Raw genomic sequence first — 144,179 nt, forward strand, 5'->3', positions numbered from 1 at the left:
TGAAAATGTTTTTTACATAAACAAAATGCATGCATCCATAAAGCCATGTTGTTTGACTGTGAGCAGGTAAGGGGACAGGAAAAGTTATGAAGTGTTGGGATAAAGGGGATTAAACAGACAGCGACCCGGATTTGTGTAAGCCTTCCGGATGACAGACAAAAGGAACAGGGCTGGGAAAACACATCGCTCCAGTTCACTTCTGCTGGGTGAGTCTCATTTGAGTTGGTGCTTGGGGGTACATTCCGCTCTTGTTACCTATGAAATTACTACCTGTCTGGCCTCTAAGTTACAAATCACATAGAATATGTACACTTTGTACATTAGGGATCCAGGATTTAAATTTACATCTTATTTTGGCTTTACTTCTTGAATTTGGCTGTTTTCGTGAAAATTCCTAGGAAAAGAAATCTGTCTCTTAAACATAATTTAGTTTGAATCATATCCAGTTAACTCTCAATTATCTGTGGACAATATGTGCCAGATGTGGCCCATTTTGTTATAGAGCTATATGTAAGCTAAATGCTTATAAGCTATATTTTAGCTATATATCAGCTAAACCCCCTCTACAAATCCACGCCAGCTCTGTGCAGATCCAGCCACAATGTCTCGGCATTGTCCTCCAGCTACAGCGAGCACGGGGGTGCAGTTGCTTTTCTGATTCCGCACGGACCTGTCTGGCTGACGCTGGAATGGGGCTAGTAAATCCGGACAGAGGGAACCCGATTCCTGCACCCTCGCACTGTGCCCCTCTGTGCTCGGGCGGGACACGCTAGCTCTGCAACGTGTACGTGGCCTGCAGTGTGCTGGAGCACTGTACAAAGACACCCGAGAAGTTCAGCAGAAGTCATTTCAGCTCCAGTTCTGGGCCTGTGCTGGCTGCGCTGGGTCTCAGCACGATCACGTTGATGCTTTCAGCCATGCGCCGCAGTACCTGTATTATCCGGGCTTGTCGTTAGTCAGGTGTTGCAGCCCCACCATTACTCCAGATAATGGAGAGTAATTGCTGGACTAAATTAATTCTGACATACCTTCATCGACTTCAGCAGAGTTACACTGGAGGTGAATTTGGCCCATGGATTTCATTGTTACGTTGAGAAGCTGTCAGTGCCATGTACAGATCAGGGGAGCTGACACTGATGAGCTGGTGAAGCTAAAATGTGCTGTTTCACAGTGTTATTAAATAAATCATTCCAATTTCACTGACAGTCTGCTCTTCATCCTCTCATCTACTGACTTGCTTTGACTCTGACTGTATTATAATTACCTTGTAACAATGCTGCAGGTGGCTGAAGTACAATGACTGAAGCTCAGGGCTGGAAGTGGTTTGGATAACCTCTACACCTTCCCTGCGTGAAATATTCCAGCGTAGCGTAACTGTGTTATAAGTAAATACAACTTCAGTGGACAAAGTGGAGTTACAGCCTCTTATGCCAGGGTGAATTTGGTCAACTGGGTCAGTGCATTTGGGAATCGTAGACAAGAAGTAAGAAATTACAAGGCGAGTATTAGGGGGGGAAAAGACTGAGACTGCAAGATAACTTATTTTGAAATTCTACTGACAGTGGTTTGGAGGACTGGACCCCTGCAAATACTTTTTTTGCACTCATTTCTTCAGTGGCAATCATCAGCAGTTTCAGGGTCAGAAAAGTATTCCAGCATTGTTCAAAGGATCATCTTACTCGACAGACGCAATGATTTTATGCAGCCATGCTGCAAGTTAAACTCTGTCTGAATAAATGCACAATTTTTCTGGGAAAAAAATATTACAAACTGGATTTGATAATATCTCTGTAATTTAACAGCTGATTTGAATTGTGAAGGTTTGGTAAATTTCTGGAGTATGATAATTCAAGGGGATGAAAAAAAGCCTTTGGCCTTGTCCAAATAAGGATAAACAAAAGCATGAGTGTCATATATTAACTTACGTTAGTTAACAGAGAATTTTGTGAGGTCTAGTGTAGGGATGATATTTTAGCACGTGCTAACCCATCCATTTTAAATGGCAGGTCCTTTCTGTGGTGTAAAGAAAAATCTTTTCATTAATACTTCAGTGTCAATTGAATGGTCAAGTGCTCGCCACTCACTTCATCACAACCATCAGAAGGATGGCTTCTGATTCTTTCCAATCTTGGCAGGTGACACTTATGTATATTTTTCAGGCAACCAGAATTTTCTTTGTCAGTCCAAACTGATGGAGAAACAAACTCAGCAGACTGACTTCTAAACTGTTAATTGATTTGGTGGGCTTCCACTGGGCTTCTAAAAATCTTATTTGCATATCCTGATGAAAACCCCATCACTGGCTGAAATGACATTTTTGTCTTACATTCTGAAGTATTCAGTACTTTTATAATTTCGGTAGTAAGTTTGGAAAACAGGACTCATGACACTAAAAGATGATGTGATAGGAATCAGCCTTATTCTCAATTTGTAATACGTGCTGTATGATAAAAGAAATGTAATTTTAGAAAGGGTTATAACATTCTTATCATGCTGAGGCTATTCACTTGCTAGATTTTGAACAAATGGGAGAAAGAGGTATACTAAAAATGTTAAGCTAGAGGCCATGATCTTATGTTGATGAAGACAATAAAGTATGAGGCTTTTCTCTAGTGCTTTACACCGAACTGGATAAATACTCTTTTTTCCATCTCTGTGACAAGCACTTCCAAATAAGATTAGGTAGCTATGCCATTCGGAAGGCTGAACGAGTGAACAGTCCAGCTGTTCAGAAAATAAGAACAAATGACAGACTGTGTTTGAGAAGCAATACAGGAATGAGGAATACAGGAGGTGGATTCAGCAGCTACGAAAGGCAATTGGCAACAGAAAGTAAAAACCTAAGAGACAGCCTGGTTGGTGAGACCAAGGCCCCGCGCAGCCGACCAGTGTGCCTGTGGTAACAGCAGCAGGAGAGACTGTTTCAGGAAAACAACCGAGCCTAGCCCCTTCTTTGGTCCACTCCATGGCAGCCACAATTGTTGCGTTAGGGACACTAGAGAGTGATAAAATGTTAAAAAGCCTTAACTTCAGGGAGGAGAGGCCTGAAGGAGAACTGTGTAGTCATCAAGTATATCTGCAGTGGATCCCACCAAGCACCAGATCTGTGGTTGGTTGTGCAAGGGCTGTGCAAGTGCAAACCCCTCATGTTCCTTGCTGCACAGAACTGTACGGGGTTTGGAAATCCTGTGAACCGGACACCTTCAGCCTTGGCATGGAACGAGGCCAATACACTTGGCCCTCTGCCTGAACCAGTGCAACACACGCAAGAAGAGGTATCAGGGAAGAAAAACAAGGGGCACATCAGACAGCAAACACAATTCTCACTCAGTCTGGTTCCAGTTTTATTTATTGCTTTCTCTGTTGAATATTAACTTCAAGTTCCATGTTTCAGGTTACTTTGTTTCTGCACCCATTTAGGTTACATTTTAAACAGTGGCTTTGAACTGGTAACAGAAAGATCATCACCAGGCGCACCTGTGTTTGTGAGATATTTAATAACATTTTTTTCCAAGTAAACTTGTAAATTTCTTCCAGAAGTATCTTCAATCTGCCATTTGGAAACTTGCACTGGTGTTAACAGGCATGCTTTCTGACAGTGCCAATCAGTTTAATTTCGGTATTGCAGGTCCATGTTCATAGCCCAACCAATGTTTTTTAGAGTACTGAAGTCCAGAGTCATATCCACAGCTTTTACCTGGCTGACATGAGAAGGTATTTTCACAGCAGTATCGTGTCTTCAGTCAGCCAAACGCACACTCCAGTTCCACTGTTCCACTGTTAGGTGTGTAACTGATTTTTCCCTTGGGACGTATGCAGTTAGAGAAGGATTTCATGACCTTTAATAAGAGAAATTAGTTGTTACTAAAATAACAGGGACCAGTAATATTCCATGGGTAACAACATTACTGGGAAGCACCTCATTTTGCCTGTGAGCTTAAGCACTAGGCTTCATTAGAGCCACAGGCCTTGCTGTATTTCCCACACGGCTGTTCAAAACACTGTCCTTACCATCCACCAAGCCTTTATTGAGCTACAGCACATCGCTGTTTTGGCTGGTGTAACTCTTCAAGGGCAAACTGCGGGCATCTGTAGTCCCTTAGTATCTCCTGGGCTATCCAGGACCTCGCTCGGCTACAGAAGCATTAGTCTCTGAAAGCCATTTATTTCCCTCTTTGGGACCATAAGGGAAAAACCAGGGTTTTGCAAAGCAAAATGAAACCCCGGAAACAATCTAATTCCTGCAAAAACACCTACAGTGATCCCCAGGAATCCTGAAATCAAACATACTGATCATGTATGTCCCTAGTGTGCAGGATGTTGTGTGCACAGAATGCTGTGACATGAATAACGTACATTAAGTCAAAGTTGCTGGGATACTACATGCACTGAACTATACATGAACACTTTTTAACAGGCATACCTTTTGTGTTGTTGGCTGCGTGTTAAATGCTCAGACATGGTTCCAAGGCAGGAAAACGGTTTGGTATGGATTGGAAAACAGCCTTGAAGGGATTATTTCAGCCAGTGTAAATTAGAGCGACCAAAAGGCAATGTTTGTCTCCTAGACGCCTGAAATGAGGAAAGGCGGCTTCATGCCTCCTCGGCTTTCTTTCAGTTAGCCACAGCGTCAGTACAGGTAAGGCTAACGTCCTGATTCATCCCGCAATTTGTGTTGCAGGCAGGGTTCGGCGCATGTTTTGGCTCGCGCCTCAACAGAACTTGTTAAGAATGAAGCACAGAAGAGTTACTGCTGAACACCTCCTTGGATGAGGGTGCACACCTGCAGTCAGGAATTTGCCGTGACAGACAAGATCACCTCTTGATGGCCTTTCCCATACGAGAATTCTTTAGCAGCTGCACGTTGGTCAGACTCGTCAGAAAGAGGTGCCCAAACAGAGGGTCTTAGTAAATATGACTGGGTGTTAGACTTGTGTTACGACTTCTACCAGACAAATTAAAAAACAGCATTTGTTTAAAGTAACGTTTTATGCAATTTGGTGGAATTTAAATTCTTGTCACCATTCATTTGTTCAAAAGTATCTGCCTTGTAATGACAGGAATTCTTCTGCAATTTTTGAGCAACGATCAGTAATGTTATGTGATGTCTGCTGCTACTTGTATTACTTCTTGCTTGGCTTGTAAATGGACAATTTCTTCATGTGTTTTTCTCTGCAAAAATTATAGTGGAGGGTGCAAGCTTCTTTTATTTTTTTTTTCAGTTTTGCATAGTTTCTGTTGTTGAATTACTTCACAAAAAATGTACAATCTGTCATTCATTATTCATGAAGAAATTCCCTCTCATTCTTCAATGCGGTCAGTCTCCTTAAATAACAGAGTTCTTAACTTTTACAGTAAACCTTCAAGTTAAGCTCCGAGTCTCTCCTCTGCACAAGGCAGATGATAATTGGTTTGCTTTAGCCTGTCGTTTCTCATCCAGCCAGCTTCTTTCTTGACCTTTCTACCTATCATCTGAGGAAAATATTCTCAAAATGCAGCTTTGCATTTTACATTATATCATTTGGGGTTCATAATATTTCGTAGGAACCAAGAATAAAAATCCTGTTTTCCTAGCATCAGTGTCTGTCCACCATGACTCACTTCGGTGTTAATTATGAGCTGCTAATTTTATATGTGGGCCTGCAGTCCTATACCAAATTAATAATTGCAATAATTTACTCTGGAGCTTAGGACGAGGCTTTATTTACCTTACGTGTGTAAAATGAATCCTAGTTCTGATCTAGCTAGCATCCTGAACAAAAATATTTCACATATTGTATTTTGAGCTGGTTTCTGATTTGCTGGTTTTAGCAAACTGGACAGTGGTAGCATAGGTTTGCTGGTTTAATAAAACAAGAGAGACAGATGGTAACTTGCTTATTTATTACAATTATATATATTTACTATAGGTTCTAACAGTATTCTTTTATTGTACTTTCATATAATCCTGTGTTATAATGACCTTTGCTCCACCATCTCCAGATATTTTAATGCTGTTTTGACCATGAACTTGTAAGCCGATTTAAAAATTTATCTTTCTGTATCCGTTAGTCCTCATTATCCTCAACATCCCCCAAATCCAATTTCCGTGCTTAGGAGCAACATTTTTGAGGCCTTCAACTGCTATTATCTTTTATATTAATGACCTGAGTATTTCATATGTAGCCTGTCTCAAGTTCATTTCAATATGTATTGGTCTAATGGGAAAAAAAATTAGACAAAACAAGAATGGAACATGAACAACAGTAACAGAAAGAGAATACAAAACAAATGAAAAAAACAATCTGAAGCCTGAAAGAATTATTAAACTTTTAGGTAAAAGAAGTAGGAAAAATTGCCAAAAGCAGAGGGTGGCAACACTTGCTGCATTATGCTAGTACTTCTTTCAGTGCTGGTTGGTAGCTGCTGGAGTGGAATAAAAATACTCATGAAAAATGTATGCTGTTTGTATACCTCTCAGTTTGTTTCCTTTTGAACTTTCTCTCAGAACAATCACAGGGCCCAAGAGCAAGTATGCTGATGGCACAGACCATGCATCTACAAAATTCAGCTCTGTTTGCCAGCATAACAGTCACCGCAGCCTTCAACAAGTTACTTAATTCCTCTGTTTCTGCCAGCAAAAGGAAAATAATGCTACTTGTCCACTTCGTAAGAGCACTATAATATTACGGTGATTACTGGAAAATAAGGTTTGTATCTCCGTTAAGAATTTTGAAATAGTAACTCTCTACCTACCCAGTTCTATCAGGAGATATCCATCAACTATTAAGTCTCCTAAACAAACAAGGCAGAAGAATGCAGAATATCTTACTTTTAATTCTTATTACATATTATTGGTGCAGAATCTCCATAAGCACTACTAATTTAATGACAGACAATGAAGAGATTTAAATTAAGCAGTCGGCCATGGTGAATGTTTGCTAATATCAGTTTCAGCTGGAATGACGTCCAGCATTTCATTTTTGCGGATGTTGCCTGTATACGCAATCCTTCTTAAATTGCAGATAGGGTACATTTGCTCCTGTGGCCATGTCAGTAGAGCAAATGAAGAAACAATGTGTTATAGCACAAACGGTATGTTGGGTTTGAATGTGCTGTCCAAACCATACTAAGGAAGATTTGTGAAATGGACTGTATGTCATGTTAATTCTGTCAGTACGACAGCTGTAATGTTACCTTTTCTCTTTGGAGAGTAGAGTGTTGCCCGAACTGCTTGACTGATCAATAGGTTTTCAATGAAGCTCTGTTTCTTGGGACCAAACAGCAGGATGAAGAGATGGAAGAGACCTTTTAGAGATCATTCAGTTCACCGCCTGGTTGATGAATGATTATTCTCCATGATCTTTGTTCAGTTTAGTTCTAAAAGTTCCAGCTAACAAAGTTCCTACAACACCTGTATTTTACTTTCAAAAATGATCAACATGTGATAATATATATTTATATGTATATATTAATATATTTAGAATAAACCAAACTGGTCTGATGACCTGTTATGTCTATTTGTTTTAAGTACATAAACATCTAAGGAGTAACATAAGGAACAGGACTATTAGAGCTTTTATATGGCAAAGACGAGATGGAAACCTGAGGCATTTATTCAGAGTACAGGCAAGAGAAGGAAGAGAAAGGAGAGAAATCCCCATGTTGGGACTTCTTGTCAAGTAATTCTAGGACTACAGCAAATGCATTTCCTTGATAAAGAGGCACTCACTACAACTTACTGAAATGCCCTGGCAACAATACTGGAGATGACCAAGCTGATACCAGGTGCTGTAAGAATATACCATGAGTCTGATCTGCTCTGAAGACAGACAAAAAGGGAAATGGGCATAGGAAACTGAAACTATTAGTCCAAATTTGACAACAGCAAAGCCAGGATTAGAATCCACCTCTAGCAGGTACAGTATCCCATCTACATAGAGATATATAGTGTGTCTCTTAGCAATAATGTATAGATACTACCATATCCATATGTTAAGCGTTTTAGTCCTTAACTTCTGTAACATGAAGAGTTAGTTACACTTATCATGAGGAAGCCAGCAAGTCCTGAAAGGGGACATTCAGGTCAACTGTTTATTATTTTTAACAATAGATAATAACATTGTATATGTCCAGTTTAAGGTCCATAGATAATATTGCCTGTTTGTGATACTCCAACAGTATGGCTAAAGCCTATACTCTTTAAAAATGACCACTAGCGTTGAGATCCCACTTACCGGATGTCCTTCATTTCCACAGGGGCTGTGTACTCACAATTTTAAATAAAATAAATGGATCTGAATGTATGGAAACTATGGCTTAGTTTTTTGGAAACTGCCAGTCATGGCAACTCCTTTGCTAACTTCAGTGCAAAATCAGGGCCCTATCAGGCATTTCTTAAATGAACTATGTCTTAAACCCGGTGATTCTTCCCTAAGAAAATCCAGAGAGACAGTAACAAAGCCAAAATTAGAAATCAGGAGCTGTAGCTTCCAAGGCAATGCACATTACGTGACATTTTTTCAATACCACTGGCATTTTCTGTTAGCAAAAGTGGCTTACAGAATATATTCCGCAATGTAAAAATCTTCCTTCAAAACTCAGGGTTGGATGACAACATGGTGTTTACTTACCAAATTTCAAAACCCCAACATTTAAAAGAAACAGTGAAGAACAATATAAATAATTAATTCTGATGATTAAATAATGACTATAGCATCACAACTTGTAGTTATAATGGCATCACCCAAGCTATGTAACTGCTTTCAAAAGTAATATATGCAGTCAAAATAGTGATCTATGGAGGTAGCATAATCTGTTCAAAGCACATCACACAATTAATCATTCTCCAGAATACCTTCATGAAACAAAACTTTGCTTATGTTTTATTTGCCTAATGTTGAAAACTACAGACTTAGATGGAACATTTCATTGTTCACAAAGAGCAGTGAAAATTATCTTTGAATATGAGTCTTGGTATGTGTTGGAAGAACCAGGCTAACAGCCAAAATCTAGAAAATGGAATTTTGAGAACAAAGAGAAATGGTTTACCTCAAGAATATTCCAGCAAAAAGCTTTGGCCCTTGTGAGCTCTCCACACCCAGCAAATTACAAGCAAATTAGGAACTGCACAAGTCGGAGATCATCACGTTACAACCAGCTAGAGCAAAGCACCATTTGCATATGGAGGCTCTCCGCTCAGCTGCATGGTCTCCAAAGCTGATGGGACAGCTCTTGTTTACTCTTAATGCAACAGTCATAAAACTCTTTAAAATGGCAGTTTACAGGTAAACAGGTAAAGCCAACATTTTACGTTCCACTTAAGTCTATCCAAATACAGTGCATTCTGCACATACTACAGTTTGGATGGCTTAGTCATGCCAGACAAGACCTTATTACTGAAAAATGTATGGTTTAATAGACTCATAAATTTAAAAATAATTCTTCTAACATTTGTGTAGCACAAACGCTTCTGTGCACGTACCAGATTCTCAGATCTTAAAGCAATTATAACGACAACATGGCTGGGTAACAAAATGAATGCTGAAACCCATGCCGGGTATCTCCTGGAAATAGTTCAGGATTACATGTTTGGCGAGACCCTGCATTTCTCCTTATTTTCATCCAGACAACTGTACAACCATTTTGGATTACTCTTCTACTTACCCACCATGTTACAAGACAGTGCTCAGCTGACCTGGCCATTTTAATTTCATGTTCCCCCCTCCTGATCTTCATTAGGAAAAGTAATAACACTATGTTGTAGGGAGAGAAGGGCAGTTAAGCCTGCAAAACCAATCAGAAACCTCCAGATAAAACTGGCATTGTTTGGCTTCTGGAAGAAGGCCAGCCTGAACTAAATTTATCCGAGGCTAACGCTTTATGGGGGTGGGAGGAGGGGGCTGACAGAAGAGCTGGGCGAGAGGAGAGCCTTCCCAGGGGCTTGCTGAAACCGCTCACGTCTGATGGCCTCACACATCGCCTCACGCAGCGAAGACGAAGGGCCGGAGGACGGCCGGGACCGGCGCCGATGCCCAGCCCTGTCAGCCCCGGCGCGGCTGGAGCCACGGCCTCCGCCGCGCATGCGCGGCCACCGCCCTCCCGCCGCCGTCCGCTGCGGGGCGCGCATGCGCGGCGGGCGGGGCGGGTGTGCGACCCGGAGCTGGCGGGAGGAGGAGGAGGAGGAGGGCACGGTATGTGGAGGGCGGTGCGGCGGGGCTGCTCCCTCCCGCGCTCCCCGTCTTGCGCCCCGCTCTGGGGCCGTCCTCGGCGGTGCGTCCCCCTGTCCTCTGGCCGCGGCCTGCGCCGGGTCTCGCCTCGCCTCGCCTCAGGCGGGACGGGGCGCCCGGCGCCTCACCCCGGGCCTCGCCGCTGCCTTTACTCCCCCAGCGCTCGCCTTCCCCGGAGGACGTCGCCTGGCCGTCCCGGCCGGCAGCCCGCCGGCAAGCCGGGGGAGCCGTCCCGGCGGGGCGGGAGGGGCTGCGGGGCGGGCAAGGAGGAGGAGGAGCCGGCGTGGCCGGCGGCTTGCCTGGCCTTCCTGGTGCCCGGGGGCCCGCGGCCGAGTGGGGCGGATTCGTTGGGATCTGTTCGTCACTCTTGTCGGGGTAGTTTAAGAAAGGCGGGCAGGCGTGCTGCACAGGTGCCGGCGGCCTGGTACCTCTTTACGGCTGCTAATTTCTGAAAGCACATACCTCTGTGAGAATTATGGTTTCATTACGTGCAGTTACCACAGTTTTGCAGTCCATCATCTGGACTGGGGAATTTGGGAGTCGCAGAGACATTTACAGTGTCTGTTTTCCACACTTCCTCTTTCTTGGCATCCAGGGAGCATGAACAGATTAACAGGGGCTTGGGTTGACTGCCATTGAAAATAATGTATTTTCAAATGCTAGATAAATAATGTGTGTCATGGGCAGACGGGATGATGTTGTGATTTAGGGCCGGACCCTGAAAAATAATGAACATTGCATGAGGTGCCGTGTCCTTTGTATTGCTTGTTAAGAAAAAGTGTGGTTTAGTTGTAATGGTTACTGAGTATTTGTATGTGGTGCTGCAGTAGTGCCAGTTGTCTGGCACGCTGAAAAAGCCATATTTATGATACATCCTCTTTGAAAGGGGCGGGGGGCGAAGTAAAACTGGCCAGGTTCTCTAAGAGAGTTTTCCTTTTATCTCTGAGACCTCAGGAGGGAAGCGTTCAAGGAGTAGGGAAGGTGCTCATTTGAAGCATGCTGTAACCCCCTGAAGCCATATTGTTGGGCCATTGAGAGCTGCACTGCTGGCATGAGCAGGAAGAGTTGCTTCAGCTGGACTCTGGTGGCCATCCTGTAGGCTCTGTGTCCACAAACACGAGGGTTGTTAAGGTTTTGTGGAGCCATTCTCTTCCCCAGGGAACAGGTGGTAGGCCCATGGGAGTAGCCCACAAGTGGATTCAGGTTTCTGGTCGCCAGTTGGACCATACTGCTAAGGAAACATAAGTCAAAACTGCAGTGCTGTGTCCAGCTCTAGGCTCCCCTGTACAAGAAAGACAACGCCATACTGGAGCAAGTCTGGTGAAGGGACACAAAGATGGTTAAGGGTGTCTGACATACAAGGCAAGGCTGAGGGAGCTGGGACTCTTCAGCCTGGCAAAGAGAAATGTCAGTGGGATCTTGTAAGTATGTATAAATACCTGATGGGAGGGAATAAAGAAGATGGAGCCAGACTTTTTTTCAGTACTATGCAGTGGCATAGTACTACAAGAGTACTACATAGTACTACAAGAGGCAATGAGCACAAACTGGTACATAAATGTTTTCATTTAAACAGAAGAAAAATTGTTTACTGCCATGGTAATTGAACACTGGAACAGGTTCCCTAGAGAGTTTGTGGTATCTCCGTTCTTGGAGATAGTCAAAACCCAACTGGAAATGATCCTGAGCAACCTGCTCTAGCTGACCCTACTGTGAGCAGGGGGATTGGACTAAACAGTCTCCAGAGGTCTCTTCCAACATCAGCCGTTCTGTGTATCTATGATTCTCTAATATACTTGAAGAAATGTATCTTCGTTTTACTTAAAGAAACACTTTTTTTCCCCAGTGCTTTGTTATTTTACTATTCAATTGCTATAAATCAGTGAAAGTTTTTAGTGTTCATTTTATCTGTCGGTACTAACATTTAGTTTGCTCTGCAGGTGTCCTGTAGCATGGCAGGTGAAGAGGACTTATTTTTGGAAGAAAAAAGATTCAAGCAGTACTGTGAAGAATTTATTAAACATTCACAGCAGATAGGAGATGGTTGGGAGTGGAGAACTAGCAAGGTAAAAATAGTCATAGTGTTAATTTTTAGATACCCTTGCTGGCCTTTTTGAGCTGTTGACAACCACCCCAAGCTGGAACGTCCTTTAAGGGGGTATTACGTCACGTAAAATAAGGGCATTTTGCACAGCTGGTCCAAGAACAAAATAGGGCATAGGTGGTTTACATGAGAATTTAGGCCAGTACACCTACTGAATAGGGTTCATGAATCCAGAGACAGCTGCTGGGATGGTTTAGTGCAACTTGTGTAACAAAGGGGTAGGATTACCTGAGATGATTTCTGTTTTGATCAGAAAATGTCTTTTAAGGCATTATGCAGTCTTCATATTCAGAATTCCCAATGGTGAGGAAACAGTCACAGCTCTCAACAAGCCTTTCAAATGGTTGGCTATGCTTAAAATTGAATTTGAAAAAAAAAAACCAAAACAAAACCTGTTACTTTTAATCTTAGCTGTCTGGCTTCATCTTCCAGACATTGGTAGCTGTACCTTGTCTACTAAGCTGAGGGCCCTTCTTTTATCAGAACTCTCCCTGTTGTGGTACTTTAGATTCAGATCAATTCATCCCTTAACCTTGTCAGTGTAAAAGCAAAACATGTTGAGCTCCCTGACTATTTGACGTGTTTTCCAATATTTTAATCATTCTTGTGGATCTCCTCTGAATCCTTTCCAGTATATAAAAATCCTTTTTTCAACTGTGGGCAAAACTAGACAATGAATATTGTATCACTGTGAAATTCAAACCATCCTACTCTGGGCAAGTGCTTGTGGTTATGTGCCCAAGGATCACTTTAACCCTTCAAGCTGAAATGGCACATAGTCTTTGTTCTAGATGTGTGACTTAATATTTTGTATTAAAATACATGTTATTTGCGTACAGCAACCAGAAGAATCTGTCTTACTAATGGTCAATGCTCATTATTTGCTGCTTCCCCATAACTTTCAAACCTCACCAATAATAATTACATATTGTTTCTAGGTCATTAATCAAAATTTTAAGTAGCACGGGGCCAAGACTAGTCTCACAGGACCCCATTAGAATCACTTCTTTTATGATGATTCCCCATTTTTAAGTTTCATTTGAGATCTGTGAATTAATCATTTTTTCATCCTTTAGTGTGTGTCAGATTAGTGTGGGATTATTTTAATTTTTTAATTTCCACTTGTGGAATCAACAGTTATCTTACAGAAGGCTGCGCACACATTGTTGTGGCTTTTATGTTTCTTAACCAAATGTCTTTTTAAGTTACCCTGACAAAATCTATTTTTCTTAAAAAATAACTACATATACTGTATGTATTTATTTACCGAATTCTATGTGACTTCTGTTATTCTATATGTCTTCTGTTATTTCACTTGGGATGATGTCAAGCTAATATGCGTATAGTTACACAAATTAGCCAGTATATAAAGATATATTGATACATGCTGGCTTTCTCCAAAGTTCTCTGAAACTTCCACGGTGCTCAAAGACAGTTCTTAACGTGCTGATCTAAAAATACCTAATGATAGCCACTTCATGCTAATGTCCTGCTTAACCACTGCTGAAATGAAAACTTCGTAGTAGTTATGGCTTATGGCTATGTAATTTGTATTTGTTCTATAATAACAATAGAAATATTTTTGAATACTTGCATTTCTACTTTGAGTGCTTCTGTTATTTTCCATCTAATAATAAATCCATACTGTTCTAGGATTTCTTTTTGCCACACTTTTTTGGTGGGTGGACAATGTAGGTTTTCGTATGTTCTCTTGCTTCTCTGACTGGTTTTCAATAATGGGTGATTTGGGGTACTCATTATTATCTGTGTATTTCTTCTTTCTGCTGTAGAAAATTTACTTCTCTGGCTTTTTTTTTTTTCTTCTTTAACAGCTCTAGTAGTTTCCCGTGCTTTTATGAGTTTTGTCTAGAAAAATCATGCTTGTACCATTTTGAAATGCCAGAAGTCATGGAATAAATCTATGCATCATTTCTACATAAGTAATTATACATCAGTGTTTGTAACCCTTTCATCACAGATGAAACAGAATTTCAGCAAGAAGCAGGATCTTGGCCTTAGATGCATTCTGTTTAGAAGTTTTTAAAAGAGTGCAAATATTAGCCAAGTGTTACAAGGCACCCTTTCTTACAGGCAACCATTTGAAACTTTAGATTTCAGTCCAGCACTATATTTGTGAGGATTTATTCAACAAAGAAAGATGCTCTGAGCCTCTACTGGGAATTTAATACATGGGTCAAAGTTTGAACTTTCTGTGAAATAAGAAGCTTTGCTGGAAATAGCAGAATGAGATAGATTTTTGTTCTCACATACAAAAAAATTGTAAGAGGTTTTTTTTTTTTTTTTATGGGCCAAGTTGGCGACTCTGTGATTTCAGTGTATGATAAAAACCTGGCCATTGAGACCATCCATTTGTAGTATGTAGTCTGGGAAGGAAGCTTTTCATTAACAAGATGTCTCATTGTCTTTTTGCTTTTTTATCAGTATATGTGTTGTGGGTAGTTTGGGGCACTCTTAATTTTGCTGATGTAATGCACTTGGATCCCATTCCTCCTTCCATACTCACGTGAAAAGACCCATTGATAGCAGTAAGACCACACAAGTAAACCAGGCTTGTAGAACTGTGTTTTTGTGTTCCTGTGTTTTCTGTAGAGATTAAATGTAGATGATGAAATACTCATTGTTTTTGTGGAGCTGGCTCTTGCGGCATAAGCTCACATGGCCCAAGCAGAACCCTGTATTTATAGCTGTAAGTGAAATGTTCTAAACTATGTTATTTTTGTAATCTGCCTTTTATTCCAAGAAAAAAAGGTGTAAAAAAGCCAAGAGCACCTCTTCTGTAGGACCTGATGGAGCTAAACTTGGGTGCTGTTGTTAGGGATGGATAGTTAAATCCTGGTCATGAAGGCTGCCCCCCGTTTGCTTTCTGCTTTATGTTTGTGTCATATTTAGTTAGGTTAATCTAGGTAATCATATCGAAGGTTGTATCAGTTCACTTTTGCTTGTGATACTCACAAGACAGCTGGAGTAGAAATGGACTCCCTTTCCACATTCATGGGATCAAAGTCCTTGCTAAAGTATTGATTTATTTACGGGGGCAGAAGTGTACAAAATACATAACATCACAGAGAGTGCAACAGGAGGGTTGCTTCTCTTTCCTGCCACCTCTCCTCTAGCCTCTGACATACAGCTGTCAAATACAGAGACTGCTAACTCCACATTTCCACCTATCCGTAGACACTTTTTCATGGCACTCAAATACTACAGAATGCAAAGGCTATGGAGCTTGGCTCCTTTCTGCTGACAGGAAGAACTGGTTCAGGGAGGTGAATGCTATATCCAACCCTTCTCTGGCAAAGCTCATTGTGCCTTGGGGCATTTCACCTCTGTGGGTGGCTGTAGTACTTTCTTTGCCGCTCTTAGGGGGATAAATACCAATGCAGGTAGCTTTACTCCTGCTGACACTCGCATGAAGCTCCACAAGGAGAGAATTGGCAGAGAGCATTGAGAGTGAATGAAGTGGCTTTTGTATCATGAAGTTAGGCTTAATTTTTCTGTCACTGTTCTCCTCTGCATGCTTGATTCTTCATTGCACAGAATGCAGTTTGTTCTGCAGCCAGGACATCCAGCAAAGTTTGACAGATTCATGCTCTTGATGAGATCTAGTGAGAAAATAAGGCATGCAGTAGGAGAAGTTATGAACAAGGTAATTGCTAATAGTATGATTCGTGCTTAAAAGTTCATGGACAAAAATACATGTAGGGAGCATTATAATTTTTTATCAGGTGTGACACTTGATGAGAACAAAGTAAACAAATAGCCTATAGCAGATTCTGGAGGTACATATATTCTACAGTGTCCTTGAAAAGAGAGAACGGGTGTGTCAGAATAAAACCTGTGTTGATGTAAAGGTCAGAATACATGAAATAAACTGTGTCAGCAATGACGGATTAACCAAAGAGTTAAATTATAGTTAAATTTGCAGCCTTGTCAAGCAATTTAATGCTACATTAATGAATTTTGTAGAGAGACTTCTGAATAGAATCCTTTTTCATCAGATGTTGTGCATATGCTTTCTATGTTTGTCTAAAGTAAAACATAATGAAACAGCTAATAAAACCCCAGTTTATTTGTTTCTTTTTAAAAATAGGTTCTTAACACGTAACTACTGTTCTTGTGTTCTGCATACTCTTCCTCCCTTTCAGAGTGTACATTTTTCCAGTGACCTGTTAGTAAACTTTTTCTCTCCTCTTACTTCTAATTAAAAAAAAAAAAAGTTTCTATATGTGTGGAGATAATGAGGGCAGCAGTGGGGGGAAGCTCCTAAAACCTTCTCCTGCCACTCTGAAATTGCACATGGGCCTTTTACAACAGTAGACCATGTGGCCTGGGAAGCAAAATGATAAAAAAGGAACTGGGAGAAGGTACAGCTTTGTCTGTTTTCTCTTATATTTGACCCTCAGAGGTGATGAAGAGAAGGGAACAAATTGTGGCTCTGCACACATAAGTTCTGAAGTGTGTTTTTTTCTTTTTCCCCCAGGACTTTTAAGAAAATTAGAGCGGGAACAGAGCAAAAATAAACCAATTTAGCAAGAACTGGGAAGTTTATACTGGTGTGAATGCATTGCTTGAAATACATAGGTCAAAATCATTAATAGCTGGTTATCTCTTCATGACCTTAGTGCACTGTCTTCCAGTTCTTTGGCACTCATCCTGATCCCCAGGTAGCAGTTGTCTCATTCAATTAATACCTATATTAAATTTTATTTTTACTGTTCAGGTCTTTGACTTCCTTTCACACCAAGAACTAGTGTAAACTACCTGTGAGAAGATGCTGAAAAGCAATGCAGTCATCAGTGCCTATAAAAAGACTTGGAGCTTACACCTAAATAGCATGCTCCATTTGTTTTCTAGAACAGTGATAGCATATAGCATTTTGGTTACAGAAAATTTTTTTCTTTCTTGTTTTCTGAACACAGGACCTTGGTGATGGTTATCTTAGTAAAACACACTTCCAAGTAAGAAATAGAAGCATCCCACCAGATCTCAAGGAGAAAAACAATGATAACATTGAACAAATGTTATTTACACATGTTGAAGTAAGTACAGATTTTAGATTTTTGTGTTTATAAAATAAATAATGAACAGGATTTTAAAAAATACTATACTGTTAAATTTAGTCCCTCCAGAAAGATTTCAGATCTTAAATTACCAGTGGCTTTTAATTATTCTTCCTACAGTTGTTCTTATTCAGGAGTACAGCTATATTAGTGATGAAAATTGGGAGGAAATGGAAAGGCTGTAGCATTTTTATGTATATATTTTCCTCATGGAAGGATAATATTTCTTTGCACATTGATTCAGTAGCATTAAGGAAACTTTTTTTTTTGGTAGAAAGAGATTAGCATCAAGATTAGTTGCCTTAGAGGTTAATATTAATTAAAAAATGAAGAAAACTTTGAGGTTAATATTAATTTGAACTGATATTTACTGAATAATTAAGTTGTGTATAAGAATTTTACACTCAGTGTATACTTTTCTACTGTGGAACTAACTTAAAATGCTGAGCAATTTTTTGAAACTGGTGGTGGAAAATAAAATAGATTTGGTATTCTTGAAGGACAATAAACTTCTTTTTTCCAGAAAATGAAAACGGTTCATTAAACTCAGGGTGAACTGATCTGAATAATTATTTGCTTGTCTGATTCTGCATTAGACCTCCAGATTATTGACTAATCAAGAGATGAACAGTAGAAATTCACTCCGTTGTTATGTTGTTACCATAAGTATGAAAAGAAATCTTGGATTATAATTGACTGAAAACAATGTATTCTATATATTATAAACTGTTGAATAGATGGACATGGTATATTTTCCAGTTGCCTTTTTCTGCAACAGTTGCTTTTCTTTTTTCATCAGCAGACTGATTTTTATTTTCTTTCTCCACAGAGACTCTGGTACAGGGTCTGAAATGGGTATTCTTTTGGCCTTGTTTCTGAAGGAAATGGCACTTAAAACAATCATGCTGTCTGTTAGTCTGTGAGGTAGTTGTTTCTACTGATTTTTGAGTTCACTCACAGGTTTCAGCTGTATTTTAAAAAGGGGTAGATACCAAAAAGTATTTGGTTCTTAAAATTTTTGTGAAAGCAGATGGCTGGCTAGATGAAAATGACTTTTACTGGCAGGTAGAAGTTTGCTCTTTATGTTCTGTTTGTATAGTTAGTGCAAGTACAGGACTGGACTAAAGCAGCACGTTGGCCTCTGAGTGACATGAGGAACAGCTACGTTTCAAATGACACAAGTAAGCTGGAAACAAGACATGGTTCAGTTACCAATAAGACAATTCGTTCAATCCACTAAAAAAAAAAAAAGAGAAAATTTTACAACCCCATTGCTGATATACAGACTTTGATACGAATTGGAATCCATATAATCTTTAGAATCATTAGCCTGCATTTGTTTGATAAGTACCAATTATAAATGTAGTATGTAAGCCATCTGAAGGGTAGCTGAAGCATTTTAAATTTTCCTTTAATTTAAATTCTAGTATTTCTTAAAATGAAGGCTAGTATCAGTGCTTCAGAGGTTGTTACTTAATTGTCACTACGGCAGTGTTTGTATACTTCAGTCCTGACTTGTAAGAACAGATTACTGTTTATATTCAAAATTGCTTTTGATGATTGTGACTTCTTTTTTTATAATGAATCAAGTCTTCATTACAGAGTGTATTTTAAAAGAGCATCTTGTAAAAAGCTGTTGAGTCCTTCTTCTGGAAAGAAGTATCAGCTACAGAAGAAGTGTCACAACACAAAAAAGGCTTCAGAGCCTGCAACATACTGAAACAGAGTTTTTAATGTGCTGAATGATAAACAGTCTTTAATATACTGAAACATTATTCCAGGCCAAACTCTGGTTTATTAAGATACAAATATTAATAATTACCTCTTGAAATATTGTGCAGGATTTCTGTGTCTTGAATCATAAAAATGTCTAGGTTGAAAGGGACCTTGAACATTAACTGGTCCACTTTGAGAAGGAGCTTTTGTTCATGTTACATAGTGGCAGTAAAGCTGAAGAGTGAAGCAAGAAAAAGGTCTTAGAAAATTACGTAAGTTATAAGACATGAGGTTGTGCATAAGAAAAAACTTGAGTTTCTTCTCCAAAATGTTCACTGCCTAATAGAGATTATGTCAAATTTATATTCTTCATTGAACTGAAGGGTAACCAGGCTCTTAAAGTTATTTAATCTAGAAAATGGGAGAGGCACACCAATAAATTGGAAAATGAAATTTGCTATGGATACATAAAGTAAAACTATATATTTAAGACTAAGGGAAAGATGGAAATGGTGACTGTAGAGGGGATAAATTTGCTCAAGCGTAGCAGTGGATGTATAAGATGCATGTTCTTTTCCACAGAAGTTGAATGCAAGAGTCCTGTTGCACTGTTCTAACAGTCTGCTATTTAAATAGGTTTTGTTTTTGTAAAAATACATGTTGCACCCATAAATCACATGGTGTCACGGAGTTATCACAATCTCTTTTGATAAGTTACTGAACTACATTCTGATGAACAGAGTTCAGCAAAAGTGGTCTTGCTGGACTTGGAAAGGTTTCCACTGGTTATATGCCTTCAATATTTAACATTTTTTTCCTTAGAAAATTTATAAATTTTATTTCTATATATTTGAAGTCTAAAGGAGCTCCAGGTAAGACTTAATTTATTTTGGAAAAAATTGTGACCATCGTCTGATAGTTATGTATTTCATGAATTTCAGTTTCAGAATTACTGTTGTGATCTAGATTTTCCTATATTTTATCTCTACTATTTGTGTCTTATTGAGATATTTCCATCTGTCAGTAGTCTGATGTCCTCCTTCAAGGCATGGTAGGAGATACAATGCATATTTTTATGTAAGATTATTAACTAGGAACAGCAAGAAAGGAAAAAAGAGGAAATTAAGGTCCAAGTAATCAATATCCATTGTTAGGAATAACCAATGTTGACAAAAAGACAAGGAAAAAAATGTGTTGTGCTATATGACAGGGTATAAGAGGCCACAAGATTTTCCTCTTTTGTTCGTGGAAATCCATTTCAGAGATTACAGATAGAACATTAATTTTGGCAGGCAAGGTGAAAATTAGGAGGAAAATTAGAAGACAAATTTTTGAAGCTGGAGGGAAATACAGGAAGGTTACCCATAGTGAGGATATAACTCCTATTTAAGTAATTGACCCAAAGACGCATCAGGGAAGAGGTGATGTTGAATAAATTAGTAAGTATATCCTGTTGTAGCAAAGAGTACAGTTAGGACGTTGAAACTGCAGAGAAGCAAAATTATTACTGTTCTGTTCATTTTTAATCTGTGAAGAGATACTGAAGTGTAACGATACAGTGCAGAAAATACACAGAATAGCTCAAGTAACTTTATTCAAGTAGAAAATCAATTATCAGTTATCACAGTATCAAAAACGTGCTAATCTTAAGAGATCTCTAGGGAACCTGATCTAATTATTTGAAAAGTTTATTTCAGCTCATTGGTCATATGGACAGTTAATGTTTCCAACTTTCCATCTCATTGTCTGGTATCTAAATATTTGGAGCCTTCCTGGTGAAGGAGTGATGAAGAACTATGTATTGTGGTCTTTTCTACAGAGCAGTCTGTATTATATGGTAGGCTTGGTTCCATTTACAACAGTTGTGTTTTCATCTGAAAACCAAGAATAAAATTCTGTGTGGGTTTCTTTCCACTTATTTTAGATATCTGCAGTATAGAGCTTGTCACTTAAATCTTTGTTTCAGCCTGAGGAGGTAAAAACGCATTTTTGGGTATAAATCAGTCAACCTATTTTAGGTGTCTTCTCTAGGAGAAGATGAGTCTAAAAGTGTTTTGTTTTTCTTCAGTGATGATCAAGGGAAGCTAGATGGTTAACCTGGATGTAGATGTCTGCATTTTGTCATGTGAATCTTATACAACAAAATATGGATCTGAGCTTATTAAAAGCAGTAGTAATTTTTGCTGGTGACTTCACTGAGGCCAAAATTTCACTTTGATGGTAAAGCTTATGCTTAGTTGAGGACTGTATTTTGTAAAATAGCAACACAGAAAAAGGATTTAAGGATAAACTGTTGGAGCAACTGACATTGGCTTAAGCTTTGATTGAAATCCTTACATTGAGGCTGGCATGCTTGTGCAGTGGAACGCGGTGGCCTAAGTGATACTGGCCAGTCAGAACTGGCAGTCACAGTCAGCACACATAGTGGATCCACACATGCTAGTATGCCAAAGTACCACCATTTTTGGGAGGGGGATGGTGGCGCAAGTTGCTGTATTCCAGCTCTTGTTGGAAATTCTTACTTGCACAGAGGTTCCTGTATTGCAGGTATTGTGAGATACTAAGGATCAGGTGATTGGCAGTAAGTTGCTGTAACAGGAGGCAGCCTGCTGTATAGGACCGGCAGAAATACAGCAGAAGCTAAGAACAGGTTTGGGAACCACTGTGCTGTACTGCAGCAAGTTGGCATGTTACCTAGTATGAAGCAGGTTTTCCATTTTCTGGAACTTGAAGGCTTCTGTCGTGCACATAATAGTTAATTAATGGTTTCTTTAGCTCATTGGCAAACCTGCAGAATTCGGACTGTCTCCTTGTTATCCTTTGGCATGTCAGTGAACCTTTGATATCTGCTAGCTTCCAGACATGCTTTTGCTAATTCCTGAGCTGTCCTAGGCGGTAGAGGAATTACCTTATGAACTCTCATGAGGGCTGTATAGGGTGTTGAGAGCTGTGAGAAGGCTCACAACTTTAACTGGGTACAGTGTAAGCATCATGAGTTGGATTTTATTCTTTATATTGAAATGACGCGTAACACAAGCTTAGTTGAAAGTAAATGTAAAGAAGGATTTATGTTCACATAGATGCACTGACGCTATAAAGGTAAGGTATCTGAAGAGAGGTATGCTTAAATGCTAATATCTACTTGGAGCAGTTCAAGCAAGTTTCTCTCTTTGTACTTGGCAGTAACTGGGTTGTCAAGCTGTTTACCTAACTAGGTGCCTGGGGATCCTGTTTTATGCAGACCCTATCTTTCCATTTGCCATCTTACTGGAAAAGGATTGAGAATGTTCCTCTGGAATGCCATTCTCTGATTTCTGTGGATTTAGTTTAATGAAGATGTTCGTTTTAACGCCCAGATTGGTAAAGAGAAACTACTAATGACATTGTGACTAACCATAAACAAACTTTTGACCGAGTTTGTGGAGGACACCCTTCTAAGCATTAAGATCGGACTCAGTCCCTAGGATATGAGCTGAACAGATCATAAATCTTTTAGAGTATCTTCCAATAGAATAAACATAGTATGAGATGCAAAGCAAGGAACTAATACAAACACACAGCACCATTTGAAAATTTTTATGTTGCAATTTTGTTCTGGTTAAATTTTTATTGAATCAGTTGTTGTCTTTCTGTGCTGTCCTGACTTTATGCCAGATGAGTGTCATCTATACTTTTCCGCAGACAGCATAAATCTCATGTAACCACCATTCTGTGTTCTGGCTAATTCAACAGCAATCTTCAGTGTATATTCTTTCTTGATCCAAATCAAGTCTGTCCTGCCAAGAGATCTGTCAGGGTCTGTATCAATGAACATGGAATTGTGTCTCTTTTGTATAACTTATTTTATACGTGGAAACACGTTTCAAATATTTCTATACTGACAACCATATATTACCCAAATTTATAAATGAGATTCATGTAAGTTGTTCATCACAAGCTCTTCACTGAGACTAGATGTGATGATGACCAGCTGTGGGAGGTAATAAGTTTGATGAACTTAACCTGGACTTGGTTTTGAGGGATACTGTGGCACTGGTATCTTGACTGTGTGAGGCAGTAGCTTCTGCTTCCACTGAAACTGGAATCTTACCCTTCTATGTTGGTGCGTTTTTTTCCCTTTTCAATCAGCCTCCTTTTTTCCAGTCTAAGTAAATCACAGTGAACAGAATGGTTTTTCCTCCCTATGATTGAAACTATTCAAATGCTACAAAGTCCTATTTCACTTACTTTTTTATGAGCCCAGGTAGCCAACTGCACTGAAACTGTCTTTCATTCTAGACTTTAGTATTTACCATCAGCTGTATCCAACTCCAGCTTTTGTTAAGTGCTATGTAGACACATTTTAAACAAGGACAGAACAATTACATGTATTATTATGTGAATTGTTGATAAGGTGAGAAATACTGTACAAAATTCAAAATGAAGACAGTCCTGCCTCCAAGAGCTTATATTCTAAAGAGTAAAGTAGGAAAATCTGGATTCACTTTATGCATTCTTTTTGTTTGTTATTCAAATAGCTCAAGGGAAGCAATAACTTGGAGTAATAATTCTCTGTGTGTGGTTTGTCTCAGCTCTTCTGGGTATTGCAGAAGAAGTGAGTCAGCGTGGAACCATTCTGAAGCTACAGCCATTGCTACTTTATGAAGGGCAGGTTGGGAATGTTGAAGGTCTGTTAATACCTGATGTTGTGTTTGGAAAATGAGCGCTGAGCTTCACAAATATGTTGATTAAGTTATGTATTTGCTTTTACGTGGACTCCACCTTTGCTGGCATATGTTCATTAGTGTTAGTGAAGGTCTGCCTGATGTAGTATGTGGGAATGTGTCTGACATCTTTCTTAAACTTCATAATACCATGTGATTTGCTGTTCAGCTGTGCTGTTCAGTTTATAACAACTAGAAAATTACAATTCTTGGTAATTATTAAACATTTTTTCTCTAAACAAATCCAGTATTTTTAGAATTAAGAACAACTTTTTTTGTGCAAAAGTAAATAAGATGAACTCAGTGTAAACATTTGCATAACCACAGTATTTGTTGGATGGTTAAAAAATGTGAATTGAAAACCCAGCAAACAGTACTTAAGGAGAAAAATGTAAATATATTTAATGGAATCCAGCACTCACTGCAGAAAATAATGAAAGGACCTTGGTAAAGAGGGAGAAAATCAAGTATTACATACCTAAAACGTCAGTCTAATGAATGATCTGAGCTTAAGAGCACTGCAGTTGCTCAGAAACAGGTGAGTTTACCCATAGTCTTTTCCATTATTTCCTTGTTGCTCTGAGAAGGGAAGTAAATCATGCTGCACCTGTATTCAACCCAAAATGTGTTCCCTTGAAAAACTGATGTGGGAAGCTTTGGTAGCTTTGATAGGAAGGAAGTATTCTAATGTCGGTTTGTCTCAGTTGTACTGGGACCCGTTTCATCGCTCTTGGCTTCCTATCCCCAATTCCATTAGGTCTCCCAGGAGCGAGCTCTTTCTTTGGTGCTGCTGCCCCAGATGTTGCTAGTCAGCCTTAATTGGGCCACAGTACATATTTGTGCCCCATAATTCTGTGTTAGCCGGGCCAGTGTTTGGCCCCATCTTCCAAATTGCCTTAATGCTTCATTGTCTAGCATATGTACCAGCAACCTTTTCAAATGCCAGGTCACAGAAAAGAAACCCAAATTGTTGATGGAAACCTGTAAAAAAATAAATCAAGAAACCACTTATTCTAAGGAGATCTAAAGTGTGTTGCAAAATGCAGTGAAGATGTTTGTGATTTAGCTTAAAAATTTATTAATCTGAAAATGGAATTAGCCTTTATTAAACCACAAGAAAATATTCTGGTGTGGATTTTATTAACTGTGTTCTACATAAAAAGGCTTGGCAAAAGAATGACATTGTTTAGAAATATCAAGGCTGGAAGAAACTTTGGTGTAGACATTATACCCCTTCCTTGAGCTGGAGAAACCTCAGTAAAGGAAGAATGCTGTGGTGACAGCAGTCGTTTGAATCCCAGATATGTCCTGCTTCTGGAACTCCTTCATTGATGGGATGTCTTAGTCTTCATGGAAGAGGCTAAGTGCTTCTGCTCCTGTAAAGTTCTGGAGACATGGGAAGCTTTTGTCTCCCACGCACAGACCTTTGTAGATAGTTTTCTGTGTGTCACTTTGGGATCCTGGCAAATCTTGTTAACAGTAGTTACATTTAGTTTTCAACAGCTTTGATGACATGCTGTTGGCTTGACTATCATTGTGGGTGGTGGGACTCTGATCTTAATTCTCCATCTTATACATTCTTTGATTGCTGTTCTGTTTTACCCAGTAGGATATGCTTAATAAGTTTTCACAGACCTTAGAAATTATATCAAAGCAAATATATAAACTAATTATGAAGCTTTCAGGAGAACTGAAGAGGCACATTGCATGACCTCCAAAATTGACTTCTTTTTAGTTTAGATGTTAGCGTAGAGTGATTTCAACTTCTTATCTGCTGTCTTAGTATTCAGAGTTGTCACTTAATATTAGCAAATAAATGCTACATCAAACACAGAAAAAGATGCTCTAATTCAGATTTGGTAACTGAATATGACAGTTCAGTTAGAGTTACCGTGGTTGAAGGCATGGTGTAATCCCAGGAGAATGTCTTCCTTCTGCAATAAATAAACCTCCATTTCCTATGGAGCACACATGAGATTGTGGTAAGTGAAGACGGTTTTCCCAGAATCTGAACTTTGGGAGACTAGTAATACCACTGACAAAATTATTTATAAGCTCCCTCATTTGGCCTAGTGATCCTGTATTATAGATATTAAAAAGAAGTACTGTTATTTTGTTTCCATTTAGTGCATTTTTTCATGGCATCTAGAAAGTTGTTTTGAAAAATTTATATGGGTGGTTTTACTGCATCTAGAGAAAAAAAAAATCCAGACTGAAGTCTTTAAAATTTTAATTCTTCAAGTGAAAATTTAATTAAATCATTTTTAGATGTGATTTAATTTCATAAATGTACACTCCTTTTTTATATGTGCCTTTTTTAGTAAATCAAGTTATTATTTTGAGATTGTAAAAAATAATTTTTAAAAATGGTGGTGCCTTCAACAGCAGTTGTCTTTGCCCTGTAAATTATGCTGTCTAATTTATTTTAAAACTGTGTGTAACTGCATATACAGCAGAAGTATCAGAGGTATGTAGGCCACACATTCAGATAATTACCTACCTGGGCTGTATGTTTCCCCTCTCAGTTTGCTAGAGTAATGTCTTTTTTTTACAAGGCTTGGTGACTTTTGCATCAAATGTTTTGATAGCCACATGCTTGACATGCCTTGATACCTGGGCAAAAACATCCAGAGATTCTACCTTCTACAATTTGATCAGTGGAAGGGCTTGTGAGAAATTAAAATCTGTTTTTCTGTTTTCAGTTTAAAAATATTACTGTAGTAGTCTTAATAAGAAAAACTGTTGTAAAAATAGACATTTCTTGTTTGTCATGTTACTATTTAAAAAAAATGTTCACGATACAGTGGTTTGTTGTTACAATGTATTTTTCTCTCTCACCGTTTTTTTTCCCTCCAAAAAAAGTTCAAATTGAGCTACCATGAGTGGAAGAGATACTGAAGTGATGGTCCTGTCAACAGTGCTTACGGTGGCATGTATGGCCACGCTGTGGCATGCTATTATATTATTTAATATGTTAAAACTAATGTGTGTTCTAATGTAGTACCACTGTGGCATTTCCTAAGCAGTGCTGTACTTGGGGATAACAGCAATGAAGAGTTTGGGGGGAGCATATCAGTAGGATACAATGATTTTTTGTCATGTATGAGCAAGCAGATACCAAACATGTCCCCAGTTAAACCTTCAAAACTAGATTGTTCAGGAGCTGAAAGAGGCTGTACACTACAGTGTTTTTACTCAATACAACTCATAAATGGGGACAGGCGTTTGATTAAAAGCTCACTAGACTGCATAGAAGACCCACATGCATTTACTCTGAATTTTACTCTCACAGTTTGCTTTATCTCTAAATTGCGTGTGTTTTCATATTAAGAGTGTACACTTTAGGATTCAGTAGAACACATGGTATGTATTGGTGGTAGCTGTTCAGAACTGATTAATCACTGACATATACACAATGCAAAGGGAGTGTGCTCCAAGCCTGTATGTTGAAACTGACACTGATGTTAAATATATTTGTTAATGTTAAAGTTCTTGCATTTCCAAAAACAATTCTTCATGTGTGTTTGGAATAATCAGGCCTTAAGAAGGTAAAGGGAAGGGATTTTGGAGCAATAGAAATACTTTTGAAATTAATTTATATATAATTATGTTTTGGTTTGGCTGGTGTAGGTTATGGAGATGTTAGAGAGCCGCCTGCATTATGAATAGCATTTTGGAAGCCTGGGTTTTAAAGTGTGCTTCTGTTTTATGTCCATATGTATGTCATAAGTTAGTGATGGTGGCAAGTAGGGATGGACGGAATGAAGAAGAATGAGCACTGCTCCCAGGACTCTGGGTGGCATTGCTGCACCAGCACGTTGGGCGGTGTATGCTGTGCCAGGTGTAGATCAGTTTGCTCCCTCCCAGAGTGGGGAGGGAGTCCTGAGGGAGATTGCAACACCCTAATCATAATTTCAGTATTTGGCTGCACCAGGGGCAGTCTGATGATAGGCTGCCCTAACTCCAGGCAGAGGATTGTCTTTTTGTCCAGGCTGTATTTGTCAAATGTTTATGACATTAGCTCACAAACAAGAAACATGACACTATAGTATTTGTTAATACTGTTTTACCACAAAGGAAACAAAATCACAATCTAGTCAATTGTTAGCATTTTACTTTTTATGGTGAACCTCAAAATACTTCATGTTGCCAGTCTTGCATATATGCCTTCCTTTGTTTCTTTTAAATAAAATTGTACTGGTACAGTATTATGCTCTAATTTTACAGGCACAATGCTCATCTCCATTGGAGTAATACTCTTATTTTGGCCAAGTGACTGTATTTTGTAGCAGTGTTATGTGATTCATCTTTCAGTGTGTTTGGATTATTTGCCTGCAACGTACAGGTCACGTTGGCTTGGAGTGAATATTGCAGATTTAGGGCCTTAGCGTGAGCAGTGGCAAAATGGCCAAACTTCCACATGTTGCTGCTTTTAAAATTCCAATGTTAAAAAGCTTACAGTTTGCTTGTTCTATTTGTGTCTGAAAATTATTTTACTTCTCTTAAAAAGATTCTTAAATAATGGCCCCCTTTGCTGTGTTAAATTGTATAGCGTGTACTGCAGTCCCGCAGACAATCGAGAGGACTGTGCTGTGGGAGATGGGGAGCAGGGGATTGCCAGGCCTGACTCCATCCCCTGGGGCTGTTGTGGTTAGACCACCTTCAGTTATACCACTGAAACTTTAAATATATCAGAAAGGTAAGCAGCAAATTATCTTGACAGTAAAGAAGAGTATGCCATCTTTAAGCGTGCTTGTCATTGCTGTTATTGCAAAGTTAGGCCACACAATTGTGATCTTGGCTTCCAGTTTGTACCGACTATAAGATTCCACAATCGTTGTTACTGTCCTTTTAGCTGTGAGGCCTAACTGTGAGTTTTGTTTCCTCCCCAACACCATCTTGCCATCATTGTCTCTGAACTGTTCGCATGGGTCACTCTCAAGATACACAAAACAATCCTTTTCTCCCCTGTGTTACAAAGAACAGTTATTATTTCCTACTCTGGAAAAAGATGCAGTCCTATACTTTTTTTTTCTGCATGCTAAATCTTTCTATACTGCCGATCTTTTTTGTTAGCCTTATTAATTAAAAAGCAACCACTGCTGGTTTTATGTTAATATTGTAAAGATAGTGACTTAGCTTTCTTCTTGAGGTCAGAATGCAGTGTTCCTTGAGGACATTGTAGAGTTACACTGTGTAATCAGTGTGTGATTTTGAGGTCTAGTCCTTCCTAGATATAACTAAATAGCATTGAAGTTGTTTAAGATTTAAGAACTTCTGCTGCAGGAAAATAAGTTCTAGAGTTACGAAATATTTTGTTGTCAATAATAACAATAACTTGTCTTTCCTCATACAGACAAACACAGAGTGAGGAGACACTGCTTTCTTATCTTTTAGGAGTTGAGTCTTAGTATACATGTATGTATGTATGCATATGTACATATGTATAGTATACGTGTATACAGTATACATGTAGTATATATGTCCTTTAGAAATGTAGCTATGAAAATAAGACTTTTTTCATACTGGACTGGTACTCAACATGATGCTGTCAAAGTAGAGTGTTAAAATTTGGTACTAATGTGATTATGAACATCCCAATTTCAAAATTATTATTCTAGTTTGCAGCAGAAATGAATTTGGTTCTGTGAATTTGTATGAGATACAGGTGTTTTTCTGAATGAGGAATATATATCTTTAATATATAGCAGGTATTTTTAACTTGAAATCAGCTTGTTAATGTTGTGTAATCTTTCTGCCCTGGTTTGCCAGGGACTAGTTCAGACATCGCTTAGACATGCTTATTGACAATTTAAATGAGACACTCTCACTTCTACTGTGTACAAGATACTGAAAGCCCATTCCAAGTAAAGGGAACATTGTTTAAATGGTCATATACGTTCGGGGACAGGAAAATACACTGCCTAGCATAAAGGAGTCTCTGTAACCGAGCGTATTTTGCTCAATGGGTAGCTTTCTCATGATGATCTGTGGTGGTAGCAATGAAAATAACTAATTTGAATTGACTCAAACGTCCTTTACCGTTTTACTTTGAATTCTGGAGGAAGATGTAATGTCATATGCTAAATAAGATTTAAGTTTGCTTTCTGAAAAAGAAAACAATAAAGTATAAAAGCTCCTTGGGATCATGAGATAGACATTTCTGTAGGATAAGTGATACACTAAGATGCAGAAAGGCAGATGGCTCTAGAATAGAAGAGAGGAAGCTGTGCTCGTAAGCAGCGAGGGAACTTGTGCTGTAGGTAATAGGTCATACTTTATAACATAAGTTTTATGTCCATCTAGTGATTTTTGTAATATGATTATTAGTGTTTATTTCTGTCTACATTTTGTATTTTTCCTTATTTTATAGCTTGCCAATAAAATTTCTTTCCCAAACAGCTGAACCTAGCTTGCAGACTGACAGGGCACAAAAAAACACCTTCAAAGGAAAGCACGTTAAAAAGCTTAGAAATCACCAGAAAGCGTTAACGGCTCTGTTGGCTGTTACACAATGGGATGCAGGAATTGCAATAATGTTCTTCTTCCATCTGGTGCCTGCAAACTTGCTGTTTTCAGAGGCATTCATTGCTGTAGCAAACTGTTCATTTATTCATTCATGTGTAGCTGCCCATTATTCTTTGGAAAAGACTTGGGTTGAAATCGGCTCAGTTCTTTGTTACAAAAGCGCTCAGTGTCAAACATATTACAAGAAGATGTCAGTCCAAATGCAAATATCATCAAATTTCAAAGCATCTCCGCATGTTGTATATATTTGGAATGTACTGTGAAGGTGTAGTCCCAGGAGTGAGGATCTTGACTGACAATACTCAAAGGAAAATCATGCAATATCTGTGCCAAAATGTCTGTCTTAGACTGAAATTTCAATTTCTGTTTTAAATTTCCTGGCTTCTGTTAGCTAACATCCCAACCTTAAAATTCCTTCTTTTCTTAGAATCTCTGTGGTTATTTTCTTTGTTACATCTGGACTAGTTAATTTTCAGGACTGTGAGATAGCTAGTGACTGGAAGTAACATGTCACTCTGAGAGGGAAGAATGGTTTTGTGAACTCAAGGATGGGGAAGAGCTGGAGCTGGGGCTTTTCACTCCCAGCAGCAAAAGGAGACAACTTTGTTTTGGAATGTTCTTTCTCATTTCCTTATATTGGTTCCAGCTGGGGCAGTATCGGGGTCGCTGGTTTTGTAACTTTCCTGCAGAATGAGGACCATCTTAGGTCCTCACTAGGAATATTTCAAGGAAACATGGGTCTCAGCCTGCTGGCAGGGTTATTATTTACAGCTTTCATAGGAAAATCTTCGAAGTTCTGTCAGGAGGATAGTGAGTGAAGACAGAGAAAGGACACTCATTTCTTGCCAGACCAGGAGATAAAGGAGTAGATATGTAATTTCTGAGGACAAACCAGTTAAAAATGTCCAACTGTTGGTCCTCCCTGAATATCTGAAATAACCATGATCATATGGCAAGAGTCTTTTATGATGTCTTCATAGCAAGACAGGCTTGCTTCATTAGCCATCACCTATCTTACGTTCTCTTCTCCCAGAATATAAATTAATCTCTTCAGTCCCGCAATAGTGAGCAGGTAAATGAACTTATTAATAGTTTTCCTGGAAGTATTAAAGGAATTCCTAGCATTCTGCCCATTTTAGTTAAATGTCATATAATAATATGTATTTATGTAAATCTTGTCTTGCTTTCAGAAAGTGTAAGCAACAAGGGGGTGAACTGAGACTATATGGAAAATGTTCATTTTGGCATATGGAAGCTTTTAGGTGCTTTACTGTGTAACTTTGTCTTTTTTACTCTTTTGTTGAAGGATTCAGTGTTCTCCGTATAGATGTAACTATGATAACTGTTTACGGAATTTGTCACTGTGTGTTGTGTACCTACGTGCTACAGGTGCGGTGACTGAGATACTAACTGCCAATTACTGGACTGGAGAACCCTTGTGAAGAAGGAGCAGTTCATAGCAGCTGGAACATCACTGATATTCATCTGCTATTGATATGTTATTTGCGGGAGAAAAAAAATCAATATTTCATGGAAAGGAAAAGTCTCAATTAAGTGAAACCCATTTGGTCTTGTAGCTAATGAGAGAAGTTTGAAGAAATAATCTGTAATTGGTAGGATGGCAGTACTGCAGAAAAAATTTGGGAAGGTATAAACAACGTACAGATATATAGCATCTCAATCCATGCAGTAAATGTGCTTATAAAAGTTTCTTTAAAATTGCACTGTGTGTTCTTCCTACACAGTTTTAAAATATTCACATTCTGGCCACTTTTTACAATTTGTTATTATAATAGACTGAAAACATGTACATTTCTATTTCAAATAATCAGCTACTGTGTTATAAGATTTCAAAATAAATGAACTTTGTATAAAATGCGGTTTATGCTAAGGTCTTCTCTTAAGGATTTCAGTATCAACAACATTTAGGATGAAAACATAGCTCCTATAGGCAGTAATATGGGAAAGCCAGTGGTTGTGAGTAACCATTTTTTAAGTGCTTTCCTTTATGATCTTAAGAGGTCATACTGTCGGTCTGATGCTTCACCACAATGTACTTTTGAAGCTGTTTGCCAAGATCAGTCATATCTGGCAGAGGTTATTCGTATTCTGAAGATGCTAAGTTCCTAACAAGCTTTGCAATACCAGTCAGTGAGATGGAGAAGACAGGTGCTGGTAGTAACTCAAATGACTGTTTTCCAGCCAGGGATGAAGAAAAGGGGAGGGAGAGATGGAAGCCATAGTGAGATCCTGAGATTTATTTAGCCTGTGTCTACATTAGTAGTGTGGTTCAGAGCAATAGTGTAGTTTTGGAGCAAAGCCCCCAGCTGTCCCCGCTTACCATGAGTTGGTTGGTTTGGTGCATGTAAACTAGATTACTTTTGGAAGAAACTAAACTAGGAGATCTGTTCCCGGTATGCACTGCATGGGCACCAGCTCCTAATGGAGGTATTAGGATCCAGACCAACGACTGATTTTTATGTACAGTTTTGAACCACGTGTAGTTGGTCTTTCAGTTCAGAGAATCAGACTAAGTCCAGTCTGCAGTAAAATCTTGGAGCTGCATATGCTGTAGGACTTGGGATCCCTGCACAAACTATTGATGCCCTTGATCTGCTCCTGTAGTGCTGTATTGCTGATGCAGGTGTAGTCTTAAGTACCTTAGTGCACTACCACTTGTGCCTAGTGAAGTAGTCCTCCTAAAATAAGGACCTAAATTCCTGTGTAGTCAGTGGAGAGGAGTATGTGCTTTTGAGTATCTCTAAATAAAGATCTTGTCTGCTTGAATTTAGGCAACTGTTACGCGGACAGGGTCTGCTCTTGGAGACCTTCAAAGCCAGTTATTTCTTCACCAACTAAGTTCAAACTTAAACCCTGAATCTGAATTAAGTGTCTAGCTTAAGCAAACTGAATTTCATCTTCCAGGTTCGTTAGTTCTTCAGCTTGTGAAATTTTTGTTTTCCCTCCTTTCCCCCTTCCCTCCCTTTTCCTCCTTCCCTGCCCAATCAAATCCGCACTTGTGGCATGTTATCAGATAATACTGGTCATGTTAGAAGTGAGATGTGTCAGAAGAATTAGTTAAACATGACTAAAGATGATCCCATTTTTGGCATCTGGTCCATATGATTTCCAGTTATCTCTAGAAGCTAAATGTAGGTTTCTGAACTGACCTGATACTTAGCAGCGGTGAGTCCTTTGGCTGTCTTTAGTGGAAGCTTTTGAGTACATGATGCTTTGGAAAATCAGGCCACGTAGGCACTTAAATAGAAACCTGCTAATCTAAATGGAAGTTTCTGATTTTGAGGGTTTTGTGCAAGATTTAGAAGCTAAGGCAAGGTTAATTGTCTTGACTTGTTACACGGGTTTGCAAGAATGAACACAAGGGCAAGAAAAAGCTTCCTATATGAAATCCTAAATCCCAGGTAGGATGCCTGGAATACATTTAAGTATCTCCTTTGTAGGGTCAAAGCATGTCTTTTAATGTATGTTTAATATATGTTTAACTAGTCAGGTGATTAAGATGTAGAAATGCAGTTAAAGAACAATTGAAGAGAGCATGCAATCAAAATTTTGTTCCCATGGTCTGGTATTAGCTAGAATTATTTAGCATTCAGAAATAAATATTACAACCGCAACCATTTAAATACAAATGTAAATGGTAGAAACTCTCATGAGTTTCTAATTTTTAAAATATTTTTATTTGCTGTCTGTTGTTAGATGCTTATTTTCACGTTTCCTATTTTTTTCCTCCATTTTGAAAGGGCAGAAACATACTTGCCATTTAACATCAAAGACATAGCTTTTATGTAAACCATAACTGCACAAATTTGAATTCTAAGAAAAATGTTAAATGTCAGAAAGATGAGAATGCAGAAAGTTTGTTATACCGAGAGTTAGCAAGTGTCCTGGTTTCAGCTGGGATAGCGTTGATTTTTCTTCCTAGTAGCTGGTATAGTGCTGTGTTTTGGATTTAGTATGAGAATAATGTTGAGAACACACTGATGTTTTAGCTGTTGCTAAGTAGTGCTTACACTGGTCAAGGACTTTTCAGCTTCCCATGCTCTGCCATGTGCACAAGAAGCTGGGAGGGGGCACAGCCAGGACAGCTGAGCCAGACTGGCCAAAGGGCTATGCCATACCGTATGGTGTCATGCTCAGTACGTAAACTGGGGCGAGTTGGCCGGGGGGCAGCGATTGGTGCTTAGGTATGGGCTGGGCATTGGTCGGCAGGTGGTGAGCAATTGTATCGTGTATCACTTGCTTTGTATATTATTATTGTATTGCTATTACTATTACTACTATTCTATTTCATTTTGCTTCAATTATTAAACTGTTCTTATCTCAACCCACGAGTTTTCTGACTTTCACCCTTCCAGTTTTCTCTCCCATCCCACTGGGGTGGGGGGAGTGAGTGAGCGGCTGTGTGGTGCTTAGTTGCCGGCTGGGGTTAAACCACAACAGCAAGGTATAATGCTCTCCTTTGGATTGTGTTAGAAAAACTGTTTTGATCTGATTTTCTGTAATGTGTGTTTCTGTCTCTGTCCTTGCCTCTACTCAGAAATTCTTCCATCAGTGGAATGATGTTAACCACATTTGAGCAAGGTAGAGGTTTCTAAGGTTTTTAAAGATAATTAAGCTCCTGTAAGGTTTATGGAATGAAATGGCTGAGTGGAGGACAGAGACTATAAAAGTTCCCTGCCCGAGGGAACACTTGCACCATGTACTGATAACTTATAGTGCGCCAGAGAATTCACATGAGAAAGACCTTATAAATGTCCCAGCTGAAGGAAAAGCCCTGTCCTTCCTTGGGCCTAACACTCAGTTGACCACAAGATGCAAATCTGAAGGAAAAAAATCAGTCAGACAAAACATTTCAAAATAATTCAAGGTAATTCTGAGTGTACAATATTTATCAAGCAACTTGATGAGCAATTTCAAAATGTTTTGTCATGTGAATTTGATGCAATACGAAAAAACAAACATGAGTTGATTAAAGAACTATGCTTACATAAATAAAAGACTGTTCTTTGCTATTGATTTTTTTTCCCTCTTTCCTCAAGTACCTATGCTTCAGGAAGACAGAGCGTGCATTTGATTAACTGAGTAAAGTCTCCTGATGGGCAGCCTTGTCGCCCTCTCAGAATATGCTGGGTATATGAATATTAAAACATTGCATTCTTTGGTGAAGCCCAGCATACCTTTAGTTGACACAACGTCTGTCCCTGTGAGTGGAAGGTTTGAATGTCTGTGAATAGCAAAACTGTGCTGAACTGAACCTTTCTGGCAGCATTTTTGACCCTACATTATATAGCTGTTAAGGACTTGCTAAATGTGTCCTAAATTTCTGGACATACACAATCCTATCCAAAGCTGATGTGTGTGTGTGTGTGGTACTAAAGTAAATCCATAATCTATACAGCAAGCCCAGTGATTCCACCAAGCTTTATTACCCCGTTCTTCATATATGCAAAAATTCTTAACACTTCCAGGGAAAACATTGGACTTACTGTGGAGGCACTGTATAGTGCTAGGTGTCTCTTGCACTTTGAGTAGATGTCCATCTTTGGAAACAAGATGTAATGGAAATACTCTTTTTAAATTCAGCATGAGGAATACTTACTTTCCCTGTCTTTTTGCATATTTGAAGAATTTTTTTCTGGTTGATTTAATAATTTTATAACTATAGTATTGCATGGGCAGTTGCTGTAGCAGCTTTCAGAGTGGGGATATATTAAAATTCTATCCAGCATTCGTAGAAGTTAATGTGAGGACTCACTGTGTTGTGAACTGTATTTGATTCTGCTTTACAGGTAACAGTCTTAGTAGCCAGACATGCAAAGCTCTTTAATATCCAAGTTTTTGAATCAAAGTGAATCATATGTTATTGATGAAGTAAAGGTATTTCTAAACCATGTTTTCAAACACTGGAGCTAGTCTAAACTTCTTTTATATAAAGCTTCTTGGGCACCCGGAATAATTTGTCCATCACTAATCTAGACAAGATATTTTTTGCCACTGCTAATCAGATTTGTTGTCTTAGACTTTATTTACTGCTCCATGTATTTCTCCAGGTTTTTCACCTCTTCTACTAATATTACATATTTTCTTTGTCTCTGCACAAAAAGAGCATTCTGCTGCCACAGTGGAGTCTCATTACAGAATTTTACTTCAAACCCATCTCTAGAAATACCTCTAAAAATAGCTAGACTTTAATGTCCTTTTTTTTAAGTTTTCTTTCGGAAAACTGTCCAGATACTACTGTGGCGGAAATATTGGTAAAAAGGAAGAAATAGAAAAATAACATGAGTGGGCTTCTTACCGATGTCTTTCAGTTAATGCACTTCATTATCTTCAATTGAAATGCCTGTTGTAATCTGATACACTCATTATTCTGGAAGGTGTCCTCACAGTATTTTATTTAGCTGGTACTTTCACATTTTGTCTGTTGGTATTTTAAACTGTATCTGAGAATTAACTTCTACCTGTTGTTTTTCAAAGGCAGCACTTTATGATAGATCTCCTAAATATGTGTAAACATCAGTTTTATAAGAGTCTGCTGTACTGACAGCTGGTTATGTTATTGGTGTTCCAGTGAATGGTATCTCTTTTTTCAGTCAGGTCTAGAAATCTTGCTGTGATGAGTTGTTCCCTTATATGTGTGAAGTCCTTCATAAAGGACAGCACTCTTCAAAGATGTAAATAATATGTGATTAAAAAGCATAATCAGTTTTCTTTAGTGATTGAACATTTAATGAACATACATGAGTAATACAACAGAGTGCTTAAGCAAGTCAAATCAAAATCAAGTGCTTCGAAAATTTTTGAATAATAATTATTAAGAACTGAACAGTTGACACTTTGAACTGAACTTACTAATAATATGTAGACATAGAAGGAGTGAACGGATGAATAGAAGCAAGTATTAAGAGTAGGAGGGAAGTGAGCTGATGCAATACTTGGTAAGGAAGGGGATGAGCCCATTCTAGTCAGGTAGAGACTACTTTTAGTGTGGTTTCAGGATGCCAGAAGTTATATTACAAAAAGTTCCATTTTCAGGATCAGGAGAGCAGAATGGTGGGTTCCCCCCCCCCTTTTTTTTTTCTTTCTGTCTTTTGATCTCTCTCTTAAATTTTCCCCTACCAGTATCTAAGAACAGGTATTAAAAAATATCTTGACTGTAGAGTAAATACAGTTGTATTCAGCTGGTTCTGAAATAAAATGTTACTCCTTAAATAATAATTCAGTAGAATGCTAGAAATTCAAAGCCTTTATTAAGTTTTATGAAACTTATTGAATTAGCCAATAGTGGATGCCACCTAGAGTGGGGAGAACCCTTGCAAATGGATTCTTCCACTACACTCACAGTTTGCAATTTTGTATTGTATGTTGCAAATAACAGAGAAGAGATAAAAAGAGAAAACGTTTTTCAGATATTTCAAACGTGGCTATAACAAAGAAATAACTTAGGTTGTAAGATGTTTTTCAGGGACTTTCTTTTTATTCTATTTTTGAAGGAGTTATAAGTGCTTACTTCTGGAGGCAGAGTAGCTATTATTTGTGTGTTGCTTTGTTAGACATAATTAACCTTGTAGAGAAGTAGGATATTATGTTAACCCAGGCAGAGTATCATACTAATATGGCAATGTTCTCTCTGGTACCTGAGCCATCTCTCTAGAAGTTGTGAACATGCCTTTGCTGAAACAGATGATTCATTCTGATAATGTCAGGAAACCAAACAATATGATAAAATGACTGCATACACTGAATAGTTTCCATCTGTCCATACCTTCCATATTTGTGTTCAGTAGTGTGTTATTCCCTGAATCTTACTGTAAAATGAACAGGAATACATGTAATCCTTTCTCTCTCCTTATTTTCCATCTTCCCTTTTGGTGCAGTTCATATTGTTTTTCTTGAGTATTTTTAGTAATGGTAGATAAATAGTGATCATATCTGTAGTATTTGGAAGAATACAGAAAGCTTCCTCAACACATCTCTCCAAAAATAGGTTAGGAAAAATATTTATTATGGAACTAGAAATCAGTTCTGGAGGATTTACAACTTTTTAAGTTAAAAGAACAGTTGAAACAAGAAGTTTTTACCATGTCAGTAATAGCATTTGAAGGCAAACTTGTAGAATTATTTTTCCCCGCTAGTCTGTTGCAGGTGGTTTGTTGATAACTATGGCATTATCAAATTTAATTATTATTCTGGTATTATTTCTAAAAATGGTAGGAGTCTCCTGTATGTAACAGCTGATGGATTTTTCAGGAGTTGAGTTTCTTAATGAGCAAAACCTGAAACTTTGAGATTCGGCTTTAGCATGTGGTAAGAATTATAGAATAGCTGGCCTTAGGAAACAGGCTTAAATGGATGTGTCACGAATTGATTCTGTTTAAAATAAATAGATGAACAACTTAAGTATTTAAGTTTCTTAATTTCAAAAGGACAAATTGTAGTTCTTAAAGATATGTAATGATTTTGGCTGAAGCATGCTTTGACTTCCTTTCAGTTGAAACTGCAGAATAGTCTGAAACCTAACCATTGTAGCAAGATTATTAGGAAAATAAAGCAACCTCAAGGAATGGAGCAAAGGTATAGCTTAGACATTTTAGAGATAAAATAAGAATTCCCAAAAAGAGAATCTGCATTATATCTTGAAAATAGTTCTGAAAAGGTACTAAGACAAATGTCAAAGGGTTCTTCAACCCTGCATATAGAAAGATTAAAGGAAGAGAAGCAAGCCCAGGGAAAAGATTGCAGACAAAATTATATTTTAGTCTCTCCACCAGGTAAATGGAAATGAATTCCCATTTTCAGTAAAGACAGTTTCAGAGAAGGCAGGATGGCTAATGAGAATGGGGGTGTATGTAGACAGAAAGTACTTCGATCAAGGGGGAAGCAAAATTTGAGAAGAGATTGTGAAGTGGAAGGTAAGAGATAACATCTACCCTAGAATTCCTGTCAGGTATCTGTCTTGTTGGGTGGTAGTGTTGGAATGCAAAAAAAGAATCTATTTTTTTCTATTTAAAAAGGCAAAAAGCTATGCTTTAATGAGCCCAACACCAGTGGTATTCAAGGTTTTTGAATAAACTCTTAAAGAAGACATAAGTAAAGTTTGGAAATGGAAATGGGATGGAATGCAAAATGGGTTTACAGAAGATAGTGGATGCATTGAACCATTACCTATTGTTTGGCAAAATAACTGATTTGTTGGAGAAAGAAAATTCAGTACTTCTAATCCATCTAGAGTTTAGTAAAACATTTTATATGAATAGCAAAGTATAAGATCATGTACTTGGGGAGTAAGGATAAGATAATTCTGTTTAAGAAGCTCGTGGCTCATTAGTTGGAAATGACTGAGGAGGACAAAGACACGGGTGTTTTAGGTGATCGTAGGATTACTGTGAGCTGCTAATGGGCATGAATGAAATAAAGATAGTTTCAGGTTCTGCCTGGGTGTTGCTCTCAGCTGAAATTGGTATTATACAACAAGGATGCTGAGGGCTCCTCTGTCATGCTGTATGTTTAATTTCAATTATTGCCCTCAAAAAAAAAAAGGAATTAAGAAAAATAGTAGAACTGTTATGGTGATTGGGAAAATCAGGTTTGGAAAAGCCTGTCTTATGAGAAAAGACCAGAATAATTCATCTTCTTTAGCCTAGAAAAAAAGCCTGAAAGGAAATATGATTTATCTCTGTTAATATATTGGGGAAAAAAGGTCTGAAATGTCAGGGAATGAAAGAGCTATTTAAACTAAACTAAAATGTTGGCACTGGAATTAAAAGTTATAAACTGAACTTGGATAAACTTGCACTAGAACCAGAGAAGTGAGATGCTGAAATGGCTTTCCAAAAGAAATGATAGTATCCTAAAGCCAGTTAGTTTTCAGATAAAACTATATAAATTTAGTAAAAGGCATTATATGATGTTTGATGCCTGTGATAATGAGATACTGAACTTAATGACCTACAAGGTCCCTTGCCCTCCTATTTCATACATCATTATTATTCATTTTGTGTTATCCATGACTGTGGTGAAAGATGGGTATTTAGAGTTAATGCCTTTGTTTATATCTATCTATCTGCCTGTCTCTCAGATGTTGCAAGGCTGCTTGGAGGGTCAGGAAATTAGAGCACAGATTGCACAAGAATGCATATTTCCCCTTATGAAACAGGACCCTCATCTTTACGTTATCTGTGTGAGAGAAATTTTTCACTTTTGCCCTAGATAAAGGGTCCTAAAAGCCTGGGATCTGATTTTGAGAAAATGCGGTCCTCAAAATCCCTCAGATTTTATTCTTTGAAAATCTGTCTCCCAAGTTCTTTTTTCATGCGAAGTTTAGCTAGGAATTTCTCCTTCTTTTATGTCCTTCCCAAAACAAATCAGAGAGATACTTTACCTTCGGAGCAGAGGAAACAGAGGAAAGAAAATAGAGGAAGTTTATCAGGAATTAGACTAACAATTTGCAGTGCTAGGTAGCATTTTCCCCTTGTTGTTTGGAGTCCTGCTTCATCACTGAGACTCCAGTGTACCGTGGGGAATGCTAGTCTTAGGATAAGCTTTCAAAAGAAAATGAGGAAATAATTTGCTTTAGTTAGAGGAAGTGGGCTGAGAATTAGTGGGTGAGATTGTGTGCCTGGTCACCCTTTATGTGTGTTAGAAAGAGGGCAGGAGTGTTTGCTGCACTTGGACTGCGAAGAGGAACATGTAGAGAAAATCTGGAACAGGCGGACAGTTGTTGGCTGGGAATAAGATTGTTCCCTGCTAAAACTTGCTTAATGGTCGTACACACTGCATTTTTTTCCCCAGAGGCTGAACGGGGAACTTTTGTGCTTCCGCGGTTCAGACCTGATAGCACTACTCAAGTATTATTAGTAGTAATGCTAAGCAGTGCCCGTGGGCTTCAGGTAGCTTGTGTCCACTTTGTAATGAACATTAGACATTTAGGAATTGTGATGGGATGAGACCAACAAATGTTTAAATTCCATTGGTTGCTTTTTGTTTTTTTTTTTTTTTCTTTTGGATTGGAAATGTGAATTGTCCTAGACATTTATAGTATATCAGTCTACAAACTACATTCTTATCTGATAAAAAGAACCAGGAAGTGATTGTTAAGCTGGGGAGCAGAGGGGACGAGAGGTCCTCTCCTGAACACAAAGCAGAGAAAGAGAGTGGAGAGAGCACTGAGTAGGCTCAGAGGGTGAAAACTTGGTGCCTGCTCTTGCAGCTTAGCTTTAGATCTGGGCTCTGATGGATTAAAGAGGGAGGATGCTGCAAGGTTAGGCATTTATTTCACCTTTGTAGCTGAGCTTTGCCTTGAAGCAGAGAAACAGTCTGGTGGTTTAAAATGCTATTTTGAATGAAGCACAATTTTAGATTATCCATAGCTTTAGATTTTTACCTTTTTCTTGGTAATCTTGTTTCCAGCTTTGTTACCAAGAATGTAATCTTTTGCTTTCCTAGGTGAAATTTGTTTTCATTTGTAAGCCATCTGGTGCTAAAAATGAACCAAAGTGACAGACAGCCTTCTTCAGAGACGATGTATCCTAGGAAAGCAGCATGTAAAGCTGCCAGGCAGCAGGGATCTACAACCTGAGAGAAGGTTGGGATGTTCTGGAGTTGTGCATGAGTCCTGCCAACTGGAGGGGTCCGTGTTCACCTGGTATCAGCTGCTGACTGATAGGAAAACGTCCTCGCAGGCAAGGTACAGGTGGAGTAAAGCTGAGCCCTGGGCAATCCCCAAGATCATTACATGCTTCTGCACATTTCCAGCTTCAGAAAAGTACTTTTTACCCAGTCTTTACAAATGACTGGTATTTGGGAACCACGCTACGAGTTGTAGCATATGTGCTATTAAATGGTTCATATTACTTACCTTCTAGTGGTTGAAAATGCAGTCATTTGGAAAAAGAACAAATGTTTTTAAAGTGTGATTTTACATATCTGTGCTGAAAGCTTGCCTTAGTGAAATAGATGAGTTTTGAATAGTAACATTGTTCTTACCTTCCCTTGCCCTTGTTCTCAACCCCACGCATCTTCATGAACTTTGTTCAAGCTTATTATTCTACTCTCATGGTAGAAAAATGAGCCAATACATAGTAAAGTGTTTGAGGTGAATACTTCTTTGATGATGAAAAAATGAAGACTGTGTAGAAGTCATTTATAAATATGTTGAATTTTCATTTCCTTTTTCCTAAATCAGAAGACATTCTGCTTTTTTTCAGAAATATTACTTTCACTTCTGTCATTTTTTACACCCAACTGCTCAGCAGCCTTGATCTGCGTATTAGGACTAAGGCCAATAGTTCTGGGTTTGAGTAGGCACTGATCTCTTGGCCCATAATGGTGTTCTTCCTGTAACATGCCTCGAAGCCTCAGGGGGATCCCCAGGAGACAAAGCTGTAGTGCATATAAGGTTTGTATATGTTCCATGCAGGCTTGTGGAAGCCTATCCTTTGGTCAGGTGTGCCTCTTAAAGCGTGTCCGTGCAGTCACAAGTCGGGAAGAGGATAGACCATCTGTATAGTCGGTGTCTTAGTAGAGGTTTGTACTGCAAAAAAAACTCGCTAACCTTGATTCTAGAATTATGGTTTTATATGAGAAAATCTAATATTAATGTGCTCCTTTTAGGTTAATTTTGTCTGACTGACTCAGACAGTTCCCAGTTGTGATTGGCAATCAATAGCAATAATATGAGCACTAAGTCATGTTTCTCCATCAAAATGACAAGCCTCAGAGCAGACGGTATAATTGTTTGCTTTTCTGTACAGATAAGAGACATGATTGCTCTGCTTTTTTCTAAGGAATGAGTTCATGGGGGCTGAAAAAATTAATGTGTGAAGAACCAGAGACAAAGACTTAAGTGAGAATAGGGAAGTGTAAATATAAAACAGAGTGGACATTTAAAAGTCAGGCTAAACATTTGCAGCAGTAGCTAATGACAGGTATTTTATAAATACCCTTTAGAAATTAGAAACAGAGTGGAGCTTCTACATGACATCTCAGAAAGGCTTGTTAACATGGAAGTAGAACAGTGTTAGGTACATACATACATGGTCTTTTAGGAAGAGAAACAAGGATTTTAGAGTTTATGCAAGTAATATAACTTATGTAATTGCTATTTCTCAACAGTGTCAAACCTGAAACCTTAAAACCAAAATAAAATCTCTAATAATTTTTTTGACTTCCCAACATGGCATATGATTTTTCCTGTTTTCTTGAGTCTTATCTCCATAACAAAAGGTTAAATATCACTATTTTCTTTCTGTTTTTAGTTAGCGAAGTTATATATTTCTATCTAGCATCTGATTTTTTTTTTTTTGTGCGTTCCAAATGGTACGTATCTTTTGGCTCAGTTATATCTGTGTTCCTTAATATCTGCAGTATCAACAGGTCCTTAAATCCCAGTGTGATTAAGAGATAAGCCAGAAAAAGTTAGTTATTTTGAGAGCACCTGATATCAAAGGGATGAAAGCTACAGAAATCCTGTTGAAAGTTGGATTGTTTCTCATTGAAAGTTACATTGCTTCTCACTATGAAATTTCAAGACTGTCAGGAGGAGGAGTGGGGCAAGGAGACTTAATGGTTTTGAGATGGAGCTAGCATCTCTAAGAGAATACGTGGCGTACGGTTGCTGTGCAAGACCGGTACTAGGCTTGATACTGCATCCTGTTCCTTGTTCATGGTCATCTAACTCACATTACAGGTATTTCAGTTAATGTGTGGGCAGGAGTTTTATCTAACATTTATGCATTTTGGAAGACCTGGACTTCAGTAAAGCCCAACATACAATCTGCCAGGCTAACTTGATTCAGGTATTCTGCATTTATTTGTACATTTTTTCATTTTTATTCCAAATCAAATGGAATTGTGTAAAACTGTGTCATGCGTCAGGAAGGTTGCTCGTGTACAACCACTGTGAACCATGGCAAAATGAAACAAAGCAAATACACTGTAGCTGGTCAGTCTGTTTTGGAAAGCTGATACCAGCCCTATTTTAAGGAAATATATCTATGTTTAGTTGTTGCTATAAAATTCAAGTTTCTTTTTTGTTTCCCATTTTCATTTTTCCTCCAAAGATTATGTTAAGAATTGAGATTTTTTTTACTACTGTTTTATGTAAAAAAATTAAGATCCTTTAGAGTGAGGAAAAACTGTATAATTGAAGAGCTAACAGGAATGCTAACAGAGGAAAACGTGGGAAGAGAATTTTTAATCAAATATGTTAAATTATGTTTTAAGTATGCTTTCAGCACCTACTTCTGTGATTAATCCTTATTTGAATAGAAGACAAATTTGTGAAAGAGTTAACCACCTCAGTGTTTAAATTATACTTCTAAGTGAAAGATACAAACACATCTTGCATCTACTGTTGCTTCTCTTCCATCAAGTTCTGTGCCTGGGTGTACACTGGAAGTTACTTAGTAGCATGATAATACTAGTTTTACAGGCACAGTCATACCGTTTTCCTTGGTTCTATCTAGTAATAGTTTTGCACCAGATGAAGAAATTCACAAATCTTGGTGTTAACCAGGTTCAAGTATTATTGCATTTTGTTCTTCAGGGTTGCTGAAGACTAAATTTTATTTTTGCTGATGTAGAGGCATCCAGCTTTTGAAAGCACATTGTCTGGTAGTTCGCAGAACAATTTGGCAGTATTTTTGTTCTTAAACTTAGGTATTTAGTACAGAGAGTTATTATTCCTATTTAAGTTATTTATTAGATTGTTTCAAAGCACAATTATGACACTGGCTAAAGCTGTGAGGGTCCCAGGATGTATTATAAGGTTGTCTAAGATATGGTTATGTTTAATATTGTCCTGTGATTAAAGGTGGTGTCGACCTTTGATAAACCATTAAGGACAGTTTGTACTGATTTCGATTTTAAAATTAACCAGTTATGAAAAGGACTTTCTAAATGTGTTGCTATTTTACCACTGAATGATTACATCTTGATAATATTTGGAATGTTTGGTTCCAAATAACATCTTTAATATGTGTTGTGTATTTTACTGCCATCCCTTGTTTTAAAGGTTGCTAATGTTCATAAACAGTTTACCTACCAAAGCTTCAGAACTGGTTTTGAAGTTATTCTGCTAAAATAGTGAGTTGTAAGGTAGCTAATTATTGTTTTAAGTGTTTGGAAATACACAGCATTTTGGCACTAGGAATTAGAATAACTAAATAATGCTCTCAGTTCTGTTGTGAATTTACCATGTAAGCTCAATCAAAGCACTTCACCTTTCTCTCTCAGTTTTCACAGAGTAGCTTGTGTTTGTAGGGGGTAGAAGTTAACAAAACAAAATAACTTTGCAAAAGAGTAGTCTTGATACAGAATATGCGGTGAACTTTGTAATGCCACTTTGTATTGAAAAAGCTCCTTATAATATTCAATAAAACTACTAAGGCAAGAACTTTACCGTGAGTTAATCTGTCATTGCATTGTAACGTTTACTTTCCTTTCAAGTATTTCCATCTTAAACAAGGAATAGATATATTTAGGATCTTGCCTTTCCCTGTTATATCTTGGTCCTCCTGGGCTTATTACTGAAAATTTTGTCTAACCTTTTTTAAAGCTGGAACTGTAGAATAAGCAAACATGGTGCAACTTTAAAAAAAAAAAAAAAAAAAAAAAAAAAAAGACTGTTTGTGAAGATAAAAATCTCAGGACTGAGCTGTTTGGTATTCATGTTACAGATGATCAACCTGTACTTTAAAGTTAGAACAAACTGTATTTCACAGTAAAACTGTATATAACTAGTGTTAGTGCAGTGGTCTACGTTCTTTTTCCCTGTGACACATTAAAACATGTAAAATGAAGCAAGGGATTTATTTGACCCCATTTTTCTTGTCTTTATTGTCATCCAATTTTAATTTTGCAGTTTTCCCTGAACAGAGGAGAGAGGGAAACATTACGTTGCCCAAATGAAACACAGTCTATGATGTGAGGAATTCCTACTGCATGTTCTGTAGTAATGAGAGCATGTTTATCATTATGGATTCCCTTGCTGCAGGTTGTTTATTTGGCTTGAGTAGCAACCATGTTTTCTATTTGAGTACTAACATACTGCATTGTAAGTAGTTAGACATTTCTCTGGTGACCCATATCTCTGAGCAATTGGAGGACAATTCAAAATGAAGACAAAGAAGTGGCATTAGAGGAGGACTAGAGGGCTAGCTTAACCCCCTCTACCCTCAAATTTAGTTTGAAATACAACTTCCTGTTGGAGGTCTGCGTCTCTAATGGGAGAGGGAGGAAAATAGGATTTTTTTTCTTATTGGATGTGTTCTAAGTGCTGGGAAGGGTGGAATGGGTTGGTGTGAACGTTTATACTCGAGGGGAAAACAGGAACATTTTTTCTAATTCCACTGAAATACAGACATTTTAAAAAGCTCTTTTAGAAAAACGTAAGAAACTATTTGGAATTGTCTTGCTAGTACAGCAAGTCTGCACTAAGCGTGCTATACCAGCAGGCTGTACGGGCAAAGTGCTGCTGCTGTGGGTGTAGCTCAAGAGCCACCGTTCGCAATTCCACTGCGGTAGTAGGTAGAACCATCCCCAGCCCCAAATGAGACAAACTTAACCGATAAAACCACAGATTAGTCTGTATGGCTGCACCTCTTGCACCATATTAGAGGCTGCTGCTATCTCATTTCTATAGGTTATTGAGCAGCTTAGATGTTTTAGGTGATACATGAGGCAGATCTATAGAGGTGGTAGATGCTTTAACTCAATCTTGGGGACTGGGCTGTTTTGAAGTTCGACCTTTGATTTTATTTTAATTCAAATTTGTGCATTGTCAGTTGTTTCCAGAGGCAAAGAACAAAACTGATGTAACTGTAGCCGCCTTTGTGGTGAGCTGCAATAAATTGATTTTGATTTTACGTTCTGTCATGTAAATGCATACTTTGGCTCTTGAAGTACTTTTTCACTGTGCTCAGTATGTTCACATAGTAAAAGCCTTATAAAAGGATTTGAAATGTCCGTGGTATCAATATGAAATAAATTGATTTTCTTTGACTAGTAAGTGGCTCTATTTTTCTTTTTTCAGTTATAATTGCAGTCAGGTTTGCGAACATGGAGTTCTCTTTTGCTTAGTGCTGTATGGATACTGTGGCAGAGGTGAAGGTGTTAGAGAATTTTTTAATGGAAAATTCATTTTCTACAAACTCAAGTTTTCTTCAGGAATTTTTTTTTCTGATTAGACAAATGAAAATTAAGTAGTTTACCTAGGATCAGTTTAATCCTACTGAAAGTGTGACAGTGTATTAAACTTTTCTCGTTTTTTTTAGCAACAGTTTAACAATATGCTCCATTGCCCAGCAGAGCTGTGTTTTTTAGATCTTTCCACACCAATGCTCTGTTGGGGGAAACGGCATTATACTTTCGGTGGTATAGTATTTCCTTTGACTATAAGGCTATTAGAGTGGCGAAGTGCCTTTGAATGCCTCGAGATAGGCTGGCTAGAAACCCTGTTTCATGGGTGAGAATCAGACATGCATTAGGTTATGCACACTACTAGGATTATCAAACTGAACATCCAGTTGATTCTAAGTAAATTGGTTCAGCAGATTTATATGGCACACTTTAATTTGGAAATACTGACATTTTCTTTTTTAATATTTACCATCTCTAACCAGAAAGTTTTTGTCGTGTGAAAAATGTTCATATTTAACTTTTATGTTGATTAAAGAAAAGGACATGTGTCTCATCGAATGGAAATTGCAGTGTTTGGTCAGACCTCAGCATTTCAAGTTGTCTTTTCTTTGTGTAAAACATGGTTGAGCAAATGAGATCTGTGAAGTGTGGGGGCAATCCCTAGTTGCAACAGGAGAATGAGGGACATTCGTCTTTTGATTTGTTGATACTGTCAATACTTTTGTGACAAAAAGGGAGAGTAGAGCTGAGGTCAGCTTGTGGGTATCTTGATGTGGCAACACTTGTGTTATAAACTCTATTTCCTGTAACAGTTTCTATCTCCTGCTCTATTGACTGTGCTTTCCAGCTTTGTATCATCAGCAAAATTTATCAACAATCTCTTGCTTTTGTGCTCAGGTTATTAAGGAATATTTTAACTAATACTACTTTACAGACCAGTTTTAGAGGTGCTCAGTTAGTCGACTGTCTTCTGGTCAATAATTCTCCTTTTAGCATACCCCATTGTTATGTCCCCTTTTCCAGTTTCTTATGTATTACATTTTTAACATAATCCCCATCTTCTCCAATTTAAATAATAATTATCCATTTGGCGCAGTATCAAATCTTTTACTGAATCCAGATAGATTGAATCTCCTGCATTTCCTTGTCCACTAATTTAGTTATCTTATCAGAGGACGATATCAGGTTAGTTTGGCATGCTCTTTCTTTGGTAAACCAATGTTATGTTTTATCCCAGTTTCTGTATAGCTCTGTATGTTTAATTATTCTTTCCTTCAAAACTGGTTCTAAACCCTGTATACACTGAAGTCAGACAATGGTTACCTAAGTAGTTTTTTCCCCCCTTTCTTAAATGCGAAGACTTCAGTTATTTTTCATTCAGGTATTATCACTCCAGCATGATTTAGTTATATAAAAACCTTGCTGCTGGATCTGTACCTTCGTGTGTCCATTCTTTTAGACTTTTAGACTGGAGCTTGTTTCCATCCCCCTCCTTGATTCTCCTACCAGTGACCAAGATATGTCTTGGTCGTCTGTCACGGGATGAATGTACCCTCATCCTCGTTAACCATTATATTGTGCTCCCATCTTCTACCATAGTGCTCTGAATGTGCATACTGGGCACTGAGACAGAATCTGAAATTAGGCTTGGGGGCTGTTCCTTTGTTATTTTTAATTTGAACCTCAGTCTTGCTACATTTTTGCACCACTTTTTTTCCTTGTTTTTTTTCCACTCCTGTCTGGTGAGCCTTTTGCCGTTTTTAAGTGTAAATCCAGCTTGAATTTTGGCAGTTCTCACTTTCTCCTTCTAACTTAGACTTCAAGATGTAGCTTTTTTTGCTTGCCATTCCTCTTTTCTATTCTCTGTAGGGGTTTTTTGCATATGCTTGGTATCCTTTCTGAGGTGATTATTCACTCAGTTAAGTCTGCAGCTTTATCCTACAGTGAGGTTTTTTCAGTGGCTCAGGGTGTAAATTTCAGGCATTTTTTGTATCTCTGATTTAAATAAATCTAAGCCTTTTCCAGATTCCAGTCCTTCACCTTTTTAATTTGGCTGCTTTAACTCAGTATCTCCCTTAATTTCTCAAATATTTTATAAAAATCTTAACATAGATTTAGAAAGGCGTATCATGGACAGTTTCTCAACAGATACTCAGTACAGGAGGATCCATAAAATACCTGTTCTGTGAGCATCTGCATATTGCAGGCCAAAATACATTTCTTAGTTCATCATACAAAGTGAAGATCTGTTGTAAAATACCAACAGCCACTTCTTTAATTTGTAAAATTCCTAACTGATCCTAGAAAGCAGAGCTCACTCTGATCTTCTGTCCAAGGCATTAAAATTTCAATGATCTCTGCCAGTCTGATGGTGGAGGGATTCCCACCTGATCTGCTTTTGGGAGTCTGAGCAAGACACAGCAGTGAAATAAGCTTAATATCATGTATGCACCTATCTTTCTGTATTTGTTTGTATTTATATGTAATTGAAATCTTAGAGTCAGATTTATTTTACATAAGCAGCTATCCCCTAATCATCTGGAAACTTTGTTAATCCACATGAAAATATTTTTTGTTAATTCAGTGACTTTGATGAAGAAATAATTCAAGTATTGCATCTAAGAAAAAATGAGTCTTGCCAATATTAGAAACATCATCTCCTGCAGTTCCTGGCAGTACTAATCTCTCTAACAGTATTTGAGAGATTTCTATCCAAATAAAATCCTGTCATTCCTATTTGTACTCTTACAGACCCTATTTTTATAATTCTTCCCCCAGGTGGTTTTTGACCCAAGCTGAGGTGTCTTCATCTGCATTACTTCTATTTCTCTGCAGCATTCGCAGCTGAAATATAGGCACTGAAAGCATTTTCTCTCAAAGGGAGCAACTACTGTAATAGTTTCCTCCAGGTCTTGCGCTAGCCATCCATCAGAAGTCTCTGGTTCTTCCTGTGTTGCTAGAGTTCTTGAATCAGTATACCAACACTGTGAATGCTTCCCTTTGACCTCTCCCCATCTCCTGTATGACTCAAATACAGCCCTTCCACTGTGTGAACACTAGTTTTAAGGATCATACTTCCTCTCCCCTAACGATGTTTCCTGTACTTTTCCTTTTTTTAAAAAAAAAAAAAAATATTTATATTTTACTATTTCTTCACTTATATTTTTAGTCTGTGTTTGGATAACAGACAAATCTTTCCCAACACTTTCTTCCCAATTTCTGTTTTTAAACACTAACTTACTCGACATGACTGTAAACATGAGTGACCCATGCTCAAATGATGTCTTTTTGTTGAGAGAAGTCAGTTTTGTGTGAATGCCTACCAACAGTGAAACATCCCCAAACCTTCCAAAGTTAATTGGAAAGTCCTCTGCCAGTCAACACTATGATATTATGCTTCTGCCTTCCTTCCCTTGAAAAGCCAAATCCTGGAGAATCACAAAATTTCCACTGAAAGTTCCATGAAACCTTCCTTTCTTGGAGCATTTTCCTCTGCCTGGTGCAGTTGTCTGTGAGTCATTTCTGTGGAAATGTGGATTTATGGTCTGCCTCGGTATGAGGGACATGCAGTGGAGTTTCCCACGCTTTGTCTCCATCCAGGGCTTGGAAGTTGCTTATCCAGTGACAAGAATAAAAAATATGGTACTGCTGCTGACTCTCTGTTCTGTGTGCTGAACGAGGTGAAGAGTCCTTTGGGGAAAAATTACTGTTTGCTATAAAAAAAAATAATCTATATATCTACACTCATGCTGTGCATAAGTGTGCAAACATTTGTGAAAACATACGCATTGGTATAAAAAGCCAACATGTGCCTTTTTTTTGTAAACTGCATACAGTTCTGTGGAATTCAACACATGAACGATCCTGCTACTTGGGAGCTGATTCCTACAGCCATAAATTCTTGATCTGCTCACCTATTACTTCCAGACTCAGCAAAGTCAAAGATGCAGAGGTCCTCCTTTACCTGAAACATAGCAGAATAGGGACCTCAGCAGTACTGTTTGAAATATCATGTGGACACCAGGCCTTTATTCTAAAGTTATTCCTTCAGAGATTGCAGTTGAGTTGCAGAAACCTATAAACAGAAGTTAAGAAAAAAATCAATTAAATTGTGTCTTTGATTTTGGTACAGCATTACCATTCATAGCCTCTGCCTTATGAATAAAGTTATCATATAGGATGTTAAAAATATATTTTAATGTATTTTTAGTTGCTTTTTCTTCCCCTACATCCTTTGTTTTGCACATGACTGAACTTTAATGTTTAGGAAAGCATGCTTTTAGTTGATTCTAGATTGATTCCTTTACATAACCAGAAATAATTTAAGTAGTAAATATCTTGGCATTTCTGTGGGACTCTAGTTGGGGTACATGCGGCAGCACGCAGTACAATAAAAGGTTCTTTCAGCAAACATTCAGGAAAATACTTTCCAAGAGATCTGCACACGATTAGAATTACTGAGTGCTCTCCTCTTTGGCTTCCTGTTTTGGAATTAAATGCCTTCGGGACACTTGGAATATCTTAGTTTTGAAAAGCAAGAACAATTTAACCAATTAAATACTTCATCCTCTTAGCTGTGATTTCAGTTAGTTGTAAATAGGGACAAATATATGAAGCAGTCCCCGAGATACCTTAATGAAATTGAAGGAATGAATTAACTCCAGTAGCCATAGAGTAGCTTTTGAGGGAAATGAGAGCAGATAAAATGTAGCAAACAGTCAAAGCGGTGTTCTGGCTCTTTCTCTGCACATGCATACAATTACTAGCTCTTTCCTTACTTCTTGTATCCTGTGTTTCCGATCCTGTGGGATACTGAGCAAATCACTTTCTGATATGGTCAAGGAAGCTGGGGCTGTGGAGCCTCTCACGCTTTGTGCCCTCTGAATGCAAAAATCACCTGTGGAGGCTGGTACGGCGTGGTGTCGTTCACCGAGGCCCTGGAGGACCCGGGCTCTGTTCCCCACTCCAGCGAATGTTCAGTGACTCACGCAAAGTGGAACAGGAGGGGCGTCACCTCAAGTGCTTTGTGGCTCGGTGTCTGAAGTGCTCTTCGGAGGGAGGAGAAACGTGCCTTCGCGTTTCCCCACGCAGAAGGAGGAACTGTGCAAAATGGGTGAATGCGGCATTGAGAGGGAGGAGGCAAACATACCAGCTCTCCTTTTCCTTCTCAAGTTTGCTGCTGCTCCCAAAAAAGACAAAATTAAACATTTTTTGGAGCGATTTGCTAATTGCTTGAAGTATTTTACGTAGCTTGTTTATAAAGTTTGAAGGAAAATTTAGATATACTTGTTGAACAGTTGTATACAGAAAAATCTCCTCAGGTCCCTCCACCTAGTACTAAGCCATTCAACTACAAGAAGAATTCCCTAAAATAAGATAAATTAATGTATTTAACGGCTCACCCATTATGTGGATTTTGCATCTGTGTAAAATGTCTATAGTAACACTATACATGAGCTTGGCCAAGTGTAACTATGTACAATGTGTACCATTTCTTGATTTTCTGTAAACCCTGTGCTACGGTGGTGTGATCTGGTCATTGTATTTATGTAGTATTGCTCACCACTACAGATGCTTTCCACCACATACTGCAGTGGAAATATTTGGGTATTCCTAATTCTGTTCTGGGCTTTCTTGTCAAATAAAACAGAGTTTGCATGAAGACGGAGACTGTTAGAAGATTCATTCCAGACAGCAACATTGTAAATAATCCATACAAATTTTCTACTTGGCTTTAAAGAATTGTCAAGCAAATTCCAAATTCTTAGTTTTGGAGTGTAGCTGGCTTCAAGGTGCCGTTGCATTGAGTTGTACAAAACTCTTGGTGGTGTATTACTATAGCTGAGATCCTTTTCTACTTCTGTATTTTCTTTATTTTTACACAGAAGTGTCCCAACCATATTATTCAGCCATAGGAATATAGTATAGCTATTTTTATTGTTAGATAATGCCTTAACAGACAATTTTTAATTGCAAGAATGTATTGCATTGTGTCTTCTCATTTGAATTTTGTAACTTTTAGCTGCATTTTGTCAAACTACAATTAGTTCTTTGTAAAGCTTGCTAGCAGTTAAATTTGCATTGAGATCTATTATGTACTGCATTCCTGGAAATTAACAGTATCATGTAATAAAGCATGGCAGTTTTCATTTGAGATCACATTTATAAAAGAAGTCATTCAGTACTTTCTTTCCAGCCACTATGAATGTCTCCAATATACATTTGGGCTGGTTGTGATCAATGACATTTGTTAACATTATATTTATTAATACTTAGAATATTTTTACAGAGTATTTTGTTTGAAAATGAACTGATGGGCTTTTGACCTGCCCAAATCTGAATTCAGAGCCTTGCATTTCCTGTGTAACAGTGATTAGAGACTAGAAAGTAAGTGCATCTGCATTGCATCATATATTAATACAATAAACAGTTTTTCAGAGCAAGCAAAAGCTGGACTTATTTGACTTGGTAGGGTCTGGCCTTGTTCCATAAAAAATATGTTTATTATATCTATACGTTTTCAAAAAGAAAACATCACTGGATCCTACTATGCTACTGCTTTTATATAAGTGTAGCAACAAATTCCGATTTTTTTTTGAGTATTTACAAGGAAACTCATAATTATTTTGAGTGACAGTTAAAATTTTAAAATTAAGATTATTTTGAGTTTGAAATAGATCATTATATTTTAATTTTCTGTTCCTTTTATCTTAATAAGAGAATAATATATATGCTTTAGCCTTAATGTATAGTTAATTTAATTGGATCTCTCATATTCAAGTAAACCAGTTGAAATTAAGCTACATTGTTTATGATTATTGTTTCTAGTTGTTATGCTTATATAATATAGGCTATGGCCAAGCTTAGATTAGCATCTCAGGTAACTTTTAAGTTGCATCATTTTGACAGATACTAACTTAATTGGGTACTATTTCCTTTTTCAACTAGGCAGCATGCAATTATTACACTTACTGCAGTAAGTCACTGTCCCAGTGACACTGCCTTTCTCTTACGGGGTCCTGGGTGAGCATCAGCATAGGCAAGCCTCCCTGAAGCCCTTGCCTGGCCCCACCGTGGCGGCCAAGCCCGTAGCCCACCAGACAACTCCAGAACTGCACCATCCCTTCCTCCCCTTCAGCTGCTTTTAATTGTAACCTTTAACTTCAGATTTCTTGTTTTTATAATGCCAGATTTTGTGACAATTTGAGCATTTCTGTCTGTAACTTTTCCACTTGAATTACTGCTAAACACTGTCTGTCAGTCTTGGCACCATTTTCATACGGTTTCCCATCTGAGAAATTAATGAGGATTTGAGTTTGTCTTCTATAAAGTAAAGGTTTGTAGGCATTTGCTGTCAGTCTCCCCATTGAATTAAGCATGGCCAAAACTGGGTTGCTGCTGAGATTCTCAAAGCAGAAATAATAATCCTTGTTCTAAAAAAATAAAACTGACCTAAAATACAGCTGAACTGCTACCTTTGTCTTCTAGTGTAGCATTTTTTTTTCTTTTTGCCTATTATAAAGCATATTATTATGAAGCATAGAGCCCAATCCTGGAAGCACTTCAGTTCCAAAAAGCAATAATCTTGTGAAATAGTGCTTAGCCTTGAAGTAGTAACTTTTCCTAATTTGTACAAATGCAAGATAATGACAAAAATAATGGGAAAATAACTGCAATTTGGTTTATATTTGTCTGGATAAAATTCAAGGATATAAAACTTTGCTTGCATGTGAATTTTAATTTTTTTACTCTAATAATTATTGCAAACTAACTGCAACAATGTGTATTTATACCTACTAGATCTGTTTTTTGTGAGCCTTGAAAACTCTGTGCACCTCTGTGTGTATGCGTACCTTGTTCTCATACAGTAGCACTGTTACGGACTGGCGTGTTTTGCAAGCATTTTTTATGAAGGCCTGTGAATGAAATTCCAAAACTTTCTATTAAACATAGTTTTCTTGTTGTAATCCTAGAGTAGGAAAATTCACAGATCTAAATCACTAAAGGTTATATCCACCAAAGGACATGGATGCACTTGGCAGCTCTGGCCAAAATTTGGTCCAGAAGAAACCTTTCTCACCTGCCCCTTAACCTGAGATGTGCCTGGGGGCCCTGGGAATCCAGTCCCAGGTTGGTCATGCCATGAACTTCCACAGCCCATCTTGCCCTCAGGACTGGATCTAGCACGGCTTCTGAGAACACAAGTGCCAAAACGTGTCCTGCAAAAGATGGCCAGAGGAGATGCTGATTGTCCTGTATTGCCCTGTAGTTTGAGGGAGGTTACGGGCAATCCCGATTTTGGTTCTCTCCTTTGGCAGAGGCGCTGGAAGCTGCTTTGAAAGCGCCTGAGTCATTGGGTGTTAAGGTATTGGGGAAGCTGTTCTGCTTCATGTGGAATAATTAAGTATACGTTGGATGAGATAGAGGAAAGAACTTTGGGCTGACATTTACGATACTCAGAAGAAGAGGCTGGAGTTTCTGTCTCTGCAGAGGAACATAGGCAGAGTGGTCTCCATACCTTACCTGTCCTGCATGACTTTTCTTACAGAAAGGTTAGAGGCAAAAAGGAGGAGGTATGGGTACTGCCATCTCTGATTGCTTCATATCTCACCATACTTAGAAAGAAGGGCTGCTGTAAATGCCTAATTCAGAGGAATAATATTGACAAAGAATATTGGTTGAGGTAGTGGAAGTAAATGCAACCCTACAGCTTACAGATGGGGTTGCTCTGTTCTTCTGCAAGGTGTGTGTCTGTAGCTTTGTGTGCACCTTCTTTTAAGAATTTTGAATAGTCTAGGTTAGTCCATCATCCCTCAGCAGGTGGGCCATGTCTCTTCCACTCCTTTGGTTACCTTGCCTTGTTTCCTAGCTTTGCTGGGTGTTAACTGTAGTTTCCACCAGAAGAGGTTTGCTAACATACTGTGTCGCAGTGCTTCAGCCCTGTTCAGAATGGAGTCTTGTACTTCCTATGTAAAAAAGGAGAAAACGTTTCTTCTGGGGGAGGAGAGAAGCCACCAAATTCTGCATTTTATATGTGACAACCCAGGAAGAGTGAAGAGTGATTTTGAAAGAATTCCCCACCTTTATATGGAGAAAAAATTCACAATCATGTTTTCATGGTCCATTGCTTCTTTTGCTTGAATAGATTTTGCTTTCACCTGTGATAGCAGTTTTAAAGCAATCAAAAGACAAATCTAATTTCCATCCATTAGAAGTGATTGTTAATGCATGAGGGAGTACTGCAGTTTTGTGTGCTGCATCTTTTTTGGTGGAAGTCTTGGTTTTGGTCTTTTGGCCTTGAATGACAACAGGCTGTGGTGTTTTTTTGTTAGTAACCTGTATTTTTTTGGGGAAAATAGTCATTCTCATAATGACTGGATACTTTAACAGTGCCATGGTCAGGGTTCTGACTTGCAGTCAGAAGATTTTCCTTTGGGAAATGGAGTATTTCAGGGATCTGTGTGCCTGTAGGAATCCATTGCCTGTTTACATTAACTCACCTCTGAGTTTTTCCATTGGTGGCATAGTGGCTTTTCAAGGTAGCTGCGTCTTCCAAAAGAAGGGTTTTTGGACATGGTATTTAGTAACATCACTGACTGATTTAAGGGTAGCTTTCTTTCTCTGTTATTGAGGGGCAGTATTTAACCAGGTTTTTCACTTGGCTAACTGAATTTGAAGAAATCTAAGATAGCGGGGAGGATTTTGTAGCTGCGTACAGAAAATAAATCCGTAAGGTAACTTTGTTATTCTTCAGAGATCTTTTGTTATCCTCATATTGCCTCATCTGTCACTAATGACGGCGGCACCGGAAAACATATGGAGATTTTTGGTTTCCCCATATATACTTCACATAAAAGAGCAATTTATTAATGTATATAAAAATGCTGCAACTGGTGGCAAAGACATTTGTACTCCATTCATCTTACACTTAAATTATTCAGGAAGATGTCCACATTTTTATGCATTTTTACAGGCCATGATACAGTGGGGTAAGTTTGATTAGGGCTTATAAATTTTAGCATAGTATGAATATTTGATGGTGAACAGAAAATACTGACAATCACTTAATGCAAACTGAAATTCTCCTACTACATTAAAATAAAAAAACTCATGTGCTAGGATGGTTTTGAAGTTCTTGGAAGTTTTGGTTTCTTGGGTTTTTTTTTCCTCAGCATGTTTAGTTTTGCAAGGAGACTTTTTTCATTTTCTGGGCCTCTTTGCAGTTTTCAAGTAATAACTCCTTTTGAGACTTGAATCCAGGCACCAGGCATACTGGCAGTTCAGCCTTCACTCGGTCAGCCAAGCTCCCGTCTCCCACCATCCTCCAGCTTACGGGGGTGATCCCAGCTGCTCATGGGGGCGTGAGGTGGGCTGCTGCCCGGAGGTCCGACGCTCCTCCTCTCCGACCACGGTTATCTCGCTGACCACTGCGACTCCACACTGCGTTTTCAGTATGGAAGGGAAAGGGAGGATGGGATCCGGAGATTCAAGACCTGTGTAAGGGTGGGGGATGACTTGAGACTCTGCACGGGAGGGACAAAAACCAGCAGCAAAATGACCTGCAGAGACTAGACCTGTGGGGGCTGCAGGCAAAAAAGTGAGACACAGTCCAAATAAATGTGGAGAACACCCAGGAGGAAGAATAAAGAGTGCAGATACAATCTCACCACGCTGCCGCACCCTCCGCATTAAGCTCTGTTTTAATTCTAGCTGATGAACACTGTCCTACCATTCAGTTTTCATGTTCAGATCTCCCTGTTTGCCAAAGGGAAAGTGTTGAATGGGGAGGGGAGCTGCTCCCTGAAAGCTGTTGTGTTTCACACGGTAGTTCACAGTCATCTCTGAAGAAAGAGAAATGCTGTGCTGGAGAAACACTGATACATTTGTTTTCAACTTCAGAGGCTGAAATGAAATTAAGGGTAAATGTATTCCAAGCAATGAAATCAGATTTGCTTACTAATCTGGATTGCATCTCCTTTTTTCCCCTCTCACAACGAAACTAGCAGTACCAGTAACTGTGCCTGCGTCACCTCTTCCTCCCTTTCCTGCTTGCAGCCCAGTCCTGCCATGCTCCTGCAGGAGAATTTCCCAGGAGGCTGGCCTGCAGCAGGAGGAAATAGAGGTCAAGACAGCAAGAAAAGAGATGAGGAACATGGGAATTGGGAGAAAGGCAACAGTGACTTGAGATCTAGGAGAAATGTGCCTGCTGTTCTTTAAACCACTTCTCTTAGCTTTTCCCAAAAAAAGGGCATTAGGGCCTGCTTCTGCATTTCAAAGGGAATTTGGGCTGAGCAAGGACGTCTGGCTCAGCTGGCCTCTGCGGGTGAGGTGGTGGGAGGGAAATGTTTGGTGTCAGCAGAGAAAAATCCCTTTTTTGTCAGGTAATTCTGTCGCCTTCCCAGTTTACGCTGTCTGTCACTTCCCTGGCCTTTCCCTTTCCTTTGGAGCCCTCCCTCCAAAAGTGACCTGCCTTAACCCATACCTTCCTGCTGCTCTTCGGTCTGTGGAGCACAGTTACTACTAAAGAGTATCAAAACATGCTATTAACTCTATCCCGCTGTCAAATTAACTTGTTACCAGGGGTTTTTAACTTGCCTTCTTCATCAGGAGGAATAAAAACAGTACAAATACATTATTTTGCCTTCAGAATGACATTTCTTATCTATTGATTTAAATAATTTATAATTTTAAAAGGAACAAATCAACTTTATTTATTTAGGAGATACTTAAAGGTTGAGAACAATTTTATATCAATTAAATTCAGTGATAATTCATTTATGGTGGAACTAATATAATTAATTAGGTAGTTGCAGCTTATCTTTTTTCTAATATGTACATTACTTTTAAATATCTACTCAATAGTCCATTATCATAGCATGAGAATGATTTTATGTGAGAGCAATAGAGGAGCAGATGCTTCCTGATGACAGCTTCCCAATTTGTTTAGGAAACAGTCAGTGAGTCCTGGATTCACAGTTTTAACTTGAAGCATGGCAAGCATGCAAGCAAATTTGCAAAGCAGAAACAAAAAATTAAGACATCACATTACTTCACAGCATTTTAATGATTGCAGTTTGGTCAAAACCTGTATGTTTGTTTTGTCTTTACAAGATCTGAGCAAAATTATGAATTTGTTTTGTTATGTGTGTACATGTATGAATGTTTTGCAGCAGTTACGAAATCTTCTGAGGCTAAAGTTGATTTTGATATTGTCCATTACAGTTAACTAAAATTCAGCATTAGCTCAAAAAGATAGAATAACAGTATACATAAAAAAAGGAAAGTAGAACAATTACTTGAAGAAAAAAAATTAAATAGGCTATCATATGACATATATAAAAATAAAATTCTGTGGAGTTGTTTTTTTTTAATAAGTTTCAACTATGTTTTATATTTATGGCTTTATCAGTAGTTGGTTAAAGAGTGAAAAACAAATCTCTTCTTTTGGGCTGATACAAAACTCTCTGAAGCTCCATGGCTTTATTCAGCCATGCATAGATTTTCAGATGTTCCAAAGATCGCCTAAAATGACTGTACTCATTTTATTCATCTCATCAGCAAAGTTCATCTCATCAGCTAGAGAGATACCATCAAAACTCTTAGGCTCCAAAATGTACTTTCCCTGCATAAATACTGTGCGTTGTACTTACAGAGACTGTAAAGTACAGGATTACACATCAATGCTGTATCTTTTTATGTAAGAAGTTTTGAAACTGCTGTTTACTGAAAGGAAAGGGTGTTAGAGGTAGCCCTAAGAAGGATTCAGCTATCTGCCTTTGTATGTGTATCACAAATACGATGCGCCCACTTGTCACTAGAAACAGCAGAAAAAGAGATCTGAGTATCAGAAACTTAGTTGGAAAAAGTGTAGGAACTTTGTAGTAGACCAAAGTCCATCTTGTTGCAGAGCAGAAGAATGTCAGTTTCAAAGCTTCTTTGAGCTTTGCATTCAGCTGAATGCTTGATTTCAGAAACTGCTTAAACTATCAGTCAAAAAAATCCAGGATAATGCAAAATAAATGTGTCCAAAAATATTCTGCTGTCTAGAAGAGTAAAGCCTTAAAGCTGCCTTCTTCCCTTCTCTGCTGCCTCTCCTGCCATCAGACGATGTACATCTTCTGGGAAGGCCACTTCTGGATAAAATCACCTTTCTCTGGAAGTAATAGGATGTTTTGGGAAGTACATCACCATCTAATATCTGTCTGGTAATGACAGAAATTCTCAAGATTTCTCAGTGGCCATCTAAAGGAACAATGAAATTAGAAAGTCTCTCCTTTGCTTTCCTTTTCCTAATCCAGAAAATGAAGATAGAAGTTGCTTACCAGCTGAAATCCATGCTAACCCAGTAAATTGAATTCTTAATGATGAAGTTGTTCCTAGCTTAATTTGTGACTTTCTGAGATAGTAAGTAGGGTTTTTATAAGACATGTTTTTCCTAAGAGTATACAGATTTGAGTATTTCTTTTTTGAGTGAGTATTAACTTACTTCTTTTCCTAAGTATTTGGAGGTAATACAGAATATGGCTTCTTCATCATTCAGTCTAAAATCGTTACAAATTAGATATCAGTATTTCTGTGAAGGTATACAGTCATTTTACCCTTATATACAGAAAGCAGAATAGGGAAGTATGTGTATACATACAGCTTTTTTCTAGAACAACAGTATTTAATACATGAACAGGTAGTCTTGCCATTTCCAGGAGAAATGCTTTTTTAGGGCAAGTCTAGTGACTAAGTGACTAAGTCTATTGCTAGTGACTAAGCAATAGGCAAGGCCGTAATAGCTGATGAAACATAATGTCTGTAAAGCAGTATCATTTTGATTCCAGGAGGTTGATCTGAAAGGCTTTTGTAAATTTTAATGTAGGTTCAGTTCTGAATATGGACTCTTTCCCACCCCTACAAACTTGAAAGCAAATCTGCAGTTGTTTTTTGTTTTCTTTTACCACATGCTGCTGCTGTTCTTTCTGTTACGATTCACATGAAAGCATTGAAAATGGATCCATTTTAAAGAAAGTTCAGCTTACTATAGAGAAGAAATTTCTATTTTCCTTGAGAGATTTTTTTAAAATCTGTATTTCACAGCTGATCAGAGGGTATGATATATGAGGAGGAGAAGAACTTGCCTTCTTAGTCTGCTACACATTTACATGGGAACTGGGCATAGCATACCTAACTTTACGTGGCCGTGAAGTCAGATAGAGTAATCATCATTGTCCCTTCTGACATGTCTTTAGTATCCCTTCACATACAGTTTTTAAAACTAGGTTAACACAGAAAGCACTTTCTTTAATATTCCCTTTAAATGCTTTAGATATCTATTTCCTGATAAGCTAGAATCAACTATTCCTACAGCTGTCTAGAATTTCCCAGAAACCTTCTGTTCTGTGAGCATCTATGATTTTCTCATTTAATGTCCAAAAATGTCTTTACAGTACCTTGGAGTGTAGCTTCACAAGGTCTGGGCTCTCCATTTGTGATCTTCTATCCATATGCCTCAGCAGCATCTGGTTGTCTAATACACTAAATTTGTCTAATACTCTAAATACACTTTTTTAAACAGTCATTACTGTTCCAGTTTATCAGTTCTTATATCTCTTCATAGATTCATTCATGGCTGAGTTGAGTAAAGGATATGAGATAAAAATGCAAAATAGCTTTAAATTTCTTGTGTGTTAAACCAATGTGGTGTTCAAAGGATGCTGGTTCTTATTTTCGGTTAAATCTTTTTTTATTTTGCTTGGACAGAGACAGTACTCACAGTTGCTTGGCAATAGTCAAGTTGTGAAATGCACACCCAACCTGTGGGGCATTACGGTTGCTTTGTTCATGCATGTAAATTTGGGGGTTTGAAAACCAAAGAAGTCCACACCCATAGTGTCTTCTTGGAAAGTTTGTTCTAACATTTAATCTTAATGGCATTATTAATTTAATGGTTCCATTTTCAGAGATGTTGAGTATCGACAATTTTTAGAAAAATCAAAACAACTGGGTGCTTAGCACTGTTTCAGTATTAATTTGAAATGTTAAGAAATTTGTGCTGCAACTGGGGTATATCTCAATGCAATATGTTCCATCTCTTCTGATTTATTTCAAATCTACAACAAACTTTACTTACTTTACACCTGAAATATACATTAACAGGAAAAAATTGTCTCAGTTTTAGAAGTATTATTAGCAAAAACAACCTCTGGCAAAAAGCCTTTAAATAAAGTAGAACAGAGAATTTTTGATGGATACATTTGATTTGTCTTTTGGCAAGCAAAACCAGATTATTTAAGGATACACTTTTGAAATGGTCTGTACTAAAGGTAATGAGGAGATATGCAGCTGTAGTCACCTTATTGTACCGGTTATTGTGCTGTAAAGATTTTAGAGAGCTTTTGTCTTTTGCTTACAAAAGCAGTCTGCACTTAGAAAGACCTCAATTCTGCAAATGCCTACACACAGTTCACAGTTTGTGGAAGTAAGTCTGTAAGATGCCTTTGTAGGTTTTGGACTTTTGTGATTTTCTTGCTAGTATTGAAAAATTCCTTTGGGAATTCAAATGAGAGTGCGGTGAAAGGGGTGATTGCCATTATTTCTGTTCTGTATATTTATTGAATTTATTACAATAATAGTAATTATTTTTCCCTTGATACAAATACAAAAGTTGATGTATTACTGCGTTCATGTTTCTTGTTTTAGGAGTCTTCGGATGATTCTCAAGTAGCTGGAGTTTGTGCAACAGAAGAAGTGATTCGCTATGAATATCATGTCTTGTACTCCAGCAGCTACCAAGTACCTGTGCTTTATTTTAGGGCATGCTTTTTAGGTAAGACCAATCTTCTGTTGGACAAAGGGAAGAATAAAAATATGTTGAATGCAATAGATGTTAAAAACACAGATTTTGTATTAAATTGAGGAACACAGTAATGCTCATATGTAATAAGAAATTAAGAGATGAGGCTGTTCACCAGTAAATTTTGTTATACTCCCAACACAGAGCTTCAGGACCTTGGAGTAGATGATATCATCTCATCCTGAAGGAGGCTGATCTTTGGCTCCTGGCATCTTGCCTGTGGTTGACTAAAACTGATGGTCATTTTTCTTGTTCTTTTTTGTTAAATGAATACAAAAACTTAAAGCTGCAGGTTTGAATTTGGCTACAAAATAAGTGGACATAGTTACAGTACTTCAGCAGAACTGTGTCTGTTTCTTTGGAGCCTGAATTTGAGCCACAAGGCTGGATTCTAAATGTACGTTTAAAAGTGTATGCTGTTTTCTATTTAAATTTGCTGCTTTAAAAAAATAAAACAATACCAATAAGGTATTGCCTTTTTCTGACTATTAAAACTGGCTCTGGAAGCAGTAACTGATCTTCTTTCCTCCCTGATATGTACATCTTGTTACCCATTACTCAATTGCTATAGCCACTGTGACTTCACTCACCATCCTGTCAGGAAGGAAGGAGGAACACACAGCCTCCCTCCAAGGCCGCTGTTGGTGTCACTTATTTAATCAGCAAACACAGAGTGATCACACTGCAGCACTGGCTGTGCTCTATTCCTCTCTGCCCAAAGACTGTGTACCTAGGGCGGAGGGATTGAAATCTTCGAGTCCTTTCATTCAGTCTCCTGCATGGTAGCATCAGCATCTTTTGTGTTTTGAAAAACCTCCTAACTTTATCTAGATAAAGATGTCTGTATGTTGCCAGTGATATCTTTTCCTTTTTAATTAAAAAGTGGCTTAAGCTGCTTTGAATGTGTTTGGTAGATTTAATCACTCTCTGCCTTATATTGTTTAATGGTTTCTAATTTTGCAGTGTTAGCGTTTTAAAAGGCACTTTAGATTTAAAATTGAAGAACAAATTCTCATAGACTCCCTGGTGGAAAGATTTCAGTCTGAGGTGCAGTTTCAGGAATGGATAATTCGGGGTAAATTTTCGAACTGGGATGTGGGGAATTGGGGACATTGCTCTGCCTTTACCACCAACAGAACTCATTTGCACACATCCTGCTGCAAATTTATTTCTAAAATTATTACAGGCATTTACAAATGTGCAGTGTTTTGCCTTTGAACTTACTGTGCAGACAGGAAGATAAAGTTTTGCTGTAAGAGACAGATTAACCTATTTGTGGTCCTGAAAAATGTGATCTTCTTGGTTTTAGCTGAATTAATAGTGCACTGTCTCTACAGAAGAGGATGGAGACGCTGCAGGTAGAGGAAATAGGACACTATTTCTACTGTACTGTACTTTCATATAATTAGTATTCACCATAAGCAGTTAATCACCAGAGAAGAGCTCCCAGAGACAAAACAAGTTGTTTAGCTTGTCAGCATCAGGGAATCGGAGGTGTTGAAACATGACTCCTTATAGCTGGAACTGGATATTACAGAAGCTAGTGGATGATCTAATGCACAATCATAGTATTATGTGCCAACAGCTCCCCTTGCAGTACAAAACTGTAATTGTTCCTACAAGTACAATTATGTTTTAAAACACTTTTTGGGAACCTTTCACAATGGAAAACAAGGACTTCTTTTAGATAATTCCTAAAGTCACCTGGGTTCTCTTCACCATTTAACATTCTCTTTTAACATTTAACATTCTCTGACTCTTGAAGGGAGAAGGATACAAAATTGTGGCAATAAGTACTTCTCCAATAACATTTTCAGCTAGTATTCTCTTATTTTAATTATGGATAGCTTACTTTTGAAAATTAAAAATTCTGTCATTCCTGCAAGTTATTTGCTCGCCCGTGCTGCACTGTCTGAAGGTCCCAACATGGGGTTTTCAGGAATGTGCAGATGACAGTCACTCATAATCACTTGAGATATCTGAGCAAAGCATCTTTTGTGTTGTCCTGAACCTGGTATGAGGAAGACTCTAGGTAATGCCCTTAGATTTTTTTCCTTTGAGGTAATAGTCTTCATGTGATAGGCTCCTTACCTTGTTTCTCAGACAACTAGTAATATTCACTGCATTCCTCAGCTGAAATAATCAGGGAAGAATCTTCTTTTGAGACCTACATCAATTTCCCAGTCTAAATTCCTACCATTATTTGTGGATTAGGTAACAGAATCGGTTCCTCACAAGTCTCTTGTGTGCTGTTCATGGTTTCCCTTGAATCCTGTCCATACTGATCCTAATATTAATGAGAGCTTGTTGCAGGAGGTGAAGGTGAGCTATAATCCTTGCAGTGTTTCCACAGCTCTGCCCTGTCTTGCCTTCCCCAGCAGCAGGGCACAGAGTTTTAGTTCAAAACTCTGCTTCCTCTCTGGCAGTATGTTAAGTGGCCATTACACCTCAAGGCCTGCCTAGGAAATAATAATTCTTCTGTTCGACCTGACTAAGTAGTTTCGCTTGTTTTGCAATATTCACTTCCTCACTTTGTATGTTATAATAGCAACTGGTGTCAGCCTGTCCAAATCTGAGGTCTTCCAAATAGACTCTTTAAAAACTTTTCTAGAATAATAAAATCCTGCCTTTCTCCCATCATATGTGAGTCCAGTTTTCATTGACTGCTTGGTCTCTCGCAGTCCCTTCCAGGAAAAAGGCTTCCAAAGGAGCTGCTGGGGAGATTTTCCTGTCGTATGCAGCATGGTTTGCACCTTCAGGAGCTTGTGACAATAAAGACATCCAATTTTCCCTCCTCTCTGCTAACGATTGTTCTCAAACATTGCAGATCAGTTCTTCCTGCAGAAGGACAAAAGTTGCATTGTATCCTTATCCTTGCTGCTGTCTAAATTGGATGAAATAATTTATTTTCTGGAATTCATCTTTAGACTTCTTTTTTTCATAAGAACTTGGATACGTAAGGTAGTGCAAGGTAAGGGTTTGAAATTTTGATTGCAACAGAACTGAAACATTTTGAGAGACATCTAAGCTTTTTGGTAGTCTCTGGGGACAGATTTACAGGGAAGATCTTGTTCTGTGCAAGGACAAATACTTCACCTGAAAGTAATGATTAAGTGTGATGACTCTGTCTGGAAAGATGTTTGGGAACATTATAGACTACAAGAAGATATTTTTGTGGTACATATACATATATATATATATATATGTAATAAACATTTTTCACAACCTCATGATACTGCCCACATGGCATATATTCCTAAATTCAGACCTGCTGAAGTCCCAGTCTGTCAGGAGCTCAAGGCAGTGGTCCTCAGTACATCGGAGTCTCAGAGAACTAGGTGTCATTTCTCCAAAATTAGTCTTATGCATGCCATACCTTTCAGAAATGGGAGCCCTTCTTTCTTTCTCTGGCTTCTGAGATTACCAAATAGGTAGTTGAAGAAATGCAGGAACCCCTGCTGGTATCTGATGTCAGCAATTAACCCTCTTAGAGACAGATGGTATAGGCAATTAGCCTTCCCCTTCAATGCTGGCATCAGCCAGATGGGCTGGGCTAGGTCCAGTAAGCTTTCTTTAATCATGAGAGTATTTTCCCCTTTTCTTAGTCTTTAAGATGTCAAGGAACTTTGGTCTTTTCCTGAACTGTCATCGTCTGAAGCCATACATTCAAAAACCTCTTGCACTGACAGTGAGATAGAAGTAACACAATCTCCGGTGGACATGGGCATCATTCAGGGATCACCCTGCATGTCAAGAAAATAATGGCTTGGCTCACACTTCTCTTCTTATTTTTGCTACAAAGGTAGAGGAAGAATCATGAATGCTGGCTAAGCACTGAAAAGAAAGAGCAGGACTAATGGGAGTCAAATGAGGACAGCAGCCTAACTCCTCTAGAAAAGAGAGAAGGAATGGGATTTTCAAGTTGACCTGCTCAAAATATGTCTAGCTCTCTGACATATAGACAGATCCCTGCCAATAAAAACCATGCTAATCAGTGGTTAGAGAGAGGGAGCTTGTAAGATAATGTAACTTCCTGCAACCTTGAAGGCATGACTTGCTGTATTCATAACTGTACTGGGCCTGACTGATGCACTTTACAGAATATAGACTTACTCCCTGAACTCAGAGCATGTAACCACTGTGTCCTTTCTCAGAAAAATAGCTCCTCTTAAGACCATGTCTCATATGAACTGGTTTTGTCATGGCTTTGGACATAAAGAAAATCAAATAGTTTGTATAATCAGATATTCTCCTAAGCTGTAAGGGTGTTTTTTCTTTTGTGGCAATGGTTTCTTAAGAGTACAAACCCCTAATATTTCTTTGGAAAGTATGCCAGAATGAAGCCTCAAAACAATTTGTGCACCCTTTCACCAAAACTGTCAAGTAACCTTTAATTAGAAATCTAAGAAATTACTAAAAGCCCACAGTAAACATCAAGAAAACAGAATACAGCAACCTGTAAAGCCTGAAAATTTTCTCTGAAAGTGTACATGAAATTTGTATGCCTAAAGAATTTCTGCTCTTTGCAGAAATTAAGGTGCCAAGTCAGCTGGGAGCTGCAACTTAGATGTCTTAATGCCACATCTTGCTGCTGTGAGGGGGCACTCAGCCATCTGCTTTTTAACTGTTTCTTACTTGTGGTGACATAAATGAGTTAACCCCAAGTGGACCATCAAGAAGCTTTTCTCAGAAAAGTTTGTTATTGTCTAGACAGTTTAAATAACAAAAATCTGAGTTTGTGATAGAAAGGCTGTAGTTGTTCTTGCCTGGCTATTAAGGCAGATGGACTGGTTGATTCAAGCCCTTAGTTAATGGCAGAGACTGAACCCATACTTAGGAGCTCTTGACTCCTATCCTTTATCTCCTTTCTCTCAACAGAAATCTTAGTTGGTTACTTCCCAGGCTCTTTTGGCCTTTCTTGTTGGGTAGATGTAAAGTTAATTGTATAAGAGTCTGTATTTGGCAGAGCCTGGGTTAGTACTGATGAGCTGATGATGGGTCATGTGCCAGACGGGTGGCATTGAAGGCATGGAGCTTCAGACAAAGGTACAGTAAATCTGGCATGACCCACAAGCAGCTATTTCCTTTCACTCTCTGTAATTATTTAATGAGTTAAGTTATACAAAATGTACATGTAACTGCAAACTTCCAGTTCTGTCTGCACACCTGCTCCCAGCTAGACTTGGGATAAGACTTGGGACAAGCTGCAAACACCTCAGCAGCTGTGTCGTTGTGGGTGGATGATGAGTAAATGTACTGCTGGGTGAATCTGAAGCCTCTGCCTCCCTCTCCTGCCACTTGTCTTGGCTTGATGCTGCTGTTGCCTTCTTTTTCTGGCTGAACTTTTTGAGTTCAGCTCCATCACAGGAAAGAATGAGACAAGAAGCAGAGAGGCTGCTTGGCTCAGCAGGTGCCACAGTGGCCCCTTGTTGCTAGCAGCAACAATTACAGGCTGCTCTGTCAGCCCAGCTGGATATTTGAGGTCTCAGTGGGTTGCAAGAATGTGTAACAGGGCTGCTAAACATGTGAATGCTGGCAGCCCTGGAAAAAGGGGTCTAAAAGTGCCAGAAGAATACAGATGTGTGTTTTGTGCAAATCTGGGAGCTTGCAAATGAAATGGGTTCAGTTATATCGTCCTAAGCAGATGACCACAAAAACTGAGGAGCTTCAAAATATAAAGCACGCCTCCAGCCAGATTACGCGAAATGGGTCCTTCTGTCAGTCATTTTAAGATCTTAGTGTAGTTGTGTTGTTTTATTTTATTTTGTTTTATTGAGTGAGAAAACTCTTTCAATAGACTTTTGGGTCTTCATCCCACAAAAGAGGATGGGGAAACTGCCCATCCACCCCCTCTCCTTTTGCAAGGGTCTTACTGTTCCTAGCAATGTAGCTGAACCTCACATCCATTTTAAGTATTGATAACTTATTCTTTCCTGCTGCATCTGGCCTCCCATCTTCTGAGCTAATCAGTTAAGTAAGAATTTACAGGAACACAATACTTGGGAGCATGTATGAAAGCTTACTCAGTTTAAAACCACACTTAATTCAAACTCATTTAAAGCTTAGTGAAATACATTAAAATAGTGCAGAAAATTAAAAATGTAAGGAAATTTAAATCCAAGCACATTTCAATATGTAAGTGCATAATCAGAATGCCCAGATCAGTTTTTTGTTCCTAAGTGAAACATTGCAATTACTCTATATTAACTATTTAATTATTTTACTGTCTGTGATCTCACTCTGTTGTGAAGTGAAACTTTCAGTTTGGATGTATTTGTTTTTTTCTGTGAAATGAAAATGAATTTATACTGAAATACAATGGAAGATATACTGCTTCTCATACATGAAGTAATAAAATCCATGAGGTAAAGACAAAACTCAATTTTAACCATAATATGATTAATGCTTCAACAATATTTGATTGTTTCTGTAAATGAGATTAATGGTTAGAATCAGAGTAACCCTTTCCATGTGTACGATCTAAATTTGCTCAAGTGTTACTATAAAAATTCGCAGATACAAAGAAAGGTGTACAGAACAAAATTTAGAGTGGCAGATCAAATTTTGCATTAGAATGTATGTTGTTCTAGATGTTACATTTGAACTTTCTCTGCATTGTCTTTGCAGGTTGAATAGAAAACAGAAAATTGCAAGTATGCATGGCATCTCATACTGCCTGCACACAGATGATCTGAGCATAAATCATAGAATCGTTTAGGTTGGAAAAGACCCTTAAGATCATCGAGTCCGACCATTAACCTAGCACTGCCAAGTTCACCACTAAACCGTGTCCCTAAGCACCACATCTACCCGCCTTTTAAATACCTCCAGGGATGGAGACTCAACCGCTTCCCTGGGCAGACTGATCCAGTGCCGGACTACCCTTTCGGTGAAGAAGTTTTTCCCAATATCCAAATACATCCTTCTAAAGTTAACATGCATTTGTAACAAATTTCTTAGTAAATGTTAGACCATCTCCAGCAGAGCTCTGGTATCTGCCATCATAAGACAGAGGACATGACGATCTAACAAGTCTCACATTCATGAGGATGGCATAGTATAGCTAGTTAATATGCTGCTACGTGCTAGTTAATATGCTCAGATACTTTATTTGCCACATGTTTCTGCTATATGGTGCTTAAAGTTCAGAATTTGGTGCTTTTTTATAAATATGTGCAGAAACACTTCAAACAGAGAAAGCCTGGTGGGTGATGTGGTGGTCAGAGGCTGTCTTGGGCACAGCGACCATGAAATGATAGTTTTCGATTCTTGGAGAAGTAAGGAAGGGGGTCAGCAGAACTGCTACCTTGGACTTTCAGAGGGCAGACTTTGACCTATTCAGGAGCCTGGTTAACAGACTCCCTTGAGAGGCAGTCCTGAAGGGCAAAGGAGTCCAGGAAGGCTGGATGTTATTCAAGAAGGAAATCTCAAAGGCGCAGGAGCGGGCCGTCCCCATGTGCCATAAGTCGAGCAGGCGGGGGAGAAGACCAGCCTGGCTGAACAGAGAGCTTTGGCTGGAACTCAGGAAAAAAAGGAGAGCTTACCACTTTTGGAAGAAGGGGCAGGCAACTCAGGAGGACTACAAGGATGTTGTGAGGTTATGCAGGGAGAAAATTAGAAAGGCAAAGGCCCAGCTAGAACTTAAACTGGCCACTGCAGTTAAAGATAACAAAAAATGTTTTTACAAATATATCAGCGACAAAAGGAGGGCCAAGGAGAATCTCCATCCTTTGTTGGATGCAGAGGGAAACATTGCCACAAAGGATGAAGAGAAGGCTGAACTACTTAATGCCTTCTTTGCCTCAGCCTTTAATAGTCAGACTGGTCATCCTCGGGGTTTTCAGGCCCCTGAGCTGGGAGATGCAGATAGGAGGCAGAATGAAGCCGCAGTTGTCGAAGAGGTGGCAGTCACCGACCTGCTTCTCCACCTGAATGCCCACAAGTCCATGGGGCCAGACAGGATCCACCCAGGGATATTGAGGAAGCTGGCAGAGGAGCTGGCCAAGCCACTCTCCATCGTTTATCAGCAGTCCTGGTCAACCGGGGAGGTCCCAGATGACTGGAAGTTAGCAAATGTGATGCCTCTCTACAAGAAGGGTTGGAAGGAGGATCCGGGGAACTACAGGCCTGTCAGCCTGACGTTAATGCTGGGAAAGGTCATGGAGCAGATCATCTTGGGTGCCATTATGTGGCACGTGCGGGACAACCGAGGGATCAGGCCCAGCCAGCATGGGTTTATGAAAGGCAGGTCCTGCTTCACTAACCTGGTCTCCTTCTATGACAAGGTGACCCGCTTAGTGGATGAGGGGAAGGCTGTGGATGTTGTCTACTTGGATTTTAGTAAGGCCTTTGACACAGTCTCCCACAGCATTCTCCTGGAGAAGCTGGCTGCTCACGGCTTGGATAAGTGCACTCTGCGCTGGGTTAAAAACTGGCTGGACGGCCGAGCCCAGAGAGTGGTGGTGAATAGAGTCAAATCCAGTTGGCGGCCAGTCACAAGTGGTGTTCCCCAGGGCTCAGTGTTGGGGCCGGTCCTGTTCAACATCTTCATTGATGATCTGGATGAGGGGATTGAGTGCACCCTCAGTAAGTTTGCAGATGACACCAAGTTGGGTGGAAGTGTCGATCTGCTGGAAGGTAGGAAGGCCCTACAGAGGGTCCTGGATAGGCTGGACCGATGGGCCGGGGCGAACTGGATGAGATTCAAGAAGGCTAAGTGCCGAGTCCTGCACTTGGGTCACAACAACCCCATGCAACGCTACAGGCTTGGGAAGGAGTGGCTGGAGAGCTGCCTGGCTGAAAAGGCCCTGGGGGTGTTGGTTGACAGCTGCCTGAACATGAGCCAGCAGTGTGCCCAGGTGGCCAAGAGGGCCAATGGCATCCTGGTTGTATCAGGAATAGTGTGGCCATCAGGACCAGGGAGGTGATAGTGCCCCTGTACTCATCATTGGTGAGGCTGCACCTCAAGTACTGTGTTCAGTTTTGGGCCCCTCACTCCAAGAAGGACATCGAGGTGCTGGAGCGTGTCCAAAGAAGGGCAACGAAGCTGGTGAAGGGTCTAGAGCACAAGTCTTACGAGGAGTGGCTGAGGGAGCTGGGGTTGTTTAGTCTGAAGAAAAGGAGGCTGAGGGGAGACCTTATTGCTCTCTACAACTACCTGAAAGGAGGTTGTAACGAGGTAGGGGTCAGTCTCTTCTCCCTAGTAACGAGTGATAGGATGAGAGGAAACGGCCTGAAGCTGCACCAGGGGAAGTTTAGGTTGGATATTAGGAAAAACTTCTTCACTGAAAGGGTAGTCAGGCACCGGCACAGGCTGCCCAGGGAAGTGGTTGAGTCTCCATCCCTGGAGGTATTTAAAAGACGGGTAGACGTGGTGCTTGAGGACATGGTTTAGTGGTGGACTTGGCAGTGCTAGGTTAACAGTTGGACTCAGTGATCCTAAGGGTCTTTTTCAACCCTAATGATTCTATGATTCTATGAAATGCTACACACCCAGAAAATCACATTTATTGGAATTATTTGCAACATATACTATTACTGTAAAGTTCGAGATCCCTTAGGCGGGTTACTTTGTTCACTCTCCTTTAGGCGATACAAATTCTTACTTAATAAAATGCTTCATGTTAGTTTTAGGACTACCCCTTGATGAGGCTTTACCTGCACAGACAGATGGACAGAGAGCAGTACTGGTCCAGGGCAGGAACCGAGTCCTCTCAGATGGTGCACCTGCTGGCTTGATGATGAATCCCAAACTGGCTGTTCAGTCTGTGTTCACTTCTCTTGGCTCTATTACTGCAGGCAAACTAAGCTTAGAAGACCACACAGTGTGGCATCCCAGCTGGTGTGGCTATATGCAAGTCACAGCTCTTGATGTACTCCTTCAGCTGGGACAAATTCTGAATTTTAATGAAAAGTTTCTTACAATGAATATGATTCATATTAAACGACTGGCTGTTAACAGTGTTAGCGCAGCTGTGGAGGTAGTTTTGGATCTTTGTTCTGTAATATAAAATATGACCTGTATTGTTGCAGCAAACAAATTAAGGGGTCAGCTAGGAACCACTGAATCAGATTTAAGATCTGTCATACATCAGGTAAATGCCATGTCACAAGGCTTACTGGAAATGAAGAAAACCTTAACTGGTGTTCAAGTAATGGTGAAGAACAGACCCATCCTGAAAAATGCAAACATCAGTGGTTTAGTGGTAGACTTGGCAGTGATAAGTGAACGGTTGGACTTGATGATCTTAAGGGTCTTTTCCAACCTTAACGGTTCTATGATTCTGTGATTCTATAAAATAAGATAAAACAGAGGCTGTAGGCAGCTGGTTTTAATTTATATCTAAACATGGCATTCAAATGTTAATTGGGTGAATAAATCTTGTTCATTTTACAGACATGAAAATGTCAGTAGAATAAAACTATTTATCACAGAATAATGGTTTCTGACACCTAATAAATGCCAAGATGAAGCTACTTACTGAAAGTATATCAGAATATTCTATTGCTGTTTGCCAAAAACAAATATTCAGGAAAAACTGACATGCTTATTTTCTAAGTGGTTGACACTAATATCTTGGCATAATTCTAACATCACAACTAAAAATCTGATGTAACAATGCTATATAAATGCAGCTCAAGAAAAAAATATGGGCATGTAGGTTACCAAGATGGAGTAAACTTTTGTCTGCAGAATTCTGTTCCCTAGATTTTTTCCACTCTCTCACTATGAATTGCATGTATTTACGTAAGATAACTGTTCACAATATTATTTTGTGGTTTTAAATTTATCTTATCCAAGCATTGTTTTACAAAATCAGTTTAACTTCACACCTTACAGCCAGAACAGTAAGTTGTTACTCTCAGGTGACAGAGAAGAAAGCTGAACAGGGAATTTAGGGTAGTTTTATATGCACCTTCAGTCAGGATTGAAACAACACTGTTTTGGAGTTATGGGGCCAGAAGGAGCTCAGTCAATTTTTGCTGTTATTTTTCCATCTGCTTCCAGATAATCAGTATTTTCAGATTTACTTTTCCTATTCTGTATTAACGATATTGCATGCTTAAGAGGTTTGACTGTGGGTGGTTGTTTCCCCCCCCCCACAGATGGAAGACCTTTAACTCTGGATGAAATATGGAAAAGTGTTCATGCATGCTACCAGGCTCGTCTGCTGGAGGGGCCCTGGGACACTGTTACACAGCAGGTGAGAAACCACTGGTCCTTTACAAAATTGATGAATGCAATATATGTCTGAATCCTCAATGGCCTTCCTGGACACAAATAAAACATGTAGAAGTCTAACTGAGGTTGTGCTGAACCAGTTACCAACGATAGTTTTAGTCCTGGATTTTGAAGGATATATGGTTGTTTACCATTTAAGACTTAATGTGACACTCTCTCTCATTTAAAATACTTTTCCAAAGCCAATCCTGAAAACTTCAGGCAATTTCCAAGTAATCATGGATTTGGATAAATACAAAAGTAGACCTATTTATATAAGTAAAATATATTAGCGTAACATTTCATAGATTATCTGTTAATCAAATTACCAAAAAAGACTGTGTAATTTTCAATTTTAAATAGACTTGCAATCCTTAGAATTGAAGGAGAGAAAATTGGTCTCTCAATCAAATAATAAGTTATTGCTGACTAATGTCCTTAAGAATCAGTAGTTAATGAATGCTGTGTTTTACAAGAGGAAGCAGATTAGTAAACTGTGATATGACTGCCTTCTTTTAGAGCTATTCAAATAACTTTTATTTAAAGTGGTTTTAAAGTCACCAGATCATTTCATCAACCATTCCCAGACTTGTGATGATGGCTCTCTTGGAAACAGTCATACTTGTTCAAGGAAGGGTGAGACATGGTTCAGAGCTGAGTTGGTTACTCTGGTTTCTTCCCTCGGCTCCAGGCCTCCAGTGCAAGTTTGGACAAAGAACAGAGACTCTCCGGGTGTGAATTTTTTCTTGTAGACAAAGATACTAATGTGTCCTTTCTTCTTCCCCTTTCCTTCCCTGACTTTTTGATCTTAGCTGTTTCCAGGTACACAGGTCTCTTACTACAGCAGCTGGCACAACAGGGATGTAACCTCAACTGAGTTCTACAAGTGTTTCCTTAATTCAAGTAATACAATTTAATTACAGGATGCTTATTTGTAGATGGTACTCAGTCAAGGGAACACAAGCAGCATTCATGTTTTTGCAGTCACGGACCATTATTTGTATCATAATAGCTCCCTGAGAACCTAACAAGCATTGGTTTCTGATGTTTGCTGTGCATGTCTGAATTCCAGTTGTGAGTTTGCAGATTTTCGTAATACATGCTTTTACATAAAGTATTAATTACTTGACTTGTCTACTGCAGCATGAAGATGAGAAAACTAGGTTTTAATAAAATAATGTAATATGGTAGCAGATAACTGATTTTCTGCACAAGAAAGTATTGCAGTTCAGATTTTTCAGTCAAGTTTTATGATTTATAGCTGAAGTTTCAGATTTGTAACTAAATCATGACTGTTTCTGTATAGAGAGGCAGGGGATTCAATTAACTTTGCCTTCAGTGCATCCACCTTCTTGCATTCCTGGTAGACAGAGACCAGTAACCCCACGGTCAGATGCTAGGTATTCTTTAGGGCTGACATCTCTGGTATTTCCCAGCTGAGCTGTTCTGGCTTGTGTATAGTTTATATTCCCACCTGCAAAAACGTACAGGAGAATCTGCTATGTGCACTACAGAGGTGGCGTGCCTTCTCCACGCTCACATTATACTGTGGCCTGAAGCCACGTTCAGGCTCCTCTGTAGAAAGCACGGTCTCTTTCTATTTGTCTGCAAAGAACCTACAGCTCTGTATAGGTAATAAATCATAATGCATTACTTCTGAGAATAAAGCATAAACAATATGTTTGGAATGTGTAAAATCAGAGTGGTGGAAGCCAAAAGGAAAACCAGGTCACTCCCACCCAGAGATTATTTCTGCCTCTTAAGGAACAGTAAAGTAAAACTGTCCTGCATATAATAACTAGAGATGTGTGTGAGATACATACACACAAAGGCTTGCAGAAACAGGTTTTATGGGTTGCAAAATGTGTGGAGTACTGAACCTGTTGTCTCTGTGACACCTCTCCAGAGGCGGTTCACCAATGTGAGTCCAGTGACAAACACAAACTAAGATATAAGGAAAAACATTTTTGAGAAATTAGCAAAGTTACAGTAGCAAAATACTGTTGAACATAACATTAAGGTGACTTTCAGTTAAATAAGATTACAAACTAAGTTAAATGTGTTTATCCTAGAGTAATATAGACTGTACACAACACTGGAACTGCTGGCAGGTAGCAGAAGCCAGAGATGTTAAGATCCTTCAGCAATCCCACTACATAATTTGGAATTATTATACTTTTTTTTCTACGCCATTTTTATGTACAGCTTCTCCCTGAAGACTGTGTACCTGTCGCTCAAGGTCGTTGAATTCCACTGACTTCAGCGAGGTTAGCCTGCTTTACATCAGTATTGAGCTTGGTCCAAAGGCTGCATTCCTGGATTGGAAATGTACTTTCCCACATGGCTGCGAGAGAGAGCCTCCGGGAAAGCGGCTTTAAGAGGTCTCCAGTGTTAATTTTAGATGAAAGCAGAAAGGCACCAGGCAGTGAGGGCGCACTTGCTTATGGTCATTCAGTCAAGTGATAAGAGGACAAAGGAATGCATGGTTTGTGGAAGTGTACATCTCTCGAGCTGAATCAGAGCAGAGGAAAGCACCAGTACAATTAGCAGTGTGAACACTATCATATTTTCAGTGCCAGCAACCACTGGTTCAACAAACACTTTCCCTTGTTAACTGACAGATGCATATGCCAGTCCAAATATAAAACAGCAGTAAAAATCAGTATTCTCAAAGGAATTATGAAAGATATTAAAAACATACTGTAAGCACTAGCCTGCAAGCCTCAGATCACAACAAGAGTTAGGTCTACAAGAAAAAGACTGTTTTTCCCCCTCAAATGAATCAGGGTTCTGAATTGAAATAGAGAGTTTTCTCTTACCTTTCTGCTTTTCTGCTGACCCATTTTGTTATGTGGGTTAGGCTTTGCCTGCAGGGAGACAGATCGTATAATGCAAGTCACTGGGCAAACTCACCAAATCAGGTTTGAACTCTCAGTACACATGAACAGCAGAGAGAAAAGGTTTAGGATTTTGCTCCAAAACAGATAGAAATTTTAAATTCTACAAGCAATCCACCACTGGGAAGAAAAACTGAGCTTACCACCATCCACACATAATGTTACTTAACTTTTAACTAGGGCTGATTTTCTACTTTGATTCAATAGATAGCAGATTAGGAAAAAAAAGTCATAGTGCCTTTTTTTCCTCCTACGTCCAGGATCTTACACTAATCATTTCGGACTTACAGTCCATGTATTTTATGAAATGTGGGTGCCACATCTGTGCACATTTTTGGTACAACTGTATTTTGGCTTATACTTTCTATGGTAAAATATATCTGAGATCAGGAACTCAGACATTGCCTAAGCTCCAAAGAATTTAGCTTTTTGGCAATTACATTGCCAAAAGCAAATTTTAGGTAAAATTTGAACTTTTTAGCTAATTTTGATTATTGTGAAAAGTCACACTCATTTTCAGAGGAAGCATCTTCAACTGTTTTTACTGACTAGATTATTTTTGTTGCAAAAAGCAGAAGTCAACTGGTTACCTTCTCATAAATAAATTAACATGATAAGGTTGCACAGTATTTTATAATGATAATTGATAAATGGTGATGATTTAATTGCAGTTCCTCTAGTAATAATCTTAAAATGCTCAAATGAAGTTCCTATGATTGGCTTTCTTCTGAGTAAAATCTCCCTGGAGTCTTCAGTCATCCCTTTTCTACATCCGGCGATAACTTGCTTTAGCTGTTTTAAATAATACAAATCAATTATAACACACAGCTGTTTAACAAAACTTCTAAATGTTGCTACAGGTCTCTGTGGGTATTTCCTGATGGCTTATAATGACATCAATTTAGCACACCTGGTAAGATCTGTGTGAGCTGGAAGTAGCTTAATTCTGCAATGACAGGAAAATTAAGGAGTATTTATGGATTACTGTTGCTTTTCAGAACCCTTGCCAACTGTGATTTTAGCTTCTTTTTACAAAGAGTCAGAAGTGGAATTGCAGGCATTGCATGCCTGTCTCCTGAATAGTTCACTTGTAACTTGGTGGGTGCTTTTGAGGATATCCTGTATTAGTTATTTCTCTCTACACATTCTGCACAAAAGAATGTCTCTTCACCTTTTCAAATTAATGGATGCTAGAAATGTACTCTTTACAAGAAGCTCCCTTCCAAGTCTTTGTAGCCTTTCCTTAACTGCAGACAAACAGAGCTTTCCTCAGTTGTCCCTCAGTTGGATTTTTGTGTTTAGCTTGACTTAGGAGGGAATCCCAGCCCTGCATGCCCCATACCACCATGCTGGGTAACCTTCTGGGCTCCTCAGGCTGCCTGCTCTGGTGTTTTTCCTGACTGCATTGCTTTTTAAAAGTACTTATTAAGCCAGTTATATATCAGCTGTAAGAGCAAATAAGAGATCTAGATGTTTGGAAGGGGGCGGGAGGAGAAAAAGACAGATATGTCAGACTGAGAGAAGTTGCAAGTAGGATGAATGTAAAAATAACACTAAGGCTCCTGGAGATATTTCAATTAATAGTGGAAAACAAAACCACGACATGTTCTCCAAAAACTCAGGCAAATGCATCCAGCTAAAAGAAAGTTACACTAAATGGAAAGAAAAGTCTAGACAAAAGAAAGATGAAGTAAGTCATCATGGTGATGGATGGCAGCAAGAGAGACACGTATTTTTCTCACGTGTACTGTGATATTCAGCAGAGAAGTCCAGTACAGTTTTAGGTAAATACATAGTGGCATTGTGTAAAACAGCTCAAACATAATGGTCCTTTGTGTAACTGAACAGCAGATCCATGACATTAATATCCAGGTATAATATACCAGAGTCATAGTTAAGTTGGCAGCAGTCCAAAAGTGCCATGGTCAAATACAAAATGATGAGACAATTCTAAAGGAAAAAAACACAAGAATAGTAAAAAGGTTCAAAAGCAAAGAACAAAGAGAGTAGAGAATAGAAATGAAACAAAGGAGGAGGAAGTCTTCCTGATTATAAAGGTTAACATACTTTACCACATGGTAGTGCATGATTTAACATTCAGGAATTTAAAAAGCAAGGATAACTAAAGTTTAGTTCATCTGTAAAGGCTACATTTTACCTTTTATCATTTTGGAAATCTCTCCCAAGATGAATGGGAAATGTGAAGCAGCAGAAGGTGACTATACGGTTATAGCCAGAACTTCTGTCTTCAGACTATGTGGTATTAGGTCCTCACTGTAGGATTTGGAAATACAGAGGCCATAAGTACCTGAGAAGATCAGATTTTGTTCTCTAATTTTTAGAAACCTGAGGATCATGAAGATTAAAGAGCATAATAACTTCACCAGATACTGTATACACACTTCCATATAAGCTATACACATTACTGCATACATCAGTAAAGCTGCTTTGAAAATTTTGATGTATGTTTAATGGCCAAAAGTTCAGATAATAATTTAACTATTTAAAAATATAAATTAAAAAAACTGAACAGAGATGCTCAACTATCTTAGTGATCCATGTTTATATTTTTCTAGCTACAAGATAACTGATTGTCTATGAAAAGTTGCTGAGATGACAGTCTTCCAGACTGAAGTCCTTTTTTGTTAGTATGGTATGGGATAGGTGTATGGGTATGGGATAGGTGTTGGCAGTGCATGAATTTTCATCCTGGTATGGTTGGGTGCTCCAAACCTATTTTGAAGTACCTGCATCAAGGACCAAGACAGTAGTGTAGTCTCCACATCCAGTTGAGTCATTGTTTTCTGCAGAGAGTGTGAAATGGTACTGGATTGGTGATGTGTACAGTCACCTATTTGAAGGTAAACTGAGGCCCATTTATTTCCCAGGAACCTTCTGAAATTTGTGTAAGAATAGTAGAATATTTATTGGATTGAAAAAAAATGAGTAAAGACACTAGTAATTTTTCATCCTTTCCTTGCCCTGATGGGTATTTATAAAAGTGTATACAAAGTAGAATGACTTCAACAAGGGGAAGTGAAGCATTCCCGCTTCAGAATACCATGTAGGTCAATGGTGATCTGCTCTCCTAGGAAGTCAAGAGGTTAAATCAAGCAGAAAAGAAATTTGAATCTAGGTCTCTCATGTCTCAGGTTAGTTCTCTACTTGCTTGTAGAGTAAAGGGGAGGTGTAACTGCGTTCTCGTCTTTCTTTTTGATGTGTTTGTGCAAGACCTGCTTTGGTAGGCATGCTGCGTGAATGCCTACAGGTTACCTGCATTGCTGTCACAGACATACTCTGAGAGTCCTACCAGGGCGTAGGCCATAAACTGATCACCTTTTCAAGATACAGTTTATGCACATGCCCAGTGACAAATGTGTTTTTTTTTTTTCCTGTGGGGAGAGACAACACTCTGAGAAACATGCAGTTCTAAGGCTACGACGAAGCTGAGTAGTAATTTTACAAATTTTAGATACAAGCCCTTGAACGTATGTGCCCAAGTCCATTTTTGATTCTTGTAACTTGTGCAAGTCCATATCTTAGTTATTTTTTTCCTGTGTAGAAGCAAACAGGAAGAGAATTTTAAAAATTTTAAGAGAATTTTAAAAGCTGATGAATGTATCTGATCACAGTCAGTACTAAGTATCACCAAAAATTTTGCTTTTAACAGTGTGATGTTCTCATAAAGCCTGACCTTCCCCTGAGAAAACAAAGTCATAAAGACAATCAAGTATATGTGCTAAGGCTTAATCAATGCTTTGTGATGATGGAATGTAAAATCAAACATGTAAGGATAGAAATCGAATTGTGTTATTACAGGAGGCTCAACTGTTGAAAAACTGCCCAATAAAACAAGAATGAAAGCTTAGAGACTTGAAAGCCCTGCAGAAATAGTCTAAAAAACTAATCTGTGGGTCAGGACTTTGAAGGATTATGGAAGTTACAGAGCGCATGTGTCCATACATCCCTCCTCCTCCCGCCTTTGTTAACCAAAATTATTCAGACGCAGTTACTTCTGTTACCAAAATATGACTTAGAGGTGTGTGTGCAAGCACTCCCCCCAGCCACAGGAGTGAACACACTTCGTGTGTGATACTTTGGTTCTGGATTTGCCAACAGTAAATCAGCATTTTGCTTGTTTAGTACTTTGCTGTCTCTCCAGAAAAAGACATTCAGAGCATTCTCATACCAACTGTAAATGTAGCAGTTTGTGAGGACAGCGCAAACCTAAGCCTCAGGATTATTAACTCAGATCTTCTGCCAGTCTGAAATTCTGCTTCTAGAAGGGTGCAAAAACCTTCAGGATTCTTAAGAATGAGAAGTTTCCTGTGGTCGCATTGATTGTGTTATTCTGTCAACTCTGTCTTCTCATAAAACTTCTTTTTCATGAGTCTCTCCTTCATGGCACTGCAGAAAAGATAAACCTAATGGTCTAACATGAATAGCGGTCTCTGCAAATATACCTTTTCTCAAAGTTTATTTCTCCTTTGGTGTGTTCCTGCTGTTCTGTAACCTTGAATGAATTCTTAAATATGGGAGATCGTTGTTCTCTGTGTGGTGGTCTATTACAAGATCCTCCATAGTGGTTCAGGTCTTAGCTTAAGGGATCATCTTGTGTAACCCTTAAAATAAAAAGCTGTGGACTGTTGATACCAATGCGAGTCAAGTTAGGACTGAAGTTGATTCTGCTGGTTTCCTTCTGCATGGGTTGTGCATCTTCAGGTGCAGACTATTCAACCCTTTTCTGAGTCCTCATCTACAATGAATAAAGTTGTTTCCATTTACTAATAGCACTTCTACTACAAAAAGGGATGAGTTAGCAACTTTGTCCCACAAAGTACTGATCTTAAGTTTCAGAATAGCAAGTGATAAGGAATTCTCCTGTATCTGTTTTTTTTCTCAACATTTATTTCTCAATTTCATCTGAATGACGTGTTTTTCTTTTGTCATTTGATACGTAGCAGGTACTTCTAATATCATCGCTGTTATATGTCCATTCTGTCATATAAAAAGTAGTCAACCAAACCTAAACTACCCAAATAACAGCACAGAACTGCACTAGTTCTATATTAATCCAAAGTCTGCTCTTTTTCAATATGTAGTTAAGAATCTGGAAGACATATTCTTTATTGTACTTCAATAATCCTGTCCATTACATCACTTAATTTATAGCAGTGTTAACAGAAAAATCAATAAACATTATTTCTAAAATGTCAGGGATGTTAATGGTGTGATTTAAAAAACGAGAAAGATTCAAAACTCTGAACAGAACACATTGATGTAGTGTTGTAGAGGCACATCTTGCTGAAACTGTGGTAGGGAGGATTTAAATCATTATGGCTCAGTCATCTTGAAAAATGTGTGTAGGTAGCTATTCTTAGACATACAAATCTTTCTTGCCATATTGTGGGATTTTGCTAAGTGGGGGAGGCTGTATACAGTATATCTTAACAGAAGGTTGCTAAGATAGCTCTTAAATCATTTTGAGTCATATCAACAGTTGCTATGGATCCCCTGCTAATATTTTTTGAAAATTATTAGTACTGCTTCCTGAGGAAAAGCATTCTTACCAGTATAGACTGGAAAGCTGTTTCACAGGGAAAAATCAAAGAATGGGAAAGCTGGGTGGATATTTATTTCCAACTAAAATTTTCTGTGATGTATTGAACTTCTGTGGTTTAAACCAAGCGGTAGTACTGTACAAGCTATCAAGTAGGTTTTATTTTAAAACTAAGCATTAATTAATAATGTATAGCTGCACTACAGTTTAATCATGCTTTTCCCAGTAAGACTTTGTGGACATAAATTCACAACTGGAATGAAGTTGCATACTGTGCACTCCCCCTTATTGAATGTTTTTGTGAAAAATTCTAAAATACACAACAACATTGACTGCACAATATGAAAGAAATGGATATCATATATGACACATTCAGCTTCATTTGGGAGGCAACTGGTATGGCCACAAAACGTTGAAAACTTTCTAATAATTTTCTTTTTTGTTTTCTGCAGCAAGGGCTTTTGGTCAGGCCCTTTGGCAGATTTTTTTTTTTAAATAAAAAAGGCATTACAAGTGCCATTTAAATGGATGATGGGTATCCATGTTACCAGAAAGCAATTTATGCCTAAGCACCTGTGCTCTCAAGTTGTGGAAGCAGATGGTATCAGCAGTTCAAAAGCATTTAGACAAATTCATGAGACCACTTGTCCATAAATGGATGCAAAATTACCAGGCAGGAATGCGTCCTCCATCATCCTTAATACAGCAGACATGCTGGAGCAGTAGAAGGGGAGTGAACCACAGAAAGATGCTAGACTCGTGTTCTCCCAAAATAGCTGTTGCAACTGCCGCTGTTGGAGACAGAATGCATTGCTAGATGGACCATTGGTCCAATGCAGTCAGGGACCTTACATTTTTAAAGGCAGTCTGAGGTTCAAAAAAGAACGTGAACTCATCCAAGGAGATGAATTTACTCCATATAGTCAGATTTGTATATGAAGCTGTATACAATCTCCAAGGCTCACAAAACCAGCTGACAGCCCTTGAAGTTGAAAGTCAACCCCAGTCCCTTTTTGGCTTCTCTTTTTGTATATTGTATTCTGACTGCATAGCAGCCTGATTCAAGGATAAGGAGAGAGACGACCCAAAAACCCCTGCAGAGTGGGAGCTGTAGCTTCTATAGAAATTATGGGTTCAAGCTTCCATAAGCTGTAGTTCTTTTGTGCTCTCAGAAGAGAGCTTGGCGTTTCAGTCCTATATTGGCCAAGACACTGATGTGATCAAAGTCTTTTCTAAACTCTGAATACCAGTTTCATGAAAGCATTTAGCTGCAGTCCTGTGGTGGGCACTATAGCTTTGCAGGGCACAGTTTCAGTGTCCTTTTGGTGTTTTCTGTTGCCCACCTTTCTAGTGCCAGCATTCGCTGTTCTGGTGCTTGCTAATCCCTGTTCAAACCTCTGACTCTACCGTGCTGCATACAGAGATCCATAAGTACCTTGGGCAAACTTGTGACAGAACTGTCTTTTAGGTAGTACAAAGTTTGTAGCATTATATTGAGTGTGCCATTAGGAGAATTACCATGACTGTTGACAGTCTTCTCGTGGCTGTGCAAGAACATTGGATATTCAGTTTCAATAGTGATTCAGAGTACTTGGTCCAACAAATGTTATTTCAAATGATAGGTAATATAAGATGCTTTGACTGGAGGAGGGGAGCACCGACATCTGCCACTGTAGGGAGTGATGAGGAACAAAGAAAGTCTTCCCTTGGCCTGAACTCAAAATAAGAGTTGAGTCACACTTCGATGGACACGTCATTGCCTCCTTATATTTGATATAGTTAAATTAGTGTTCTGCTGCTCTGCAGCAGCAGAAATTTGCTTTTCATTCATTACCTTGTGGTAATTGTCTGTTTTCTGACTGTTACAGCTATCAGTAATATTACCTTCTTGATAAACTGTAAAGAGAAGGTAGGAATATATGCCATCCCATTTGCTGGTCACAGTATTTTAGACTCAAAAGTCTTATGAAATCTCTCTTCCCAATATCTTTTTATCCAGGAGTTCCTGGGATTATAAAATGAACCCTTTCAGGGCATTTGTGAAATGCCAGTATGGATTTTTTTCTTAACTTACCATTTTTCAATCAGGGTAGGAAATCTGTCTCCAATATCTTTTCCATACTTCCACAGCTTGTTGTATCTTTCAGTTTTGCACCTTAGATGAATCTCTTAACTTAAGAACAGATTTTAAATAGTAATTAATTAAGAGTATATGCTACATAACTAAAATGATGACAACTGAATTAATCTTATTTTGGCAAGCATGGAAGAAGAATCATCTGTTTATTTTCTTAGGAAAATGGCTGAAATGCCATTTCTTGACAATATAACTATGGTCCTGCCAATTTTAACTGTAAAGTTTTCTTAAAGAATCCTAAATGCAAGTTACATGCCTGTGAGAAGTTTAAGCTTTAAAAACATAGTTTCGTCTGAGCGTCACCTAGTGCTTTGATTCCCCTTATTCTTAAAATTAATAATTCAAACCTTATTCTCTCTACATAAATACATAAGTACATAAATACATAAATATATACATATCAGCAGTGATTGATTAATGTTGTGCTTGTCCCGCATTACCTCTTACGTATGCTTTTCAAGGATATTTTGTTAGCTATTCAATAACTTTTAAAAAAATAATAGAATTATAAATTGTAAAAAAGGATCACCACTCCCTCAAAACTGTAAATATTCTAGAATCAGGCAGATAAACTGATTTTGGGGATGAAATATGAAATAGGTCTTGGTCATCTAGTTACTATATTTTTGTATTCTCTAGTATCAAGTATTACAATAATAAGTTAGCTCTGCACAAAAAGCACATGCACATCAGATCTTATGGCAGTCTTCTCTGTTGTTATCGTTGTCCTAGTTATAGAAATCACTATATGGAGAATATATTTGTCTTTTGAATACACCTAAAATAGGAAGGGCCTAAAGATGTAAAGTGAACTAAAGTAAAACTTCTGATTTAAACCCATTTCCATCTGCCACCCTTGAAAACACATTACTTCTGGCAAACTGGCTTTGTCTGTGACTTTCTAACTTGCACTGTGCACTGTACAGGAGCAGTAAAGTTGTCTTCAAATATTGTGAATAGAGGTATTGTTCCTGTTTTGGATGCACCCTGATAGTTCTGATAGCTTTGAAAATGGAAAAGCAAGATTGATGTTTCTGTGGCGTCGAATTGTAGACATATTCAGCTGTCACATTCAGCAGAAGCCGCAGCTGTCAACATAAGTAGCAATGAGTTAGCAATATAGAAGCAATGTGTGTGTGGAGCATGGTGGTCAGAGCTGTGTCCAAAGCAAAAGATGGTTTTATTGCAAGCTGTAGTCAAGAGGCAGCATTCAGGCTGTGATCAGCCAGGCTTAATGACATTAGCAGGGTTTTAAGACGTCCTTTACAAAAAGAGCAGTTTGTGCCATTAAGTGTTTGTTTCTTCAGAACCTGCATTTCCCCCTTGGTGGCCATGATGGGTTTCAAACAGCAGGTACAAAGTGGTAGGTGTGGTTCACCTTACAGAAATTCTAGCTGCATTAAGTGTGCTCATATGTTTGTGTTGTAGGATCTGTCAAAACAACTCTGTTTTCCTCAGAAAAACTTATCTGTTTGATTAATTGCCTCTTCAGCTTGGACTTCATATTTGATGAAAGAAGGATAGGATCCAGCTTAGTTGGCTGTGTGGGGTTAGTAGTAGTAAAAGTATTAATAAAAACTTTTCACTAAAGTTAGTTGGTATGTCTTTTGAAACACACAGCGAACAGATAGATTAAATCATAAGGGCAATTGCAACTGCTCGTCTGCAAAGAACTTGAGCATAAATCAAAATCCCTCTGCAGCCTTCTCCTCTAAAAAGAGGTTCAGTAATGACAGAAATTTGCTTTTTTGGCCTAGTTTGAACTTCTTTTTGTCTCATCAGGGTCCCTTCAAGTTTTCCTTTGCTCAGTACCATTGTGGATTTATTTTGATTGTCTAAGAAAATGCAGGAGAACAGCGGTAGTTGCACTTTCATAGTCATTCTTCAGCACCCGTTACAGGCAGAAGTAGGTTGTTTCATCTTCAATGGGCTTAGCAGTGGGAGTGCTTCTTTGGGTTTTATGGCAAAGTTACAGAAACTTTCCTCAGTTATATCAGTAGGATGACTTGGCTTCTGCTTGTAAATTGAAATCAAAGCGACTATAAATATGTCACCTGTTCCAGGTACTAAACTGTATCCCGTGCCCACTAGCATAAATGGCTTTTTTAGAGTTGATGACTTCTTTTTAGGCTTTTTTGGAGTTGATGGCTATTACAGCAACACATGTCTTTCAACAGCCATTTTGCCCTCTCTGAAATTTTTTAAAATTATAATTTCTCTATAACCAATACCAATCCTATTACCAAAATATTGTTTTTATGAAATGGCTGCATTAATAGAAATGTTGCAACCTATGTCAGTAGGATGGAAAAGCCCCATACAGTTAATATCCTAACAACAGCTTTATTACTATGATCTATACCTTCTATCATGATGATCAAAATTCCCTGTGTAATTACAGTTCCTCAACGTTGCATCTGCAACATAGTGATTCCATAGTAATGGAGTTTCTGCTGTAGTAATTCCATTATTAGAGGAAAATCTGTGAGGAGAAGGGGAGAGAGAGAAGTTTGGAACATTTTTCTTGAGACACCTGTTGCTGTCCTGTTGCCTTTGCAAGCACCGTTACTGGTCTGTGTAAAGACAACGTGCATATACTCATCTGGCTTCAGTGCTCTGGCTTGAAGTCTCCCTAGTCCTTATTCATAAAAACATTACTCACTTTTTACACCTGAACCTGAGCACATGTGTAATTTAAGCGTAAAGCAATCCCTTTAACCTCAAGTTCAACATGGTTTAAGTTCCACATGTGCACAGTTACTGTTCTGGTTGCAGGACACACAGTCAATCTGAAGAGTAAAATTTTATTACTTTCTTTCTGAATGAGTAGAGTTAGATTTTATTAACAAGTAAGTTACTATTGATGTATATAAACACAAGGAATGAAAAAGAAGACTGTGAATTCAAGAACATAAAATACTTACAGTGTCATAATCTTGTGTGAAGGACTTTTACTTAAAAACAGGCATCTGTTTCAGTAAGTGTGGTCAAAAATTGGTGAAAAGGGAAGAGCATGCAACTTCTTTATTGATTGCATCACTATTTCCATTTCCCTAAATGGAAGAGGTTATGGAGGACATGTTTTATTAATCTTGCCTTCTTTTTCTGACCTGATGACTGGGACTGTGAACACTGCTGGGAAAATGTCTGAAAAGAATTGGTCCTGGCTGTGGTGTTTTGTGGTATCCTGCATGAAAGTTTTGACACCCCTCCATGAATTTGTTTTTGCAAAGAAACATCATGCAGACTGGATCGGGGAGGAGGCAGTTTCAGGCACAAATCCCTTGCACTATCATAAATGGAGAGACCATAAATGTTATGATGGATGCTCAAAGGCAGTTTAATGTAGCACTGGAGAAAATAGAAGCCATTACTACTGGAAGAGCTCCAGTTATGACAGAGAAAATAAATGGTGCTGTTACAAGAGATGTACTGACAACAAAATACCTGCTGGCTGGGGAAGAGAAGAGCAGAGCACAGTACAGATACCTACGGGCAATTACCCGTTACCTGAAGTAATGTTTATTTTTAATTTAAATCTGACATGGATAGTATTTCCAATACACACTGCTTGATAAAATGACATAATCCAATCTGATGGAAGTTTTAGACTTAATTATACTTGTACTTAGGAACTACCCAATCTTTCAGATTCATGTCTTAACATTTCACTGTGCTATAGGCACTGCACAGGAGAGGGGATGAAGTTATTTTTTTACATCTTAACTTTTCATGACCCTGTGAGGGACAGTCCAGTTTCATTAGTAAACGATGACAGGACACGTGAAGGATGGTTGATCAAGGCTTCACATCCCTAATGGACTTTAGGGGAAGAGGCCTTCTAGCACCACATAGAAAAAGCTGCTGCTCAACTGAAATTTTTTTTTAGCCCTCCTGGAGCCTGTAGCATTCATTTTTTGTTGTTGTTGCTGAGGGCTCAGGCATACTATCTAACATGAACCTCAGTGAAAGACATTTAAGCTCACCAGTTTAACCTCACAATCGAGGCAGCTCAGCACCTGTGCACGGATGGTTATAGTTGCGCAGCTAACGAATAGTAAGCTGTTGTGCTGCCAGTGCTCAGTCACATTCAATCTTGTGTAGCATTCCTAAACAAAACTACATTCATTTTCAAACTACCCAATGAAACTTTTCACATCTTTCATCCATCATCTCTTGCGTGGTTTTGTATGGGAGGAGTTGAGGTAACAGCTACAGAAATGGGTACAGAACATCCTTACAAATCTTTCTTGAAGTCACCTAGTAAAGAGGTCTTTCTAAAGAAAATAAATGAAGCAACATTTTGAACTTTCAAATTCACTGGAGCTAGTTGCGACCTGTAAAAAATTTATTTCCCATGAAAATTGGGTCAGACTCAGAGGGATATGCAGATGTATGATGGACTCCAGCATATGGTGCTGAACAGTGTTATCAATCAGCCTCATAAGTAGATAGATAAAAGATCATAGATAGATACAAGAAAATAATGCTGTTGATTTCACATAAGCTGTGTGTCAGTGTATTACTGTCCAGAAGAGTTGTGGGCAACCCGCAGATGGGTTCTTGCTGTACAATGCCAGTGAGTCATTGTGAGAATTGACTTGAAACTCTCACGCATTACTCTCTAAAATGCATTGCTACATGACCAATTGGAAAAAGATTAATTGTAAACTAAAAGTGGGAAGAGTCTTTTATACTCTTTAAAGTGGCAGGGTTTTTTGCATGAAGTCCCAGTAGGACTTTGTATTTTTCATGTAACTGGCTGATGGATCAGGCTAGCTGAAGGCTAGTATTGCTGCCCTAATAGTTTGCTCAGGATACATTTTCACTGCACATGGTATGTAATCATTCCACCAGATGACTGCAGCAGGTAGTAAATATGCTCATGAAGCTGATGCAGCACAAAATTTCCTTCATTCTTACACTTTTGGTAGTGTTTGAGAAGGACTTGGGATTCATCGTACTGCAGACACACAGCCCTGTCTTAGGGCATGCCATGAGCAGCAGAAGTGCGAGTTTCCAGCTTTTTGTTTTTTAACTTCAGAGCTCACCTACAGGGACTGCGCCCTACGGTGACAAGATAAACCACCATCTTCAGTTCTGGACTCATCTGCAGTGACTACCAGCAAGGGCACTAATTAATGGTACTTTGACTGTGCGAAACCTGACAATTGCATATACAGCCGTTGTACAGTAATGAGTTCTAGCTACCGCCAGCTTGGGCCAAATCTGAACTGGTGACCTGGCAATGAAAAGGCTCTGTAGCCCATTACCTATTCGGAAATCATTCAGGGCTTTGATAACTCTTGCATTTTTATTGGCAGCTGTCTGGTACTTCCTCCTTAGAGCTGCTGTGTCAGTGATTTAACCTTGAGTACACATTAAAGCCTCATGGGGATGCCATTATGTACAGGATTTGGAATCTAGGATTTGACTGAATCAGATCTGATGCTCTCAGAGTGTTTTCCCTGATGCTCAACAGCTCTTCCCTGCTTCAGCCTTTTCCCTTTTTAGAGGCTCCTGCTTAATGGGTCTTGGCTCAGGATTTCTTTTAATCTCTTGTGCTTTTGTGTTTTTCCTGTCAGTGTGTGACATATTCCCATCTTTCAGGTTTTGAATAAACAGCATGGCATTCTTGCAGTTTTATGCCTTTTGTTTAGGTTAAGAAAGATACACACAGCAGCTTATTGAAAAATTCCCACTTTGGACACAGCTGTTTTGTGTGACATCATAGAATAGGGGAGTCTGGCTACAATTTTATCAGCCTGGACAAGGGAAATCTGTGTTGGAGCATAAATTTAGTATTTCTTCTTCTTTGCCATCAAGAACCAGAGCCACCACAAGAAGAACATTTAAGTAAAAGGGTCTTTGCCCAGGATAAAACACCCATCATGTTAATCCTCATAGTCAGTCTCTGCTGTGGCTCTGGTGAGTAGCATGGCACAGTGGACCAGGCTCACATGGCTGAATGAGGAATGCCGTGCAGAGGTGGTGATCCTGCTGTTTGCTCTGTCATGGTCCATGCCTGCTTCTCTCCACCCCGCTGCCTTGTGTTGTGTGCTTCTCAGCTCTGGCAGGGTCCTGGGCTTAGCAACATTTAAGCACAGTCTGTTCTCGGCTGTAAACAGGCTATCATGGCGTTTCATATTTGACTTCTTTCTTGTCTGGAATCCCTTTCTAGCCATTCCCTGCTGTGCTGTTACATCCCTTATTGCATGTGGGGATGAGGTAGTGTCATGGATGAGTGGTGAGGCCACTTAAAAATCACTGTCAAAGATATTTGCAAGTAGTGATTTTAATAGAAATTTGTAAAAGTATGATTTAACAGAGTTCGATGGCAAGGTTCACTCTATTACTTATTAAATGAATATATAAAGAGAAAGAAAGAGGAGACTGAGCCTGAAGAAAATACAAGGAGGAAAAGGGGAGCCCTCCTGTTGAGTCATGAGGTTTGGAATGGACCCCCTTGCTTTCTAAACTCCTTCTCAGAGAGAAGCCTTGGTGTGGCTGGATCCAATCCTAGTCTCAGACTTGGTCAACGGTTTATGTCTAAGGATTATACATTTAGCAGAGTTTAAGGTTTGTTTGCAGCAAGGAGAGAATCACAAAAATTTAACAATAACTGATCATTAATTAAGCTAGCATCTACGAGGTGATTAAATTAGGTTTACTATAATATTTGAATCAATTCACACACACACACACACACACACGGCCTAAATACTCATTATATGCACAGTTAAAGGTACCTGTTGAAATATGTGCAGTTAAAGGCACCAATAAAAATTCCCCACAGGGTTTAGTGAAATACTCACTGTAAATGACTGTCTCAATGGGCAAAGTCAAACCTCAAGGAGCAATGAGCGCCGGAGATTGGGTGAAAGTCAAACCTTGGGGAGCGAGGAGCGCCAGAGATCAGCTCATGCAAACTTAAGAGTTTGCAGCTCTGAGAGGTGTCCCACTCAGAGGGAGATTTTGGTGCAGCCCGCTGCGGTCCGGGAGAGCTCAAAGGGTCTCACTTGGTACCGCTGTTTATAGAGTTACGAGATGATTGACTTTAGGCATCAGTGAATTTCCATTCTGCTTTCACAGCCTGTGTCAAAAATTACTAAAGTTCTCAAAAATTCCAGTGGTGCTGGTACAGATCCTCCCGAGTTACAGCCTAGATAAGATAGGCCCTAAGGCTGCCAGGAGGCGACTAGTACAGATGAAAAATATGTTCCAAGGTTGTCAGGGCTGCCTCCCTGGGACAGACAGGGCTGCTCCCACCTCAGCCAAAATAAGAGTTTTGGTATGGTCAAGGGATGCTTAACTGCCAAACTCATTACAGAAAGGCCAAGTTTTGATGGGAGTTACTGGGATTGTAAAGCAGCTTCACTGTCCGTGCTCTGCCAGCTGCTCAAGAAGAAAGGGAGGGGGGAATGCACCACCACAGGTAAGATTTGTTTATTTTGGTGTAGAAGTAATAGCAGTGACCTCATGTCATGGTTTAACCCCAGTCGGCAACTAAGCACCATACAGCTGCTCAGTCACCCCCCCAACCCTGGTGGGACAGGGGAGAGAATCGGAAGAGTAAAATTGAGAAAACTCGTGGGTTGAGATAAAGACAGTTTAATAGGTAAAGCAAAAGCTGTGCATGCAAGCAAAGCAAAGCAAGGAATTCATTCACTACTTCTCATCGGCAGGCAGGTGTTCAGCCATCCCCAGGAAAGCAGGGCTCCATCACGCATAACGGTTACTTGGGAAGATAAACACCATCACTCTGAATGTCCCCCCCTTCCTTCTTCTTCCCCCAGCTTATATACTGAGCACGGTGTCATATGGTATGGAATAGCCCTTTGGCCAGTCTGGGTCAGCTGTCCCAGCTGTGTCCCCTCCCAACTTCTTGTGCACCCCCAGCCTACTTTCTGGTGGGGTGGTGTGAGAAGCAGAAAAGGCCTTAGAATTACACAATCATACAATCATAGTATTGTTTAGGTTGGAAGCAACCTTTCAGATCATCGAGTCCAACCGTTAACCTAGCACTGCCAAGACCGCTAAACCATGGCCCTAAGCACCACGTCTACACATCTTTTAAATACCTCCAGGGATGGGGACTCAACCACTTCCCTGGGCAGCCTGTTCCAATGCCTGACTACCCTTTCGGTGAAGAAGTTTTTCCTAATATCCAACCTAAACTTCCCCTGGCGCAGCTTCAGGCCGTTTCCTCTCGTCCTATCACTCGTTACTAGGGAGAAGAGACCGACCCCCACCTCGCTACAACCTCCTTTCAGGTAGTTGTAGAGAGCAATAAGGTCTCCCCTCAGCCTCCTCTTCTCCAGACTAAACAACCCCAGCTCCCTCAGCCGCTCCTCATAAGACTTGTGCTATAGACCCTTCACCATCTTTGTTGCTCTTCTTTGGACATGCAAACTTGACTCTGAGTTAGCACTGCTCAGCAGTAACGAAAACGTCCCTGTATTATCAACACTGATTTCAGCACAAATCCAAAACATAGCCCCATACAAGCTACTATGGAAAAAATTAACTGTATCCCAGCCAAAAGCAGCACACCTCAGCAGCATTAAAGGAAAATTACTGCCCTAGGGCATGGTGCTTGAGACAGTCAGATATGCTGATCTCGTGGTATCACCCATGTAAGAGCTGATGAGATCACTGTTGTGGCTTTGCATTGAGTGCAAGCTTGATTGAGTCAGAACATGTATTCTGTTCGAGTGCTGGCTGGAGATGCAAGTGAAAGCTTTATGGAGCATTGGATTGAGTTTTTGGCAGCACTGTGTGCAGTGTGAAGGTGTAGAGGAACAGACAGAGTCTTATCATGTTGTAGGGAGTGTGTCTGACTGCAAACTTAACTGTCACTAAATGATTTTTGTTTTTTTCCTCAGGACAGTTTTGACTGGGCTTTTTGGAAGAACAACTGTTTTAGGACGTTTTTCTGTAGGATAACCTAAAATGAGGATATGCCACCTAGTGGAAGTTAAAGCCACCTTGACAGCTCTTCCTTCTTCCTTCTTGCTCCCCCTCACAGGCTCCAAATTAAACTGTGTTTACTTCCCAGCACCAGTTTGAGAAGATACAAGGATAGGGTGTCAAGGTTCTTAAAGAATTTTTCCATGGAGGGGATTTGTTGTATGTATTGCATTTGATCAGACATTTGTTTAAACAGGAGCTTTGCCTACTTGCGTTCAGGTAATGCTGATGCAGTAACATGAGTTACTTTTGAAAACCGGTACATTTGAACTGAAACTGTGGCATAGCCTGGTTGGTGCTCTTATTTCCCTTTTAAGATAGGAGGATATGGTCTCAGATATTAATTTGTCAATGACTATCAGTAGAAGAGCAATGTGGGTTAGATTCTGAAATGAGAAAAGTTGCATGAAGGATTAATTGGCCCCTGCTTTGTCTTTTCGAAATGCAAATGGTGTCTTTTCTGTTTTCTTCTTGCATAATAAAACAACTGATATTCCCTCTTAGGAGCACCCATTACTTGGGCAGCCATATTTTGTTCTGCACCCCTGCCGGACTAATGAATTCATGTCTTCTATACTGACCAGTTCACGGAAACAGAACAGGTGAGAAACAGTGCTGTGCCTTGCAAGGCTTTACACAATGCAGATAAAGTAAATCAGCCGGGAAGTGGAAATGGTCAAAACAACTTCCTTGCTCCAAATAGAATAAGATAATAGAATAAGATCCTGGATTGACACCTAAGGGCTGAAAGTTAAAATATGTTTGATGTAGGTAAAGTGAAAGAATAGCCCCATCTGAAGTTATTTTATGCCTGTTAAGTGTGTGTGTGCAATTCAGAAAAGGCTGGGATAATATGTTTATGGTCCTTTTTTGTTGTTTTTTTTTCTTCCCTAGACAAACAAATTACATTATATTGTGGCTCAGTACTGTAGGCCCAGTTGTGGGTCTAAATCTGCCCCTGAGTTATGCAAAACTAGCACATGAGCAAAACACAAATGCTGATTCAGTTGAAAGGTAAGAGAAAATGAAATCACCTTTTCTCTCCCATCCTCCTATGAAATTAAAAAGATCAGATGGATAACTGGCAAAAACATTATCTTCTCCTTTGGAGCTTTTGGTTCAGTTCATTTAGAACTCACCTTTCGATATTTTGCTTACATGGATGCCTTATTGCCTTACTTTGCAATGAAAATTCGTGCTGAGAGAGATGGGCTTGGCACATTGCTGACACCCTTCCTGACTGTCAGAAGGTCCCTGATGTCATGGGGTCTTTCTCAGATATGTAAAAGCATTTTATGGTGGTCCCTCCAGCACATGGTTGGTGGTGTGATCTAGCATAGCTCTGCGACAATGATTTTAATTTCATGTCTTCTCTTTTTTCTGTTTGATGTCTCCACTTCAGACCTCTGAGCTGAAGGACAGATGATGGTTAGCTGTAATAAAGCTACTGCAGACTTTCCTAGGGATGAAATCAAACAAAGGAATCCTTCCCAGCTGGTAAGCAATGCAATGTGGAAGGATGACTGTTCTTGGCTCTTTCTCTGGCAAGAACTTGCCCTGTTACAGTGGAAGACCTAAGAGTTGGCTCCAGTTGTGACAACAGCTCTCAAGCACTACCAAGACCTGAACTCCCTTGCGATTGCATTGACCCACTCACTTCCTGACTCTGTTTTACTGTGGTTATGGCCTTAGTAACACTGCACACAAATGCACAAGCCTACGGTTCCTTGATAACAGAGTTGAGACACTGGGTCTGGATCTACTAAACTTATCTACTAAAAATCATGTCTCTAGAAAATCTGCACCGTCTCTGAGGGCATACACAGCAAAATACTTGTAGGATGTGGTTTAAGCTTGTGGCAATCAGTGTATGGGCTGAGACTACTTTGCCTAGGGACCACCTTCTCCACCACAGCCTGATGCATGGACAATTCTCGTGTTCCACAGCACACAAAGAATATTGTAATCCGAGGATTGAATAATACTTTGCTGAGAATATTTTGTGTATATCATGCTTCAGGGAACAGACAGAATCAGGACTGTAGACAAACATAGTACTTACAGTCTACATCTGACTAAGCATGTACAGTTCTAGAGTTCAAGGTGCCTCATACTATTGTATGAGAACATCTGGCTTTTCTGTGCTTCACTGCCTCCAAAGGAAGCTTTGCCATACCCTGTGGGAGTTACTGTTGTAGTCAGTTAGTATTTCTCATTGTACTCGTAGTTGTTCACAGGTTTGGTCCGTATCCTGCAGTCTTTATGCAAGCCTCCCCTGACAGCTGCTGAATTTTGGGCAAGTAGGAATTACATAGTAGTGCAATCAGTGAAAAACAGATTAGAAGTAACTTCCATACAAGTCATTTTGGAATCTTTCCCAATCGCATTTTATTTGCAGTATAAGCCAGACCACAAGTCCTGAGCAGCTGAGATGGAATTACAGATTTTACTTTATATGTTCAGCAATATGTCACTTACATCCAGAGTCCAACGTATGCCACATCAGAGCTGGAAATGTGAAATGCATCAGGTTTCAGATTCTGGGTTTTCAGATATTTTGATTGGTTGCGTATTTTTAACTTACATCATATGTTATTGGTGGATTGAAATACAGTGCAGGCTTTAAAATTCAGTTGGTGCAGAATTCTTTTGCCAGCCATTTGGAATTAATAATGAAAGCTATAACAACCTGAAAAGACATTTTCCATGTAAGATTTATAAAATACGTCTTTCTGTTCATGTACCATGACAGTAGCTACATTGTCTTTTTTAACACTTTTGGTAACATATGCTTGATAACTGCATCCATAGCCCCATTTCAAATTTAAGGGAGACTTACACAGAAGGAAAACCAAAAAAACAGATAAACAGAGGTTTTAAGAACTGTTAAATGTTCATCGCTGCTCTGTAGTCTTCATTTTTTATACACTGGAACAGAGGAGTAAAAGCAATCAGCCCCCCTCAGCTGCCCTGCAGTGCTAAGCAGCTCTCTGTCAGCTTCTCCTGCTTCTATCCAGCATATTGGCACACTCACACTGTGCTGGCTAGCCCTTGGGACCTTTATTTCCAGTATAACTTAGAACTGGCCTCAGGTAGCTTTCTTTAAACCAAGGTCTGAATTAGCTCCTGCTGACCTTAGGATGAGGGAAATGGAAAGGATTGATGGAGTTGTTCCCTATAAACCATCAGCACTGAAGGCTGCATCATCATATCTGAGGATCATTTTCCCAAAGCATCACGGATGTTACCTGGTACTGCACTGAGGGTTGAATATACAGAAGAAATTCCACTTTTAAACAACAGAAATAATAAAATGCAATCATGAATACAGAGTGGCTTTGGAATAACTTACAGCTGAAGGAGAAGAAAAGAGCCTGGAAAAACTTTGAGTATTATTTTCAGTACTAGTTGTTAGACCTTGAGAAGATTCAACTGCTAAGATGCTGCTGTGCAAAATTTATAAGCATAGTTTCATAGGCATTTCTTGGAGACCTGCTCTTCTTGTTTCCGTCTTAGAAGCAGAAACTGCAGTACAACAATATTATTCATAATAATTGGAAAAAAAAATTGGATTTGGCCAGTTGGGCTTCTTCACTGTAGGCAAGACTTCTTATTGCCAGTCTGTGAAGTGTCATTGCTTTACTCAGAATGTCAGCATCTCATCCATGTGACACTGTACATCAAACAGTGTAACTTTCAGATCGTAATTACAGGCAAAAGAAAACAAATGTGAAATAAGTCTGGGAGAATATACTCTAGTCACTTTCTCCACTCCATCAGCCTTCCATTGGACCTTAATCTTCTCTTCTTTTTTTCAAGAATTACAAGAAAAGTGGAGTTTGTATGTAAATAAGAAATAAATATTTTTATTTTACATGGAGGAGTTCTCAACACTCATTACTTTCTACCTTAATTTGTCATTTGTAAACAAAATCGAGTATTATTTGGACAGGGCATTGCACATTGGACTGGACCGAAAATTTCCTCTGTCAGAGACAACCCTAGGCACTTGTCTAATGGATGGCTGCACCCAGCGGGATACTGCTTTGTCAATGTCCTGACAGTCACACTCTAACTCCTAGACACCCTCTCCCAGCAGTCACTCTACCTCTTAGATATCTTCACTTGGCTGGGCATGCAAGTTGTTCCCAGTTTCTGAAGCTGTCTCTGTCTTCCTTCCTTCCTGCTGATAACGCCCCTCCAAATTCCTCTTCAGTGCCTTGACCCTGTTCCCACAGTTACTGAGACACAATGATAATAATGGGGAGCATGAAATGGGTAAGCAAACTGACAATTTCCCTGCCCGGCTACAATTCTTAACCATTTAACACCATAAACAATGAAGCAACAGAGCAGTGTCATCATCAGTGTCAATGTTTCACTGAAATTTGTCCAGAATACCACTACACAAAAATTCAGCTTGGTTAGTACAGATACACTAAGCTTAGACTGAGAAACAAATAGAGGATAACATAAATATTTGGAATCAAGGAGAGATATAATCCTGTTTAGATATCTACTTTCTAATGGCTTAAGTGGGAGGTAGGCCACTAATTTCCCATTTACATCTGTGCCTTAATGACTTCTAGGATATTTTATACAGAATCTTTATGTACAAAAATCCTATTTTATTTCAAAATCAAGTTAATTGCAGCACTATTTTGTAATTTTATTTAGCAAATTTATTGAAGATTCTTAGATCTGAACTTGGGTTTTGGCTACATACATTATCTGAAATCTTGCAACTTACCAAGAAGAAAATTTCCAGTTTCAAACAGTTTTGTAAATTTGCTCAGTCGTTCATCCTTGCTAATCTGGGAAGACATATTGAGGGCCATTGCTTCTGGGGACTTCTTTTTAAGAGAACTGACTCATACCTGCCCTTGGTTACAAGAATCAGCAAGAAGAATGAGTTTTATGTGTTCAACTAAGCCAAAAATAAGCTTTTCTTTGGAATGCAATTGCTACCTACATAATCCCTCATTTTGTGTCAGCATGATCAGGTTAGAATTTAACCCCCATCTGGTCTGCCAGAAGGTTTGTAGTTGGTTGGTTTTGGTTACTAAAAGAAACAGTCCTTTGGTCAAATTGCATGCTTGTTTTCACAGCAGTAAAAGTTGAGCTAGTTAATTAGTGCTGAATATAGTGAAGTAATCAATATCAATTCTTGTTGCAACTCCATGAATTTCAGCAAAACTTTTTCATTTTTTTTTTTTTTTTTTTTTTTCCATTTGCTGTGACTATGGTTTAACGAGTTTGTTTGGACATCTTTATTTATATTGCATAGCATTCCAGTTCCAGCACAAAGGAAAAAGGATTGCTCTTTCCTCTGAACTGTGAAGTTACAACTATTTCCTCCAAAATACTCTCTTCTGGAGAACAGTGTATGTATGAATATCTGTGCATATTTTTAGTAACATGTAGGCTTTTAAAAGTGTTTCAGAGAGTTTAGAGAATTTCTTAGCAATAAGTTCTTACCATCTAGATTTAAAAAAATGTGTATCTGAAGTTCAGAGCTGCAAAACTGTGATGTCAAGTAGCTGCAGCTTTAATTCCTAAATTTAAAAAGCCAGGCTGATACAGAGGCATGCTAGGAGAGTAGCACCGAAGAGAGTAACCATGTATTGAGTGCTCGGGAAGAATTAGGAAGGTGTCACACCTGTTATCTTTATGTCCTAGATTTCATTAAAGTCTTAAAAAACGCTACACCACAAGGAAGCTTTCACTTCACCACTTGAGAGCTTGTTGTAACTGTCACCTACTGAAGATGAATTTCAACTTAAGGCGAGAGAGTTTACTGCTGTGTTTGAAAAAAGAACGGTTTTACAGAGCCTTGCCTTGAACGCCTTTTTCCTCAAGCCTGTTAGAAAACAACATGTTTTCCTGTAGCATTTTTTTCAGTAATGTTGTTAGTACAGCACACTGGAAGAGGTAGCCTTGTCTAAAGAGATTAGGTTGTGTGCTTTGTGCACTGCTGGGTTCAGCAGCTGTGCACTATTAGCCTCAGCAGCAGAGGCCAGATGGAGTGAGATACTGTTCAGGTGCTTCCTTTCCCCACCTTTGTTGCTGCCCAGGATTAGGCTATAGATAGAGAAGGATCCCAGTAAGGAGATTTTCACCAGCAGTCATCTGCATCGCCAGGAACAATCTCCGATGTCTCTTTCGGAATACATCACCACCTTGAAACGCAGAAGCCGATCTTAATGATTTTTGTTTCTGCTGAGCAAGCACCACAGTTGATGCCACTCCACTTCCCCAGGCAGGTAGACCCCACAGCAGTGGAGAACATGGGCTGAGCATAGGTGGAAAAAGATTTGGCAAACTGTGGAAATGAACTAATCCTTCTTTCCTTTGCACCTGATCCAAATCAAAATCCTGAACTGAATTTTGGTGGATTCCGGCCAGGCCTCACTCTGCCAAGCACTGATTGCTTCTCCGAGGTTTGTAAAGTTCATTCTCCTGCGTCCAGCAGTCAAGTATTGTTAGCTTCATGTGATCAGCCAAGTCTTTTTAATATTTATACATGCTTTGCAAATGAATTAGAAACATGGACTGCTCTATCTATTGCACAAGTTCACCTCTTCTCTGATCTCCGTGGATTCCCTTCTGTTACGGAGGATTTGGGTTGTATAACACGTAGTTTCAATGGTTCTTCATTAGTCTTAAAACTCCTCATCACCTGGTGATGAGGTTTGGCTTGGCTTGTCTTCCTTTGACTTCTTTCTGCAGTGTACAGATCACACAAGTTATTCCTGGGCTCTGACAGAATCCACGGACACATTTGCTAGAAGAATCCTGGTGCCCAAGTGTTGACTAGATGTTACGTGCTAAACGTGCTTGTAAAACAAATAATAAAAGGCAACTCAAAATATGCAACTAGCTTTAATAACGCCATGCTTTACTTGTTCTGCTCCCAGTTCTGTGTGTTCTCCTACTCCTGGTAACTGTTAGTATCCCTTCACCCTCTACTACATTGCAAGAAGTTAAAAAAATAAAGAAACAAACAAACAGAACAAGCCCCTAATTCAGTCAAACCTGTAAAATGTACACATGCTCGATGGAATAATAAGCACCTGTGTTCTTCTCTTCCATGTTTTTGATCTAACAAGATTTCAGGTGAATTTACTCCACAAGCTATTGTGCTTCTGTGTAGCATCTAGCCACCATTTAGGTATGCAAAGGCAACAAGGCAGTAGGTGTCCCATTTTCCTAACAGGAACTGATTGAATCAGTTAAAAGCTAAATTTCACATTTTGAAGATTTCTTTTGTTAAAGTCCACATAAACAACTTTTTGGTTTACACCTTTTGTTTCAGCTTTTCCCTTCCTTGTACTGATAGCAACATCTAGTGGCAAGATTACCTCATGACAATGCCCTACTTTTGGAAACTGGTCTAGCTCCATTTACCTCCGGGTAAATCTTCATCTCCTCTACTGCCAGATTGACTTTAGAATTTGAAAAGAATTTGAACCACGAGGACTTCAGCAGTCCTCTTCGCTGGCTGCAGTAAAATCCTTTTTTTCAAAGGAGTATCACTGGCAGGCCTACTGGTAATTTTTGCTGCACAAGAAAAACAAATCAAAATAACAAAACCAAACCAGCTCAGTTTCATGTAATTACAAAACCAAAGCTGCTGATTTTCTTAGTTGAAGTAATGTATCTCCTGTAGCAATTGAGCTGGAATCCTAGCACCAGCAGTTGTGTAGGATAACATTTGCATACATAAGACCATGATTTTTAGATTAAATGAGCTGACTGGGATCTGTCTCTTCCACCAGGAACTGCTGTCAGATCTGCAAGCTATGAGTCATAGTTCGTGTTCAGGTTTGCTCATCCAGTAGCTTCCAGTCTTATTGTAATCAAGGATCACTCGTGTCCTGGTTTCAGCTGGGATAGAGTTAATTTTCTTCCCAGTACCTGGAATAGTGCTGTGTTTTGGATTTAGGATGAGAATAATGTTGGTAACACACTGGTGTTTTAGTTGTTGCTAAGTAGCGTTTATACTGGTCAAGGACTTTTCAGCTTCCGGGAGAGGGCACAGCCAGGCCAGCTGACCCAGACTGGCCGAAGGGATATGCCATACCATATGATGTCATGCTTGGCATATAAACTGGGGGGGGGGGGGGGGGGGAGGTTGGCCGGGGGGCAGCGATCGCTGCTCAGGGACAGGCTGGGGATCGGTCAGCAGGTGGTGAGCAATTGCATTGTGCGTCACTTGTTTTGTATATTCTTCTGTCATTATTATTTTCTCTTCCTTTGCTGTCCTATTAAATTGTCTTTACCTCAAGCCACGGGTTTTACTTTTTTTTTCCGATTCTCTCCCCCATCCCACCATGGCGGGGAGGAGGGTGAGCGAGCGGCTGTGTGGTGCTTAGTTGCCAACTGGGGTTAAACCATGACAACCTGAAAAAAAAATGGGGATGTTCTAGCTGTTTTGCATGTAATTGTGTACCTGATTTCTCTCACATCTGTACCTGCAGTTGGTTTGATGCATATTATTAGTAAATATAGCCGTCCTGATGGCAGCCAATGCTTTCAAACCTGGCTGTCTACTCACACTGTGCTGCCCCTAGATGAAGTCTGGACTTCAGAGCCTTTGTAGTAGAATATGTAAGCATCTCTACTATGTGCTACCTCCAATTACTGCATATGTATTCCAGGTTTCACAGAAGCATTAGACAGAGCCAAAGCAGATGTGGTAAGGACGTATCTGGGATTTCTGGGCGTACAATAGCATGGTTGAAGTTACTCTGCATAAACAGTAGCTTTGATTCAGTGAAGCTGTAAGAAATACTGGGCAGATGTAGAAGATCCTCAAAATCCATCCGCATAACATTTTGGGTGAAAAGAGAACACATTCAGAACATGCATATGGTTGCATGAAAGAAGAAAATTACAAGCATTTAACCATCGACTATCCAAGAAATCAAGAGGGCTAGGAAACCAGAAAGCGCAGTAAAAAAAATGGTGACATTGGGTACCCTGGGGAGCCATGGGGACAGCTGATGGCATGGTCCACCCAGCCTCTTCACTTATGCTTCAGCATGCTCGTTGACTGAAGTGCACTATGGGTGCTGTGCATTTACACTGTCTCCGAGATTAGTCAAGGATTTAAGGCCTCACTCTGAAAATCTTAAAGGATATTTAAGTCAGGTTCCCACAGAGGGAGTCTTAATTCTGGCATCACAGAGAGCAGCTCTTCCAAAGTTCCCCCATAAAGCTGGGAAGGGGCTGCAGCGAAAGCTGTTTTCATTATGGCTGGGGCTACTGCATTTACAAGGATAAGGAAGACCCAAGTTCAACATTGCTTCTGCAGCTGAACAAGGATTTGAATCCAAATCTCACAAATTGCCAGACGACTAAGCTACAAAATACCCAGTAGTAGAGATTCTCAATCTGTTCTTACATTTTACTCCGTTTTTGTATAAGTTAATGAATACTAATTGAATCAGAACCTTTTGGATGAACACACAGATGAATTCTGATTATAAAGAAGGAACTGTTTACACTATTAACTTCAGCCAAATAAGTATTTTGAGGTTTCATTGCATAAAACAGCTCTAACATGAAACAAAGAACCCAGCACTCTGCTATAAGCTTTGTGCAAAATGCACTTTCAAGGGGCCAAATTCAAGATAAAATACGAGTGCAAGTATCAACAGAAAAGATCTGGCAATGATTTAAAGTCTGATACAGAGGGACATGTTGGCTTCTTGGTTGATGGTCTGTTCTATAATTCTGTACTAGTTCTGGCATCCACATTTTAAAGTGATGTTGAAAAACTGGACAATACAGAGAAAAATGATTGGAGATACCAACTGAGGAAATACTTCAGTTTTTCAATTAGCCTGATTATGGTGCAGACATCTTTGAAAAGTAAAAAAAAAAAAATCCAACTATTTAGAAGTTTTTTTTAATCTAGCAAAGAAAGCCTAAGAACCCTACTCAAAGACACCTTCAAGCCAGTAACATAGTTAAAAGAGCTGGAATGCACTAAAAGAAACGGGTGTCTTCAAATCAGGCAGGCTTGCCCAAGTCCAACTAGTTAGACTTAATTTGCACTTAAGATGAAAGAAACTGGGTGAAGTTCTATGGGCCGAGCAGGACAGAGATGAGATTAGATAAAATGATTTAATAATCCCCTCAGGACCTAGACCTGATGAATTGTGTGTCAGGTGCCATTGCCAGTCTTGACACTGGAAACTAGAACTGCTGTCATCATTTAAATACCATGAATAAATACCATTTTCGATTTGAGGAAGGCTGTTTTCCAAAATATGCATTAAAATTCATGCCATTTCTCCACCCAGCTTGCTTGAGTGGATGTTCTGATTCCTGATGAATAGCCCCAGAGAAACATTAGGGGTTTTTTTGGCCAGACCTAGCAGTGAGAAATTTCATTTCAGTTCCTATGGGAAGAGTTTTATGACTGACATGATGACTGAAGATAAAATTCTATCTACAGTAGACAGCAGTCTGTTTCTTCTAAAAAAGATTGAGTCTGTAATTAAGTTCTGGATTGTGTAGTATTTATTACTGTTAATACAGACATCTCTCAAACAGTATCTACACTCAGCCACTGAACAGATAGGCAAAACCCAAGGAAACTTCAGGCTGGGGGGGGGGGGGTAGGGGGCAGAAACAAAACCACCAACCAACCACCTTCACATAGTTATGCGATAGTTGAACTGTTTAGTGTCCAAAGAAAAAGTACAGCTATCCTGTGTTCCTGAAAAGCAACAGGTCTTTCTTCAGAGTACAGTGGTACTTTATAAAACATGAATTGCCTTAAAAAAAAAAAAAAAAAAAAAGACGACTAGCAAAAGGTCACAGTAGCTCTAACAGAGACAGAAGATCTTGCTGCCTGACAGATCTTTTCGTCCCAACAGTTACATTCCACCTGTGAAAGTGCTATACTAACACCCAATAAGAAATAGCCACTCCAGACCTCTACTGACAGAGGAAAGGAAACACAACTTTACTGCAAGATGTGGCAGTAAACACATTACTTGCCGAGGCCCTTTCCGCTGCAGAAGCTGTCCCCGATGATGCAGACTGGTGATGACGCAGGCCCCTTGGGGTCAGGGCTGCGACACCAAAGCAATAGTTAGCCCACTTTCACTTTTGGTGCACAGAGCACGTGACAGCTGTACTGCACCACGTGTGCCAGGCTGACGCTGCGCTCTCCTCCATACCCTTATGCCTCTCCAGCCCTCCTAAGCTACAGTCGGCAACAGAGCACACACTGGAGACCTTCCCCTTCTCCTGCAACGCAGCCTACTTCCTTAGCTCAGAGCCACAGTTAGCTCTGCCTTAGTGCTGTACTTGGACCCAAGCTTCCAGATCTTTACAGTTCTGCACAACTGGCAGCATAGCAGTCCACAAATTGTTTTGTGGGGCCCTTCACAACAGCTTTCAGGAAGTAGGGTTACGAGGGGACAAAGGCCTGAGAGAGATCTGTCAGTCCATCTTGACAGGACCGTCGCTACTCTAGTTACTAAGCTGAAGAAGCCTTTGTGAAGGCACTGGCAATCGGGGATGGTCCACAAAGCACTAAAACACCCTTTAATTCTATGAAGTCACTGACCTTCCCGGCAGACAGCTGTGCTGCTCCACACAACACAAAGGTGAATTTGGAAATGCAGCGCTTTTCAAGCACACCCGCTGGTTATAAAGATGCTCTGGCTCCCTTCTGTCATTCAACAGCAAAGCATTTCTTACAGAAGGGAAACCCAGCTGCCAACTGCAAAGAGAGCACACCCCAACATCTCTGAGGTGCGTCCCTTGCAGATACACATTAAAAAATTGTAAGCCTTAAATAACAAGCATGGGAGTTTTTCCAATCAAAAGTTTTATTGACATTCTTGGCAAATTAATCTAAATTTATGATCTTGGTCTCTCCTTCTTGCCCTTGTACAAGGCCAACAGAGAAACATTGGCTACTTTGACAACCTTGAAGCGAACTCCAGGAATGTCACCAACAGCGTGACCCTTCCGACCGAAACCAGCAACCAGAACTTCATCGTTTTCCTGCAATGAAAGATGACAGAGTTACAAAGCTATAAACATTAAACCTGTACACACTTCTGAAATGGGTAACATCAGAAAGCCTAGGCTGTGGCTCAAATTTAAAGGAAGGGTAGAAATACTGAAGGCTATTACAGGTATACATTAATAAAGGACTGTTATCCCCTTCAGTGTTTTGGAGAAAGGAAACATAAGCAGGGATGTCATTTAGCTTGCAGCAGCACAGTGGAGAACTGGCTTTGCAAAGGGAGGGGAAAGTATAAAAACACCTCTCGCATTTTTCGTCTGCCTCTGCCACTACAGCTTTAAGACACACGTGGTGCAGAATGCCATGAACCCTTGCCTAACCATCCCCTAAATCCATCAATGATGTGTTTCTTTACTTTGATATACAACTTTTTACAGATCACGTCTTGAAAATTACCTCAATGAAGTTCAGGCAGCCATCGTTGGGAACAAAAGCTGTTATTTTTTTGCCATTCTTAATCAGCTGGACTCTAACACATTTCCTGATGGCAGAGTTGGGCTGTTTAGCTTCTACTCCACTGAAATGGAAGCACATGAAAGTAAATTAGCAAAAATCACTTTGATGAACTAGCAGATATTCATTACACCACCACAAATTACTCTATTACTTTGTACTAAGCGCAAGTTCTATCTGTACTTCAAAAAAAAAGAAGTTATCTATTTAGAGCTGCTCAACAGGTGAAAGCCCAGTTCCTAAGCTTAGTAAAAACTGAATATTAAACACCTACAGACACATACTAATTCAGTAAATAAAAATCGGAGGGGGGGAAGAAACACCTTGGAGCCCTGGCAGTATCGCGATGAAGCTTATAAATTATGAAAAGAAAAAAAAAAGCCACAAGTAGATGGGAACTTTGACACAAGGCACACACACAAAATCCATCCGCCCCTAAATCCTAAACTGAGTTAGGTGATATTTTTATTCTTTTGCTTCTAAATAAGCATGATTTTTAAAGTGACACGTGTATGAGAAAAAGTACCTTTCAACACAGCCACTTGGGAAAATAAACCACGTTTTCAATCTAGCGTATAGAAACTAACAGAAACATGGCATGTTACAGGTAGCGAAACCTCTCGCGTCTTTAAGAAATAAAGCCGCTTAGCGGTGCTTCTTCCCTGAGGCCCCTCTCCAAGGCCTCATCCTCCGCGGCCTGCTCCAGGGCGCCCAGCCGCCCCACGCCGCGCACCGGCCCCACGCCCCGCAGCCCGCGGCGACGGCACTCGGCCGAGCTCTACCCACACTTTCTCCAGGACGATCCCCTTGGCGTGGGAGGCGCCGCCGAAGGGGTTGGCCTTCAGCGCCGTCCCCAGGTGGGCCTTCTTGTACTGCTTGTCGTGCCACTTCTGGTCGCGGCGGTGGCTGCGGAGCTTCCGGGCGGTGCGGAGCCCTCGGCACTTCCCTGCGGAACGGGGGAGGAGAGGGATGAAGAGGACGGAGGGGGATGAGGAGGACGGAGGGGGCCGCTCCCGCCGCCGCACCCCCCACCCCGGGCGGCGGCCCAGCGGCGCGCGGCCACCCGGCGATGCGGAGCGTAATGGCGGCGGCGCCGCTACCGCCCACCCCGGCGGCGCCAGGAGGGCGCAGAGCCGCGGCAGATCCGCGGGGCAGAGAGGGGAAAGCGCTCCGGACGCCCCCGCGGTGCCTCACGCCGCCTCCCACCAGGGACCCACCCCCCCGGCCCGGCCCGGTTCCCGCCGCGTCGCTCACCCATCCTTCCACCCCGGCTGCCGGACGCGAAAGAGAGAGGCCCGCCCGCTCCGCGCCGCCTAGCTGAGGCCGCGAGGCCCCGCCGCGGGCTGCCCGCGCCGCGCCTGACTGAAACTCCCGCCCGGCAGCGAGAGGGGCGACCCGGCGCGGAGGGTGGGAGTTCGGTCCCCTCAGCGGGTACCGGCAGCGGCGGCGGTGCCTCCTCGCCTTTAACGCGTTTAATTCAGTGTCTGCGGGAGTAACCGGCCGCAGGAGGGAAGCGGGCAGGCAGGCACGGAGTGCAGCGCGCCGCCGCCTCCACGAGGTGAGGCAGCGAAAGGAAGCTTCAGCTTCTCTGAGGAGACAGAAGGGAGGGCAAGGTGCGAAGGACGCCGAAGTTCAGGCTGTCTGCGCCGAGCAGCGCTGGTGCGGCCCTGCTCCGTAGCGCCAGGCGAGCGCTTCCCGTGGTTAAGAGAAAGGGAGGATGACTCCCGCGCTCGGGCAGGCATGGAGCCGGCGTAGAAGCGAGGAGGGCACGGTGACATCGCCCCTGGTTCGCGTGGAGCGGCCTCGGCTGCAGCCTGGCGGCCCCCGTTCTGCTGCTGCAGCGTTCTTGGGGCTCACTGGGCGCCTCCGCGTCCTCGCCAGGCGTCTGCAGCAGGCGCCTGCCGGGGTGCTCACAAGGCGAGCAAAAGCAGAAATATCACCTACGGTGTATTTAGGGTGAGCGAGGAAGATACTGAGGAGCTCTGAGGGTAGCTGAGCCAGCATTTCTTATACTTCCAGCTTTTGACTGAAGTACCTACATTGCCCCTAAGTCTTCCAGTGGATCTACAGCAGGGAAAAACCCTGTAAGAGAAACAAGCATTTATTAATTTTCAAAGCCACTGTTAGCCTGTACTGCCAAACTAGCAACCTGCAGGTGCCAACTGAACAGGCACAGCTGCCTCGTTCAAGCAATCCGCTCCCTAAAAGAAAAAGTCATGAACATTCACTTCCCTTTTTGGGATTCCTGTGATTAGATGTAAATGCATCTTTATTAACACAACCTATGTTTACAGCCTAAGTAGAAAATACATACTTTGTTTTTGCAGGGCTATTTTTACATTCAATCTGGATAGAATAAATAATAAAAAACATAAAAAATAAAAAAAACAACAAACAAAAACTAGAAAACCCAGCCACAGTTTCAGGAGCAAACAAATTAGTACTATGAAATGCAGCTCTTTAGCAGATGGAATTCCAATGTGGAGAATGCAATCGCTATTTGGTAATTTTAAAATAGGGAAGTTAATCTTGTAAAAATGGTACAGCTTTGCTTTACAATCTTAGGAATACTTAAAAGCTGACTAGGAAGGAAACTGATTCATAAATGAAATGAATATGCTGAAACAAACTATGGCATTTGGTGCACAAATATTCACTAAGACGTTAAGATCTAGGAAAGATGATTTAAGATGATGGTACTGTAGGTTTTGCTGTTTCTTTTTAAACTTTAGTAGGACTTTGGCACACTTCTGTTATGACAGTTTTTCTTCATTTCACTACGTTCTTCAAAATCAGTATTGTTTGTTTGATCCAAAACCAAAGAGAAGTGCTCAGGTTTAGTTAGTGTCATCCGTTGCAAAAATGTTCACTGAGACATGTCACCCGGTGTTTAATAACATGCAGAGGATATATTTATGTATACAAACCATTTATTATGGCACGGAAAGGCATAGGAAAATAGTCAAATTATCAAAAGGTTTATTAGTACTCTAGCTTACACAAAAGGAACTTGTGATCTTGGTCTCTCCTTCTTGCCCTTGTACAAGACCAACAAAGAAACAGTGGCTACTTTGACGACCTTGAACTCCATGAATGTTGCCAACAGGGTGACCCTTCCAACCAAAACCAGTGACCAGAACTTTGTCATTTTCCTAGAATTCAGCAGTAACTGGACTGTTAAAAACAACTGTAGGATTTAATTGAAATAACAAATAAGAATAAAGTCAAGTAAGGCTAACAACGAAGACTCGCTTTGGTTAATTTACATGCATATGTCCGGGGGGTAGCTGCACCCCGAGTCTGTTGAAGTAGCCTCGAGTTGGAAAATTTGAGCTCAACATTTTCACAGCCCATGTTTACTAACCAGCGGAACACAGTAGTTCTACACTCCCCAAAGCGCAGGGTGAGTAGCATTACTATTTCTGAGTGGTTATACCTGGTCGGTTAACTTTATTGGTTTGGGATGCAGATTATTTACCTTGATGAAGTTCAGGCAATGACCACGGGAAACAAGGGCTGTTATTTTCCTGCCATTCTGGATCTGCTGGACGCTAACATGTTGCTGGATGGCAGGGCTGGGCTGCTTCACTTCCTCAGATCCGTTTGACAGAGGAGAAAACCGGACACCCAGCAGCAGTTTCCTTGTGTGGGGCAGCCCCCGGTACTCAGCATGCCAGCCATGGATGCGGCCCTGGCCCCGATGCTCCTGACTGCAGGTGCCTCGCTGGGCTCTGCAGGGGCATCCTTGCAAGGGTGGCCACAAGACCCTGCTCTCATGGGATCCTTCCTCTCCCTGGCTAGGTGTTTTTGCAGTGAAATAGCCCAAATTAGCAACTCTGCTGGAAAAAGCTGCCCGGGAGGACTGTTGGCAGCTGGGTGGAATCAGGTTGTTTTCTTTGGAGAACGCCAGCACTGTTACATAAGCGCTTCTAAAATTAAATATTTTGGTTGGCCGAGCAGATAAATCCACCCAAAAATCCCACAATTTACCTTAAAACTCACAGTATAATCTGATCTCCAGCATTCCCTGGGAAATCTGATTTCTGAAGTCCTGCAGGGCTGTACAATGAAAGCCTCAACTGGAGGGGGTCAGGGGCCAACCTCTCTGCAGCCAGTCCCTTGCTCCCCAGCGCTCACACCCCGCGTCCGCACCGCCCCCGCAGCGGCAGCTCCGCTCCCCTGGCCCACCACTGGTCCTGCTCCACGCCGGGAGGGATCTACAGCTCCCCTCCTCCATCGCCCTTCCACCATTTTGGGTGTGTTCGGCGCCACATGAGGCACGGCCTGCCAGCTCCGTGATGGCAGCTCCCATCCCACCACAGCCTCCTTATCGCAGCCCCCTCTGTGAGCGTATGAAATGCTCTCAGTGCTTCCTCATGTGCCTCTGCCAGCAGAGAGAACAGCAAAAAAGAGGTTGAAGAAAAAACTGAGGGAGACTTAGGGCTTTGACTGCCTTGTTTGGTACCTCAAAGCCTGTGGCTTTCTCTCACTTGAATGGCAAATGCTTTACAAAACACTGATGGGTGTAAAACAAACAAACCAGACCCTCTGGCTGCCACAGTTACATTCTCCAGGGGAGTGGAGATACACAAGTGTTGGGAACCCCCTTTCAGAGTGATAGATCTACCTTGTAATGCAGACTGACCTTTTTTCTGGGCTTTTTGTATGGTGTCGTCCCTACTCCCTCACCACTCCCCGGGAAGGTAGACCAAGAATTGGAAGCTTCATTCTTACCGTAGAATCATAGAACCATAGGATTGTTTAGGTTGGAAAAGACCTTTATGATCATCAAGTCCAACTGTTAACCTAGCACTGCCAAGTCCACCACTAAACCATGTCCTTAAGCACCACATCTATCCATCTTTTAAATACCTCCAGGGATGGGGACTCCACCACTTCCCTGGGCAACCTGTTCCCATGCTTGACAACCCTTTCCATGAAGAAATTTTCCCTAATATCCAATCTAAACCTCCCCTGGCACAACTTGAGGCTGTTTCCTTTTGTCCTATCGCTTGTTACTTGGGACAAGGGACTGACCCCTGCCTCTCTATGACCTCCTTTCAGGATCCAATCTCCATCCAGACCAGCTGCAGTAGGGACTGGAGTCTATGAAGATTTCTCAGCATAGTATGGTATCCTTTGGGGTTGTTAGGAAGGGTGCAAGGTGTAGAAGGGAGGTGGGAAAGAGAGTTGTAAGGGGATTAATTTTTGCATCATCCCACCCTGCGTGGTGTAGATGAAAGCTGAAAGGCTTGCAGGCAAATTAGTTGCCCAGAGAGAGGATTTTGTTGGAACCAAGACAAGCTTTTTCCATATATTGAGGCCAATTTTCTGTCCTTGCTTCTGTGGCATTGTCAGTGCATTGTGAATATATGTGAATCAGAGGAACAATGCATGTCTCAAAGTAAAAAAATAGTAATGATATATGAAGTGCTAGTACCTTGTACAGTGGCTGATACCTCATATTTGGGTTGAGATGTGTTATTTTAGAAAACTGCTCAGTTCATGGTGACCTGATAGTCATGTGAAGGTAGCTATAAACTGTTGAAAATAGATTGTGCCGTTGTCAGCCTGAGGAAATGTTAGCCAAAAAGATAAATTATCCATGTTTAAAATTATGTCTGCAGTCTCATTCATTGCATGCAAACTCAGTGTGTGTATAATCATGGCAGCATCAGGCAGAACAGCTGTCATCTCGGGGTCTCCATCAACGTTTATGTGATCATCCTGTTTGACAGGGGGTTTGCTGGACTGTGGTGGCATATTTGGGGATGTGTGGGATGCCAGCAGCATCGACTGTCTAACCTATCAGTACCTGATTGCTTCACAAACCTCACAAAACTGTGAACCCTTACGCTGAATATAATTGCCAGCTGCTTTCTTAACTATCTTCTCTGCGAGGTAGATCCAAAAAAAGAGCAGTGTTTACAGTACAGTAAGATCTTCTGCTGTGCCACCTCCCTGATGGTGGAAATGTCTGAACTGCCATGATACTAAGTAAAAAATGATGAAGTGGTAGCTGCTTTATTGTGAAAGGACAAGTTTTGCATGAAGAGTAATCATGAGCAAAAACTTATTACCAGAGGGGGGAAAAAGATGATAAACAGCAGTTTAATCCTCTTATTTGGAATACTGGCCACTTTTAGCCCACCATAGCCCATCCTATAGGATGTAAACAAAACTGTTGACTTCCCATTGATTTCGTTCTGCAGGAGGTTCATCGAATGCCTTTGTGGAGTTGAATGTGACCTCACCTGTTCTGTAAAACAGTGTGTGGGCTTTGCCCATGATCCTCTGTTCACCCTTTGTCCACTGTGTATGTATGTAGTTGAAGCGTGTGGCCGAGCAAGCTTGCTTTGATTGATTTCAGTGTAACAATGGCAAATGTACAACTGCAATTCGTCAACTGAATCACAAGAGCTCATCTAATCATGCCCTTGTCAGGACTACTGCATGTAAGGCTCCAATCAAGTTTTCTTTTTAAACTTAGTAATACAGAGATGGTAGTTTTGTCATCATTCTTCACCAGAATGAAGTAAATGCCTAGGATGATTTCTCTCCTTTTAGTGGATCTTGTTTCTTTTTCGATACCACGTGAGTCTGTTTACGCTTGAACCTAATAAAAAAGGAACATTTTTCAGAACTGTATCAAATGTTTAATTTTATTATTGTTGTTGTTATTATTAGCAAGTGTCAAGAGGTGAGGAAAGACTTTTCTTCATGCTCTTTGCTTCTACCATTATTTCAGATGATGACTGCTGATTAGTGAATTACTATCAGCACCCATAATATTAGTGTATAGTGAGGATGTCAGTATATTTTCACTGATTTATACTGGTTTAACCTATGTGTGCTGGTTTTGGCTGGGATAGAGTTAATTTTCTTCACAGTAGCTAGTATGGGGCTGTTTTGGATTTGTGCTGGAAACAGTGTTGATAAAATGGCCTTTTCTTCTTCCCCAGCCACCCCACCAGCAAGTAGGCTGGGGGTGCACAAGAAGTTGGGAGGGGACACAGCTGGGACAGCTGACCCAGACTGGCCAAAGGGCTATTCCATACCATATGACACCATGCTCAGTATATGAAGCTGGGGGAAGAAGAAGGAAGGGGGGGATGTTCGGCGTAATGGCATTTATCTTCCCAAGTAACCGTTATGCGTGATGGAGCCCTGCTTTCCTGGGGATGGCTGAACACCTGCCTGCCGATGGGAAGTAGTGAATGAATTCCTTGCTTTGCTTTGCTTGTGCACACGGCTTTTGCTTTACCTATTAAACTGTCTTTATCTCAACCCATGAGTTTTTTCACTTTCGCTTTTCTGATTCTCTCCCCCATCCCACCAAGGGGGGAGTGAGCGAGCGGCTGTGTTAGGCTTAGTTGCTGGCTGGGGTTAAACCACGACACTATGTTAGCAGTTTGGTGTTACATGTTTTCTTGGTTGTTTGCAAAAACCCCTTTGTTTCTGAGCAAATTGACATGTACTTTTCCCCTCTTTGACTATGTGAAACAGTGGTCTGAGAAGGCAGGTTCCCTCTAGAAACTGATAGCACCATAGAAACACACAGGCTGGAAGTACAATTAAAGATACATTCTGTTGTCACAGAGTGGACTGCAGGACATTATCTTGGATTCAGCCTGTACTGACTTTAACTGTGTCCTGCCACGGGTTGTTTATACTGCTTTCTCTCACTTTCTCTGTCTTCAAAGGACATAGTATTTGTTCATTTGTGCCATACTGGTTTGTATTTCAGCATTTTTATTTCTTAGCTTTTGCTCCCATGCTGATGAAGAACACTTAGAAGACAGCAGCACATGAATGAAATCTCAAGGCACCATCAGAAAGGCTTTCTGTCCCTTTGTCCCTCCACTTATTTAGGAGGGACTATGGGTCAGGAGTACGGCAAGGCTTAACAGGCCAGCGATGTTAGTGACTTCACACTTTTTAGCAAGGTGTGTGGAACTTTTGCCTCCTACCAGGGCTTAAATTTTCAGCTGAGCCATGTCTCTGTACTGGTGTAATTATTTCAAGTTTAGAACCATACATTTCTGGTGCTTCACAGAAAATTTGGAGATTATTTTTGACTGGTCCTTGTTTATCACTACACTCTCTTATGTAATTTTTCAAGCTGGGATTCTCACATAAGTATCTGTATTCCTCCTTCAATTGGATAGAAGCAGTACTACTGAGGACAAGCTGTTGAGTTTTAAGATCAGTGAATACTCTCTGTACCACTGAAAGAGAAATGAATTAAGATGGTAAATCCTTTTTAATAGTTATGATGCTAAAACCCCTATCTTTATCTTATATCTGGAATGGAATACACAGAAGCTCTTAATCAGTGAAGTAGGGCTTACTATGCGATCACATCAGCAGGTAGCTGATGTTAGCTGCTGAGCAAGAAAGTAGTGAGTCTGGGGGGGGGTTATGTGTGTACGTGGATAGGAGTATACACATTGCTGTTAGCAGGAGCAGGTTGTGACTGATATTTAAGTGGAAAAGGGAGCAGTGTGACTAAGTGTCAGCTAACTGCTGGGCCGAGCTTCATTTCGAGAGTGAGCTGCCCATGCTGAAGGCGGGGACCAAGAACCCATTTCTGTCTGGGCCCCAGAGTTCCCTCCAGACTGGTCGCTGATCCATGGCTGTGTTCATGAAGGTGGCCAGACTGCACATGAGCACGCTGCAGAGCACTGTCGTTGCACCTGGTCCACCCGTAAGTATCCTGATTTCAGCTTGCCCCGTCCTGTGTAGACATTTTGAATGCAAGCTGCAGTTAGTGAGCAACGTGTGGAGAACGCACATGGGTCATAGGGTTTGAGGAGTCAGCTCATGTGCCTTGCCCTCTTCTTTGTCATCACGAGCACAGCCGATCCATATTTTGAGAAGGCCGATGAGGACAGAGGGTCTGCAGAAGAGGTGTCCATGCCTGCGACCCACATATCTTTTGAGAATGACCCATCCCAGAACCAATCTGCCGTATTAACAGTAATGTGTATGCACTTAGGTGTCTCGGTCTGACAGCCCAGAAACAGAGGCACTGTAATTCTGTGGGCATTTAACAACTGCAATCTAGTTTAGAGTAATCTCTAAGTATAAAAACAATTGAGCCAGGAAGCTGGGCACACACAAACTGAATTAGTGCTGAAGAAAGGAAAAGAATTCCAAATATTTGACTTCTAAGCTTGCTATGTCTGCTTTCACATCTGTGAAATGGGAATAATACTATTACTGTGAACGTATTCTAAGACTTCAAAATACATGTAATTCTTTCCCTGGTTGTCATATGGAAGGAGAAATTTCAGAGCTGTTTGGAAACAGCACCTTCACCTTTCTTTAAGGTTAGGGTTGAGTACAGATAAGAAGTGCTCTTCTGTGTGATTTTAGAGCCTGGAAAGACCATCTGATTTTATTTCTTTTTTCCTTAGGAAACAGCTTGCATCCTCATACAGTTTCCCCAGAACATGTAAACTTTAAATCACAAGGAAGCTGAAATGTGCCAGCAGTAGGTGTCTGCTGTCAGAATAAATCTGAGCACATGAAGAATTTCTCCCATGGGTACTGGTGCAGTGATGGAGTGGCAAATCCTGGCCCTGATTGGCTCGATCTGCTGCCCGTCACGCTGCCAGGCAGAGCGCGGGCGCCCGGCTGCCCGCTGGACCAGAGGAGCAGATGTGCTGGGTGTGGAGGGACTGATCTCTTCTCAATGGAAAGAAACACTGCCTTTAGGTTCCTACTGCTTTTTTTGTATGTAGGGTTTGCGGTGTCTGTGGAGCAAACAATTGCGACAGTGGATGGCAGGTCAGTAATTGAGTGTGTATCCGTAAACTCTGTTGGTGGAGTTGAGTGCATGTTTTAAATGTTGTAATTTGGTCATTTGTGCTGTGTGGAAGCAGATTCAATCGCAGTTTAGAATATCAGGACATGATTTTAATTTTCTTTTCAGGTTTGAAAACACCTGGGGCTAATACAGAAATGAATTATTTTGAAGCCTATGCTGCATTAAAAATGTAACTCTAAAACAATTTTATAAACAGTACTAGAAACGGTTTTAAAATGAGTGCTTTCTGGGCATCTGTCTTATATTTCGTTACATTTTAATGACTCTCACACTGACTTTCCCTGGTCTGTGTAAAAATGAAGTTATAAATAGAATAACAGCACGGGTGTGAAAACTACTCCAAGAAATATATGTGCTAAAGTATTCTACTTGTGTAGAATGAATATTTGAAGCATGAATTCAGTATTGCAAGGAAGTATTAAACTTATGAAATTACTAGAGATTTGGATTTATCATTGTTTATAGTGCTATTTCGTTCTCTAATGAAATATAAATAGGAAGCCCAAATCATAGCAAGGGAAAGAGAGGACTTTCTAGAGCCAAGCATTACAAAAGTGAAAACGGCCTAAACTGTATTAGTTGAATCATGCCCCAAAGTCACTAATAACACACAGATCAAGTGTGCTGATGAAGATCACAGCTGGCAGTAAAATCTGTGCATTTAAGGCAAGGCAGGACATCTGGTGATTTGCTTAAGCTTGTATTAAGAGATCTGCTAGTCAGTTACCAATAAATACTACAATATGTTTTCATTTAAATAGCTTACTTTCTGTTCTGCTCTGCCAGTTTTCAGATTTGTTAGTGTCTTCTTAGTATAATTGCACTTTTCTGTAATCGGATAAAAATCTGAGAGAGAGCAAGCAGTGGAGCATTACATGAATGTTATTCTAATAAATATTAAGAAATGAAGTTGCAATCTTGATGCCAGTGAATTGAATTGGGATTTTGCCTTTGCATTCAGTGGAGGTGGGATCATGCCTGCACAGTGTTAATTTGCTAGAAGTTCTGTGAGCTCAATTTCATTTTTTTATATTAAAAATGAAAGCTTGAGTATCTTGTCATACTGATCCAGTTCTTATTGAACATCCATTAAAGTACAGCTCAAGCCCCAGTACTCAGTACCTTGTAAAGTAATTATGTAAATCTGTCTCCCTGTGTCAAATCACATGTGAGGCTACCAAAATATAACACAGAATACTTAAAATTTAAAAACTATAGTTGTGGGCTTCATAGATACTTCTTAAGGAGAGAACTTAAATAGATAAATTTAAAACTTAGTAACATTTTTTGTTAGGATGTTTCTTAGAAGAAACTGGCTTTTGCCCTGAATCTGAGTGCCCAGGCTTACACGTTTATAATTTTAATAACTTCATTGAAATTACTGATGACCAATGTCCCTAGGACTGCAACCAGTTCATTGCTACCAGGCGCTCAGCAATCATTCATCACCTTTCATCATCAAGGAAAACAAAATCCTGCCACTCTACATCTTTCTCACCCCTCTGCATCCCCCCCACCATGAGCTGGGTGCCCACAATGTCACCATTGTCACCAATGTCACCAAAATGTTGTTTTTAGTGCATTTGAAGGTTCACATGTTATTTTCCAATTAAGTGCTTCATAAATGTATTGAAACTAGTTCAGCAGCCAGTGAAGTAGTCTGCAGCTGGACAATATTAGTATTAGAGTGTTAATCCTGGAGTAATCGAAATACTGCAGTAGAGTGCGTTTTGTTATCTGATGCAGTTTGTCAGAGCAGCAATATGAAGAGTAAAAGTGTGAATATGGCTTCCTTTAACCTGATGGCGTGAAAACTGTCTGTGGCCTCCACACTCAGTCACTGTTGAGTGCCAGGCTTATTCACGTGGCTCGTCTGAGTGGACAAAAGACTGCTCATGTGAAAGTCTTCGAGGGCTGGAGCCTATATGAACTTTTTCAGACAAACAAGCTAGGCTTGGTTATCTTATGTAGATGGATAATGTCATCTGATAAGAGGGAATTTACACTTCTTTATACTTATAATCTTATTTAATTGGGTTTTACATAGTGATTAGTCATCCCAGTGCTTTGTATTAGGGCTAATCCAATTTCATGTGGCTTCCTGACATACTTGGTGTGGTAAATTCAGCATACAACATACATGTCTTGGTGTATATCTGGGCTAGTTATTTACAAAATGGTAAGGAAAAATATTAGTCATCAAAACATATACCATGTGTGCAACTGAATTTGAAATTTTAGGGCAGAGTGGCTGAAAAATATGATAAATTTAAACGTCTAGCCTCTAATGCAGTGTGCTAAAAATGATTTGCTCTCACTGATTTCAGGTCTAGCCACTGTTTGCTGATCGTTTTACAGGCAGTGGAGAAGGCTGTAGTGCTAGCTAGTTTCCTGTCTCTTATACGTGTGTTTAACATTTTTATATAAAAAAGGGAATATATGTTTTTAATGTGTTATTGTTTTCCTATTTCTTCTTACAATGCTTTTGTTCTGTGAAATATGCTCCAGCTGAGGGCAAAAGGGCCTTGCTACCAGAGAGCACCTGTGAATTCCCCACCTTAGAATCATAGAATGCTTTGGGATGGAAGGGACCTTTTGAGGTCATCTAGTCCAACCCCCAAACCTTGACTTTTGATTGGAAAGGCTGCTGATTTGACAGCAGGATGGCTGTTGAAGGTCACCCGTTCCTACCACAGATCACACACTTCTGTGACACCTCAGGGTTGTGAGTGTCAAAGGCAGCTGACAGACCCGGTAACATCAACTTGTGCTTGCTCAGAAACCGGGAGGCGATCCTTCCCTTACGCCACTGAATAAACTGGCTGTGCCCTAGTGATCTGGCTTTAGTTAAGACAAAGCAAAGACTGCAAGCCTTGCCATGATGGATTTCCCTTGTCTTTCTCTAACGGGGCTGCATGCATTGTGCAGGAGGAAAGGAGGCAGCCAGCATTGCTAATAAACAGAGTAACTAACAGGAGTACCGAGGTGGAGTTACTTCCCTTGCGTGCCTCCGCCTGCCTCCCAAGTGTGTCTGCCATGTGACTGATCGTATTTGTCAGACTGTGGTACGTAGTGGTGCTTCCCGGGTCACTCTCTCCACTGCATTCCTCATGAAAGCATGAATATTTCATTAGCTGTGCACATTCATCTATATTTGAGTATCTTCAAGCTGAGAGCAGAAATTTCATGTTTCTTCTGGAGCAGCGTGGCAGTGCGTTGCTGTGGTTTTACATGTGATGTACAGGAGTCAAACTGCATTGTCATGAGCTCCCAGCCTGCACCCACGGGCTGCGTGGAGGCCGGTTATAACCCTTCTGCTCAGGATGTAACCCCACAGGGGCGTTCGCAATGAGTATGCCTCACGTATTCATTATATGCTCTCCTCAAGGCTTGGTGTTGCCTATCAATTAGCATTCCTCAAGGTGATTTAATTGTCACGGCCATGGTATTAGCCTTATCCCAGAGGGGAAGCTAAGTAATGATTTTTTTTTTTTTAATTGACAATAATGAAAACAAAAATAGCCCTTCCTCTTCCCAGAACAACATAAAAACCTTTCAAGTCCAGCAAGGGAATGAAATGGATTACACAATTTTACGCCAGTCTCCTCTCATCCCAGTGTTTTAGTCTGCACACTACAGCATGGTGATTTCCAAACTGGAGTAATGGGCTATGAGCTTTTAATTATGTGTATAGGTAGGAGCTAAAAGTATAACTAAGCATGACTAAATATATATAGGTGCAACTAAATATAACTAAAGTTAGTATAACTAAATAATTTACGTTCATTTCCTTTTGGTGTGCCTCATTTTTGTAGCTATTATCATGAAAAAATGCCTAAAATTGCCTTTTCCAGCTAGAAGACACAACCTGTCATGAAGGAAGACAAGAAAATAAAAATAAGGCTGCATCAAATTACAAAACCCGTGCTCCTAATCATTAAACAACCTAAGAAAGAGTTTTACCTGAACAAGAAAACAAAGTTCAGTCCATTTTAGACATATCTTTTGTTACCTATTTGTCGAAATGAGGATTATTTCCACTGATCTCTGAAGGCTGCTCGCTACTGGGATGAGACCTTTGGGTGGCCTAAAGACCTCAGCTCAGCACTAACCCCGGCTCGAAAGTACATTGGGGAAGAGCGGGACCCACTCTGAAAGTGCACAGCCTCCTTGAAGTCACTGGGATTTAACAGCTTCAACTGAGGAGAGAGCTGGTCTCACTATATGTAATTAAAACTGCCAGATTGATTTTAAACAGTGAAGTACATTGAACTTTTTTGAACGTAGGATCTTTTTAAGGTTCTTTCAGCTCAGATCGCAGTCACTGCTGCGGTGCTGCAGAGCCTAGATGTCTCTTTGTGCTGTTACGTTTTCTCTGGAGACTGTCTTCTGCTTTATTGCCCTGGTTGCTGAAGGGGCCGAGCAGCCTTCCCGATGGTCTGGAGCAAAGCTGCTCATCAGACCTGGTGTTTGGCAGCAAAGTGACAAGCTGGAATACAGACTCCACTTCACTTTTGTCTGTTTTGCCTTCTGGGTTTGAGGAGTTTGCAAGGGGACACAAGAGATCTGTTTGTGGCAGCAGAGAACATGCCTGTGAAAGGATATTCCCGTTGGAGAGACACTGATCAGAAGAAACAGCCTGCTGCCCTCCTGAACCTTGAGTGTAAACAAGACATTGTGTGTGAAATCTGGGCTTTGCTGAAGCAGGTAGCATTGCCATGGGTTTCAGGCAAGCCAAGTTCAGTGTTGATCAAACTCCCTGACTGCCAGGCTGCATGGGCATGGCAGCCAGCAAGGCAGGCTCTAAGCCATCCCACATTTCTCCTTTGTTGGTGTTATGTTGTTCAGACTCATATTTATGTGCCATTAAGGATGTGGCGATGGAAATTAGGTTGGGATCATGCCTGCAGTACATGCTAGTGGGTGACACTGATCCCCCTACCCAGGAAGTCCATCGGGGAGTGGGTTCACCCACCTGTTCAAGGGCTCCCCAGCGAGGCCAAGGCTTGACCCCGCAGTTCAAATACTTTACGGTACAATTCGCACATAAATACGGAAAACTGCTTTTATTCCTAGTCTTTATTTTATTCCTAGTCCTCATTTCTTTTGTGGTGGGTTGGAAAGCTGGTAAGAAACCAAGGGAAAAAAGAAGATGGAAGTGTATTTCCATATGAAGTGGCTGTGAGGCAGTTCCAGCCCCACCATCGCTTACGGCCTGGAAAGCACTGTGCAGGCAGAGGTAGGGCAGGGTGTACAGGGTGTCTGTGAGATGATGCTCAGCTGTGAGTGCAGGAGGGCCGGTGTGTTCACCTGCTGGGGAACACTGACAGCAAATGTGAGAAGCAGACATGTATCATCAGATCAATAGATCAATCTGCTGTAGGGGGCTGCAGGTCCCAAGGAAGATGCCGTGGTGTGGAGGAGGCAGGAAGGTGTTCCTCTGACGCAAGGAGTGGAGTCTGGTCCTAAGGACAGCCTGGTTTCTTGGACTTTGTTTGATCTTGTAGGCCTTTCGGTGATGTACATGAATCTACTGGGCTTGATTCTCTAGTTCAGGAAAGTAGATCATACTTACACCAGATGAAGACTTGTCCCTAAATTATACCAAAGAAGGAAACCAAAGGCTGAAAATTTCATGAGCCTAGTTGTTATCTGAGATGTGCTTCACTTGCTCCCTACCTTGCAGCTGACTTCCATGGCATTTGGGATTGTCTGGAACCATTCAGGACCCATCTTTAGATGGCTGTACATCTGAGCTTGAGGCATACTAGCCCAGTGCATTTGATCTATCCTGGAGGAATTCAGTGTGTTGCTTCTGATCCTCACGGGCGGCTGAGGATGGTGCAGCGCTATCCTTGTGTTCCCCTGCTTGTGGGCTGGAACTGGTTCAGTCTCTAACCCAGAACTGATGTCCCATGGAAAGGGACAAGAGGGGTAATGGAGGCTTTAGTCAATATGGTAAGGACATGGGAATGCCTGGCAGGGTTTATCCACCTGAGGGATCTCTGAAACTGAGGCATTTTTAGCCTGGGTGCTGTGGCTTTGGGATTAATTTGCCCTGTTCCTGTGACACTAACCAGCCAAGGATCTGAGTTATGTTTTGAATGTTTTATTGAATGAGGCAGGAACAGGAGCTCTCCCCAGTAAACTTGCTGCAGACTTTAAATCCAGATGCTGTACAGTAAATATTTTTCTCCTCTCTTCTAGTTCACGTGCGTTTTCAGATCAAGATTCTCTGCAAAGAAATGGTAAGGCTTTTTTTTCAGTGGGCTGAATGGCTGGATACTGGCTCTGTTAGTGCGGCTGTAAAAGATCTTCATTCCCTGATGTTGCTTCTGTTGGCATTAGTGACTCGCCTGTTAAATGTGTTGTTAAAGCATATCCCTCTTTAGAAAATACCCTTTAAAGGATTTGCCTGGTTAAAATAATCATTTACCGACTGACTCTGAGATACAGTGAGAATGTGGAAGAAAGAAGTATTCACTCTTTTTTTAACCAAATGAAAACAGAATAAAATGTTTGAAGGATGGAGCTGTGAGAGTGTCCATGAAATGATTTGTCATCTGTGAAACTTCGCTCTCCTGGCAAGCAGTCAGGCTGTCAGGTTATTTGTCACAGCTTTCCATCTCTGGCCAGTGCAGAGAAAGAAATTCCCACCCAGAGTTACATGCTGTTGCCATGCCATTCAACACACACGCTTTGACAACAGACTTTGCTGTATGAAGAAAGAAGAAGCTTTTTTTAAGTGTGTTAGGGATGAATAAATACATGTATAGGCTGAATCCTGTCATTTTTGGGCACTGGAGTTCTTCCCAGTAAGGGTGGCAAGATGTTCAATGAAAAGAAGAGGAACCTTGTTGTGTGAGTGAAGTAAAGTAAACTAGAAAATAGATGTATTGAAGGCAATATTTGCACCAAGCCAAAAATATTTTCCAAACCAAAATCGGGTATTCTGAAATACACCTTTCGTGCAGGGATAATTATTGTTTGCATAAGAATGTGCAAGATCATGCTTTTATAAATGATTGGATGTTTTCTTTGTAGGCTAATAACACACTTTCTTCTGCAGGTCGACGTTACGACGGTGGTGTAAAGCCAAAATTTAATGTAAATCAAGTAGCGATTACACAGGTAATGTTTGAAGGAACCTGTGAAGTTTTTCATAGCACATTGAGATCTTTTAATTTGCATTATTAAATTAAATAATATATTGTTCACAAGAAATAGCCAACAAAACTGTCTAAATCATTGTGATATGGTACTGATTCATCACCTGCTGTACAAGGTATCTTCTGCTTTTCTGAGAAGTGAGGTGAGACTTCAGTTGCTGTTGCTGGTGCTGACGGGCAGTGGGTTTGGGCACAGGGTCTTACTGAAAGAACCAAGTCCTATCATCCATATTCTGAACAATACCATTTGACTATTGCGGCCAGTATTTTGCTTGTATCACTTGGTACTAAAAGAACAGCTGAAGCAAAACTGCTGATTATTTAAACTTAGTGGGAGTTTTTCCTGAGTCCAGCCTGTAGGTCTTGTCAAAAACTGAGCATAAAAGGCTTCCTTATCAAAACCCCTGCAAATGATGCAATCTAATGTGACTAATCTGTTGATTAAATCTCTCTCATCTGTACTTCTGAGAAGACAGCCTTATCATTTATACAAATTACAGTCATAGTCAACGTTTCTTGCTGGCTGTTGCATCACGTTTTCTGACCATGATCTTACCACGCTTTCAGCTTGTTGCTGTGAGTACTTACTAATTTTAATCCTAAAGCAGTCTTATGCCATATGTAAGGTCAAGTATCAGAAGCGGTCTTTCAGGGTACATGATTTGCTAATCTGAACAGAAAAAAAAAAATCTCTCTTTAAGCCAAGATGAAGCTTTGGGGCTTAACCGAGTCCCTTCTGGAGCTGGTAAGATGCTGTTAGTGACTGGGACTCAGAATACGTCTCTTGTTTGTACATGATTGGAACTTGCTTAATCATATGACAGGTAAAACAGCCATGCAGACATTATATATGTTATCATATTCAGATAGAACATATGTGTAGATGAAAAAGAGTTGGTGCCTGGAAACTTTAGTTTGAAATATGGAAATGACAGTTGCATTTTGAAGTCCTTTCTGAGCCCTAACTCACTGTCTCAAATTATATTGCCTGACAGCCAAATTGTTCTCCTTTTGCTATGGAATTTGCCTTAGAATGGATAGCATTTTTCTAATGTCTACAGATGACCTGGAAGCTGCAGTCCCCAGGTTTTAATCTTGTGAATGACTGATTTTGGAAAGGTAGGGATCCATACTTGAGCCATCCTGTTCTGCAGCAGGTATTTTCCCAATTTTAAAGCCATCAAGAGCCAAACGGTCTGCAGGTAGATGTAGACTACATCTACAAGATGTAAACTTGGACATTTCTTTCACCTGGACAGCTGCCTAGTGTGCTTTCAGCATGGTAGGCTGTGTCCTTGACCCAAGCTGAGTCCTCTTTAATGTGTTGAAGTAATTCTTACAGGTGTCCTAGAGAGTCTTCTGCTGGAGTGAGCAACTTGTGATTCTAGTTTTGCTTCATTTTTTTATACTGGGCAGCTCTACGGTGAGATGGAAATGTGGTTTGCCCCAGTCATACTACCCCAGTAGAACAAATATAACTTATATTGGCTCTCTGGCCAGTTGTGCTAGAGCTAGAGGTCTGTATGGTGCCATTCCCATGGTGCCAATCCCAGAGATTTCCCTGCTTCCTCAGTCCAGTAATGCTGCCAGAGAACTGGCTCCACAGATGCTCTCCAAGTGCTGGCCTCATTTATTCTGGTAGGATGGTGAGTAACTCCTGCAATATGCATCTTCTGATACTGATCTTTTATATGGTCAATCAGGTTGTCAGCTACAACTTGAGCAGGAAAGGACAGTGGGAAAGAGCATCCTGGAGGCCATTCACCCACAGCCCTCTCAACGTCACGGTTAATGGCATCCCCTGCATTCTGTTCTGGGCCAAGAGGATCATGATTAAATTTGAAAACCACACGCAGCTGGATTTGACAGAGAAGACATTTGGTGTCCATGCAACAGTGGATGTTGGAGATTCAAACTGCAGTGAAGACAATGCAATGTAAGGTGGCATTCTACTCTGCCAATGGAACAAGTACCAGATAACAAAGTCTAGTAAATACATACTGAAGGAAACAGACCATGTATTATGCGGTGTAGAGCCCCAGGGGCAAGCTCCTTCCTATAACATGTCCTGATGTTGCAGGCAGCAGGGCAGCATGGGTTATATACTTTCAGACCAGTCTTTCATGGGGCACATAGATGTACACAGCTGTCTTCATCTCTTGCAGTGGTGTAGTCAGTCCTTGTGGCCAGGCAGTTTTGCTCGTAGTGCCTGTGAGTCTGAAGCTGTTGATCTCTTTGGTCTCTAGCTGTTTTACATAGCTACTTGGGAGACTGAATAGTAGATCCTATGCGGAAGATGGAGGCTTAGGGCCTGGCCATGTATGACTACTTATCCCTTTATAGGATATGTGTCAGCAGTAATGTAAACCATTGGTACACAATGCATATGTGTATTTAGAAACAGGTAGCCCCAAGTCCCAGGATGTGATCCGTGAGTTGCTGAAGCCGAAGAGTAAATTCACTACAGGTTTGCATGTGACTTGAAGAGTCTCTGAAAACCTGAACTCTGCATCCCAGTCTGTCATGAATTTCTTCAGCATGAACAGCACAATGCTTTCTTTGCTCCTGCTAAACCTGAGTGAGAGCTATATATTAACCTAACTGGATCAAAAATCTTCGAATCCCATGACCACACTAGAAAGGCATGTAGGTTTTTCAATCTCCTTTGTAGCGTACCTGACCACTTCTCTCCCTCCACGTAGTATGCTGGCTGGCTTCATGTCTAATACCAGGTCGTTGACTCCACTCTGGTAGGCAAAAGTCTAAAAATTAGGAGGTGGATGCCTAACTGGGCACGTGCTGTACATGAGCATTGAGTCTACCCCATAACTGAAGTTTAAATCTGTAATGACACACAAGAATAAAAATAACATGACCAAAATCAGCAGTTTCCTTTAGCTTCTACACAACATTTCACCTGTACATCTAAAGACATTTCCACAGAAAGTAAGTGTTATCTCGTTCTGATTATACATCTGTGAAGGATAACCCAAGGTGCACAGAAATTTTAGTGAGGTTACAAGAAAACTAAAAGCACAGTTGAAAAAGAAGCCAGATTTTCTGCCCATGGTATCATAGTATTCAACAAGGCAGTCTGAGTTCTGCATCATCAGCATGCGAACTAATCCAGCCCTATGTTTTGAAAGGCAGAGGTAGAGAACAGATAATAACAAACATTCCTTCTTCTGTTCTGGTCTGCAATTCAGAGATAATCTTAGTCTTTTTAGTAATGATTGTAACCTAATAGAAAATATACTCGTGCAAAAGTAAGGGTTTCAAAACACAAAGTACAGTTTTATAGTTGTTCATAAGGCTTGAAAAATCAGAAAGACAGCGCAGTGGTGGACTGCAAACTCCTACTGGAGCTGCTGTTTGGAGACTGTTAGATTTGAGCAGGCTACTCTGTCTACCTATCTGTCACAGGTACCTCTGCACTCTGGTTACAGTAGTGGGTGCTTCATTCTGTAAATACAGAGTTTGCATTCTGTAAATACAAGAAATTAGGACTGGCCTCGCTGGGAGGGAGATAAGTCTCTTGTGTTTTGTCTTTGTGGCTAAAACAGTGTTGATAACACACCAATGTTTTGGCTTTTGCTGAGCAGTGCTTGCACAGCATCCTGGCTGTCTCTGTTTGTCACTCTTCCCCCCCAGCAAGTAGGTTGAGGTTGGCAAGGGGCTGGGCGTGGACAGTGTCTGGACAGCTGACCCGAGTTGTCCAAAGTTATATTCCCTGCCATATAATGTCATGCTCAGCAATAAAAACTGGGGTAAGAGGAAGAAGAAGTGGGTATGAGTTGTGTCTTTCAGGGTGTCTGTTGCCGAGAGATTCGCTGGGCATTAGTCCGCTCATGGGAGATGGTCAGTGATTGCCCTTGCAGAACTTCAGTGTTTTTCCCCCCCCCTCTTTCCTTCACTTATTAAACTCTATCTTGACCCAAGAGTTCTCTCTCTTTTGTTCTTCCTATTCTCTCCCCTGTCCTGCTGTGGAGTTGGCAGGGGGGGCACTGGGTGAGTGGCTGTGTGGGTCTTAGCTGCTGGCTGGGGTCAGCCCACTACAGGGCTGCATATTCTACTTGATGCATTATGTTGGAAGATATTTGGGAATTTATAGAGCCCATTATTCATTAAAAAAATCTGTTTCACCATATCTGAGGTTTGATCTCAAAATCTGAGTCCAGAGCCATCTCATCTGCCATGTCTTCTGATCTTTCTCTTTGTTTCTTCCATAGTTTTCTGAGTAGCCTCGAACTAGGGACACAACTGCTAAAGGCAAGCAGAACCTTGATGCTTAGTTTGAAGTTGAGGCTGGCATTTTTTTGCTGGAGTCAAGAGACATACTGTGACTACTAGTACTACAAGCCATGAAGATGGTGAAGGGTTTAGAGGGGAAGTCATATGAGGAGCAGCCTAAGTCACTTGGTCTGTTCAGCCTGGAGGAGACTGAGGGGAGACCTCACTGCAGTCTGCAGCTTCCTCACAAGAGGAAGAGGAGGGGCAGGCGCTGATCTCTTCTCCCTGGTGACCGACAACAGAACCCAAGGGAATGGCAGGAAGATATGCCAGGGGAGGTTTACGTTGGACATTAGGAAAAGGTTCTTCACCCAGAGGGTGGTGGAGCACTGGAATAGGCTCCCCCGAGAGGCAGTCATGGCACCAAGCCTGACAATATTCAAGAAGCATTTGGACAATGCCCTCAGACATATGGTGTGAATTTTGGGGTTGTCCTATGCAGGGACAGGAGTTGGACTCGATGGTCCTTGTGGGTCCCTTCCCACTCAGGACATTCTATGATTCTATGATTATGATTCTATGATTCTATGATTCTATGATTCTATGATACTGAGCCTTTTCTCCTCTTTTCTATGGAGAGGACAATGCTACTCCTTCCCAATGGTTTTGCTTTCTTGCATGTTCTATACTTTGTTTATTTGGGATACACTAAGAAATACTAGTCGCACTGACTCCTGCCCTTTGAATGCGTTCCAGAATCCTAACCAAGAAAGCCCTGTCTTATTCTGAGCTCTCGCTAGGATGGATTTGTCAGGACATTTGACAGATTGCATGAACAGATCTGTGGCATCTCTGCTAGATTCCACGTGTCAAGTAATTAGAAACTGTATGTTTCAAGTATCCATTCATCCATTGCCACTGACAGCATCTTAATTACTGATTGAGGTCCCTATGTGTAGAAATCATGGTCTACAGATGGGAAAATGGATAATCTGGGCTCATGAGTCATGATTAGACTCAGTGTAATTGCCAAATACAAGTGTTGGGTTAGATTTTCAGTCAACCTGCATTTGACTGTAGCAGAGAAGAAAGTGAAAAACTGACTTGAATGTTGCTCTGTAATCTCAAGTCTAAGGACTGATCTAAATTATGCCAGCTGATAGCTGAGTGCTCACATGATGCATTGTCCAGTTTTTCTCACCCCAGAAAAAATATATAATATAAATATATATAATACATATAGGTATTTGCTATATGAATATAATAATCCAACCTGTGGGATTTTTTTTTACACACCAATTTCTGGATCAGGCCACTGAGTTTAATGCGGTATTTGCCTGTGTCTAATCCTCAACTGTCTATGATTTCCCTTTGTAATAGAACGAGGGATAGTCTAGATTCAGTGTCCTGGCTCATTGGACCAGTGTTAGTCAAGGTACTAGAAGTCTAGATCTCATATGAAGTCATAGGGCTAGCTGTTTGTTTTTTTTTATTTTCTTCAGCTTTAGGTTCAGAAGTCTGTCAGATGCTGCATGGTTTCACCATGTTTTGTCTCTAGCTTAGTCTGAAAATGTTATGTCACCAATGAGAATCTGTTATGCAGGTTTTAAGAGGCAAAATATTATTAAGCCAGAAAAATGTATACCACTTAATCATGCAGTGCTACAATGCATTAATTCCAGAGATGGCCCAAGGATGGTAGAGTATGCATTCATTTACAATTAACCTGCTAGGGCCTTTCACTTGGCCGTGCTCACCACAGATAAGCTTTGTAGAGCTACCTCAAAGTCAACGTATTTATATTGCTCTAATGATGCACATGTGTGAAATTTGAACTCAAATGTCATCTGCATTTCTTATGCTCTAGTATCTAAAAAGATGAGAATAATGTGGCTGTTTACACTTTATAATGACATTCAGAGGTGATTCATGACTAAGATATCATGGCTTGAGAAGGAAAACACAGATCAAATGAACCTAATTGTCAACCAATGTTGGAAGCAGTGGAATTGAATTGGGTTGAAAGTTGAGCATGCAGTTCTGTTCTTTCTGGATAATGTAGGCCTCCTTCAAATTAACACCTGAACTTCTAGATTTCACTGGAGAAAGATTTAATCCTTTCAGTTTGTTTTTACACTGACTTCAAAGGTATCCTGAGCAAAAGGCTCCATGTATAACTACGCTTAATCTTTTGTGCTGCTTTTTTCTCTTAATATTTCTGAAGTTTTTATCTAGCCTGACATTACTTGCTTTTTGACCTAGGCTTTCTCTGAAGTTTGGTGACATTGGCAATCTAAAGGGTCTTGTTATTAGGTAAGTTTATATGATAAAGAAAATATTAGGTAATCACATATTAATATCCATTGTTACGAGTTCCTTGTGTGATTTGTTTTAGGAGAATTTGTGTAAGCAAAAATAACATGATAGAACTGTTGATTATATAATCAAGACACCTGCATTTAATAGGTCTGTCGTTTGCCTGCCTTGTTTTATTAAGGCATTTCTTCTTTTATCTTGACTTTTCTAGTCACAAAAAAAGTTCCTGTCATCTCTTTTGCATAGAATCTTCCCATGTCTGAGATTTTTGCTAAACCTTGCTAATTAGCTACATTTTTGTCTGGGAATTTTGCTGCGAAAACTGATAGTGTAGGCTGCTCAGGCATCAGACTGTGACCTACTTTATGTTTGCTTCTTCACAATCAAGCAAAACAGCATTTATTGACAAATAATTTTCTATGTCTTGGATGGAAGTACAACACCAGTGTTGCACATAGATTTTTCTCAGTCATTTAGGAACAATCCTTCATCTTTCCTCTCACTGTGTGGGAGAGCAGCAAACTCCTTCAGCTGCAACAATGAAGAAACTCACATTATTTTCCAGACTCAATAGAAGGAGCTAGAGCTCACACGGATTTAAATGTATGAAACTCTGGTAATACCAGTGTACCTTCTAAGATTGTTCAAGTGTGAATTGAATAGTTCCAGCTCTTAGTTAGACTTGCTTTCTTATTAATCTTTTTTCCCCTACAATATTTTCAGATTCTTATTAACAACAAGCTATTACCAGCTGTCTGTTCAGAACTGGTTCAGTTTACACAGACTGCAACTTCTTTACAACCACTCCATACAAGCGACGTTTAATGCAACCAGAATATATGCACCAGCAAGTTACTCCTACCACTGTGAACATGTGAGCAGCTTGCAGAGATATGATGCACTCCTCATACCCAGCTCTGCAAATGATCTTTCAAAGCTTTGGGAAGTCACTTTTATTGATTTCCAGGTAATGTTGTAGAATTAAGCCAAATGGATCCTGTAAGTTGACTGATGGGAAATTTTACACTTCACTGCCAAGAAAGTATAATGACCTTCCATGTACAGTTTACAGGATCTCCATGGAACTTGAAATAGAAATGAAGATTTAAATTATTATACTTACCTTCTTGTCAAAGGAAATGAACGGCTATATAGATTTTCTGTAGTCTCTTGCATAGGTTTCCCTTTAGTGTGGTGAGTGAATTTAACTTTCAGCACTACATCTCTCTGAACTGGCTCTTAAACCCGGCATCAGTAACAGCATCAGTCACCAAGTATGGGATTCATCTCACTTAACTTTTGAGGCCTAGTGATTTTAACCTTGTGCCCTGATTATAGTCACCTGAGCCTGCCTCTAAAGCCTGTAGATAATTCCTCTGACTCATCTTAGGTCCTTATTTTAGGATGAGATTAATCGTCTTCTGAAAGTGCCTCTTTTTCTGGGTTTGGCAATAAGGGAGCCTATGATAACTGGACTAGGATGTCTTGCTTTTAGATGCTTAAGTCATAGGACATGAATAGCTGAAAAAGGGGATTGAGGGGGAAAGCTGATCGCCCTTTTCTCACCATGTGATAAATGCCCGTGGACTGATTTAGTGGAGCAGACAGTCAATTCCCTGAATGCCAATGATGTGGTAAACTTCATGTTAGAAATGAAGCCACAAGTAAAACTTACTGCTATTGACCGTAGTTGAATGCAACTTCCATGTAGTTTAGCTGATTTACTGCCATATACCTCACACTTGGATCTGGTGAGAAAAATCTAATATTAGGGTAGGCAATTGAGAATATTTCCTTGTTTGTCATGTTGAAGTTTATGCAGTTTGAAACAGAGACTCTGGAGATTCTCAACAAATGATACTGGAAATGCACTGTTAACTTGAAAGGTACCATACTTATATTTAAATGTTGCTGGACTATCAAGAACGATCATAGAAGATTTAGTTTAAAACACAACTGCAAATCCTTTGGGCAGCAGAGTGAAGGGGATTAGAGTAACTGGCAGTTTCTAGAAGACTGACCTGGATAAACTCTGAGCATTAACTCCAGCTAGCACTGACAGATACAATTTTGCAATAAGCAGATATTAAATTAAAAAATTCTTACTGGCATCAGGAGCAAATTCATGAAGTTGTTTGTAAATGAGAGGCAAGTACTTTTTTTAATATGAGCCCTTTTGTTCTCTTTGTAGATTCAAGGCTTTAACATTCGAGAAGGACATTTTGCCTATGCAAAAGACTGTGCATCCTTCTTCTCTCCAGCAATACTTATGGGATTGGTTATGTCGCTGATTCTGCTGCTAGTTCTTGTCTATGCTCTTCATATGTTGATCCACCTGAAATCTCTTGAAAGGCACTATGAATGCAAAGCTTCTCCTGCCTATTTTGCACAGATGAAAGACAATGACATGGGAGATGAGAAAGAGCCACTGAGAAGCAGTGGAAATGAGTCCTATGAACTTAGAAACCAACAGTTCAGTAAAATCTATATTTAGCAGTATGCATCTGTCTCAGTGAAATAAGTGGTGTATTCTTCTGCTGGCACTGTCGTGTGTAGTTTGTGCAGATTTTTCACCAACTGATGAAAGGAAAAGTAGGTAACACTGTTTAGCCAGTTACTGTCTGTTGTTTGTTGATAACCATCTCAAAGATGCCTTGCGAAACAAGATGAGAGAAAAAAAAAATTCCATTGTGAGTAAGAGATTTCATGTTGTGGGAGTTTATTCCTGTAGTACAAGACCAAAATGTGTGTCTTTTCATCCAGCTTACTAAGTCTTGAAGAGAGACGCAGTAATGGAGACTTTGAAATTAAATAAAGGTACAAAAAATTGCAAAATAAAAAATATCTTTTTGTTTATTCTTTCAAAAGGCAAGATTTTTCCGGGTTTTGTATTTGCTTCATCCACCCTGCTCTGTGTCCTGACAAAATAGCATCTATTCCTTTCTCAGTGTATGTTTTCCTTTTATTTTCCAAGTTACATCCCCTCCTCTTTGTCCTCATAAACTCCTTTTTTCCTCCTTTGGAGTCTTCAGAGACGTATAAGCTATGTATAATCCACTACACTGATGAAATAGTGATGGCTCCGGTACATCAGCATCTTGATTCTTTTCTCTGTCTAAGCTGGAGGCTTACTGTAAGGATCTAGTGGGACAACAGTAGACATCTGGTCAAAGGCTTACCCTTAACTTACCGGCTCAACTCCATGCCAAAAGACAGATTATGAGCATTATACCCTGTAATTCTAGGTTAATTTCTTTTCTATCAAATCCCATCAGTCTCCCTTGGGAATTTTACCTGAATGGAGATAGTCAGTGCTATAATTGAAAATATATATAAACAAAGTGGTGGAAGCACCCTAGCAGTGAAAAGGATACTGTGATATAATTTTCACTCCTTCTGAGCATTTAAGATACTGTCTTCGCACTCATCCTTTCTTCTGTTAGAGTCAAAGTTTGGGAACTCCAAATTAGCCTGTAATTTGGCCCTGACTACTAGCAAGGAAGAATGCAGTAATGTACTAACTATAGTGCTTTTAGGTCACAAGTAATATAAACCCTAGCATGTTAGAAAATCTTCTGCAAAAACAGGTTTAGTAAACAAATGCCTTTTTCATTTTAGATAATAGATCTAATTAGTTGTTTGTGGTCTTTGTAAACTCTGCTGCAATGGTTTTTAAACACCCTGGGAGACGTCCAAAGATCTCCTGTTTATTAGCACAGATGCAACACAGACTAGATGTGGAGTCCAAAGCACTTAGTTGATTTAGGAAGGCACTTCAGAGGGAAAAAAAAACCACCTTTGAAGCATAACCAGACATAAGAGACAAGCTTCTGAGGACTGGGCAAGGCTGCCTGTGGCCAGTTACTGCCAAACTTTATCTGTTTCATAAAGGAAGCAAGTAAAAACATGAATGTCTGGGAACCTTAATGAGGTTAAAATGAGAAAGTGCAAATAAAAACCACAGTATTCTATATGGAGTGGCAAAACATTTGCCAGCTTGGTCCCCTCTACTTACACACAGTGATGACAGGTGTAGGCTGATGACAACGTTAGAAGGAGCTCAGGATGCTAGTGCTAAATGGGTGATATTCCTCAAAGTATGGAGAGCAGTGCTGTTATGCCTGGGGTTTCCTTGCCTGTCAGGCAATAAAAACCTGACACTAATCAGTGGTAGCCTAACTGTCAAAATTACCATCATTCACTGATGCACAGCAGAGCTGTGCGTGGTGGCTTTGGGCATGGCAGTGCTCTCTAAACCTCATGTTCTCTGAGGCACAAGTATGCTAGTTCCTCCCGCAGAGCTCATTTAACCTTCTGGTTAGCATCTGATAATGCTGTCAGTATAATTCTTACCTATCATTTTCTTGCATGTTTTAAATAGGCAGTATTAGCACCGTTGCTGTAAGAAGGTCTTATGAGACTGATAAATCGGGAATAAGGGAGCTTCCCTCTAATCATGTCCCTCCCTCCTTGAGTCCTTCTAAACCTTCTTCCCTAGCTATTTTCCAACGCACCCATGTTCCCTTCACCTCATGTTGGTTTTGAGGGTGAGGTGGTATCTGCTGGATTTATGCTCAAGGGACTCAGCACTGCAAATCTCCAGCATGTGTCAGTGCAGAATTTTTGGTGCACAATTAAAAGATGAATGGGGCCCTTTCAGCAGGAATGCACTTGAACAAAAGAGATTAATTTATACCCACTATTTACAAGGCAAACTTCACAAGAAAAAGAGAATGCAGGTAAAACTAAAAAAATTGGCAAGAAAAAGAAAATTCCTTTCCTTTTCTCAGCTTTTTCTAGACCATGACACAACTGGTATTACACCCAGGATCTCTTGGGTGGAGGAGTACAGTTAGTAGTTACCTTCTCTCTGCTGGGACTTCTCATGTTGCAGTCCTGCCTGGCAGTGGCAGATGATTCTACTCCACCAGGTATGCTCAGTGTCATCACATTTCTACTGAGGTGCCAGCAGGAGTTAGAAAGGATAAATACACTAATTGAGTTAGACAGGAAATACAACGTTCAGTCACAGGACTGGAATTATAAGCCATGTATTTGTAAAGAGTTATGGTGGAAGAAGCACCAGAAGAAAAAAATCATCATCGCAGTTCCTGTCTCCTTGTGCCATGTATAAAAGCAAGCACCCAAGGCTGAAAAAGACAAAATGTGGATTTTTGCATTTCCGGTAGGCTGTGTTTTCTGTGAGCCAATCAATCCTTATCAAATGCACATTTTGGAACAACAGGTGCATTCCACTGCTCTGGTCCTGAAACAAGAAAATTGAAGTTAAAATGATTTGCTTTCTACAAAAATACGCTACATTGGTAAGAACAGACTCATTAATAAAATATAAACTTTTTTACATGGTCCACATTCTGCATAATTTCATTGCTACATGAGAACATAGCAGCCTTTTCAACATGTATGTTCATTCAAACAAAAGCCTTATAGCATCTTTTCAAAACTGATTCACTGTTTCAAATTCAGGGCCCCATCCACTCTCAAAGTCAAAGGGAAGAGTCTCATTTCCTTTAACTGAAACAGGATAAATTTCACAGACTATGCAGCTCTCACTGTGCAATGGTAACACTGAATTGAACAAATAAATACATTTGTTTCTCATATATTTCAGCTGCTGTAGTTAAAATTTTATATAATTGCCCCTCACCCCAATATTGAGCAGCTTCACATCTGCAGAAAACTAGGGTTTCAGGCAGTACATTAAGTACTGTTGTTCAAAGTAAAATGGTGGACTGTTGGCATAGTATTAGTTACAAATGCATAAGGAATAATCAAAGCTAAGGTCACTGTGAGACAGTGAGAAAAACCATGTCCACTAGCTGGTAAGTAACACTGAATTCCAGCAAACCAGAAGAAATATATTTATTTCTTTCCTTCAAGTTCCTTTAAACATTGATTCTTGCTGTAGCAGCACTGGTATTTCTGGCAGATTTTTTTTTTTAATTGAGGACTTTCAAAAAGCTGGATGCAACCTTCAGTTTCAGAAACTGTCCCCAGGAGCAAAGAAAGAAAGCCTGTTTGGGGAAAACGTAACCCAGTACAAAGGGAAAAATTGCCGCTTCAATCCTGAGAAGCTGTATCTAACTATGAGTAACAAAGAACCATATCCTTAGCTACTGTTGCTTATATGAACAGAAGACAGAGTCAGTGGAAGAACAATTCCCATGGAAGAATCTCTACTCAGCATCATCCTAAGAAGATCTTCCAATACCCAACACCAGGGCTTTGGGCTAGCATTTGGGCTAGCGCTACTGGTAGTCTGCGTTATATCTTCCCTTACTTAACTCAGGTAGTAGCAAATCAGTCTTCAGTTCTCTCTGTGACTTACGTAGCTCAGCTTACCCTCTGATGTTTGCATTTTTCAGGATGGGTCTGTTCTTCACCATTACTTGAATACCTGTTAAGGTTTTCTCCATTTCCAGTAAGCCTTGTGACCAGTACTGCTCTCTGTCCGTCTGTCTGTGCAGGTAAAGCCTCATCAAGGGGTAGTCCTAAAACTAACATGAAGCATTTTATTAAGTAAGAATTTGTATCATCTAAAGGAGAGTGAACAAAGTAACCCACCTAAGGGATCTCGAACTTTACAGTAATAGTATATGTTGCAAATAATTCCAATAAATGTGATTTTCTGGGTGTGTAGCATTTCATAGAATCATAGAATCGTTAGGGTTGGAAAAGACCCTTAGGATCACTGAGTCCAACTGTTAACCTAGCACTGCCAAGTCCACCACTAAACCATGTCCTCAAGCACCACGTCTACCCGTCTTTTAAATACCTCCAGGGATGGAGACTCAACCACTTCCCTGGGCAGCCTGTGCCGGTGCCTGACTACCCTTTCAGTGAAGAAGTTTTTCCTAATATCCAACCTAAACTTCCCCTGGTGCAGCTTCAGGCCGTTTCCTCTTGTCCTGTCTCTTGTTACTAGGGAGAAGAGACCGACCCCCACCTCGCTACAACCTCCTTTCAGGTAGTTGTAGAGAGCAGTAAGGTCTCCCCTCAGCCTCCTCCTCTCCAGACTAAACAACCCCAGCTCCCTCAGCCGCTCCTCATAAGACTTGTGCTCTAGACCCTTCACCAACTTTGTTGCCCTTCTTTGGACACGCTCCAGCACCTCGATGTCCTTCTTGTAGCGAGGGGCCCAAAACTGAACACAGTACTCGAGGTGTGGCCTCACCAATGCCGAGTACAGGGGCACTATCACCTCCCTGGTCCTGATGGCCACACTATTCCTGATACAACCAGGATGCCATTGGCCCTCTTGGCCACCTGGGCACACTGCTGGCTCATGTTCAGGTGGCTGTCAACCAACATCCCCAGGTCCTTTTCCGCCAGGCAGCTCTCCAGCCACTCCTCCCCAAGCCTGTAGTGTTGCATGGGATTGTTGTGACCCAAGTGCAGGACTCGGCACTTGGCCTTGTTGAATCTCATCCAGTTGGCCCCGGCCCATCGGTCCAGCCTGCCCAGGACCCTCTGTAGGGCCTTCCTACCCTCCAGCAGACCAACACTTCCACTCAACTTGATGTCACCTGCAAACTTACTGAGGGTGCACTCAATCCCCTCATCCAGATCATCAATGAAGATGTTGAACAGGACCGGCCCCAACACTGAGCCCTGGGGAACACCACTTGTGACTGGCCGCCAACTGGATTTGGCTCCATTCACCACCACTCTCTGGGCTCGGCCGTCCAGCCAGTTTTTAACCCAGCGCAGAGTGCACTTATCCAAACCGTGAGCAGCTAGCTTCTCCAGGAGAATGCTGTGGGAGACAGTGTCAAAGGCCTTACTAAAGTCCAAGTAGACAACATCCACAGCCTTCCCCTCATCCACTAAGTGGGTCACCTTGTCATAGAAGGAGACCAGGTTAGTGAAGCAGGACCTGCCTTTCATAAACCCATGCTGGCTGGGCCTGATCCCTCGGTTGTCCCGCACGTGCCGCATAATGGCTCCCAAGATGATCTGCTCCATGACCTTTCCCAGCACCGAGGTCAGGCTGACAGGCCTGTAGTTCCCTGGATCCTCCTTTGAGCCCTTCTTGTTGGTGGGTGTCACATTTGCTAACTTCCTGTCATCTGGGTCCTCCCTGTTTGACCAAGGTTGCTGATAAATGATGGAAAGTGGCTTGGCACAGGTAATGCTGATGTATTTGCAGCTGCTTCTGAGCCAGGAGAACACCTATGCCAGTAATCATCTTTCCCAGAAAGGTGGCTGTCAATACAGGTTCAGGCTCTGCTGAAAACTGTGTTTTTCATGGCAATTGGTTCTTGGCCTCCATGGGAACTTGCAATGAAAGCTAAGAAATAATGTTGCTGTGGTAGAGTTTTAGATACGGGCTTAATCCCAGAGGAACACTCCATTAAGATCAAGCCATTCATGAGATAAGAAACCAGAAGAAAGTGCTAAACCTTGTATGTACACTTTTGCACTTTTATTCCTTCAAGCTGATAGCTTATGATTTATGAGAAAATGCAATTTCTTTCTTCTGAGTCAGTGGTGTAAATTTACTAGTGACTCATGTTATTTTTGAAACCTAACAAAAAGATTCAATTCCTGCAAATTTTGGAACAGCCTTCCTGAACATTTTGCATCTGCCTAATTCTGAATGCTTTTTCTGGGTAAGTTTTATAATTTCAGTACATCAGCATGCCCTGTGCTAGCTGCCTGAAGATTTGAATTGCTTATTGCAAATAATTTCTTAGCCTGTTTGTAGGTACGTACTGCTGCTTGGGAACATAAAGGAATATTGATTTAGGATGGAAACTCACACTGATTTCTGCATACTGCTCTTTTCACTGTTCATTTACCTGCTCTGTAACCCTCTCCGCTACACATGACAGAGCTTTCTTCATCTTACTACCATGATTGGATGATCCATTTTCTGAACTAATTTACCAGTGTTCATACTCAAGGTGCATTATTCCATTGATTTAATTAAATCTTGCTGTATGAGGCAGAGATTTTTCCAGCTTGCACTCAAAGAGCACCCTTGGAGCTATATAAGCCCTGCCATTCCTCTGGGCTGGGAGAAAGAGAGACAACATGGCTCTGAGCCAGGACGATCTGCCCACCCAAGGCATCCCTAGCAACCCACTGCTCTGGGGGTCTGCTGCCTCTGGCTCCACGCTCCATCTCTGATGAGTGAGCTGATGGGCAGTGAAACCACCTCTAGCAACTCTCTGAGGCAAACTCCTGCACTTCTAGCACTTAGATGTTCTTTTGTAAAAGTAAGTTTTCCAAACAAAGGACTCTTTTTGAATGTATCCTAGTGAGCTTTTGCATGTACAGAGCATTTTATTAACACCAGCTACTTGATCATTGCAGCCTTTCACCTTCCTCTCTCCAGGAGGGGCAGTCTCCTGTCTTTAGCTTGGAGGTTAAGTGGATTGATCACAGCCACAGAAAGAGCAGCAACACATTTTGTTTGACCCTGTGCTGCCTCTTAGGCTATTGGGTTGCCTCTCAGATGTCCAGGAGCCAAGCTAGCTGCCCAGAGAGGCAGCAGGTGTAGCTGCAGGCCTCCAGAGGCAGTCTGAAGAGGCCATCAGTGTCAGCTGGATGCTTTCCTCTCTTCCACATCCCTGCCAGTACCATCACATGATCAAGCATCCTCTTGAGGAAAAGCAGTTTTTCTGTCATTCCTACATGTCTGCAGTGGAAGACATTTATTATCTGTCTTCTCTGACAAGAAAAATGAGCAAGATTTTCAGCCCTGGACATGATTTCTCATTGTCTTCTTCCAGCTAAAGCTGGTCTTCCCAGTGAAAAGGGCACAAAAAAAGGCCTACAATGAAAAGTGCCCAACTCCACCTTAGCAGGAGTAGCACCACCACAAATGCTTTTATTTAAAAAGCACCTTCAGGAGCATGACTGTTCAGAGACATTCAGTCCCCAATAGATGAGGCAGGGGCAGCTTTGTCTTACATGCAAGCAGCACAACACGGCTGGGTTTTTGTCAGGCTCTGAAGGGATGATCTGGGTGTCTGTAATGTGGTTTGGAGGTGATCCTGGTCCCCAGAAAGTGGTGTGATGTGATGTGATGGGCCATGAGAGGATAGTGGGATGGGGAGGAGAGGTGGGGTAGGATGAGGGACTATGGGGAGGATCAGCGAGTGCATTAGCCACTTCTGCCACTTTGCAAGTCCTTGCCCCTCGGTTTTGCAGGGCAGGGCAGGCTACTTGCTCTGAACAGCAGCTTTCCACAGTTTGAAACTCACCAAGCTCTTATCCTTGAAGTTGCAGTGTTTTTTCTTATCAACAGTGAGCAGGTTTTTCACTCCCAGCTGCAGTTTTCTGTCACAAAATATTAATCAAGGCTCTTCAAGAAACTGAAAAGCTTTGTTCCAGTTACAACCATAACTTCAAAAACATGATGCCTAAGAGAAAGGGACAGTTTTAGCTTCACTACTTGAAAATCGCATATTCAACCAGTCTGAAACCACGGCCTGTGAAATGAGGTGTGGAGTACTTACAAATCCCGTCCCTAATCAGCGAGCCCTAGAGCAGAGGTTCATAGCTGTAAGTCTAGGCACTAAACAAAAATAGCTGTGGTCCAGCACCCATATCCCTGCTGGCAAAGTTATGTCTTTGTGAAATATGGAAACAATATGCTGTCCTTGTTGTATTTTACCTTACACAGAAATATTTCTCCATCAGTATGGCTGCTTTTCAGAGTAAAGAAACTGTGATATTAAAGAAGAGAAACGTTCAGGCCCAAGGGAGAGCAGACAGAAAAGCAGAAAAAGTGGAAATGGTGGAGAACCCAAATTCAAAAACACCGTGCAAATGTCCTCCAACCTAGACACGTGTTGCTCTGCAGTTATCTCTAAAAATGCCTTGTGCTGGTTAGGTTTGTCCTGTAGAAGATGGTATGTCCCTGGAGAAATCCTTTTGGGTCTTTTTATCCTTTTTGGGTATTGGTGGAAATCCTTAAAGCTATTCCCAAAGAAGCATACCCTGATTATTAATGTTCTTCCATTTCAAATGTGCTTCTGTTTCATTTGGCTTGAGCTGACTTGGCTCTGTGCATAATACAAGGAAAAATATTAAATCCACCTGTTCATCTCATGGATCCCTTTTGTTATCGTGGCTGTTGGCTGTAGTGCTGGCTGGGAATTTTTAAGGGTTGAAACAGTTTATATAAAAACAGTAAAACTGATGCTCTGTCACAATCACTTGATACCTTTGTCCCTGTGATATGCCATACAGCCTCTTAAATTTTGCAAGAACTCCACACTGAAAATTAAAAAGATAGAGAATCACACATAATCTTGCTGTGGCATTGGGCAGATTAATGGACCACTGCCATAGGGGAAATGATAGCATAAACCTCTCCAAAGGCAGATTTTTCCTGTAGTTAAAGTGATCAGGAAAACTTCAGTTCTCCTGAAAATCTGCTTAGTGAATGACATAAAACTCTTGTAGGAATTTGCGTCCAACTCTGGAGCCCTCAGCAGAAGAAAGAGATGGACCTGTTGGAGCGGGTCCAGAGGAGGGCCACAAAGATGCTCAGAGGGCTGGAGCACCTCTCCTGTCAGGAAAGGCTGAGAGAGTTGGGCTTGTTCAGCCCAGAGAAGAAAAGGCTCCGGGAAGACCTTATTGCGGCCTTTCAGTACTTGAAGGGGGCTTATAAGAAAGATAGGGACAGACTTTTCAGCAGGGCACGTTGCAACAGGACAAGGGGAAATGGTTTTAAACTAAAAGAGGGTAGATTTAGACTAGATATGAGGAAGAAATTTTTTACAATGAGGGTTGTGAAATGCTGGAATAGGTTGCCCAGAGAGGTGGCAGAGGCCCCATCCCTGGAAACATTCAAGGTCAGGTTGGACAGGCTCTGAGCAACCTGATCTGGCTGAAGATGCCTGCTCACTGCAGGGGGATTGGACTAGATGACCTTTAAAGGTCCCTTCCAACCCAAACCATTCTATGATTCTATGATTTCTGTGGAAGTAGCTAAAGCATCATACTCAAGTTGTATCTGAATGCATATTTGGCTATGTTTCTTTGGCTAACCACTAAAAAGAAATTTTTAGGCAATATTATAATGCAGTTTGTTGTTTGTTTTACAAAGGTGCAATCGCCATGGCTGTGCTGCCTTTGCAGCTGGGTGTTGGGTTCGTTCAGAGCAGGACAGCCCTCTGGTGAGTGCCTCCGACTAATGCAGCTCCCCAGTTGGAGGCTTTCACTGCAGGTGCAGAATTTGAAATAGGGTCATTCCTCCGTGTTTTTCTTCCTGGACAATCAGGCCATGCTATATGACCACAGTCACCCTGTCAGAAGGTATTGGGTTTTTTATTTGTCGATGTATTATGGAAAAACATATGACCTGTTGCTAAGGGACTTAGTTTTCCAGCTACCGCTGATGTCCATCCAGACATGTGAACTGTGTTTGAACAAGCTTTTTAGAAAGACAGAAAGGCAGGTACAGGAGTGAGCTGCTGATGCCAGCCTGGGTCTTGCAAGCTGTTTCAGGCAGAGGGAGTCCATCATCTCTACTAGCCCCGCAGAAATTAGAGGGTTACAGGTCCAGGACACTGCAAACCACTTACGCAAACAGATGACATCAAGCCAGAGACTACTGCTGTGCTGTCAGCTTCAGTGGTACCTGATTTCAGAGGGAACCCTCACTTTACATGCAAGGTGTGTGGGATCTGGGCTTGGAGCTGGGATCTCACTCATTTTTCTTCTCTAATTCCAAACTCAAAAGTGACTTCATGGCTGCAATTATTAATGAATGTTTTGTGGCCCATTGGGAAGCCTAATGTCCAAATTGTTCTGAATTACTAACGTCTCATTGCTTCCAGGACACACTACAAACAGCAGCTGGGGATATCAAAAGAAATGCAGGTAATACTTCTGAGCTGAGTTATGGAGAATGAAAACCTTCACGTGCTGCTGCTGGAGATGTGCTGGATGGCTGTGCCTGGTGCAGGAGAGCATCTACAGCACTGGAGGACAGACACTGGTACACCACGAAGACCAACCTCTCTCCAAGAGCTCCTCTAGAGGGAGGATTGGACCTTATCTCCAACCTAATGATGCCAATCTCGCTGCCTAATCTCATGTGCCCTCCACAGATCTCCCAGCAGGAGACCTGAGACCCATGAAAGGTTCCTGCCATGTGGGACCAGTACCACCTCCATTAACAAGGAGGCAAATGGTAGGGGCTCTGTGTGGAGACCTGACTGACTTTTTTAGTGTGATGTGAGCTGGAACAAGCAAAGTGCCTTTGCCAGGGTGCAGTGAGGGCTGCTCCCTGAGGGTCAGGGAGAGGTCCCACAGCCCCCGAGCATGGCGAGCAGGGACTGAAGGCCTGGGCTGGGCTGAAGTGGGGCCCTGGGAAATGGGCAGGGGTGGGGGAGGCTGGTCAGGGACATGAGAGCCCATTAGTGTCCATGCGGGCTCTGAGAGCTCTCTCTTGATCTCATGTTGTTTTCTGAAGAGTTCACTGTCTTCCCACCTTTATCCCTGGAGGAAACAACATCTTCAGTTCCCTGTCCTTAATAAATGCACAGAAAGATTGAGGCTACTTGATACCTGAGTCTAATTAGCCCTTTTTGATCACCCTAAGATTGTCATGATGCAGGGGACCTTCACTGCTTCAGTTAAATGTTAGGGATTTAGAAGTTTTCTTTAGGTCATACATTTTATCAGACATCCTTGAATTTCCAATAAATTAAAGAAAAACTCATGAGACATCACTGAATTGCTAGACTAGCCCCAGCTTTGTAGGAGCTGCTTTGTAAGAGCAAATATAGAACAACCTGAAATTAATTCTAGTAGGTGAAGCTGAAATAAATTTTGTTGCTATAGACATTCTACATCCCATGGCCTGGAAAAGTAGCCTCATTCTCCTGTATTAAAATTCTACAAACAAAACAGCTTCATTAGGTCAATTAGTTTGCATACATATGTTAACAAAAAGACTTCACTGTGGGGGAGGAAAAATTCAGCTGAAAAATCAGTCACGAATTCAAGGGATTCAAA

General features: G+C 40.3%; 3 protein-coding genes and 3 long non-coding RNA genes across 11 annotated transcripts; 2 read left to right on the forward strand and 4 right to left on the reverse strand.

Annotated features, from left to right (window-relative positions):
* Positions 1-3,331: 3,331 nt before the first annotated feature.
* On the reverse strand, positions 3,332-10,044 carry LOC148055300 (uncharacterized). Of its 2 annotated transcripts, XR_015705601.1 has the most exons (4): positions 9,646-10,044; positions 7,177-7,249; positions 4,424-5,472; positions 3,332-3,839 (listed from the first exon to the last, which is right to left on the reverse strand). It is a non-coding gene; the product is annotated as an uncharacterized LOC148055300 (long non-coding RNA). The 2 variants fall into 2 exon arrangements; XR_015705600.1 differs by lacking the exons at positions 4,424-5,472; positions 7,177-7,249.
* A 49-nt stretch (positions 10,045-10,093) lies between these two features.
* Positions 10,094-102,215, forward strand: ATG10 (autophagy related 10). 5 transcript variants are annotated; one of them, XR_015705593.1, is made up of 9 exons: positions 10,094-10,172; positions 12,149-12,274; positions 17,250-17,369; positions 63,185-63,311; positions 74,445-74,542; positions 94,628-94,725; positions 95,018-95,137; positions 95,526-95,620; positions 99,411-102,215. XR_015705593.1 is itself a non-coding variant. In XM_087761373.1 (8 exons), exons 1-8 carry the CDS (start codon positions 10,107-10,109, stop codon positions 95,536-95,538), a joined length of 768 nt encoding a protein of 255 aa, XP_087617499.1. In that variant the 5' UTR covers positions 10,094-10,106; the 3' UTR covers positions 95,539-98,003. The 5 variants fall into 5 exon arrangements, 4 of the variants coding, with proteins under 4 accessions (XP_087617499.1, XP_087617501.1, XP_087617502.1 ...); XM_087761373.1 differs by lacking the exon at positions 99,411-102,215 and having other exon boundaries at positions 95,526-98,003; XM_087761375.1 differs by lacking the exons at positions 10,094-10,172; positions 99,411-102,215 and adding an exon at positions 10,196-10,251 and having other exon boundaries at positions 95,526-98,003.
* Positions 75,005-80,249, reverse strand: LOC148055301 (uncharacterized). Its single transcript, XR_015705594.1, has 5 exons — positions 80,204-80,249; positions 79,615-79,730; positions 77,379-77,426; positions 76,787-77,070; positions 75,005-76,033 (listed from the first exon to the last, which is right to left on the reverse strand). It is a non-coding gene; the product is annotated as an uncharacterized LOC148055301 (long non-coding RNA).
* Positions 84,764-88,434, reverse strand: LOC148055302 (uncharacterized). Its single transcript, XR_015705595.1, has 3 exons — positions 88,078-88,434; positions 87,516-87,635; positions 84,764-85,189 (listed from the first exon to the last, which is right to left on the reverse strand). It is a non-coding gene; the product is annotated as an uncharacterized LOC148055302 (long non-coding RNA).
* Positions 102,216-105,956: 3,741 nt separating the features above from the next.
* Positions 105,957-108,020, reverse strand: RPS23 (ribosomal protein S23). Its single transcript, XM_087761377.1, has 4 exons — positions 107,886-108,020; positions 107,418-107,577; positions 106,575-106,695; positions 105,957-106,153 (listed from the first exon to the last, which is right to left on the reverse strand). The coding sequence occupies exons 1-4, from the start codon at positions 107,887-107,889 to the stop codon at positions 106,007-106,009; spliced, it is 432 nt and encodes a 143-aa protein (XP_087617503.1). The 5' UTR covers positions 107,890-108,020; the 3' UTR covers positions 105,957-106,006.
* Positions 108,021-116,278: 8,258 nt separating this feature from the next.
* Positions 116,279-132,886, forward strand: LOC104023004 (V-type proton ATPase subunit S1-like protein). Its single transcript, XM_087761543.1, has 7 exons — positions 116,279-116,423; positions 122,671-122,711; positions 123,533-123,594; positions 125,336-125,568; positions 130,125-130,175; positions 130,902-131,145; positions 132,370-132,886. The coding sequence occupies exons 1-7, from the start codon at positions 116,329-116,331 to the stop codon at positions 132,670-132,672; spliced, it is 1,029 nt and encodes a 342-aa protein (XP_087617669.1). The 5' UTR covers positions 116,279-116,328; the 3' UTR covers positions 132,673-132,886.
* The last annotated feature ends 11,293 nt before the right edge of the window (positions 132,887-144,179 follow it).

This window comes from Nipponia nippon, unplaced genomic scaffold (genome assembly GCF_047370975.1).
Source record: "Nipponia nippon isolate SJK-2023a ecotype South Korea unplaced genomic scaffold, ASM4737097v1 scaffold_24, whole genome shotgun sequence".
Classification (NCBI taxonomy): domain Eukaryota; kingdom Metazoa; phylum Chordata; class Aves; order Pelecaniformes; family Threskiornithidae; genus Nipponia; species Nipponia nippon.

What these genes read in the sequence shown, in the direction of transcription:
- ATG10 (XM_087761373.1), top strand. Translation starts at nt 10,107, where the DNA reads ATGCGCGGCGGGCGGGGCGGGTGTGCGACCCGGAGCTGGCGGGAGGAG. An exon ending in GGGAGTGGAGAACTAGCAAG is followed by an intron (nt 12,275 to 17,249) that starts GTAAAAATAGTC and finishes TTCTGAACACAG; the next exon opens with GACCTTGGTGATGGTTATCT. An exon ending in GGGACACTGTTACACAGCAG is followed by an intron (nt 74,543 to 94,627) that starts GTGAGAAACCAC and finishes ATTCCCTCTTAG; the next exon opens with GAGCACCCATTACTTGGGCA.
- RPS23 (XM_087761377.1), bottom strand. An exon ending in GGGATCGTCCTGGAGAAAGT is followed by an intron (nt 106,696 to 107,417) that starts GTGGGTAGAGCT and finishes CTTCCATTTCAG; the next exon opens with TGGAGTAGAAGCTAAACAGC. An exon ending in GCTGCCTGAACTTCATTGAG is followed by an intron (nt 106,154 to 106,574) that starts GTAATTTTCAAG and finishes CTTTCATTGCAG; the next exon opens with GAAAACGATGAAGTTCTGGT.
- LOC104023004 (XM_087761543.1), top strand. Translation starts at nt 116,329, where the DNA reads ATGGAAAGAAACACTGCCTTTAGGTTCCTACTGCTTTTTTTGTATGTA. An exon ending in CTAAAGGGTCTTGTTATTAG is followed by an intron (nt 130,176 to 130,901) that starts GTAAGTTTATAT and finishes CAATATTTTCAG; the next exon opens with ATTCTTATTAACAACAAGCT. An exon ending in TCACTTTTATTGATTTCCAG is followed by an intron (nt 131,146 to 132,369) that starts GTAATGTTGTAG and finishes TTCTCTTTGTAG; the next exon opens with ATTCAAGGCTTTAACATTCG.